Source organism: Vanellus vanellus (assembly GCF_965231255.1).
Source record: "Vanellus vanellus genome assembly, chromosome: Z".
Classification (NCBI taxonomy): Eukaryota; Metazoa; Chordata; class Aves; order Charadriiformes; family Charadriidae; genus Vanellus; species Vanellus vanellus.
This window is the reverse complement of record NC_138908.1, coordinates 43,548,874-43,693,052: the sequence shown is the minus strand read 5'-3', so window position 1 is coordinate 43,693,052 and position 144,179 is coordinate 43,548,874. Positions and strand designations below refer to the sequence as shown.

The 144,179-nt window shown below is 39.3% G+C and overlaps 2 protein-coding genes across 4 annotated transcripts; one reads left to right on the top strand and one right to left on the bottom strand.

Moving 5' to 3' along the window:
* Window positions 1-29,681: 29,681 nt before the first annotated feature.
* On the bottom strand, window positions 29,682-97,199 carry AGTPBP1 (ATP/GTP binding carboxypeptidase 1). 3 transcript variants are annotated; one of them, XM_082497113.1, is made up of 26 exons: window positions 96,665-97,189; window positions 95,582-95,652; window positions 88,755-88,885; window positions 88,147-88,214; window positions 87,694-87,757; window positions 87,190-87,336; window positions 86,784-86,915; window positions 84,791-84,884; window positions 83,294-83,331; window positions 81,533-81,741; window positions 80,909-81,086; window positions 78,524-78,621; window positions 77,421-77,537; window positions 76,055-76,764; window positions 72,394-72,477; window positions 72,028-72,114; window positions 71,792-71,940; window positions 70,198-70,285; window positions 69,329-69,473; window positions 66,893-67,046; window positions 65,934-66,114; window positions 64,342-64,471; window positions 63,843-63,974; window positions 62,372-62,548; window positions 55,127-55,287; window positions 29,682-30,410 (listed from the first exon to the last, which is right to left on the bottom strand). In XM_082497113.1, exons 2-26 carry the CDS (start codon window positions 95,611-95,613, stop codon window positions 30,233-30,235), a joined length of 3,684 nt encoding a protein of 1,227 aa, XP_082353239.1. In that variant the 5' UTR covers window positions 95,614-95,652; window positions 96,665-97,189; the 3' UTR covers window positions 29,682-30,232. The 3 variants fall into 3 exon arrangements, with proteins under 3 accessions (XP_082353239.1, XP_082353240.1, XP_082353241.1); XM_082497114.1 differs by lacking the exons at window positions 29,682-30,410; window positions 55,127-55,287; window positions 64,342-64,471 and having other exon boundaries at window positions 62,409-62,548; window positions 96,665-97,199; XM_082497115.1 differs by lacking the exons at window positions 29,682-30,410; window positions 55,127-55,287; window positions 62,372-62,548; window positions 63,843-63,974; window positions 64,342-64,471 and adding an exon at window positions 64,495-64,663 and having other exon boundaries at window positions 96,665-97,199.
* An 18,003-nt stretch (window positions 97,200-115,202) lies between these two features.
* On the top strand, window positions 115,203-141,421 carry NAA35 (N-alpha-acetyltransferase 35, NatC auxiliary subunit). Its single transcript, XM_082497103.1, has 23 exons — window positions 115,203-115,311; window positions 116,691-116,824; window positions 117,883-117,916; window positions 119,922-120,036; window positions 120,932-121,006; window positions 122,214-122,381; window positions 123,239-123,305; window positions 123,982-124,025; window positions 124,965-125,015; window positions 125,836-125,919; window positions 127,732-127,846; window positions 128,377-128,555; window positions 129,676-129,735; window positions 130,892-130,998; window positions 131,226-131,292; window positions 132,575-132,673; window positions 134,030-134,208; window positions 135,999-136,135; window positions 137,522-137,589; window positions 137,835-137,975; window positions 139,045-139,167; window positions 140,274-140,354; window positions 141,005-141,421. Exons 2-23 carry the CDS (start codon window positions 116,701-116,703, stop codon window positions 141,062-141,064), a joined length of 2,178 nt encoding a protein of 725 aa, XP_082353229.1. The 5' UTR covers window positions 115,203-115,311; window positions 116,691-116,700; the 3' UTR covers window positions 141,065-141,421.
* The last annotated feature ends 2,758 nt before the right edge of the window (window positions 141,422-144,179 follow it).

Genomic DNA, 144,179 nt, shown 5'->3' with positions numbered 1-144,179 from the left:
AATGCAGTGACCATGTCAAGTCTGCAAGAAACCTCCTACCCCCTGTTGCCTGTTTTGCAGCTGAGACAAGCAAGTCTGCCTCTCAGCTGAGAAAACAGAGCAGCTGTTCATGTGCATTATGAAAAATAAAAGTCGAGGAAACAGAAATAATAAAACGCAAAGCCCAACCATCAGAAACAACGACTAAGCAGACAGTACGGCCTACCAGACAGATCCTCCCTGCATTTATTTCACTAATTCATAACTAAATGTATATTTAAGCTGCTCACATTGGTCTGCAAAGTTATTTTTTTCAGGGGGGTGGGGAGATAAATTATCTTATTTTATGAGAAATACGTAAAAATAACTGCTTAGTTTCCTTCTCAAATCCCGCATTAGAAGTCAAAATACATTCCAACCCCTTTCATTTGGTAAATATTTTTTCCAGAGGTTATGGCATTTCTTCATTGCCTGCCCTAAACTAGCAGTATCACAGTTTTCTCTGACAATGGTTTCTGCTTGTTAGTTCAGAAACACCATCATTCAAAAGTGGGAAAAATGATACATTTTTGCTGTAACAGAGTGCTCAGTCAGGAAATTTAAGTTTTATTTCCAGATCTGCTTTGGATATAAATCTCTGAAAAATCCTTTGACCCTTCCGTGTTTCAGTTTCCCTGTCTATAAACAGAGAATCAGCTATTTTTACATTGCTGTGAGAAGCCAAGATGTACTTTTCTGTGTACAAAACCAAAATGGTGTTTTTTGAAATGTGATCAGTTATCACCCCCTGTTATTAGAGACTACATACTGTGATTTGAAAGGCACAAATGTCTGTGTGCTACGGTTTAGATGTAAAATCAGAAGTATCATAGCTCAGTGTTAATTTTTATGTAAGGCATCTCAAAAGAAATTAATATTTCAAAAGGAAGATAGACCATTTGAAAACACATGGTAGCCATACTGTACCTCCTAACAGTTCCCCCCATTTCTCCTTCTATTTCTACATGTACATCAAAAATAGAATAAAGGAAAAGCAACCAAAAAAAGTGCCAAGTGTTATGAAGGAAATTGGTACACAACTAAAATCAAGAAAGCTTCCCACTGATTTCAACAAATTCAACTTACAACTTTTTAGGTTAATGAGAACCATTTTGCTCTACAAGCCAAAAGAAAAAAATTACAGTTAAACATTTCAGAAACAGTTTTACTTTCTAAAGCAGAGAAGTGAGTGTTCATGGATTTATTACAAAGATGTAATCTTATTTTTATAGCAATTTTGAAAAAATAATTATCTGATTTATACTTTGCGTCATTGTTAGTGTCATCTCTCCCTTTTAGATAGGTTGGTTGTATTCCACTTTATGTCACTACTCACAGACATGCTGCAATGTGTTAAAGTCAATATTTCCAAATGGAGAAAAATGTATCTCATAATTTAACTTTTTCATCTCTATTTGTCTGCCACCAATTTTCAGAGAATGAAAAAAGGAGATGATCACAGTATTGGCTTTGTTTCTATTAAATGTACGTTCTCAGATGCTTGGCCCTCTGCTGCTCTAAGGTATGCAGTAGTAAGGCACTTCTCCCAAAAAGCTGGAAACTGTTGCAAATCTTTGGGAAAATGTTTAGTCTCTGAACTTCCTACTAACAATAGTATCATAAAAAGACTACAGAGTAAACTTGTCTCTGCTGTAATTCAAAGGGATAGCAATGAAATTAAATTAGGAACGGGTTTGGCTCCAGAACTTAGACCAGTCTGTTCCTAACGGATCCTGTAACAAACCCAGTATCCATATTTTCTTGTTCGGAGCAGATGTTTTCCATTCCTTTGCATACAGGGCCACCAATAAATACAATGAAATCTTTTAGACCATCCACATTAACAACACTTACATGAGCTAAGGGTGCACCACTAACCCTGGCTACTAAATGCTCACATCTGTTTTAAAATGTCAGTCCAGGGATCACCCACTTGCACAGCAAAAAGGGTGGGCTCTGCTGTCTCCATAAGAACATCCTTCTTTTTCTGGATCAAGTCTGTCCTTCAGACTTTAAGCTGAAGGGAGGACAGAGACAGAGGTTTCCTCCACCATAGTCACGCCACATGGAGTCCCCTTCAGTGCAGCCCTCACAAAGCCGTTAGCATGGAAATGCACCACCAGTTTCGCACCAAGAGCATGGCAGAGAGGATGCCAGGAGGGTTGCCTCTAGCTGCTTCTCAGTCAGCAAGATGGCAGCTTGAGGTGCAAAAAATCTGAAGTACTTTCTGCAAGGGAATATTCTTCCTTCTGGGAATGCCCCTTATTTAGCTACCTGGCTTTCATACCTTTTACTGAGTGAAAAACCACCCACCATTTATTCTGTAGGATTTGCAAAACCAAAATGAAACTCGAGAGTTTAAACAGCCCAAAGGGTAACACTTCCAAAAGGAGAGGAAGGAAGGAGCAGAGAAGGAAATTTCTCACCTCTGACACATGCTTCAGTCATAAACCAACTTTCCCTTCCCAGTAATTCCCAGTTTGCCTCACTCTGCATAGTTTTCAACTGCCACCATAGTTTTAAAATACTTGTGCCTATTTACAAGATTAATACCTGAAATTGCCCTATTTTCTCCTCTTGTGAGTGCTACTACCAGCTTCAAGGGCAGGATTACTGGTAGTAACAGTCACTACTTGAGTGCCAGCAGCCAGCCTTTGGAGGGACTGGTAACCACCAGATCAGGATTACTCCAGTCCTCTGCAGTCAGAGGAAAAAACAAGCCTGCTACCTTATAAGCCATCATCCTTCTACCTACTGGAGGAATTACTCTGAGAGGTGTTAGATATAAACTTTTTTTCAACAGAAAAGATGCCTGATATCACAGAATCATAGAATGGTTTACGCTGGAAAAGACCTTGAAGATCATCCAGTTCCAACCCCCCTGACATAGGCAGGGACACCTCCCACTAGACCAGGTTGCCCAAGGACACATCCAGCCTGGCCTTGAACACCTCCAGGGATGGGGCCTCAACAACCTCTCTGGGCAACCTGTTCCAGTGCCTCACCACACTCAGAGTGAAAAACTTCTTCCTAATGTTCAATCTGAACCTGCCCTCTTCCAGTTTAAAGCCATTCCCCCTCGTCCCTTTACATGCCCTAGTAAAAAGTCCTTCCCCAGCTCTCCTATAGGCCCCCTTTAGGTACTGGAAGGCCGCAATAAGATCTCCTCGGAGCCTTCTCTTCTCCAGGCTGAACAGCCCCACCTCTTTCAGCCTCTCCTCATAGGAGAGGTGCTCCAGCCCTCGAATCATCCTCATGACTCTCCTCTGGACACACTCCAGCAGGTCCATGTCCTTCTTATGTTGGGGACTCCAGAGCTGGATGCAGTACTCCAGGTTGGGAGTGGAGTAGAGGAGCAGAATCACCTCCTTTGACCTGCTGGCCACACTTCTTTTGATGCAGCCCAGGATACGGTTGGCCTTCTGGGCTGCGATCACACATTGCTGGCTCATGTTGAGCTTCTCGTCAATCAGCACACTCAGGTCCTTCTCCTCAGGGCTGCTCTCCAGCCATTCCCTGCAGAGCCTGTATTTGTGCTTGGGATTGCCCCAATCCAGATGTAAGAACTTGCACTTGGCCTTGTTGAACTGCATGAGGTTGGCTTGGGCCCACCTCTCCAGCCTGTCTAGGTCCCTCTGGATGGCATCCCTCCCCTCCAGCGTGTCTACCTCACCAAACAGCTTGGTATCACTGGCAAACTTGCTGAGGGTGCACTCGACCCCACTGTCCATGTCGCCAACAAAGATGTTGAACGGTACAGGTCCCAGTACCGACCCCTGAGGAACGCCACTTGTCACTGCTCTCCACTTGGACATCGAGCCATTGACTGCAACTCTTTGAGTGCATCCAGCCAGTTCTTTATCCACCGAGTGGTCCATTTGTTGAATCCGTGTGTCTTCAATTTAGAGACCAGGATGTTGTGTGGGACAGTGTCAAACGCTTTGCACAAGTCCAGGTAGATGACATCAGCTGTTCTTCCTTTATCCGCTCCCGCTGTAACCCCTTCATAGAAGGTCACCAAATTTGTCAGGCATGACTTGCCCTTGGTAAAGCAATGCTGGCTGTCACCAATCACCTCCTTGTTTTCCACGTGCCTCAGCAGAGTTTCCACGAGGATCTGCTCCATGATCTTGCCAGGCACAGAGATGAGACTGACTGGCCTGTAGTTCCCTGGGTCTTCCTTGTTTCCCTTTTTGAAAATAGGGGTTATGTTTCCCCTTTTCCAGTTGGCAGGAACCTCACCAGACCGCCACAACTTCTCAAATGTGATGGCTAGTGGCTTAGCGACTTCATCTGCCAGTTCCCTCAGGACCTGCAGATGTATCTCATCAGGTCCCATGGACTTGTGCACCTTCAGGTTTCTCAGGTGGTCTTGCACTTGATCTTCACCTACAGTGGGCGGTTCTTCATTTTCCCAATCCTCGCCTTTGCATTCTGCATCATGGGCAGTGCGGCTGCAGTCCTTGCCAGTGAAGACTGAGGCAAAAAAGTCATTGAGTACCTCAGCTCTGTCTCTGTCCCGGGTAACCAGTTCTTGTATTTCCTTCTGGAGAGGGCCCACATTTTCTCTAATCTTTCTTTTCTCATTGACATACTTGAAGAAGGATTTTTTTTTTTGTCTTGATGTCCCTGGCCAGATTTAGTTCTATCTGGGCTTTAGCTTGTCTAACCTGATCCCTGGCTGGTCAAACGATTCCTCTGTATTCCTCCCAGGCTACCCGCCCCTGTTTCCACCCCTTATAGGCCTCCTTTTTCCTTTTAGTCATGTCCAGGAGCTCCTTATTCATCCATGCAGGCCTCCTGGCTTTTCTGCCTGCCTTCCTCTTTGTAGGGATGCATCGCTCCTGAGCTTGGAGGTGGTGGTCCTTGAATATTAACCAACTTTCTTGGGCCCCTCTTCGCTCCAGTGCTTCATCCCATGGCACCATACCAAGCAGATTCTTCAGGAGGCCAAAGTCAGCTCTCCCAAAGTCAAGGGTGGTCAGCCTGCTGCGCACCTTCCTTGCTATCAGACTACTTGGTGTCCTTGCTATATTAAGCATGCATAATTAGTTGTTTCATTAATTAGTTATTAACAAGTTCGCTGTTAGGCACCCCTTACCCAGAACACAGAGAGTATCAAAAAAATTATGACAAAGACCCTCAGTTTGCCATGGCGCAATTTGGGAAGTGGGACATGCAGAGGTCAGGTATCCTGCTGGCACAGAGAGGCCAAGTGAAGTACAGGGAGAAGGTGTAGGAAGAAAAGGAGCAAGAAGTGGAAGATGGGTAATGATACAGCTGATGAGGAAAGAAGGAAGTCATGACCCTTGCTAAGCAAAACCTCCCACAGGGCCAAGCCAAAGACGCTCTGTAATACTACCCCAGGAGTATTCCAAATTGTGTACTGGGTTACCTCACTGTGGGGATGGGCACACTACAAGAAACACAGCTTCTAAAATGCAGGTTTTCTGCCGATCTCACACAAGGAACACCATGATCTGAAGAGTTACAATCTGATTTCATTTAGGGGGAACCACTTATGAACTACTGCCAGCCAGCTCAGACCTGTGCTGCTCCACACATCACAAGTGACTCAGAGCCATGATAGCTTGAACAAATAAACAAATAACAGTTGAGGAGTGAAATGAAAGGCAGAATGGAGTAATGAAAGCCATATTTCTTATTGTTTTTCACACAAATCATCAGATGCTGAATCCAAGGCGGATTCCAAAGGGACAAAAAATTTTGTTCTCCAGGACTTGGATTAACTTTTGCCTGGTTTCCTAATTATGTTTCTTTTAGTTTTTCTTTGCTTTTTTAATCATTTGTTATAAGCCAAACGCAAAAAAAAATCTTTATTTTGCAAGATATTTTCATTTGAAGGCAACGGAGATATTGGCACTTTGCAGTAGATACTTACATTGTCTTTTCTTTCTAGGACCTTTCCCTCTAACTCAGCATTGGTTTCTTTCACCCTGATTTTACTTCCTTCCTTGGGTAGCTTTGAGATTGCAACAGCTGAAGAAACCCTTCCTTCAAAAAAATCATTTTGACAAGAAGCATGTAGGTATATTCCTTCTGCATACTAATTTTGAAACTTTCCTTTTGAATTTGGGGTGTAAGACAACCAAGCAAAAGTTAATTTAAAGAAATATTTGTCCTAAAGCAGGTCCAGCCTGTTCAGGCGGCCTTCTAGAACCACCAAGTCATTGCAACCTTAACGTCAACAGAATAAAAAGCAATCACAGCTTCCCCACACTCCTTCTTCCAACACAGGAATATTTACTGCAATACCACTAGCAGGAGAATACATATCAAGTGTGTACTACAGTTATTGCCATATTTCTCACAGAAAAGTAGCCACACAATTAGCATTCACACAAAATAGAAAGTTCACACATATGCAGCACTGTTCAAATATAGCTCGAAGTACTAGGCTGCAAATAACAACTTTTTCAAAAAGCCCAGAGATATACCGGTTGCATTAGGGAATTTGGGCCCAATTATCCCACATTAGTCAACGCAAACTACAGGGTGAATGGTTAAGGATGCAGGATTTGCTTTGATGGACAATTTTGAGTGACAGGGGTTTTATTGTCAGCATTTCCATTCGTGGCTGGAACAATTTAAATAACGTTTACGTGACAGAAGAAAGGAGCCAAACATTTGGGAAAGAAAAGTAATTTTATTGTGCATTTTGAAGAAAAGCAGCCACAGAACCCACTGAAAACTCGTCACTCACCTCTAGGTTAATAAAGCTTAGAAAAGTGTTGCAGCAATCAGTTCACCAAAGATATTACTGTTAAGCAGGCCAAGAAGTTTATTGCCTATTTTGTGAAGGCTAGTTCATTGAGTATCCTGTTGAAAACTGCATTAGAACTCCAACTTCTAAACCAAATAGTTTTGCCTGGCAACAAGACCCTTAAGATGTGTTTTCCTGAATGGCTGCTTTAGATTCAAATCCCAGGCTTCCCCCTTAAGACATCTGAAACCAGGCTGCAACTTCTCTTGCGTACACCTAACCCATAAACATGAGGGGTCATCCACAGGTTTCTGTGGCAGACACAAGGATCCCTCCATCCTTCTGGGATGTGAAGACATCGACGCAGCACTCAGGGTGGATAATAATATCACCTGGGATCAGAAACAGGATGATAACGTAAGTGCTTAAGAACACGCAACTTCCAGCAGAGATGGAAATGAGAACTAGTTACCTCATTTAATTCCCAATTATATTCCAAGGAATTCCTTTGTGGTCATTCTAAGTGAGATACGCAGTCATGTGTAATCTTATATCTGTAATTTCTTCTCTGATTTCCCTAGGAATGTGATTTAGGATTTACTACTACACAAGGACTGCATTATTGCTGAACCTGCAATGGCCGCAACAAACAGAATTTAATTTATTAAACCGCTTTTGTTATAAGCCTTTGCTTTCAGTTATACCAAACTTTCTACAGATTTTACCTTTCAGTCTTGCCTTTTGGACTAGTACTATGCACTTAGGAAATTTGTTGGAGGAAGTGAATAAAACAAAATCCTCCCAAATACTTCGGAATAAAAGGGAAATGGAAAACCATGCACTTGCCTAAATTGCATGCAACAGCCATGGATTCATTTTGCACAACTCCTGAGGAGGTGGAAAAAAAGAAGAGAAAACCAAATAAGTCTAAAAAGACAAAAGTCAACATTTAGCGGGGAAGTTAAATAATTGGTACCACACATTTGAACATCAGGTGAACATCAGTTTAGTTTTATGGGAAAAAAAAAACACTCAAACTTCCTCTGGTACGCCATATTTCAGGCATGAGATGTATCCCCACTCCTTCTGGCATGCCTCAGGCGAGCAAGACAGAGCAGATCCCAGGTCCTTCAGCTCCCCACGCTGCTCCAGCTGGCCCCAGGGGCGCTTCACCTCCCAGGGGCCAGCCATCATAGCACCTTCCCAGAGGACTCTTCACCTTGCTCAGGTCCCACTTTCCGTTCCTACAAACGACCCTGTTTTGCTTGTGCTGCCATGCAGCGGGTGGAACTCCAAGGGCAGCCCCCTTGGTAGCAGCTCCCCAGAAAACGGGGCACCCACAAGCCAGTTTTTATGGGGGTGACCACACACAACAGGTGGGTCTCCTGGTCTGCTTGCAGCTCTCCTGGCTGAAGGTGCCAGGCTATCGCAGCTTGTCTGGTGGATTTTGTTACTGCAGCCCTTCTCACTGGCATTTGGCTGGAGACCACCAATTTGCTTCCTGGCAAGGGATTACAAACAAGCCAATGGGTTATATCAACTCTTCATAATTGCTGAAAATGGCCAGCTGTCCAAACCAATGAACTACATAAAAAGGGGTTTTAGTCCATTAACAATTCCCTGAACTACCCGGATAGCTTCTTTTGGTATGCCTGAGCTAATGGAAAGGCGGCACAGCTCACATAACAGTGGGGCGTTGTTGATTTGTAATGAAGGATGTTGTAATTCTGCCCTGCATAGATGCATACAGCTCATTCGCTTAGGAAAAACAGTAGCCCGTTTACTGCATTGACAAACAAAAGTTTTCTTGGCCTACAGAGCTACTCAGTACTACATTGGAGAAGGCTGAGTGAGACAATTAACATGAATTAACTAGCAATTAAGTAAACTAATTAGTAGAATAACAGTAGGACTAAATCTTCACTCTGAACGACACCTGAATCAAGCTTCTTCCTTCAGCTGAGAAATACTTAAGTGGCCTCCCACAAGTTCCCATTTCTTATTTGCAGAACCTGCTGTTCAGAGATGATCAGAAATTTATCAACAGCGTTTTTCCCAATCAGAAATTACCAGCTGCTTAAAACAACAACATTTTACAGAATTATTCAGTTCAGACACCAGTTGTCACAAAGAAAAGAAGGGAAAGAATTTCCATTAACATTCTTTTGGGCAACTGTAGAATGGAGTTATTTGGTTTTTCATTTTGAAAAGAATTTTTGTATTAGCCTTTCTTTAAAAATTTATTTGTAGAGTGTTGACATCTTGTTTTGATTACCACAAAGGATTTTTTCTTCATGAGAGTTATTTTCAAAACTTTCTGTTAAACTTGTAAAATTTGCCGCCAAACAGAAAGTCTGGTTCCTGTACAGTCCCTGTCCCCAAGTCTATTTTCTGTTGTATGAGGAATCTGTCTCATGAAGGACTGAACTGAATTTCAATCCATGGCCGCGAAACACAAATATTAAGTAACTTAAATATTACACAAACATTGTATTCATGTGATAATATGATTACTTTCACATTAGATGCAAACTCCTGTGATTTTAATTTTTTCTTCTGTATTAATAAAGTTCTGAAAAAATGCTATTTCTGGTTGTATCTTGTTGTATCAGATTAGAGTGTTAGTTTATGACCATGAGTCATCTCAGAGAGTTAAAATGATGCTGCTTCTGTGAATGTTCCTGAAGAACAAAATAATAGGAGCCTGCAGGGAAACTTGATGTCCATAAAAACCTCAAAGTCAAAGAAATGCACTGGTGGGCACATCTTAAAATACTCAGCAACATTCAAAAACATAGTACTTGCACAGAAGGAAGTTTTTTATTCATTGATTTGGTAAAGCAAACTAAAACATCTCAGAAGATGGTGAAGAAAGTCGCACAGCTGCAGTGCAAGGGGCGTCAGCTTCTGTTTGCAGTTATGGCTTCATTTTCTTTCTGGTTTCTCTTGCATGTACCGTGGTCAGTCTTAAAACTAGCCAGATTTGCTTTGATAAATAAGTACATGCTCCACTACTTCCTTCTATTTACTTCAAATAGCCAGTAATGAATGCATGATATTAACTAAAAAGAGAGAAAAAAAAGGGACATCTGACAGAAAAAGGAGGTTATATGGCAAGTGCTATGTATGGTTTCACACTAGTGAATGCATCAGGTAGATTGCTAGCCAGCTGCATCTGGGATCTCAAACTTCTAAATTTGCTTTAGTGGCAAGACCCTCTTTTTACTGTCTCTCCTCACACCTGCACACATGCCAACCTCACCCATCCAAAAATGAGGTTGCAGGTATTTCTAAAGCCTTTCCTGGTTGCCAAGTCCTGAGACAGAGCAGGGCTAGTATTGGTATCTAAACCCAAGAATAACAACAACTAATAATCCTTGGGTTTTGGGGGACATTCTCAGCGCAGAATCACAATCAGAGATATTCACAATAGAAGATCAATGAACTGCAGCATACATTTGCCAAGTAGTGTTCTGCATCCCCTCATTACAAAAAAGCCCAACAAATGAGAAAGTAACCCATATCAGACGTAGTCTGACCTCAGGCAGAGCAGTGTATGCCATACACAGATCAAGGCAGAGCTCTCAGGAAAATTTAAAGGCTATGGTCTCTTGAATTTGCCTTTTTGAACACAGGGAGCAGCCATGGCTCCCGTTTGCCTCTGCAGAGGTAGCTTGTCATCACATATATGCAAGAAATAGGCATTTCTGGCATTTTTTCCTAAGTATTTGAGGGAATGTTTTGCTTCTATTTACCATAAAACTAACAAAATAATTCTAGGGAGAATTTTTAACTCACAGTAGGCTACATCTATTGCCACACAAATTTTAATTCTCCCTAACAAATTCAGCCTTGCAGTTTTTTCAGTTGGGTTTACATAGCTAAGAAGCGTGAATCACTGGGTTCAGTTCATGAGCTGACAGGGAAACATCAAAAAAGCATAGTGATCTACCTAAATGTCAGATGGTAATCAAGACTGTAATTGCATTGTCAGGTTTAGACTGAATGGATCACATACTTCACTGGATTGCACATCTGTACTGAAATCCTGCATATGGTCAGGTGGAACAGCCAGCCTCTGCTTCAAAAGCTGTTTGTGAGTCCCTCCTTCCTGGCACCAGATATGGTTTGCTCTGGAATCCCCTGTCCCAAGGGCAATATTAAAGTAGCTGCTAAATGAGGGACAGAGCCTTTCCACCCACTCACGTTATCCATCACAGATAATTACAATGTTGTCTGTAAACGAATGAGTTTTTTCTCTTTTTCTTTGCTTTTCCAAATGCTTACAGCTGCAATGTCACAACCAGCATCTGTGACTTTCCTGTATTTACTCCTAAATTAGAACAGCAGTTCTGCATCCATCATTCAGGAGAAGAAACATTATAAAAGAGAATATTAAACACATACAGCAGGAATGATAAGAAAGAAAAGACAAGAAAGTTAATGAGGATATACATGTCTTAGGTGTTTGAAAGTATATATTCATGGTTTAAGGAGCTGTGTGAAATAGAGAAAATCAGATTCCATAGACCTACAAAAGCTGTGGTAACCTTGATAATCCTTTTCAAAATACAAATACTTTCAGCAAGTCCTGAAAAATATTTTCTTAGTGAATCTAGAGCAAACTGAAGCAATTCTCATTTTGCAGTACATTGCAAATAACCGATGCTGTTATCCTTGCCGTATGCAGTTGTTTTATGAATTATGACTCAGATGGTACAATGTCTGCTAACTGATAGTAAAATAAATTCTGCTGTCATGAGAAAGCTTAACATAACACAGTAGGGTTACAGGATATTGCTCAGGCCCAGGGCATATTCCATTATCCAATATAATCATCCCCAAACCTCCAAAATTTCTTCACAAGCATTATTATCAAGTATTTGCAATTGGGTTTATTTCTCAGACAGCAATATCTGGCAGTTTACTAGATTAACCAAAGTCTTGCCGCAATGTCCTTTCTAGTCAAAGACACTGAAATTCTTATCACCTGCTTTTGTCTGAGGTCATGGTACTGCTTACACATTAGCTGTGCACAGGTTTCATTGTGCTGGTTTCTCCGTTAAAATGCTAACTCCAAAAATGAGGGAGTGTTTCAAGCCGTGAACCAAGTAGTTACTAGGGTGTAAACTGAAAAATAATTAAAATCATTAAAGGCCAGTATAAGAAATTATACACTCAGTGAGTGTTGAGAATGCATGGCTATGAGATGATGACATAAAAATCTAAGAAGCCAGTGAGATTTTTGGGAAATGAGAGAATGTGGTACTTGAGCAGAAAACCTGAGTCTTTATCACAAAATCACACTTTACAGTACAGGATCAGACTGATACCATTCTGACTGCCCGCTTGTGGTCTCCTGCAAGGACAGCTGACTTTAAAATGCTTCATATTTGTGAGGAGAAGAACTTAGAGCTGGTTCACAGACTGCTGTAAATGGTGAGGTTATTCAGCTGCATATCCCAAAATAGACTAGGAGGAGATTTAGTGCTCCTCCTGCTACTCTGATGTGCCTGATCTTTGGCTCTCAGCATTTCCTGCAACATCAGGACACTCTTTTTCTGCCAAGCATGAACAACTTCATAACACCAGGGCTGGATGCAGACCTCGACTTTCCCTGGGGATATGGGCTGTTGCTGGACGAGGAGCGATCGTGGCCTGAGGCTGCCCTCTAGGCACCCAACACATCCCTGCACAACCAGAGAGAGACCAACCAGCCAGATCTCCAGGACAGACTTCCCCCTTAAGGGAAGTACTTTCAAAGGAGTGGTGAACAGCAGTGAACCGTTGCTCTCTGAATATGCCTTCCCTACAAGGATCATCAGCTAATGTGGAACTCCCCAGGTTTAACAGTGGGATCCTTGGATCCTAGTGCACTTCATGCAAATGAAAAACACATTTGCACCTTTCTGCCAGGTTCACTCACAGCAGAGAGGGGCTGTGCTGGGGAAAGTCCTGCAGAGACCATGCAATGGGGAGGTGGTGGTGATGGTGAGGGGTGATGGGGAGCTGACAGCGACCACCTCCTGAAGAGGGGTCTTTTCCAAGTCGGGGGAGAAAAAGGCCAGAACCAAGGCTGGGTCTTCAAGAGCGGGAAGAAAGCCTGTGTTCAGGCTGGCATGTTCATCTTTCCCTGCTCGTGCAGGACCTCTTTGCGCTGAGCCTCTGCGCCCCAGGCCTACAGAACCTCTTTGTCCTGATTCGCATGCCTTGCTAGTGCGGGAGCCAGACCCCATGGCAGCCACGGCAGAGCAAAGAGGCCCTGAAAATGAAAGAGCCAGGCCCCATGGCCTGGAAAGGGGCCCTGCCAGGCTATCCTGCCCAAATCTCAGCAGACAGGCTCTCCTTGAGCAGTAGGCAAAGCCCCATGGTGCTCCAAGGCCCCATGGCACACGTATCACAGCAAAGAGGACCTGCAAGAATGAGGGCCAGGCACCATGTTGCTTGTACCAGGGGAAAGGGGTGCTCAAATCAGGAAAAACTACCCCAGCAAGAGTGGAGGGCTAAGTCCTGTCACTCTCCAATGAGGCAGACAAGGTCCAGCCAGACCAGTCAACCGATCTCAGTGATACTCAAAGGAGTGCCCAGAGGCCCTTCAAGACAAAAGGGCAGGCTCAATGGAGATGAAATCAGGAGAAAGAGGTCCCACAAACCCACAGTGCAAAGACCCATGGTGACTGAATGAGGGGAAAGACCCCTGCAAGAGCAGAGGCCCAGACACCATAGCCCTGGGGCCAATTAGCCTGACAAAGCGAAGGGAACAGTAGAGGCAGATGAATGAAGCAGCTCCTCTGCTAGGGCTGGAGTGGCTTTCCCCAGCTCCTCTGTGCTTGCCCTGCTTGGACTTTCCTTTCAGGCCAGAGGAAGTGCCTGGGCAGGGGCAGGGGGATCCCTGGGTTCCCAACCCTGTTAACTGTCCCTCCTCTTCCTCCCTGGGGGAATTAGAGAGGAAGAGCAACCTGGTGCCATTGCCCACTCACTCACCCCAGCACGTTGCCTGCTGGCATGCACCAAGGGGCCTGCCAATTCTTACCTGCTGGGACTGGGGCTCCTCCATCTCCACCAGGAAAAAGGTCTGCACAAACCCACCATGGATGATGCCCTCCAGCACCCCGGTCGAGGGCATTGATCACCTCCACCTGTCTCACCACAGGATGGGGCTGGCAGATTTTAGACTGAGACTCTGCAATTTTCATAGTTAAACATTTCAAACATTCTAGCTTATACAAACAGGTAACGTGAAATGTCTGCAGAGGGAAAAGTTCTAGAGGACTAAAGCGCTCTAAATCTGCTTGTTACCTCAAGGACATCGTCAAAGCTCTAGGCAGTATGCTGTAGGGCAAACTGAAACAGTTATTGTAGTGAAATGAGCCTCTGTATATTTGGAAGCTATTACAAAGGTGTTAGGTGGCATAAAAATTCTGTTTCCCCTATCCAAAAATCTATTAGGCAACAGCTGTATTAAAAGTAATTTAAAAGGTGCCCTGTGATTTTTGCGACTCTGGCATAATTTCTGTAGTTTCAACCTGATTATTTTTGTGTTCTGTTTTGCTTTTAAAAGCAGTTTCTGCATCCAAAATTACATACACGTTTGGTGGACTGCTTAGATCTAACAGAGGAAAGGTGGTAAAAGTCACAAAAGTGATTCACTGCCATCATTTGGTAGTTGGCTGGGATTAACTTGATCTTTCCACAAAACTGAGAGGGAAACTGGTAAAAAAACAAAAACAAACAAAAACCTCCCAACAACAACAAAAAACCCCACCCCAAACCAAAAAAAAAAAAAAAAATCAGAGGAAAATAAAAAGGGAGACACTCCTCCCACCCAAAAAAAAGTCATTGATTTGTGTCAGGCTGCTGAAGCAGATTGCATGAAAGCAGCTCTGAATTATTCCTGAGCCTGAGGAACGCAGGGAGACCCCATGAGACCCCACATGAAGGCAGCTGCTCTCATGCATCGCGTGGTCTCCAGAGACAGCCTGTGTCTTGCAGCTGGGTTCTCCTCCCAGGGCAGATGTCTGGCCCTGGGTGCAGCCCCGTCACGATGGGGCTTGGCCAGTTCTCACTGCTTTCTGCCTGCCTGCCCACAGAGCTTCACCCTGCTCCGCTTCTCCCCAGGTTCCTGCTGTGTGCCTGAGGTGTGCAGGATCATCTATGGCCCTGGCGTGGGGACCTCGCCATCTCCAAAGGCCTTATCCCAGCTGCCCAGTATGAGTTTTCCCAACACTTCTCTCTCTCCACATCTCCAGCTTGCTGTGCATAGGACCTGACTGTGGGCAGGCAGCGTTTGCCCCCTGTGTGGTGCCATGCCCTACATGTCACAGCTCCACAGCCACCATGTCCTCTCCAGAGACGCATGCCACCTGCCTGGAGAGCCAGGCCAGTAGGAGCAAATCACTGGGCTCAGCATGGCCTGCCTGGGGTGCTGGACAGCTTCTGTTGGGGAATCCTCGGGGTGAGAGGACAAAAAACATGGTTTTGCACTGTGAAAACCAGCTCAGAGCATGATTGACATCCCTCAACCAGGGGAATCGGCTTGCTTTCTTTTTTTTTCTTTTCTTTTTCGTATAACAAGAGTACCAAATCAGATATCTTAAAGGAGGGAATTTGATCAAGGGAACATCTACCCTGTGATACACAGGCTAAGCACTTCACAAATTCCATTATTTCAATTCTCACTTTCTGTACTGGGTAGTTTATATTATAATGCATTATGTCTCAGAAGACCTCATAAGTAAAGCAAGAACTATTTCTTAAAACAGAATTTAAAAAGTTCTGGCCAGGACCTAAATTGAGGGCAAACAGCTTATTCAGCTTCCACTCAGAACACCATCAACAGGATGTATCCTCTGCAAAACCGGGGAAAATTGAGGACAGCAATTGTTGCAGTTTTTTGTTATAAAGCCAGAAATTATCCCAGTCTTGGATTTTAGACATGCTGAATCACCAAAAAGCTGTGTTTCATGTTTGTATATCTTTTGTATTTCTCCAGTATTTTTAGCAATTTCTGTAGGGAAAAAATAAACGGAATATAAGAATTTCATTTTGCACATTCACATTACAAACATCCCAAGCTTAATTCTTTCTGTGGTCCATTTCTAAGTTAATGAGGTCCTGAATTACCTTTTTTTTTTACTATTTGTGACATTCAAGAGAGTTACTTGATCTTTCATAACCTCAATTATGATGCCAAACAACAAAACAAACTTCAAGTTTGCAATCCTACTTTCTGGAACTTTGTATCTTCCAAAGTCTGTGGAAAGAAAGAGCGATTATCCCTTTTTGCTTTGACATAAACAATAAACAGGAGTATGAATAACAGCCCATATAAAAGCCTTTAAAATAAAAGCAATTTATGTTCAGAGCAAGTGAGGGATTTAACATTGGAGGTAAGTTTGCTTTTGGCAAATAACTACTTTTTATTCTGCTTTGAACATAATTATTTTGCATACTTTCCTTTGAAAATAAGCACAAGACAAAAACAGGTATTTGAATTCTTGCACAGGGATATTTGGGGGAGCTTTGAGCTTTTTTATTATGTAAATAAACTAATAATATCTTACAGTTACCCTGTCAAAACATCTATATGCTCTACATATGTTAATACAAAGATGAAAAAGTTCTTGTCAGATTTTTTGTTCTTTTTTTGACAAGTATAACTTGATGGAATCATCTGAAGACAGTGAGATTGAAACAGCATTTACTGGTTGCTGGGGTGCAGTGAAAGGCCTAACTGTATGCTCCATATAAAATTGCATTAATGTAGTAATAAAGCTGCCCTCAAGAACTCCGAAGTTGGCTGTACAGATTCCGTTCAGCCCCCATGAGCTTATAAATGATGATGGAATCTTCAGGTATTAACTTTTTTTTCCCCTTGCGTCTGTGCCTCGTTTACTGCATGAAAGAGATGCCATACCCTTAATGAGTGACTATTCGATATGCTGTTTCATCCCTATTGTTCAGGGCAGGATCTCCTGCCTTATTAACTTCACACTATTCAAAGTATTCTGAAACCGGAATCCTCAAGTTCCTCACAGGACTCTTAGAAACAGATTTTTTTAAGATACAGTGATGCTTATCACTGTATTTCTATTTAGTGAACTCAGAATGTTTCAGTAAGAGAGTGGGGGGTTTCCTGCATGTTTTTAGCTGGGACCTGAAATGTTGAGAATTTGAGATGCAAAATTACAAATGCTCTGTGCCCTATGAGAAATGTGAATCATTACACTCCACTTCATGCATTCGGAACTAGTTCCCACCAGTTTCAGCAAGTGTGTTGGCGGTCTCAAGCCAGGCATTCAGAACCTGACACCAGTTGCTGAGAAGCCACGAGCAAGGACCCGGCTAACTCCACGAAGCAGAGGCAGCAGTGGACACAAAATCTAGATTTTCAGACTGGCATTAACAACTGAGGCTTTTCTAGTGGTTGATCGTGCTTTATTTTCCACTCAACTCCCATAGTCAACAGAGAGAAGTCCTTGCTACGTAATCTGGGCTCGCTTATGACATACTAACTCTTTTCCATATCACTAGTCCATAGTTTTCATAGGCACTAAATATTAAAATAAGTTTGAGTGGAATTTTAAATTGCTTCTACAATCTGCTTAACTTTAGGTTTTCATAAGTTTACATTGAATTTTAAATGGGCTTATCTTGAAATGGAAAATTATGCTCAGTGAATTTTTTAAGTTTCATTTAAATTACAAATCTGTGTATCTCTACTTTTTGCAAGAATAACAGAGAGCATATTCTCCAAAATAAGAGTGCTTACCTGCTGAACACAGAGTAAATTGCAAGATTAGCTGAGCTCACAAGGTTTCCTGCAGAGAGGTTCAAGGCCAGACATCTGCAAAATAAAAAACTGTTCTGGAATAGTCAGTATAGTTTTGGACAATGATAACATAGGCAAAGAGGTTAGAGTCAAGGTTAGAAGTCTCAGTGTAGAGACCTTGATATATTCGGATGTAGGGCCAGGAGAAGGCTTAGTAGAAGAGGAAAAACTGGTGTACTGCTGCCCGCAGCATAAGTCTGTGATACTGCGCAGGGCTATCATACAGTCTCTGACGACCACTGCTGAACAGGAGATGGTGACACAGGGACCACTCAGAAAAAGCTGTGAGAATGAATCCAAGTTTAGGAAGATGCTTTACAGGAAAACAGACTGAAGAAGTGCAGTCCACTCCCTTCAGGAAAGCAAAGATTGAAGGATGACTTCACTGTAGTGATTTCTGAACTGTAAGCAGGCAAAGACAAAGTGAGATCAAGTACTAGTTATGAACAGCTAGATACACTAAAACTAGAAAATGGGATTTTTCCTTGTTAATTGTCAGAAGTAATTAGAAATTTAGGAAGTTCCCTCAGGATTCAGCAGCTCTCAGAGTCTAACTCGGGGCTGAACTACAAATAATGCACTCAGCCACCACTGACTAGCCTGAAACAGGAGCTGCTTGATGACCCTATAAGCATTAATGAAAGTAAGATGTAATGGTGCCTCTTGCTCAAAAAATCTGTAGTCTTTGTTAATTTGCAAGCTAATCACATGAATTACATTTAAAAATCAGCTCTTTTGAAAATTTACTGCACGGTCTCATGCCACTATCCCAAAAGTTACAAAAATTGAACGATGCAGATCTTTCAGGTTTCCCCAAAACTGGAAACTTGCAGCCCTTTCAGGCATTTGAACAGAAAGGAGGGAAGGGCAGAAGGATGGATTTGTGGTGTTAGCTGCCATTTCTTTCCATGAGAACATTACTGCCAGCTTGGAGGTCAGACTATTTGAGTGATCCTGTCCTGCTCTTCCATTGTTTTATCTGCTTAGATTCCTACCTGTTACCTCTGAATTCACGATGATAGTTTAATGGCATCATTAGCACACCTATTAAGCCTTAATAGGCATCCTGGATTTTCACTGGCTTGTGACTGTAGCCATTTCCACCTAGAAATCCAAGATGTGGACTGTGGCCATCTACGGTCTCAGACACAGCAAACAGGGGAAATTCAATACGACAGAAAAACTGTAGCACAAGACTTTCACAGGGATAAAACTGTCACAGTACTTCATTTAAGTGAAGATATTAAACAATATTGAAAATAGCAACATCCACATACACTGCATAAGTCTGGTCAGTTAATGAAGGGGAAAAAAACACTTCTTTTGCTGCAGGGTTTTAAACAATCTCTGGCTGCTAGGGGTAGTTTTGTTCTCGCTAGATTAGCCAATAAATGGCTCCTCATTCTTTCCTACAGCTGTCAATGCTGGCAGATGGCAGAGATGAAGTTACAAACCATTTCCCTGGTTCAGCAGCACAGGTCCTACATCTTTTCCAGTCTGTGAGGAAAGAAAATTGTTAACCTGGAAATTGTGCCAGTATATAGGAACATACTAGATATTTCTTCTATAATATAGGTATATAGTATCACTTCATTCATAGGGTAATGACTGAGTATTCAATAAAGAGAAGACAACAGCATAAATTAAAACAAACCGGAGGAAGAAGGTACAGGAAGGCATTATTTTAATGATTCCTGGTAGCATTTCATGGTCAATACCTATTGAAGGACATCTCCTTCGCCACTTCATTACGCCAAGGCCTGCCTTATTACAGACACCCATTTGAAAAGCCCAGTCACCAGGGAAACACAGTCTAAATATGACCTTTAGCTGCCACTCATAGGGCTGCCTGGAAAGGCTCCTGCCCCAAGACCAGGAGTGACATTTGCTTTTCTCCTCCAACACTTCCACAGCTATGGTGTGCAATCTTCTGCTGTTTATTTATTTGGTTGCAAGATATTAACTGGCAGCCAGATGTGTATGGTGAAAATAACAAAACTTAAGATGCATAAACAGGAACTTTGTGTAAAAATAAGATACAGATTCTCCTCAGAACAGTCTTGCAGCTTTGAAACAGGCTACACTGCTGAATGCCATATGGTCTGCTTTTTCACTTCTTTACAAGCTTTCTCAAGGGATTATTCTAATAAGTGGCATCACGTGTGGATGTGAATCTTTTACATATGTAATACTATCGGGCAATGCGTTCTAAGTGTACTACCAGTCATCATAGCTTTTATTATAGCAATCAATATTTTATGCCCTTACATGATGTAGTATAACTGCCCTTCCCAATTTACAAACCTTGGGTTGGAAAATGGTACATTTCTTTTACAGTATTGACCTACATTATGAATGAAGCTTTAAAGGACATCAGTAAAAAGAAGAAGAAAGAATGGGCTTGGGTTCTTGCTATACATGGCTGTAGCCTTGAAGTGGCAGGTGGCCTTTTGTAGGAAACAGTACCACTCCTTCTGTCAGTATACCAGGAAAAAATTCTTTCCTATCAAGATAATACTGGAATTTAATTAGTTTAAAATTAATTAATTTGAGAATCTGATTTTTAGAAATTCGGAGTTTTAGTGATTGCAGAAGTAATAATGAATTTGTTGTACCTAAACTGTGTCATGTCCCCCTCTCCCTTTTTTTCTGAGGCACTGAAAATACGTACATTTAAGCTATTTGAAACCTCTTTGCTGTCTCTTTAATTTGCAATACCATAAACTCTTCTCTTCCTCTTTTGGCATAGTTTAAATCCTTAGCACTTAGAGGCATATAGAGCCTTTCAGCCAGGAATGAGAAAATACCTTTCCAAATTTCCTGAGAGTTACTCAGCCTCCAGCAGACACATTTGGCTTAAATGTCTCTTACTGCAAACCCCAGAGTTCAGTCTATTCATAAAGCTTCTAACACATAAGGCTTGGGTCTCAGACACATTCTTTCCACCCTCAAATTTGATAAATACTTCTAAAGTTTTGTTGAAGTACTCCATTTATATTATTTCATTCACATGAGCACCTGCTAAGAGTGAACATAAATCTTTGTGATGTAAATCACTAAACTTAACAGGGATAACTTTGTAAGTGGATCCTGGTTTTAAAGTGATGGTTTTAAGCTATAAGGGAATGCTTATATCCCATTTTTGTAGATTTTTTTTTTTCTCAGCTTGAGGTATTAATGATACAGCTAGTAATAATTAAAGATCTGCATGAACATAGGAGAGAAAATAGTAGAAATAGAACACGCAAGTCTATTTGGGGTGCTGACCACCCCAACAAGATTCTGGGGGCCAGGTAGGTATTGGTGTCACAGGCAGGGTGGGCTCCTGTGGAATGCTCAGCCCCACAGAGAGCTGCCTGCCACCCACACACTGGCACCAGTGTATCAGCTCAGTGACTCCCACCTAACTGCTCTTTAGTTTTCCCCTAAGATTAAGTCATCAAGCCACTATACATCACATTCAAAAAGTTGTGGCAGTCTGGTGAAGTTCCCACTGACTGGAAAAGGGGAAACATAACCCCCATTTTTAAAAAGGGAAAAAAAGAAGACCTGGAGAAGTACAGGCCGGTCAGTCTCACCTTTGGGCCCAGCAAGATCATAGAGCAGATCCTCCTGGAAACTCTGCTAAGGCACGTAGAAAATACGGAGGTGGTTGGTGGCAGCCAACATGGCTTCAGTAAGGGCAAATTGTGCCTGACAAATTTGGTGGCCTTTTATGATGATGTTAGAGCGTTGCTGGATAAAGGGAAGAGCAACTGACATAATCCACCTGGACTTGTAGAAAGCATTTGACACTGTCCCACACAACATCCTGGTCTCTAAATTGGAGAGAAATGGATTTGACGGATGGACCACCCAGTGGACAAGGAACTGGCTGGACAGTCACATTTCAAGAGCTGTGGTCAATGGCTCAATGTCCAAGTGGCAAGCAGTGACAAGTGGCATTCATCAGGGGTTGGTACTTGGACAGGCACTGTTTATCATCTTTGTCGGCGACAAAGATGGGGCAACTAAGATGATTAGGGGCTTGGAGCATCTCCCTTATGAGGAAAGGCTGCGAGAGCTGGGACTCTTTAGCCTGGAGAAGAGAAGGCTGAGGGGAGACCTTATTATGGCGTACAAGTATCTCAAGGGTGGGTTGAAGGAGGATGGAGCCAGGCTCTTTTCAATCGTTCCAAGTAACAGGACGAGGGGCAATGGGCACAAGTTAGAACATAGGAAGTTCCATTCAAATACACGGAAAAACTTCTTTACGGTGAGGGTGACAGAGCACTGGCACAGGCTGCCCAGGGAGGTTGTGGAGTCCCCTTCTCTGGAGATTTTCAAGACCCGCCTGGATGCAGTCCTGAGTAATGTGCTCTGGGCAATCCTGCTTTAGCAGGGGAGTTGGACTAGATGATCTCTAGAGGTCCCTTCCAACTCTGAAAATTCTGTGATTTTGTGATTCTGTGACACAGACAGTGACGTTGAGTGCACCCTCAGCAAGTTTGCCAACAACACCAAGCTATGTGGCATGGTTGAGACTGTGAAGGGGAGGGATGCCATCCAGAGGGACCCTTGACAGGGTTGAGGTGTGAGCCTGTGCAAACCTTATGAAGCTCAACAAGGCCAAGTGCAAGGTCCTGCACATGGGCTGGAGCAATCCCTAGCGCAAATACAGCCTGGGCGGAGAATGGATTGAGAGCGGTCCTGAAGAGAAGGACTCAGGTGTGTTGGTTGATGAGAAGCTCAGCATGAGCTGGCAATGTATGCTCGCAGCCCAGAAGGCCAACTGTATCATAGGTTATATCAGAAGAAGCATGCCAGCAGGTCAAGGAAGGTGATTCTGCCCCTCTACTTTGCTGTCATGAGACCCCACTTGGAGTACTGCAGCCAGCTCTCGGGCCCCCAACATAAGAAGACATGGACCTCTTGGAGCAGGTCCAGAGGAGGGCCACACAAAAATGATCAGAGGGCTGGAGCACCTCTCTTATGTAGACAGGCTGAAGGAGTTGGGGTTGCTCAGCCTGCAGAGGAGAAGGCTCTAGGGAGACCTTATAGCAGCCTTCCAGTCTCTAAATGGGGCCTACAGGAAAGACAGGGAGGGACTCTTTATCTGGGAGTGTAGTGATATGACGAGGGGTAATGGTTTTAAACTGGAAGAGGGTAGATTTAGATTAGATGTTAGGAAGACACTAATGTGAGGGTGGTGAGACACTGGAACAGGTTGCCCAGGGAAGCTGTGCATGCCCCATCCCTGGAGGTGCTGTAGGCCAGGCTAGATAGGGCTGTGGGCAACCTGATCTAGTGGGAGGTGTCCCTGCCCATGGCAGGGGAGTTGGAACTAGATGATCTTTAAAGTTCTTTCCAGTTCTATGAAGATATCTAGGCTGGTGTTTTCTTTCTTGAATCCTTGACCCATCAATAATCCCATGTCAACAACACTGCTCCTGTCTCCAGTATTACCTTTCGTACTGCTGTGGGGATGCTCTCACAGCTGTGCCAGTAGCCTGGCCCCAGGTCAGGCAATGGTGCTCCATCAGGGCCCCAACCACCCGGCCAGCCCTTGCCATGGCATGAGGGGAAGCTCACAGTAGGGATTGTGGAGAGGGAGATTCACAGGTGGCCAAGGAGTTCCTCAGGCCCCGTTTGCCTCTGCTTTCCACAGACTAGAAAAAAAGGACATATTTCCTGTGTCCATCTTCCGTTTTCTTTCACTGCCAGTAGGCGTTTTGCCCATAGCCACCTTACTGTGGTGGATGAGTCACAGATGGCGGTGGTCACTCTTAAGCACTAGCCTATATGGCCCTTAAGATTGGCAAGTTGTAATTTATCCTTCTCTCCTTCTCCCCATACCAAAGAGCACAGCTCTAGGGCAGAGAAAAATGTGCCTGCAAATCTCTAAGGTCTGTGAGGCAGACGCAGCCAGGTGAACGATGTTAAGGTGAAGACTTCCTCCTCAGCACAGGAAGCTGTGCGAGAGGGAACGCCAAGTGACTTTGCTTCCTTATAGAATTAGCTGACCAGGAGCCACCCCAGCTTGAGTACATCAGATTTGATCTGCTTCCCTATTAAAACTTGGGTCCAGGTCCTTAGCATAAGGGGGTTTGTACAGTTAATATCTTCCTGAATTCACTCATTCCAGTAACATAGATCTGGAAAATTATTCTTCTGTTCTAGACATTCAGTCTTTGGACAAAAGGAGCAAGTACCTGACATACTGAGTTGTCATGGTTTAGGCCAAATCCACCACTGGGGACCCGAGGGACCCCAGACAGGACCGACAGATGCTCCCCTCTACCCCTCTTCAAAAAGAGAGGCCCAGCTAAGAAGCAAAGTTACTGAACAAAATTGGTTCTGTTTTACCTCAAACCAGGACATGAGTAATGAGGTACTGTATTTAAACAGATGATCTGGGGCTCCTTCTTTCATTCTGGAACGCACTCAAGCTGTACATTTGATAACAGCAGAGTTTTCAAGCAATCCTGCCTGATGTGACTCATAACAGAAAGCTTTTGTCAACAGTGAGGTCAAACCCAAAGGAAGAGTGAAACATCATGGGCTAATCACTTAAGCTAAAGGACTGGCTTGACCAGGCTGGATGCTTTAAAAGAACAAAGTAACCTAGAGCAGATGTGGGTTACGCTGAACTCGCGTACAAGTGTACACAAGCACAAGATCTGTGTAAAGTGAACTTGTCCCTTTTGTGATTATACGGGAGCTGTATCAGCAGGACGCCTGTTGCAGAGAATCTGCAGATTTTGCAACAGTCTTCACAGGACAGAAAACCCCGGGGCATACGTTACTTTGGAACGCTGTCTGACCCAGTTTAGGACTTTTCATTTGGCAGTGTACTATATTAAATTAAATTAAATGGGATACTGGATCAAAGCCAAGTATTAAGGCAGACTGTTGGCTGATGGTTTGTGCAAGACACCTCGTTTCAGTTTTGTCTTCACAAAATGTACAACAGCCATTTCAATCTGTGGGGTCAGCTGGACTACATGTATCATTAATAAGATTTAGGTAAATATGGTACAATTAAGCACATATACAAAATATTAAAGATCATCTGTCCTCTTTACTCTGTGCCTCATGTCTTGTTTATGCTGAAACACTTTCATGTTCATTTTCTTTTAGGAACGAAGTGAGCACGAATACAATGCTGCCATCTGAGAGTGGTTTATGTTGCCTTCATGATTAGCCAGAGAAGACAACAGTTCTGATTTAACCCTGTAAGGCCAAGTGAGGCTTGGTAAGGAGAGTAAGGAAGACCACCCCAGTGCAAACCAATTCAACTCCAAAAGCCGGTAGCCTCCCAGAGCTGTTTCAGGTGCTAGGGTTAAACAGAAGAAGACAGCAAGCTGAAAATAAAACATGGGCTGGATGACCTGTGTTTTGGCTTCAGCCTGCATCGCCTTCCCCAGCTGCCTGGAAGGCAAATAACCTTTGCTTCATTTTCGAGTGTGCGGGGAAGCAAGACCATTGTTCTGTAAAAGGTAACCCCTGCCTCAGCCATTCCTGGGCCATGGACCTACATGTTCTGGGGCAAATCTCATTATGACCTCGACAGCTTTTCTAATAAGCTTAGAATTTACCTTAAATTGAGACACCTTATGCAGATTAAGCTGTATGAAAATTTCTATAATAGTATTACATCATTTTTAGACTCCACTTGCCTTTTTCAGGGGGGAGGGGGGAAGAATTGAGTAGGAGAATGAGTTATTCTATAAATACACAACAAGTGAATCTAGACCTTTTTCTTCTGAAGTGAGTGACAAAAGATAGGCAAGGGTAGTCCAGGGTTTGGAAAAAAAAAATTAGTCTGTACTAAATTATAGAGATCCTTTTCTGGAGGGACAGTGCAAAGAGTCCTATTTCAGGTCATTACAAGTCAATCTTCCCACTCCATGCCAACAGCATTGTTTCATGCATGAAAGTACCATTGTGAAATTTTGTTAGTCAGGTTCTTTTATTATTTAGCGTTCAGCCCAGTAAAAATTTACAGTAGTGCTATGTGGTGCTGCTAGTTTAAGTATGTATTCTTTCAATCTACCATGAAAAATGATGCACGCTAAATAACCTCATGCTAAGAAAAAAGGGCACACACTAAGCACAGACATCTTGTGGTAAGAATGCTGCATAGGCAGCAAAAAGCAGCAGCTGGTTGGCATTTGTAACCACATAATTTGGATCAACAAATCCTATAGTGTGCTGTTTCCTTTGTTGCTAAACCCATAATTTGCAGTGATGATTCTTTCTGAACTGCTTCAAGAGCTGCACTAATAATATTATGTTTTTTACAAAAGAAAAAAAAAAAGGAACAAAAAAGATATACACAGCTAACTTTTTCCAATAACAGAATTAAGGGGCGGGGGGTGTTTCATAGTTATGACGTATTCTACAAGGACTAAACAAATTCCTACATGATACTACTAAAAATAGCCAAGCTATCCATAATTTAAAGTAATGTATTCTTAACTAGGTGTCAAAGCTGCTTAGCATTTCATATCTTGAAGCCCTTCTTTCAAACCAATCTCCAGTTAGTTTATTTAAGCAAACAAGATGCAAGGTCACATCTAAAATGCTTTCATCCCGACGACCTTAAAAACATTAAGATCAAAGAAAGAAATCCTTAGATTAATTTAACTGTGACTTTTCTACACCCTACAACAGTTTGGACAACAGAGCTTGTGAACAAAGTTGTTCAACTTAAACTAACACAACAGATGGAGTTAAGTACACTGCATATGTATTTGCAAAAGTGACATTGCTGATTCCTAGTAACCACTTGCTCTTTTCAGACAGGTCCATACAATTGGAAGATCTACTTTTATCTTAAGCTTTCCCTCAAAAAAATGTCTCAAATCTTAAAATTGCTACTGCAAAAATATAAATAGTAAAAATAACTTAGTCCTCAAGTGCAGTCTGAGTTTAATTGTAAAGGGATGGAATTGAGGAATAAACTTGTGCCTTTCCTAAATTAGATTAAAAGTCTATTAGCTGTGTAGGAGGGAAAGACGCCCCTCTTCTGTGCACTCTGCAATGGCCTTCATTGTGGTTCATCCAAAGTCTTCCTAAGTTTTACATACACTGATGAATATTAAGCTTTTTAAGAGAGTTATAATTCAATCTATTAATATGCAAATAGTACTCTAAGCCTGCAGCACACTGACTTTAACTTGACAGAGAACAAAAATATCCTCCTTTTTGAAATGCTAAGCACACCCCAGTTTTTATAGGTAGGTACATTGCTGCAAATGCTACGATGAGAAATCTTTTAAACATTTCTAACCAATAATAGGGAAGCAAAGTGATTGTAATTAACTCTTTATTATGTATTTTTATTAATAAGTATTGTTATTTGGGGCATGCATAATAACACTGCAACAATTATATCTATCACAGCATTACAATAGAACCTATCTGAAACCTTGAATTTTTGCATTTTGTGAACAGTGTTTACTGCTACTGCAGTCTTATTTGAGATTCAAACCAGTTCTCCCTGATAAGTCAGGCTGATAAAGCAATCCACCTCCAAAAATGACCAGGCAAGATTTCGGTACAAACAGCAGTCTTAGCTGTAAGTTACATTACACCAGGGGATGTCACCAGTGAAGACACAACACCAAAATCTGTGCTGCAACTTGAATTGTACCTGAAAAGGGAATAAGGTAATTAATCACCCAGCAATTATTTAGAAGCAAGACAGTAAATAACATAGACGTAATTATTGTTTATAATCTTATTTGGTGCTATTACTGGAAAAAGAAGTAAGAATATCTTTTTTTCCTATACAGAATCAGCCATGCTTATAGTAAAGAGCATTGTTTAAAAGCAGAAACACATTGGAATGCCAATGCATAAAATAAAAGACAGTCAATTGTCTGGGACAGGCCATGCTAGACGACTGATTTGTGACAGTTCAAGAAGCTGCCATTCTTTGCTATCCATTCCGCCCACTTATTCGGGGTGAATGCCATAGTAACAGAATGGAGTGTATGCTCAAGCCTCAGCTATTCCATTTTCAACTAAGCACCAGACTTCCCACCAAAACAGATAAAAGGGGATACCAGCATGTGACTGCCAACACCACTGTAACAATGGCAACATGTAGCAGAGAAGGGATAAACAGTGTGAAGCAGCTACCACTACGGCAGTTCTTTCCATGAAATGGCATCCCCGTGAGCACTAATGGAGACGCTGCCTTTCAGAAGGCACATTAACAAGTGCCACAAAACATCTAAGAGGTAACGGTCTGTGTTTTCAACAATGCGTAAGACAAAGGCAAAGTTTCATTCTTGCATCAGAACTGCACTGGTAGAAGTTCAGACCCACAACTGCCGAACTGACATCTCATCTAATTGAACACATACACTAATCTAATGCATAAGAATCTAGTGTATAAACACAACATTATTGTTTTAGGAAAGTGCCTGTTACCCTGATCCTTTGTATGTCATTCATAATTCCTTCTTTGCACAGAGTGAAAGCTGTAGAAGACGTGAGAAGAACATATATGCATATTTACTCAGGATGAAAAGATGATTTTGTAGTACTAAGCCACAACTTTTTTTTTAAATGGATGAAATACATTTCTAGTCTTGCCTGTATTATGAAAACAGTGCTCTAGGGTTAATACAGATTCATATGAAACTAAGGAGAAATGCACAATGGGGTTAACTAACACATGGCATCCTGCACCTCCTGAAATGTATGTCAAAATTATTTATGTAAGGTACTGAAGTACGAGTCCTTAAGGATGAAAATTTATTTATGCAGATAACCTGTATAAGACTGACACAGCAATATAAGCATTCTGCTCTGCTCTCACTGGGCTGACTTAAAGGTAGTACAAATTCTGTGGCCAGGTTAATACTTCCATTTGGCAGATTCCCAAATTCCTCTACAGTTTCAATGCAGAGGGCTCCTCTTCAACACAGGATTAAATAAACTCTCTTATTCACCTTACGTAGTTCACGAAACACAAGGAATGAAAATTTTCACTAGAGGAGTTAAAAAGGGACAAGAATGTAAATGTTTCCATTATACCCTTACATCGCAAAACTGCGTGGTTATTAATATAAATTTAAGCCTTTAAACAAAAATACAGTAGCATATCATGAGGGATCAAAAACACTTCCCCAGTTTCAGAATCGGGACAGTACGGATAGGCATCCCCAAACAATGCTGCATTTGAAAGAGCAGATCCTGGTGAAAATCCATCTCCAGACTGAGAATCATTGATACACTTAATTCTCTTCATTTTTTTTAATCCTTCTACCAAAGGCAACCTTCCCCTCCAAAATACAGTTTTATTTGCAACAGTAAACACACACAAAGTTCTCATCAGTTAAAAACGTGCTGTAACTTGAAAGTATTGTTCTTCATGCTCTTAAAGCCCTTGCACATGCAGCAGAAAATGAATGCCACAATTGGGTCACACCAAGTAAAAATAATTTTGGAAGAATTTTTTTCATTGCAAAACATGTTAGTTCTGTAAACAACGGGGTACAACTTCATTTCTCTGTTAGGTCTTATTCTAAGCAGAGGCAAGAGGCAATAAGAATTAGTAGATATCAGGAGAAGACGAAGAAGTGTAAATCCCATGCCTGACAGCTTGACTTTAAACATGAAGAATACAGAATCACAGAATAATTATTCAGGCTGGGAGAGACCTCAGGAAGTTACAATCCAATCTCCTTCTCAGAGCAGACTTAGTGGAATCAGACCAGGCAAAAGATGTTTAAACCAACATGCACTTTCCCTCTTAAAGCGTTTGAATCGGGTATATAGTTAATGTGCCCCCAGTAAAGTGAACCGCTTTTTACTACGTGCATATTGAACAATAAAAATTGAGCAACTGGGTAGCTGAACATACATACAGTGTACATACCTAGCCACTTCTTGTAGTCATGTACACTTAAAAACACCTAACCTCTTCATATCAGACCACGCCTACTTTATGGGAAAGAGTTTCACACAAGTGTATAGTTCTTGTAAGCACAGGCTGCATTGGTCACTGTGCAAAATTCCTGAACTGTGAATAGACATTGTATATTTTCATCTAGTACTGTGGCAAAACCATATAACCATAAGAAGCAAGAAACAAGTGCAACAATTCATACATCACTTTCTCATTTTTAATTTAGTAATTATTGAATGGTTCCAGAGCAGGCACTACATTACTTCAAACACAATCAAGTATCTTTAAAATAATGTTGAAAAATAACCTCTTCACCTCAGTATACACATGCGCATATATACACACACACACACACACAAATTAATTTAGAAAATCTGTACATACGTATTTTTCAGGAAGCAACTCAAAGAACTGTACCACAAATAATTAGTTTCTGTACTCTGACACACCAGAAATTATAATAAATTCTTCTGAAAATAAGGTTTAAGGACACAAAATGCCATGCGGTGCTATTTAGTAGAAAATGAACCGGTAAGTAAATTTATCTATTCAGTGCTAAAAGAAAACACAAAACTCCTTAAATAAAACAAATACCAATTTATCAGAAATCAGAAACATTTATTGTCCTTGAGCTAGGCAAGGCCCAGTTATTTGTGTTTCCTTAAGCTTATCCCCTTGGTAGACAAAAGCAAAGAAGTTTGTGACTATGAAAATCCAGGATACTTAATTTCTTATTACTGGCTGCAAAGATCATTCAAGAAAGGAGTATCCTTGTTGAATCTGAGTCTGAAAGTCCATCTTCTTGACTAGTTGCCTCATAATCACCCGCATTATCAGCTAATTCAATGTCTTGGTCGTCATTACTCTCTGCGCTGTAATCAACTTCTTCAAGAAAGCGAGGCTCATCTTCATCCAAAACGTATGTAGTGGGGCTATAATGAACAAGAAGTTGCATGAACCATGTTAAAAGTTTTACTTGCAACAGCATATTCAGACTATGCCCTGTTCCTATCCTGACATACAATAATCCAAAAATAACCTCAGGAAAGGGGCAGTTTACCTGAAATGGTATTGATTTTTTAATTGCACATAAAACAACTGGGAGCCAAAACCATGTCTGTAAGACCCTGAACTAATTACTCAGTCATACACAACTTGTTACGCAAGTGTGCCATGACAAATGAGCTACACTTTATAGACGTACACTAATGGCCTATAAGAACTTCATGTATTCATAGCAGCATCAGAAGTTGTTGCAGAAGGATACAACTACATAAAGAAACAGCAGTTGCTATAACTAAAAAACAGAGTGTAAAAATTCAATTGGGAAACCTCTGTGTTTTATTAAAACACACATTTTACGAAAGAGTATTGTGAGCAATTACACTGTATGTATCAGAGACGACAAAACAAGAAGTCATGTTTACGCCTACAACTAAGATTAAGTTCCTGTCTGAATCACTTGACTCATGTCAGATCCTCACATGCTTACACACGGTTAAAACACATATGTTAAGCTGTGCACCTCAGAGGCAGTGGAGCCACTGAGCCACTGCCCACAGACTGCTCTATGACCTTAACTAATGGCCTCCAAGAATAAGACGACTAACACCTTTAGTGTTAACTCGAGAAAGATTAAAATACAACTTTCTGATCCTCTCATCTCCCTAGGACATAGAAAAAAAAGAAAGAAAAAAAAAGTGTTTTCCAGAGCCAGTTTTACTAACCTCCCTTGGGACATAAAAAGCACCTGCTTAAAAGCATCAAGTATTCCTAAATACTTCCTAAGTGATTTTATATTCGGATGAAGTCCTAAGAGGGTTTTGTAATGCATTTTACCTAATAATCAAATCATACAGAACTCATACAAAACAGTGAGGGTGTTCTTATTGAGAAAAAATCACAGGGTACTTGTAGAAGTGTTTGCATATTAATTTTGATGAATTTTGTCTTAAGGCACACACAGCCTAGCTTGGCTGTGGCTTTATAATTAAAAGGATTAATCACCGCTTCTTTCTAATCGTCTTTTAGGAGCGTAAGTGGACCACCTGAAATCTGCAATGCAATCTCTCTTCAATATAAATAAATTTCACAGTATTATTTCTCTACCTGTAGCCTCAATGACATGCTACACTGTAGTGTTTTGTGCTGTTGATAGTTAATTCAAATATTGGGAGAAGAACAAATGAGAAGAACTGTTAGCCCTAACTTAGAAAAAATAGGACAAAAGACCTAAAATAGTAAGAAACTAAGTTATCAAAAGTCAATTCAGTCACAGTGTCTGGATTTACGTTTAAAATAATCTGTATCACAGTTCACTAAACAAGTTCTTACTCATTAAGCCATGCAAAAAGGAATGCTCCACAAAACTAAATACTTTTCATGATTATTTAAGCTGTAACTGGGGCAACAACCCACTATGTGGGTTAATGAACTGGGTGTTTAAAACAAACTTGTTTCCATTTAGGAGAGACAAAGAGTGAGGAAAATAACCAGTATCTTTGCTAAGATGCCTCTTTCATTTTACAGGTACTCAACACACCATGAGGATACATGCTTGGCATGAAGAACCTGTGGCAGAACCAGCAAAGGAATACAATTTTTCTGTGCTTTTATCCTGTGATGCTTTCCACCATAGGAAGTCACTACCTACCAACACTTCTTCTAAAGAAAAAAAAGCTGGGGGGGAGGTTTAAATGTTTCATTTATTTAAAGAACAAAATGAAAGGAACTTCACCAAATGTATTGTATTCCAACAAGTGCACAGCTTTTTTGCAACTTCTGCTTCTAATCACTTAACACAGGCACTGATTTGTTAGCTTTCGTATGCAAGGAATCCACACTGCAATTGCAGGATAGACTGTGTAATTCAATTCACAGGAAATGGAGCCATTAAATCTGAATGTTGGCCCAATATTAACTCATAATTCTAAATACTGAAACAGAAAGCTACAATGAACTATGCCAATGTTTATTAAACACTGACAATGGGATCTTAATGCATTACAGTAGTCACTTATAAAAATTCATGTTAGTGAGGTATAATAAAGAATAGTAAAGCTCTTAAAAAATTCTATCCACTCTTTTTAATAAGTGTCATTATCTGGAAATTAAACTCACATAGATAATCCAGTTTAAAAAAAAGCAAACAACAGAACCTATTTTAAGAAAAAAAAAAAAAAAAACAACACAGAACTGGGCACAGAAGGAAACCACGTAGTTCACCTCTTCAAAGTGAGTCAGTTCATAGCATATGAGGAGGGGGTGTCACCCTCTATGTTAAGGACCAGCTGGAGTGCATGGATCTCTGCCTGGGATGGATGAGGAGCCGGCAGGGACAGGTGATGTTACAGTGGGGGTCTGTTACAAGCCACCTGACCAGGAATACCGAGCAGATGAGGCCGTGTATAGACAGACTGGAGCAGCTTCACCTTCACAAGCCCTGGTCCTCATGGGGGACTTCAACAATCCCTATACCTGTTGGTGGGACAACACAGCAGGGCATAAACAATGTAGGTGGTTCCTGTCATGTGTGGACAATGACTTCCTTCTCCAAGTGACAGAGGAACCAATGAGGTGAGGGGCCACGCTGGACCTAGTTCTCACCAACAAGTAGGGGCTGGTGGGGAATGTCACACTCAAGGACAGCCTTGGCTGCAGAGACCATGGAATGGAGTTTCAGATCCTTAGGGTAGTGAGGAGGCTGCACAGTAAGCTCGCTACCCTGGACTTCAGGAGAACAGATTTTAGCCTCTTCAGGGATCTGCTTGCTGGAGTACAGTGGGATAAAGCCCCGGAAGGAAGAGGGGCCCAAGAAAGCTGGCTAATATTCAAGCTCAGAAGTGATGCAACCACTAAAGAGGAAGTCAGAGAAAAACACCAGGATGCCTGCATGGATGAACAATGAGCTCCTGGACAATCTCAGACAAAAAAAAGGAAGCCTACAGAGGGTGGAAACAAGGCCTGGGAGGTATAAAGAGAAATTGTCTGAGCAGCCAGTGATAAGGTTAGGAAAGCTAAAACCAAGATAGAGGTAAATCTGGGCCTTCCAGTCCCTAAAGGGGGCCTACAGGAAAGATAGGGAGGGACTCTTTATCTGGGAGTGTAGTGATATGACGAGGGGTAATGGTTTTAAACTGGAAGAGGGTAGATTTAGATTAGATGTTAGGAAGACACTACTGTGAGGGTGGTGAGACACTGGTACAGGTTGCACCAGGAAGCTGTGCATGACCCATCCCTGGAAGTGTTCAAGGCCAGGCTGGATGGGGCTGTGGGCAACCTGATCTAGTGGAAGGTGGCCCTGCCCGTGGCAGGGGGGTTGGAACTAGATGATCTTTAAGGTCCCTTCCAACCTAAACCATGCTATGATTTTTATATTGTCTTGAAAATATTTTATATTGTCTTGAAAAACACACGGGTGTATATATTAAATACATATTTGTTATATTTGCATAAATTTATTTTACTCAGCCACTTATGTGTAAGCATGTAGGCATGCCCCTAACTTCTAGAAATTCAGCCACTGTGCACAATGTGTCTGATGCAACACATTTTAGACATTTGCTCTGGCACGTGTACTTTCAAAATTCTGATCCGAAACTGAGGGATGCTTTTCATTGACATTTCCCATTCAATAAAATAAAAATCAACATTATAAATTACTTTCTCTATTCAAGAAGAGTACCATTAGAATAGATAAACAGATCTTATTTTCAAAGCTACATAAACCTTTAATGTCAACACTGGCTCTGAAATCTGCCTCATAATAATCTTAGCTTTCTACTACCATCCAGGACAATGCACCACCACTTGCCAATCACTTATCACTGAAAATAAATATTATGATTATATTTATTATGATTATTTTTTTCATTTTCCCTTTCTTGAGTCTATATTCCTCACAAAATGGTATCCCAGTCCTTTCTACCTGGAAAGGAAAAACCTGCTTCACATACCACTCACATATATTTGCTTTCCCATGGCATGTTTTCTTCTGATGAAGCAAATGTTAACCTTGGATATTTAACTTTCCAGCAATCTTTACTCTAAAGGTTAGCATGAATCTGCAAAGTGTAATTATTACTCCACTTTTTTACTGAGGCTGGATCACAAAAAATGTAGAAACCAAAACACCTGAAAAAATTTCTTGCTGTTTAATCAAATTCTTTATTTGCCTCCCTGCCGCTCCCCACCCTCAGCATATCTTGTAACAATATATTTTTAGCTGCCATCATGCTGATTCTATGGGTTTTAATTTCCTAACTTTTCCCTTGGGCTGTTTCTAATTAACTTGCTCAATAATCCGTCTTCCTCTACCCCTACACCTCCCGCTTTTCCTTTTAAAAGGAAACCATTATTTTTCTCAGGTTAGGAGAGGTTGTTTATCACAGAACTACAGTTCTGTAGTGTAAGGGATGGCATAATCTGTGTATTTGCTTTGAAGTTACAACAGATAAAAGAGAATACTATATGAAAAACTAAGTTTTGCATATTTTACTTAAACAGAATTTTATGGGTAAAAAGATGAACTTCTAAACTATTGATTAATATACCTGACACAATACTGCGGTCTTCAGGTTTATGAAGAACTTTAAGAATATCCCCTTCATTTAAAAAACAGTATTTCTACATCACCTGCCATTGAATACACTAAATTTAGGAATGAATACAACTTTTTTCTAAAACATATTTACTTTTTTTTTTTAATGACAACACCTTACTATGTTTTTTTCTTATTTACATTAATGCTCCAAACATATTAGAAAATAAACTTATTCACAAACACGGTATATTTTTTCAAACTAAAATTGTGTTTGTCCCTCAAAAGATATACTTGGATTTTTCATTATGACTCAATTACAGGAAAATTAATCCACAAGCCAGACACAACCATTACCAATTTCAACCCCACGGAGATCAGCGGTTTTCTGAGACTACAGAGGAAGTGTATACATTTTAAAACTTTGGAAGAAAAAAATTAAGAAATATTCCCTGCCAAACTATGCAGACTTGCAGCTACTTGGGGAGTTGGGAAAGGAAGGAGAGAAAAATCTGAAGAACTAATGATTCCTTTTAAAACTGCATTACCAGGGGAGGGAAAAATTTAGAGGCGAAAGAAAGTCAGGAAGTATCACAAAGGAATCATTTCTCCATACTTTTCCTTTTAATTTCCCTTTAGGGTCTATATTCTCTTCCAGGGATCAGCAATGCTGCTACAGTAGGCAGCGTCACACAAGCAACTACACGTGCTGTCCCCTTCAGGAGCTCTTCACCTATTTTTCACAAGTAGTGAAAATTCCCTCAAAGGAATTTCCGAGGTTAAAGAGGAGAACAACATGTCCAACTTTTTTCTAAGCCACAAGAAGCTGTGTATCCAAATCCCATTTAAGTTTTGTTTTTAAATATCCTCACTTCCGGAGTCTCCTGGTTTGAGGTAAAACAGAACCAATTTTCTGTTCAGTAATTTTACTGTGCAGCTAAGCCTCTTCTAACTAACTGAACTCCTGGGAGCTTGACCCGGTTTTGTATATATTGTGTATCTTTCATTATTTCCTTTTTATTATTTTATTAATATTTTAATTCCATCTCTTTTCTAAAGTCATAAGTCTCCTTCTCTTTCTTCCTCCTCCCCCTTCGGGGAGCGGTGGGGGAGAGCATCTGTCCTTCATTTCACTGGCCAGTCCGGACCAAACTATGACACAGAGTTACAAAATTTCACTCTGCAGCTTAATAAAAAGTAATCTCAACACTTTCTTTGTGCTGTCACCCTAAAATACATTTTGTGAAATTCAAAAATGGACTAAATTATTTGGATGCAACAATCGTTTACTGTAGTCCACACTAATATTTGGATTATACCACCAGGAGTGGAAGAAAAGCTTGAAAAATGGTATTCTTTTTTCCTCCACCCCCCCTCCTTACTAGTTTGTTTCCTTATTTTGCCCTTGAGAAGACAAACACTACTCTAATACTACAGACTACACAGAATTAAAAGTAATCACTTTCACTTAGGCCAGAGGAGTGTCCTGGTGCATGGGCACTGCCACCAGGCACACCAGTGAAATTCTGGGTCTCATCTTTGACAGATTTTTCTTCCAACCTTCTGAAAGGGACAGATGGGACAAAAACTGCAGCATAAGATGACTTTCTTTTTAACTAAATTGTACTCCTAAAGTACTGGAAGAAATGCCAAGAAAAGCTCAAACACTGGAGGAAAGTGGGAAGGAAAAAACTTTTACTCCCAGGTGAAGGAGATTAGAAGTATGCAAATGTCTGGGCAAAGTTTAAGAGTTATTAAGGGGGAGGGAAATGAAGTAGGACAGATCCAGTTTCTTTCCGGCAGCCTAGAGAAAGACCCTTTGCAGGAAGATCTTGGACACAGTTCCACTCCATGTACCCTTCACTCCTTGCCCCACCAGTCTGAACTTCTCTCAAGTGTAAGACTAAGTGCAGGAAATGGATTTTGCATCAGGTTTTTTCTTTCCCACAGCGCCTTTTGGCAGTCTACTTTTCCTACCATTTTCTAGACATGCTGGGTCCCAAAAGCTCAGTCTGCTTCTCTGCTATAATTAAATCAAATCAACAAACAAAAATACACCATGTTCTAGAACACACCAATAAGCCCCGAAACAATCAATGAAACGACTAGAATTTCCAAAAAGAGGTCAAGTTATTGCGCAAAGGATAATTCCAGTAAGTCCTAGCAGTTATGACTGCAGTCATATGTTTTTGTTTCATTGCATACAGACCCCATCAAACCTGTCAGCATAACAACCATATTTCTTACTACAAGATCAGTATTACATTTAGTCTAATCTTTTCCATTTGGAACTGGGGGGAAAACATTGGCAAATGGGTTTGAAATAATTAAAGAAAAATAAAGTGTTTAATTCATCACTTAAAATGTTAAAGTGCACTGCCAGAAGGAAATAAATCTACTTATTGCTTTATTTTTCTCCAGTCAAATATGTTTCAGCCATGGTTCAAAATGAACTCATGGAAACTAAGCCTATGTGTAATGACATACTGGAGGTATATTTTATCATATTAACATTACTTGGTCGTTTTAAGTATAACCAGTAAAACCAAAAAGAATTTGAGAAAACCTCAAAATCATTTGCAAAAAATAAAAGCAGTGCTTCTGTGCTTTTAGAGTTGAATGTTTAAACTTGTCTGCTTATCCTCTAAAGCATTAAAATTGTGTTTTTGTAAAAAGTAACACCACAGCATCCAAACTATAAAGGAAATAACTACAATCTGATTCACTGCTCTACTCTAACATTAAAGGGACATTACAACTGTGAAAAAGATACTCTCTTTTATACTTATTAATGAATTTTTTTACCTTCATTTTCTGTAGGTAGCCTCTCATTTATCTCTAATGGTAAGAAAAGAGCCGCCAATCATGTAAGTATGAGGAAAGTATAAGCAGTACTTTTTATTATAATAGAATAACGGTAATGGAAGTCTGGGCATATAAAGCAAGGAACTGCATGACTATCTTCTGACCCATGACTGCCTCTGAAGAGGAATAGAAATTAGCTTTCTAAATTTTACTCAATAGAGGCTCGTTGTGTATTTCCAGCACTCAAGTGAATAAATAGATGGCTCAGCTGATAGATATTTTTAATCTTGTCTAGAACCATAAGAAACACAAACTTCAGCACTTTGGATACAAGGATTGAATCAAAGGACAAATGGACAACAAATTTCACCGATTTAGCATACAGGTTTCAAGAGCTGTTAATAAAAACCTGGATATTTTTAAAGCACTAAGAAACAGAAAACAATTAAATGAAAATCTATTTCCTGTTAATTAGAACAAAAGGGACTTCTGCTGCACAGAAAACTAGCCAGATCCTTCCTTTGGGGAGGGAGGGGGGCAGGGGCCAGAAAGAATGAAAACCCCGCCAAGCGAACTACCAAACAGTAGGTCTCCTACAGCTAGAGAACGCAACTCGCCTGTGCTTCAGCTGTAAGAGTACCCAGAAATACCAGCCACAGGCTTCTCTGCACTTCATTATCATCAGACTGAGAAGTGGGAAAAGGAGAGCTCAAGAGTTTGCTGGGCCTTATCAGAGGTGTAACTAGGAGCTGGTACTTGTCATATCTATGTAAATTAGCTGTAGCCTTCCAGCAAAACTTTTGGGAATGACTCTCAAGACAACAAGAAAAATTAAGATTATGGAATCTGAATGAACTGCAACATCTTGAGGTAGTGTCCAGTCCTCCTTTTCACTGTACAAGGGAAGTACAGCATAGCCTTGGAAATTGGTTCAGTGATCATAGAAAAATACTGCTTAAACAGAACCCACCCCCCAAAAAAAACCAAACCTATGAAAGACCAGGGGAAAAATCCATGCTGAACCACACTTCTCTTCGGCTGTTAAAATCTGACTATTCCTCATCCTTTTTTTTTTTGAGGAGGAAAGATATCATCAATACTCATCTACTACGCCCTCGGCCAGTACTTCCTGAGACAGTATGAAGTGGAATTCAAGAGAATTCATTAAAATTGATTTTAAATAATATCCAGAATAGAGGAACATGGTATCTCCATTATCCCATAAAAGAGTTGACCTTTAACTACAACCTGTTTTACAGTATGTGTTTCAGTTCTGAATATAAGCCAGTCCCTAAAAATAAGTAACATGAGACTTCCCCCTCGAGTATCATCATCGATAAACAGTACAGGTTATTGAACTTTGTGCTGAGACATGCAGTGAGTGCTACCAAAGACAGGAAACTTGGACCCCAAGGATATCTGGCCCAGTTGTCATATGGGCATATTTGTTGGGAATCACAATAAAATTGCTCTGCTCCAGACAGACTTCTCCAAGTACTTGAGGGAAAAAGTCTGACGGCCTAAGGTATATGTCAGAACTCAGCTTCTGAGCTTCCAGAAACAAAAATTATACCATCTCTTAATTCCACTTATGGCAGTATTAATCCCTTTAGCAATGTCCTGGTTCCGGCAAGGATGGGGTTAATTTCCCCAAGGAGCCGGCAGGGGAGGCAAGTATTCCATACCACGTGACCCATGCCCCGCTATAAAAGGAGCTAGCCGGGGAGCGGCAGTCAGTCGCCACTCGGGGGCGGGCTGTGGTGGTGGGGGTCCGGTCGGTGCCCTTCTCTTCGCTGCGGTACTGTAATCGCGCTCTTATATTCTTTTACCGGTGTTATTGTTTTTCTTTCTTCTTCCCTTTGTCTGTTCTGTTAAATTATAATATTTCAACCCACGAGTTTTGCCCTTTTCTGCTGATTTTTCCCACGGCTGTGGGAGTCGAGCGAGCGGCTGCGTGGTTCTCTGTTGCTGGCTGAGGCCAAACCACGACAGTCCTTTGTGGCGCCCAACGTGGGGCTCGAAGGGTTGCAATAACGACAGATCTGACCAGAGATTGTTAAAACGGGTTTCTTATATGCATTTCTCCTATTAGTTAAATAGTTGCCAGTTACAATGTTGCTTTGTTTGTTTACATGGCTGTGTTATGTAAATTCTTATATGCTGTATGTACTCCCTGTGATGCTGTTTGTTATCTCAGGGAGAGGGATCAGGACTATAATTTTGCTGTCCTGTGCAATATCAGCTTATGATATGGTAACATCACTATTCAAATGGCTTTGTTGGGGTTTCTATGCAGTATTGTTGTCCTGTCCATACCGTGGTTCCCGTCTCTCAGAAGTTATCAATAATCACACCCAATCTAAGGGGGGAAACAGGGGGAGATACTTTCCCCACCTCTTTTGCCTTCATTTTCTCCTCTGGGCCAGGTATAACACCTCTTGAGAATTTTGAATATCCTTGGGATGCTCAAACCAGCATGTTCCTATTGCTATGTCTCCTGAATGTTTTTCAAGTCTTGTTTAGGGTAAAACAGCTGTTTAAGGTATCTAGAGAACATCTCACCTCCAATGGCTTGGGACTTCACCCTTGAACAACTAAAGGACCCTGATAAAGTAATAGAATATTAGAAAGGAAAATGCTGTGGCTATTCCAGAGAGGCACAACTTATGGCACTGTGTTGGGCCCTGGCCAGTATCTACCAAACACTGCTCAGTACTATGCAGGACCCTCAGGGGAAAGAGGGGAAAGCCAGACCAGCAGGCAATGTGGCTACTCCAACCCCGGTGGCAGGCAATGCGGCTGAACCAGACAACCAACCTGTGCCAGTATCAGTTGCTCCTATACAGAAGAAGAAATACACCAAGAAATCAGTTCGTGTAGTAAAGGATGATGATGAACCAGGGCCATCAAAGGAACAGGAGGAAGAGACAGAACCAGAGATAATCACCCGATCCCTATCCCTGAGTGAGCTGCGAGATATGCGAAAAGATTTCAGTCGACTTCCTGGTGAGCACATTGTCACCTGGCTGCTCCGATGCTGGGATAACGGGGCCAGTAGCTTGGAATTAGAGGGCAGGGAAGCTAAGCAGCTGGGATCCCTGTCTAGGGAGGCGGGCATTGACGAGGCAATTGGGAAAAAGACACAAGCCCTCAGCCTCTGGAGGTGACTCCTGGCAGGTGTAAGGGAAAGGTATCCTTTCAGTGAAGATGTTGTATGTCGTCCAAGCAAGTGGACCACCATGGAAAAAGGTATCCAATACCTAAGGGAATTAGCCATACGAGAGATGATTTACTTCAACCCAGATAACGCGCAGTTACCCGCAGATCCTGATGAAGTCCAGTACACAAGGCCCATATGGCAGAAGTTTGTACAGAGCGCACCATTGTCATATGCCAACTCCTTGGCAGTGATGGAATGGAGAGGTGAAGAGGGACCAACAGTGGATGAGGTGGCTGGATGACTCCGTCAATATGAAGAAAGCCTATCTTCCCCCCTCGTTTCAGCTGTGGAGAAACTGTCCCAGAAGGTCCAGCAACTTGAAGAGAGTATGTCCTACTCCCCACCTGTACAGGCCAGCATCTCAGCTATTAGGAGCAGGTGTTTCCCTACTCAAGAGGGAGAGTATAGGGAGTACACACCACGAGGCACCCTGTGGTTTTACCTGCGTGACCACGGAGAGGACATGAGGAGGTGGGATGGACAACCTACCTCAACCCTACGGACACGGGTACATGAGCTGCAAGGAAGAACAATCACAAAAGGGGATCCCTCCAGGAAAAGTGCAGCTCCTGTTTCCAGCAGACAGTTCCCCAGACAGAATGGAAGGCCTGATCTTACCTCCGATCCTCTTGAAGGGACTTCCAAATCATTTTTGCAACAAGTGAGTAATGTATACTATGATCAGGATTAGAGGGGCCCTGCCTCCAGCCAGGTGGGGGAAAGGGACAACCGGGTTTATTGGACTGTGTGGTTTCAATGGCCTGGCACATCTGAGCCACAGGAGTATAAGGCTCTGGTGGACAGTGCACAATGCACCTTAATACCATCAAATTACAGAGCAGAAGAACCCATTTGTATTTCTGGAGTGACAGGGGGATCCCAAGAGTTGACTGTACTGGAAGCTGAAGTAAGCCTAACTGGAAATGAGTGGCAAAAGCATCCCATTGTGACTGGCCCAGAGGCTCCATGCATCCTTGGCATAGACTATCTCAGGAGAGGATACTTCAAGGACCCAAAAGGATACCGGTGGGCTTTTGGCATAGCTGCCTTGGAGACAGAGGAAATTGAACAGTTATCCACCTTGCCTGGTCTCTCAGAGGACCCCTCTGTGGTAGGGTTGTTGAGGGTCAAAGAACACCAGGTGCCTATTGCTACCACAACGGTGCATCAACGGCAATATCACACTAACCGAGACTCTGTGATTCCCATCCATAAGTTGATTCATCAACTAGAGACTCAAGGAGTGATTAGCAAGACTTGCTCACCCTTTAATAGTCCCATACGGCCAGTGCGAAAATCTAATGGAGAGTGGAGGTTAACAGTGGATTATCGTGGCCTGAATGAAGTCACACCACCGCCGAGCGCTGCCGTGCCAGACATGCTAGAGCTTCAATACGAACTGGAGTCGAAGGCAGCCAAGTGGTATGCAACGATTGATATCGCCAATGCATTCTTCTCAATCCCTTTGGCGGCAGAGTGCAGGCCACAGTTTGCTTTCACTTGGAAGGGCATCCAGTACACCTGGAATCGACTGCCCCAGGGGTGGAAACACAGCCCCACCATTTGTCATGGACTAATCCAGACCACACTGGAACAGGGTGAAGCTCCAGAACATTTGCAGTACATTGATGACATCATTGTATGGGGAGACACAGCAGAAGTTTTTGAGAAAGGGAATAAAATAGTTCAAATCCTTCTGAAAGCTGGCTTTGCCATAAAACGAAGTAAGGTTAAGGGACCTGCACAGGAGATCCAATTTTTAGGAATAAAATGGCAAGATGGATGCCGTCAGATCCCAATGGATGTGATCAACAAAATAGCAGCTATGTCCCCACCGACTAGTAAAAAGGAAACACAAGCTTTCTTAGGTGTTGTGGGTTTTTAGAGGATGCATATTCCAAATTACAGTTTGATTGTGAGCCCTCTATATCAAGTGACGCGGAAAAAGAATGATTTTAAGTGGGGTCCTGAGCAACGACAAGCTTTCGAACAAATTAAGCAGGAAATAGTTCATGCAGTAGCGCTGGGGCCAGTCAGGGCAGGACAAGACGTTAAAAATGTGCTCTACACTGCAGCCGGGGAGAATGGCCCTACCTGGAGCCTCTGGCAAAAAGCACCAGGGGAGACTCGAGTTTGACCCCTGGGGTTCTGGAGTCGGGGATACAGAGGATCCGAAGCCCGCTATACCCCAACAGAAAAAGAGATATTAGCAGCATACGAGGGGGTTTGAGCTGCTTTGGAGGTGGTTGGCACTGAAGCACAGCTCCTCCTAGCACCTCGACTGCCAGTGCTGGGCTGGATGTTCAAAGAAAGGGTCCCTGCCACACATCATGCAACTGATGCTACGTGGAGTAAGTGGATTGCACTGATCACACAGTGAACTCGAATGGGAAACCCCAGTCGTCCAGGAATACTGGAAGTGATCATGGACTGGCCAGAAGGCAAAGATTTCGGAATATCACTAGAGGAAGAGGTGATGCGTGCAGAAGAGGCCCCACCATATAATGAACTGCCAGAAAATGAGAAGAAACATGCCCTGTTCACTGATGGGCCCTGCCGTATTGTGGGAAAGCATCGAAAGTGGAAGGCTGCTGTGTGGAGTCCAACACGAGTTGCAGAAGCCACCGAAGGACAAGGTGAGTTGAGTCAGTTTGCAGAGGTAAAAGCCATCCAGCTGGCTTTGGACATTGCTGAGTGAGAGAAATGGCCGGTACTTTACTTTTATACTGATTCATGGATGGTGGCAAATGCTCTGCGGGGGTGGTTACAGCAGTGGAAGCAGAACAACTGGCAACACAGAGGTAAGCCCATCTGGGCTGCTGAACTGTGGCAAGATATTGCTGCCCGGATTGAGAATCTGGTTGTGAAAGTACGTCATGTAGATGCCCACATCCCCAAGAATCGGGCCACTGAGGAACATCAAAACAACCAGCAGGTAGATCAGGCTGCTAAAATTGAAGTGGCTGAGGTGGATCTGGACTGGCAACATAAGGGTGAACTATTCATAGCTCGGTGGGCCCACGATGCCTCAGGCCATCAAGGAAGAGATGCGATATATAGATGGGCGGACTTGACCACGGACACTATTGCACAGGTTATCCACGAATGTGAAACGTGTGCTGCCATTAAGCAAGCCAAGCGGTTAAAGCCTCTTTGGTACGGAGGACGATGGCTAAAATATAAATATGGGGAGGCCTGGCAGATTGATTATATCACACTCCCACAAACTCGCCAAGGCAAGCGCCACGTGCTCACAATGGTGGAAGCAACCACTGGATGGCTGGAGACATACCCTGTGCCCCATGCCACTGCCTGTAACACTATCCTGGGCCTTGAAAAGCAAATCTTATGGCAACGTGGCACCCCAGAAAGAACTGAGTCGGACAAAGAGACTCATTTCCGAAACAGCCTCATAGACACCTGGGCCAAAGAGCATGGCATTGAGTGGGTATATCACATTCCTCCTAGCTGGTGTGTGGGTATTCCACACACCAGCCTCGGGTAAGATAGAACGATATAATGGACTGCTAAAGACTACCCTGAGAGCCATGGGGAGTGGGACCTTCAAGCATTGGGATACCCATTTGGCAAAAGCCACCTGGTTAGTTAACACTACAGGATCTGCCAGTCGAGCTGGCCCTGCCCAATCAGAACTTCCACGTACAGTAGAAGGGGATAAAGTCCCTGTAGTGCATATGAAGAATATGTTAGGGAAGGCAGTCTGGGTTAGCCCTGCCTCAGGCAAAGGCAAACCCATCCGTGGGATTGCTTTTGCACAAGGACCCAGGTGCACTTAGTGGGTGATGTGAGAGGATGGGGAGGTCCAATGTGTACCTCATGGGGATTTGATTTTGGTGAGAATAGCCAATGAATAATTTTATGATGTTAAATAACCTTGCTGGTGTATGTTATCATTATCATTGCTATCAATGGTACTACAGAAGAATCACCCAAATCAATGACAGATGGACTTTGATGAGACTGAGTAAAGTGCGTGATGATGTAATAAGAACTGATCTCAGTATCTGGCGCCCAGCAATTTTCCTTAAGATCAACATCTTCAATCTGCGGACTGTGAGCATGGACTGCATCAGGTACACCAGCCTCAGCAGCTGGCACCCAGCAATCTCCTTGAGATTGACATCTTTAACCTGTGGACGGTGAGCATGCACTGCATTGGGTTCCCCAGTCACGAGCTTCAAATACAGCACCCAACACTTCATCACTACACATCATCTTATGTGCCCTGAGAGACTGTTCTCACCGCTGGAGCCTACTGTCACGGACTATGTGAGCTTAATGGACATTTTTAAGGGATGGCTCATAGACTATGGGAACTGAAAGATCTAGGCATGACATAGATGGTATGGAATAAGGGGTGGATAATGTTCTGGTTCCGGCAAGGATGGGGTTAATTTCCTCAAGAAGCCGGCAGGGGAGGCAAGTATTCCATACCACGTGACCCATGTCCCGCTATAAAAGGAGCTAGCCGGGGAGCGGCAGTCAGTCGCCACTCGGGGGCGGGCTGCGGCGGTGGGGGTCTGGTCGGTGCCCTTCTCTTCGCTGCGGTACTGTAATCGCGCTCTTATATTCCTTTACCGGTGTTATTGTTTTTCGTTCTTCTTCCCTTTGTCTGTTCTGTTAAATTATAATATTTCAACCCACGAGTTTTGCCCTTTTCTGCTGATTTTTCTCACGGCTGTGGGAGTCGAGTGAGCGGCTGCGTGGTTCTCTGTTGCTGGCTGAGGCCAAACCACGACAAGCAAAGAATGAAAGAAGATAATGTGCAAATATAAACGATTATAAGGCACTTTTATAGCTAATAGTGGACGTACTGTGAACAACATTATAGTTTCTTGCTTATGCAAAAATGATGTACATACATCGCTTATATGGCACACAGCAGAGCTATCAAAATAAAAGATTCAAATTCCGATTATCATGCATAGAGATGGGCCTGAAGGATACTAGAATTATAATTTAAAAAGAAAATAAATATCTAGACATGTTCTAGATTTACTAGAGGAACATTTTGCCAGGCTAAGTATTATGTACTTAAATATTTTTCAATGTTTTTAATTAGAGATGATTCCTTAGGTAACTTTTCTGAAACAAATCTGTTTGATGATGCGTCAGCAGGTACAGACAAATCAGTGACTGTACTTAAGGCTGCTGTGGTTACACGTAAAGTTTAAGAAAATCCTCACTTGAAAAAAGACACAGTGTGATACTAGGTCAATACTCCAGTTGTGACACAGACAGCAGTACAGTTTGCCCTTTTCTCTGAAAAACATTCCCTGTTAAGTCTCTGGTTACACTTCCACTTTTCAAACAAAAAGCATTTCCACTTAATTCAATGACATAATTCTCTGTATAAACAGTTATGATTATCAAATCACTTTCAACATGGGGTCAGAACATATAGAGAGTCAGGTACAAATACACAACATATTCCAGACGTAACATCACATTTTAAATAAGTTGGAATTTACGCATTTACATTTTCTATCACAGATTCCCACACAGATATACAATATTGCTAAGTGAACTCTGAGAGCAAGGTACCTATTTTCTCACTTTATGCTACGTATTTTTCTATTTTAGTGTTATTAGAGTAGATTTACATTTAATAAATTTAAGAAACAAAGCCATCAGACATTAGAAAAATCTGAACAGTTGTTAACAGATTTCTCCAATGAAGGTCTCAGTGTTCACTTAGCAATGCACAGAATCTGCTTTTTTTCCACTGCCTTAATTTCTTTAGTGCAGAAGCATTTGATTATTATCTTTCACCCTCTGTAGCTGTGTAACACCCAAAGGCCATGATTAGGGGAAAGTATTTTTTTCAATACAGAGGTTCAGTTTCAAAACATTTAATGAAGTTATTTAATGTTCTCTCTCCAACTTAAAATTTTGTCTTGCAGTAGAATTAATTCTGTGATTTTCATGACCTGGTCTTTTGGGATGGAGACTGAACCTTCCTCATTTTTGAAGTTCCTGAGTACCAGTTACCTTCCTCACACAATAGGATTATACACATTTCCATGTACAGTCTCAATAATATTAACCTTATTATGAGTCTCATGTTATTTTTCATCTATGCTCACATGTGCCGAGCCAACTACATTGTGTTTTTGCAGTAGTAAGTCTTTTACTAGTGCTTTCAGAAAATTCAGTATAAAACAGTCCCTGTGCTCCTTGCTCCCACCAACAAAATGTAAATCAAGTCGGAGGCAGTTTTCCTCCTGCCCCCAGCATCGTTGTACTTTACATGCAATTAATTTTGGTACATAATAGTTTTTCTAGAACTAGCTGGATTAATGAAGTATTTTAGTTGGAGAAGGAAGTTCAAGCTATGCGTGTCTATTCATATCACTCTCTCCAGGATTTGCTTTGTTTCATAACATCAAAACAACCACCTTCCCATTTGTTCCTTTTCTCATCTAGCATTACTCAAGTTTGCTATCAAACTGAAAGCAGTATCAACTTTTTACTCACTGGAGGTACTTTCATACGCATCATAAAAAATGTGCTTTAAAAGTCTAAAATGAGAGAACCATTAACTCCAAAAGGTTATGTTTATGGTTGTACATACTTTCAAAGCAGCTGATCAACTTGTGTACAGACAAACTACAGAAATCCTACTCCAGAATCAGGACCATAACCATTAGCTTTACAGTAAAGTTTAGTTTCACTGAAATGAGAAAATCTCTCTCAATAAATGTGCCGATCTACTGAAAGTTTCGGAAATATTGGAAAGCAGTAATCCTGTCCTCGGTTTAAGGTAAAATCTAGCACTAACAATCCAGATGACAGTTTTCTACTTCCTTACCACATGTGCACCTAATTGTCACAGTTTGAAGATCAGTTAAAACCTTAACCAGAGTGGTAAAGCATAACCGATTGCTTCTCCCCCTACTATCCCGGAAAGAAAGTCAAGAACTATAGTTACTTTTTTAATTCACTTCCTTCAAATATCTTTAGAACTGGATTTTTTGTGCATCATGCAAAGCAGTATGTTAGAAGGCTGGCTGGTACATGACTCCTCACCCTTTTTTATCCCATCCTGATACGAAAGTGTTTCTGATGTGTCTTTACCTCTAGGGCAGACACTATGGCGAGTGACTCACATATAACATTCCTCAGTTCAACAGATGCTGGTTTAAGGCCACACCATCATGAGCAACATTAACAAACTGAGAAATCCGGCACATAATTTTTTTTCCAAAGAACAGCCACTAACTACCTGTGAACCAGGATGCTAACTTTCTCCAGAGAGACAATATAAAAGACAGATTCTGTATCTGAGGCAGCTATTAATATAAAGTTATGTGGCAATCCAGGGCTGTTTTTCAATGGCACCCTGATAATTAATTACTTACAACCACATCTTGATTCAAAATGCCATAACTGAGGTTTAATATTTCAAAGAGACACGTTTATATTGAAGCTTAGTTCTAATAAAATTGGCAATGATATAACTGATATAACACTTAAAGATGGGGAAAAATAATATAGTCTCATTAACATATAATTGCAGCTGCAAATGAAAAAAAAAGTAAAACTTAAAAATTGTAAAGTCTGATTAATAGGTGTAACACATCAGTATTAGATTTTGAAGTTCAACATGCTGCATCAATGCACACAAGGAACTCAAAAAAGAAACACATGCCCTTGCTGAAAGACTATTGTTTAGAGGCCATCTACTATAGTTGTCAAGTGGTCAAGTGAGACAGCCTTACAATCAGCCTGTATTTATGGATGAATTAATATTTACAAAATTATTAAAGATTATATGGCAGAAGCGCCAAGGGATCAGGAGCTTGGCTGTGAAAGTTCTGAGGGAGAGAAATACAACTGGACTGTGATTTTAGAACCCTGTATTCTAATAACATAAATTAGCACTCCCAATTTGAAGCTGCCCAAAGCACCAGCACTCAGTGTCTTTTGAGGACAGACATAAAGACATTTCCCCCTTTTCACAGAACCACAGAATGGCTGGGGTTGAAAGGGACCTCTGGAGGTCATCTTGTCCAACACCCCTGCTCTAGTAGGGCCACCTACAGCAGGTTGCCAAGGACCGCATCCAGAAAGCTTTTGAACACCTTCAGTGATAAGGACTCTATGTCCCCCATGGGAAACTTGTTCCAGTGTTTGAGCACCCTCACAACAAGTGTGTGTGTATATATATATGTGTATATATATATATATATATGTATAAAGCATTATACATATAATGCTTAAATGGAATTTCCTCTATAGTTTGTGCTCATTGCCTCTTAGCTTGACATCAGACACCACTGGAAAGAGCCTGGGTCTACCTTCTTTACAGCCTCCCTTCAGGTATATATAGAACTTGATAGAATGCCCCCTGAGCTGCCTTCTCCAGACTAACAGTCCCTGCTCTCCCAGCCTTTCCTCCTATGGGAGATGCTTCAGTCCCTTCATCATCTTAAGGGCCCCTGACTGGACTCTCTCCAGTATGACCATGTCTCTCTTGTACTGGGGAACCTAGAGCTGGAAACAGTAGTCCAGGTCTGGCTTCACCAGTGGTGAGGAGAGAGGAAGAAACACATCCTTTGACCTTTTGCCTACACTCCTAATGAAGACCAGGATACCATAGCCTTCTGCAGCCAGGGCACATTGATGGCTTATGTTCAACTTGGTGTTCACTATGACCTCCATGGCCTTTTCTGCAAAGCTGCTATCCAGATGGTCAGCCCCCAGGATGTACTGGTGCATGGATTTGTTCCTCCACAGGTACAGGACTTCACAATTGTTGCCAAACTTCATGAGCTTCCTGTCAGCCCATTTCTACCGCCTGTCATGGTCCCTCTGGGTGAAAACACTCCTAGTCCAGTGTCATCTGGAAACCTGCAGTTGGGACACGCTGCCCCATTGTCCAGAACATTAATGCAGATGTTAAACAAGAGTGGACCCAGTACTGCGCCCTGGAGTACACCCACTAGTTACTGGCCTCCAACTAGACTTTCTGCTTCTGATAATCACCCTATGGGCCCAGTTGTTCACCCAATTTTTCACCTCACTGTCTGCCTATCTAGCCCACACTTCATCAGCTTCTCTGGAAAGATTCTATGGCAGACAGTGTCAAAAACCTTACTGAAGTCAAGGCAGACAATATTCACTTCATTCCCCACATCTACCAAGCCAGTCATTTCACTGTAAAAGGTTTTCAGGTTGGTCAATGTCCTGATTCTGAGGGGGTTAGGGTTAATTTCCCCAAGGATCTGGCCCCGGAACACTGGTATTCCATACCATGTGAGCCAGGCCCAGTCTATAGGGGGGAGCTGGCCAGGGGAGGAAGTAGGAAGTCGCCACACTAGGGCTTCCCGGTCCAGTAGGTGAGCAGTGGTACCGTAATTGTGTTTGTAAATTCCTCTATCAGTACTGCTGTTTTCTTCTTTCCTTTGCTGTTCTGTTAAACTGCCTTTATCTCAACCCATGAGTTTTGCCTTTTTCTTCTGATTTCCCCCCGCAGCTGCGGGGGTTAAGCAAGCAGCCACGGGTTCTTTGTTGCTGGCTGAAGCCAAACCACAACAGTGAAGAGTGACTTCCCTTAGTGAATCTGTGTTGACTACTCACGATCTCCTCCTTCATGTGGCTGGAAATGCTTTCCAGGATTAGTTGTTTCACCAGCTTCCCAGGGATCAAGGTGAGGCTGACTAGCCTGTAGTTCCCTGGGTCCTCTTCTTGCTCTTCTTGAAGATAGGAATGATATTTGCTTTCCTCCAGTCTTCAGGCACCTGTCCCAATCACCATGATCATTCAAAGATTGAGTTGCTCACGGTGACATCAGCCAACTCCCTTAACACTTGTGGATGCATCTCATCAGGACCTATAGACTTACGTAAGTCCAGTTTGCTTAAGTACCCTCCAACATGTTCCTCTTCCACCAGGGGTAAGTCTTCCTTGCTCCAGAATTTCCCCTGCCTCTGGGTCCTTAGGTTCCTGAAAGCTAGTCTTGCTAGTAAAGACTTAGCTGAAGAAGGCATTCAGCACCTCAGCAGATTCAACTCCAGGTGGAATTTATCTTTCTTAATCATGTCTCTGCATGTTCAGACAGTGCCCTTGTATTCCTCCCAGATTACCTGTCTGCTTCCACCTTCTATATATCTTCTTTTCATCCATGCAAGCTACCTTCCTTTTTGCTTAAGTTTCTGCTCATGAGAATGGACTGCTCTTGAGCTCTTGCTCTTGGGGATGTGGTCTTTGAATATTCACCAGCTTTCTTGGTCCCTTCTTCCCTCCAGGGTCTTATTCTACGGAACTCTTCCAAGCAGATACCTGAAGAGACCAAAGCGTGCTCTCCTCAAGTCCAGGCTTGTGATCTTGCCTTTTTTGATCTGCTCCCTCTTCTTGGGAACCTGAACTCTATCTCATGGTCACTGCAGTCAAGGCTCCCTTCAATGTTTATATCCAAACCAGCACATCCTTGTTCGTGAGTACCAGATCCAGCAGAGCACATCTCCTTGTTGGTTCTTGTATCACTTGGGTCCGGAAGTTATCATCAATGCTCTCCAGAAAGCTCCTGGATCGCTTATGCCCCACTGTGTTGTTCCTACAACAGATATTGGGGTGGTTGAAGTTCCCCACGAGGACCAGGGCTTGCAAACATGAGGCTGCTTCTAGCTGTCTGTAGAAGGCCTGATCCATTTGTTCCTCCTGGTCAGGCAGCCCTACAGCAGACATCTACTACCATGTCACACAGAGTGATTTGCTCTTTAATCCTCACCCATAAGCTCTTGGTTGGCTCATCATTCATCCCCAGCAAACCTCCATGCATTCCAGCTGCTCTCTCACATAAAGGAGAACTCCTCCTCTTTGTCTTCCCAGCCTGTCCTTAGTAAGCCTGTATCCCTCCACCGCACCACTCCATCACATCTCCATGATACCAACAATATCATAGCCCTGCAACTGCACACAGATCTTTAAGACCTTATATTTATTCCTGATGCTGCATGCATTAGCGTCCAGGCACTTCAAAGAGGTAGCCCAGCATGCTTATTTCCCAGAAAGGGTCTGTTTTTTTCCCATATGGTCCCACACAGGCACTTCCTTGATTACATACAAATGCTTGAGAGAATGCTGTAAAGCAATACTTTAAAGAAGAAATCAAAGTGACTCTTAACTATTTATTATTTATAAATAAGTAATTTATTTTAAGCACAATACTTAGTAAAGAAGCTTCCCACAGCCCCTTTGCATACCTCTGTGCATTAAGACTAATTCAGCTGTTCCCACTGCCATTCGAGGTTGAAGCCTGTCTATACTACTTGTAATGTCCTGTGGAGACTGCAACTTCCCCAGATGACAATTCCAGAACTTCATTTCTGCTTGCCATATGGAATTTTTACCTAAAGTGTAGACTGACTTTCCTTGTAATTTAAGGCTATTACTCCTGGTCCCGTCTGCCCTAGAGAGAAGAGGGTCTTTCCATCTGTCTTCTTGTATTTGAAAGCAGCTGTCATGTTCTTTCCTCTTTTTCCATCTTGTAGTTCTCATTTTGATAAAGGCTTTGTGAGGAAAACTGTAATCAAAACAATTTTATTTGCTGTAGCAAGACTTCCTCTATCATAAAGGTGGAATTCCATCTGGTGATTTCTCTCAAGAGCTTTACAGTATAAAACATTGCCCTTTGCTCCCCAGCTTTATTTCAAGGAATATATTTATCTATCTGGGGTGCTTTTATCAAGCTTCCTTAGCAGTTAACATTTTTCATTTCTCAAGTTTTGGTCTCTTTTGCCAACATCTACATCTCACCCCAAAGAACAACTGAAGTGTCTATCAGACAGTAAGCTCCTCATCTATCTAAGAAGAATCCTAAACAGATTACCTTCAGATGATAGGTATCCACAGTACCTAGCAACACATAAATAAATAAATAAAACAATGCATAAGCTATTCCATTTTTTTCTTCTTAGGCTAACCCCTGTCCACGAGACAAAACTCACTGAATCTGTGTTTTGTTAATCCAGAAGCTTAGGACAAGAGAGCTGCTTTCCACAGTTACCTGATGATCAATTATCTCAGCCCCTGGCATAACAGCAGTGGAAGCAAATTTGCTGTGCTAATCTCCCTGTAGTATTGCTCATTAAACTAGTGTGCTACACAAATGGGCAAGCAAGAGACTTTTTAGAGCACAGCAGATAATTACATTAATTCAGTCTAATGGCCAACTTTTCAACCAAGGCAAGGAATAAAAGAAAAAGCGTTCAAGACCATCAGCAGTTTATCCCTATTCCCTGTCGTCCAAAAAAAACCCCACACTACAGGAGTAGCGGAATATGGTTTTACCCTTGCAAAACTAAGTATATTGATATTTTATTAACACTTTCAAACTACATCTTACAAGGCTAACAGTAATTCATACAACATCAAATGAAAATTTAGAGTAATACACTGAACAGTAGTGTTACAAATGCTGAGCACTGCTCTCTGCTGCTACCATTGTTTTGGTATAAATGTTACATCAGTACAGCAAACAGCAAGGCATTCTTTGTGATTAAAATGCCATGTTTTACCTGCACTGGAGACACCATGCTAATGCCATTCCAACAGCTGTAGAGTACTTTCTGCTTTTTTCAGCATCTGCCATTTGACTCTCTCCCAGTCAGCCTACCTACACTTCATTGAGGCTTACACACTGGTGGGGGTGGGTTACTCCAAAACTGCGTTCTTATCCTATCTCTTCCAGGAATCACTAACTCAGCCTTACCCAAGCACAAAACTTGATTCAACAGTAAAATCCAGCCATTACAAGCACACTAATGCTGTACTAGTGAGCAGATGATACTAAGGGATCAAGCCATCACTGGAGTGATAGATATCTGTATGTCACAGCTACTCTTCATATACTTTTAAACACTTCCTTAAGACACTCTCCTATTGTTACTCCTATTGTTCTTTCCATCTTTCAGCTTATACTTCACTTTTCATTACTATCTTTAAGTGATAAGCATGAACACAAGCTCCAGTATTTTTCAGTACTGATAGTGTTTAAATGCTGGAACTAAACATCATCTCCCCCTGCCACAGGGTACCACAGATACCCTCCCATGCCTCTCCTAGTTTTGCATCATCTGCAGACAAACTGCTTGTTAGTCTAGCACCTAATCAAAGTCTTAGTCTGAAGCATCTCCTTTTTTCAGGTGCACAAAAACAGTAGTAAATGTAATTTTTTCCCCAAGTTTCCACTGTTCCTTCAGCTAAGTTGGAGCCAAGGCCACTATAAAAACATTTTCAGCTCTAAGTATGCCAAATTGTAACATATCATAGTGTGTAAATCTTACTCTTTTCTAATTGAATGCTTTTCTGAAGTAGGGAGCTCTGCTTTATCTAATCTCTAACCAGATTTTCAGAAAAAAGATGCTTGCACATTTGAAATCACTTATTTGCGGCGCATTCCCAATTACTGTGTACATGTGGATACTTCAGTGATAAATTACACGAAGGGAAATATGCAATAGTATGCATACTTCTGCAAGCCTATCTAGAGCTTTAAGAATTGGCAATTTAATAAGCTAGCTAGTGAGCAGATATAATACATTTCTTTTGTGACCGAAACCTTATTTCACACGTTTTAAATTCATTAAGTGTTGTTATATATCTCTACCAGAGGGGGAAAAAAGGAAAAAAAAAAATTGGAAGAAAAACTTAACAGTTCTCACAGTGCTTTAACTCACATACTTTAAGTCTGTCTAAATATATTTTTAATAAAAAAAAAATGCTCTCAAAGAGACAATTGAAACATAAGACACATTGAGTTTTACTACATATAACAACTTCTCAATGACATTAAAACTGCCAGTGTTTATCCCAGCAACAAATGTGACATATAGCCTAACTCTGTATTATTGTTTTCTTAAAAAGTTTAAAGCAATTGAATTAAAACAATAGGTCTCTAGTATATCCAGATTAACGTTACACTAATGTCACAAGTCACAACACATCAACATGGGTTTTTTGATGAATGGAAGAATGTTTTTGAGAGAATCTTTGTATTACTTGAGAAACTGCAAATTTTCCTGAAAAAAAAAAAAGTAAATATAATAAATGTGCCCTACCTTGTCACTTTACAGCTTGATTCAATCAGCTCATTTTCAATATCCAACAGACTAGAAGGCAGATTGTACTCCAAAGGTGAGGTCATTCTTTTCAAACGCAGTAAGCCAACACAGAACTTTGCTCCCATCTCCTCCAGTTCTCTTGTCCCTATCTGCAATCCCTAATTTAAAATAAGATTTAAAAATACAAAAAATAGGTATGTGCAGATGGACCCACACATACTGCAGAATTACTATTTAAAACACATTGTGTTATTTTATTTAATACACTACCCTGGTCTAAAGACAGAACAAATAAGAACTGTAGAGTAAATGCTTAGCAAGAGTACCAGAGAAAACTCAGAATAACTACATGATTCCTCTAAAGCTGAGCAGAGATTTCTGGACACATCCACATTTCTTTGGAGCTTACTAGTCTACACTTGTAGCACATCAATATTAACAGGACTTAACCCAGTGGCACTGGAAGAGAGTCAGAGATCATGTCCATGTTTATATGCATAAATGATTTTAAAAACCTGAGACAAGATTTATAAAAGGCATCTAAAATACTAAGATTTCAAATACAGGATTCGTCAACAGAGGTTCTAGCAGAATGAAAACACACAGTGAATTCACATTGTAGCTGCGATCAAGTTCATTGCTATGTTCTGACACAAAAATAAGATTACTTAAGGCAACAAAGTTACTCCTTGACACAAACACCTCTTCTCCTCCTATAAGTTAGAGGCTACATGTGTTAATCCTGAAATCATTTATTCACACATTTAGTAATTAAGAACAACAAACAAAGTATCAAAAGCCATAGCTGTTTTCTAAATCAAATTATATACCAAGGCACTTTCCTCTGCAAAGAGTATTTAGGAGGTCCAGGACAACAAGAAGGGCTTCTTCAAGTACATCAGTAGCAAAAGGAAGACCAGGGAAAATGTGGGCCTGCTGCTGAATGAGGTAGGTGCCCTGGTGATGGAAGATGCAGAAAGGCAGAGTTACTGAATGCCTTGTTTGCTTCAGTTTTTACTGCTAGGGCCGACCCCCAGGAATCCCAGATCCTGGAGGTAAGAGAGAGCACCTCAAGAAAGAAAGACTTTCAAGGAGATCAAGATCAAGGAGGATCAGGTTAGAGATCATTTAGGCAAACCTGACACCCACAAATGCACAGGCCCTGATGGGATGCACCCACGAGTGCTGAGGGATCTGCCAGATGTTATTGTGAAGCCACTCTCCATCATCTTTGAAAGGTCATGAAGAACAGGAGAGGTGCCTGAGGACTGGAGGAAAGCCAGTGTCACTTCAGTCTTCAAAAGGGCAAGACGGATGACCTGGGAAACTACAGGCCAGTCAGCCTCACCTCCATCCCTGGAAAGGTGATGGAACAGCTCATCCTGGATATCATCTCTAGGAATGTAGAGGAAAAGAAGGTTATGAGGAGCGCTCAACACGGATTCACCAAGGGAAAATCATGCTTGACCAACGTGATAGCCTTCTAGATAGCACAACTGGCTGGGTGGATGAGGGAAGAACAGTGGATGTTGTCTACCTCAACTTCAGCAAGGCTTTTGTGACTGCCTCCCATAACATCCTCATACGTAAGCTTAGGAAATGTGGGTTAGGTGAGAGGACAGTGAGATGGATTGAGAACTGGCTTAATAGCAGAGCTCAGAGGGTTGTGGTCAGCAGTGCAGAGACTAGTTGGAGGCCAGTAACTAGCAGTGTTCCCCAGGGGACACTACTGGGTCCAGTCTTGTTCAGGATATTCATCAATGACCTAGATGAGGGAACAGAGCATACCCTCAGCAAGTTTGCTGATGACACAAAACTGGGAGGAGTGGCTGGCACACGAGAAGGCTGTGCTGCCATACAGCAAGACCTGGACAGGCTGGAGAGTTGGGCGGAGAAGAACCTAATGAAGTTCAAAGGCAAGTGTAGGGCCCTGCACCTGAGGAGGAATAACCCCATGCACCAGTACAGGTTAGGGGTTGACCTGCTGGAAAGCAGCTCTGCAGAGAGGGACCTGGGAGTGCTGGTGGACAACAAGTTGACCATATGCCAGCAATGTGCCCTTGTGGCCAAGACGACCAATGGCCAAGTGCACCAATGGGTGCACTAAAAAGCATGTGACCAGCAGGTCAAGGGAGGTCATCCTCCCCCTCTACTCCGCTCTGGTCAGGACACATCTGGGTTCCCCAGTTCAAGACAGACAAGGAGCTGCCAGAGAGTGTCTAGCAGAGGGCTACAAAAATGATCAAGGAACTGGAGCACCTCTCTTATGAGTAAGCCTGAGAAACTTGGGTCTGTTTAGCCTGGAGAAGAGAAGACTGAGCGGGGATCTCATCCATGCTTATAAATACCTAAAGGGTGGGTCTCAAGAGGATGGGGCCAGACTCTTTTCAGTGGTTCCCAGTGACAGGACAAGAGCCAACAGGCACAAACTGGAACACAGGAAATTCCACCTCAACCTGAGGAAAAACATCTTTGCTTTGAGGGTGATGGAGCACTGGAAGTGGCTGCCCAGAGAGGCTGTGGAGTCTCCTTCTCTGGAGATATTCAAAACCCACCTGGATGCATTCCTGTGCTCTAAGTGAACCTGCTGTAAGAGAACCTGCTTTGGCAGGGGAGTTGGACTAGATGATCTCCAGAGGTCCCTTCCTACCCCTACCCTTCTGTGATATTCCAGAATTACCCTCAACACTCATGGAATTCGCTAGTACTGACTGTATATACACTAACAAATTCAACGTCACAACCCAACTCAATCTCTCCCTTTGCAACTTCTGTATCTTCAGAGAATTTAAAGGATTTTAGTTTGGATCTTCTTTTCAACTACCCTTTACCTTAAGAGGCTTAGGAGTTTTGATAAAACAAGCAGGGAAGCAGGAGAACCAGGAATTGGCGGTAATTTAAGTCATCAAGTAGGAAAATACATGAAGCAAAGAGAATGGAGTAGGAGGTTTTTTTATTAAAAGCTAAAACACACACACACGCTTTTCTGTATGTTGCCACGCTCACACTGTATTTTAAAACACAAGGTTTAAAAGAAAGTGTTCTGTTGCTCCAGAAATAGTACAGTCTGCACATTCTTCACGTACTTCTGTTTTGAACACATGCACACTTAATAAATTGAAACTTTGATTTTATTTTTTTCATTCATTCTTTTTTCTTTGGTAGTCCTCATAACAAGGTGCTTTCTAGTAAAAAGTTAGATATAGCTATATCCACTATTCTAAACAGTGCCATCCTCCAGCTAAATGGTACAGAAACCTGTTAGCAGTGAATAAGAGTACTGAAGTATTATTGTTAATAGTAATACTACTTACCTCTTTTATAACGCTTTTGTGCTGTAGGTTTCAAAGCACTTTATTAATAAAGGAAGAATTATCCTCACTTTACTGATGGAGAAATGGAGGCAGAGAGGGTTGAAGCGATTTGCACAGTGTCTCACAGCATGTCACTGACCCCGCTGGGAACAGAAATCAGTTCTCCTCACTCCCAGTGCAGTACCTTATCCACAGAGGCCAATTTTTTGTTTTTGATTTGTATTTGTTTGCACGTCAGTAACATTCGAAGACCCCAATCATAGCTGGGGCTCCACTACGCTAATCACAGGAAGACACAGTCCCTGCCCCAAAGAGATTAAAATAACATTAAGGACAAGAGGCAACAAGTATGCAGAAGAGGAAGGAGAAGGGTAACAGTAATTTCACTGTTACACAGATTACTACTGTGCACAACTTGATGGTTCAGAAACTTTTCCAATCATTGTCTACATCTGTTGCTGAAGAAGTTATCGTTAGTTGGAAGATTCCTTATAGACAGTATAGTAGGAGTGGCTGTAAGTCAAAAAAGGACAAGAGTACAGTATGAAAGAATGTGCAAAGACAATTGTTAGAAAGATAAACTGCGTGTGCACGTTCCGTGGCTGCTATTTTCAGCACATCAGAAAGAGGATAAAACTAAAGAGACCTAAATAGATCAGATTGCAAGTGGGTAACTGTGAAATGCCGGGACAACAAAATTTGAATTTACTATACTGAAGGATCTGCATACTTGCACTAAAAGCCCATGCCAAATTCTAGATTTGCTCCTCTCATTTCTTTAAATCATAATGGAGAATGCAATAACACACAGATGCCAAATACCAAATTTCTTAATTCATTGTTATTCTTCCATCAGCCAAATCTCTCAATTACCATGAAACAAGAGACCCAAAATCTGTTTCAGGAAATAATAAACAGTTGCCCTAACTAAGGGACCTGAGGTGAAGTTCATTTGCACTGAAGTCTTCATTACACTCCTCTTCTTGCTCTTCTAATCACCTTCAACTGTTGTTCTAATACTTTTAACTGTGGCTTATCAAATTTCCTTAAGTGTTACAAGCATTGCTTTCAAGGACAAGCCACCTGGAAGTAGCTGGTTTGTTGGGTTTGTTTGTTGTTGTTTTTTTTAAACATGCATGGAATTTTCTTCTTTTTCTTTACATTTTATGCAGCCATCTTTCTTCTAGACAGTTAACATTTTAGATGGCTGGTTGAAGTCTTCCTTACTAAACACGTCACAAAAATACCTTGACGTGAATAGAGTGTCTCGGTGATGAACTTTGCTACCTGAAAGCAAAGACGCAAAACAAAGGCACAACAGAACACAACCTCAAGTTGAAACGAATATTCCTGTAATATATAGTTAATAAATTCAAAACAGCCATACTAAGATTTGGAGAGGTCAGTTGGACAGTAAAGCATCATCTTGTTCTTCTCCTTTCTTATTCAGCAGAGGCTACAAAGATGTGATCATTTTTGAGAACTCAAAATCTAGAGACTGAAGAATCATGGTAACTGCCACAGTTTCTTGACTGAATCCTTATCTCCTGAAGACTTCTGTTTACGTACATCATAAAATTGCCGGATAACAAAATCTTTTTGATTTAGTTAAAAATTAAGCAATATCCCAAGCTTGTTAATCTCCAATCAGGAAAGGGACTGATGTCAGTTTTCAGGTGGTTTGAATTATTGAAGAAATTTTTTGTCTGGCATCTTAATTATCCTCTGTAGTAGATCTTTGAGCATCTTTTCACCTGAACGTTTGCTTTTCAGTGTCTTGAACTGCAGATGACTGAGCAATATTTGCAGCACTAATTCTCAGTGCACTACAAAGGCCCCACACAAGCAGTCAAAACAAGATTGCTTCAAGAGTTAACTCTGTCAACAGGGATCCTAAATTCAGGTAAGAATTGCTAACTTCAATTCAACAGCTTCCTGGCTGGAAATAGTCTAGCATCACCATTGTCTGAGTAAAATAAAAAAGAATAAAAAGAAACATTGATGTTCTGATAACATCCAGCTTTGGCAAAGACTCAGCACTTCTTCTACAAAGAACAGAATTGTTGAGTAATCATCTTTGTGCTTTGAACAAATCTCAGTGATGATGCCAAACCAGAAGACGACTGGGAAAGTGCTTCAGACCTTTACACAATACACAGTCCAGTCCCTCAGGTCTGAAGTGTCCTGCCCTTTTGGCGAGAAATAGAAGGGGAGAGAATTTCTACAGGTTAACTCCTTGATCTGCTTTGAAATAACATATTATGAAATTTGTCATCTAACTTATACCACAAGTTTATTCACAGAGATGCTGGCTCCACTCCCTCTACAAAAAATAAAATATATAAATAAAGACTGATCCTTTTCATTTCTTTGACCTTCTCACTAGAGAAATGTTGCTCTTTTCTTGTTCTGTCTAGTCTCCTTGGCCTTTTAGATACATCTGAGCATCATCATAGTGAAGAAGAAACGAAGAATCTTGCTGTATTTTCAGAGGATGACTAAGACCTCAACAAATTGTTTTATTCTGAACAAAATGAATGACAGAACAGCAATTTGATCTCATCAGCTAGTTTATATTACATAGAAGAATGTGCTTCCCTTTTGAGTAAGTGATTTTTCCACAGAATTCATCCATTTTTTCCTCCCTTACTGAAGGGCTTTGCAGGTTAAGCAACTTGAAAGTTTGCCCACAAAGCATCTTCAATTCACCTTAAGAAGTTTCTGTAGAAACACTGCTAAAGCCATGAAGGTTGTTTAAGAATATTATGGAAGTTTCAAAATAAGCAAGTTGGATACGTTATTTTTTTAAAGATCCATAATGATGTCATCTGAGGAATAATGGAATATTCTGACAATATCAGGAATGTTTCTGATGTCAACTGAGAAAATGAATTAATTTATTTAGTAGTTACAGACCTACTGAAATTGCTGCCAAAATATGTGTCTGTCTTCTGCCTTGAGCAAAAAGCATGGATGTTGGAGCATACATTAATACATACATTAAATATACCTGTTCCAACTTCTTTTTTGTTCCTGACGCACTCCCCTCCTTGATCCCAGCCTTCTGATCCTCTTTTTGTAAAGGACCTCATCTGAGGCTTGTGGGCATTTTCTTGATTAGCTTTCCTAAACTCTATTTTCAAGCAGAAGAAAACTGTGGCTTCTTCCATGAAAGTTAATTTTAAAGACTTGCTTGAATTTGTAGCTAAATTTAACCCAGTGACAGAAGTTGGAGATCAGATGTTAGGGTAGTTGTTATCCTTTTTTCCCCCAACAAGTATTTTATTTGAAATAAGTTTTCTGCTAGTGAGAAACTACAAACAGGGTCACCTTTTGTTTTCAAATATCCAGCCCTAATAACACTTTTGAAGGAGACAAATTGAAAACAAGTTTTAAGTCAAGAAGTCAAACAACTACGATGAGTTCAGAGATGTGTAATTTGTAGTTCTGGTAAGCTGATATGAAAGCGTTTTGATTTATAAGCCTGTTTCTGCAGCTACACAGTGACACTACTAAGTATCTGCTGAAGAATCATGAACTGCCATGGTGAAGTCTGAAATTCCCATGCATAAATTTTTTACTCTAGTATTAGCATTTATTACTACCCAATTTTAATAATCTAATGGAAAGAACAGTTCTGATTTTTTTAACTACATGCATACATGTGCTACAAGCAGTAATTAATATTAATCTCGTTAAAACAGCCAATAAGCATAACATACTGGGAGAGCAGGTTTAAGTGACAGCTGAAGACTGTTATGGAACCTATAATATTGTAAAGTATGCAATTTCACTCTAACGTTAGTGTACACAGATCTTAGAAGAGTTTTATAAGTTTAAAGCAAGCAAGTGAAGCTATAGAACAAGATACCAATGCAAATGGAAGAAGTGATAAAGCAAAAACAGTTTAACTGATATATCTTCTTACCTTATATTTGCCCTGGTCACAACCACATAACGTGCTTTCCATTGTGTAGCTCCTTTGTACTCCTATCTCTCTCCAGACAACAACTCGTGCTGTAGATTCCTTGGACTTTTCCACTACAAAGCTGCAGCTGCCCATGCAGAACGCTGGGGCAGTTTGACTTAGGATCTTGGGGAGTGCCTGCAGGACAGTGATTTGAAAAATACAATGATTCTTTTATTTCACTTTTGGAAGCAGCAGGGTAGTGGTGGGTGATATGCAATTACAAGCTGTTATCAGAGAATTTTGATGCAATTTTAGTTAAAAGAACAAGAATGGACATGAATCAAAGTTCAACGTAACTGTTAACATGACAGCTTTGGAAAAAAAACCCAAGAAACAGTTACGCAAATGTATGTATTTAACAAATGCTAAATGACTACATTCTTTCCCACTTTTATTTGTATGAATTAAGCCAAAACACGTGACCACTTTGAATTTACTATTTCAATAGTACATATAACCATTATTAGTGTAAGCTTGCCCAAACATTTCAGTCTGTCTTTTTGAAACCAAAAGGCTCCTTCCCCCAACTCTTATTGACTATTGGCTTTTGTGCACTATGGTAGTGTGGGCTGAAGTGGCAAAACCCCTTATAAACACATTGAGCATCAGACATGAATGACATTGGACTCAGCATCCAGGAAATCACACAAGAAAAATCAAGGAGCGATAGAATGTTTTTTTAAAGTGAGGAAGATTTGAGAAAAATCTGAAAGCATCTGTACTCATTTGCACTCACGGATGCATAACAAGTGTTTTAACGTGCATTCACACGCTTTTCAAGCTTAACTCTGCATCTCAAAAAAAAAACGGGGTTTGGACCCATTAGGTTGCACAGATTTGCAGTTGCCACAAGGCGGCAGTGGAGTTACACAGAAGAAACAGGTAACGTAATTAACTCTTTTGGAATTTTTGAAAGCTTATACAATAAGCGGACGTTGTTTGTACAAGTTTATTCTGGATATGTATTAGGGACACATGCCTTAAAGATGTGTAGTTAAGAGGAACCTTGCCTATTTCCGTACACAAAAATTAGTATTTCTCAGAGCCGTTCAGTATTTTTATTTTCTTGTTGCTAGAATGTTGTTTGCCATGCTTAAATGACTCTTTTTTTCTTCCAGTAATTATAAATGCACAGAAGCATATTTTCTATGTATTTACTATAATGGTAATGTTGAACACAAAAAAACATGTATTGGTACAAAGACTCAAAAAATAACTCTACTCACATTAAATCCTTAGCTGTATTAGTGTACAATGTTTAAAGCTCTCACAATACTGCGAAGTACACTCATGAACTAAAACCACTTAATTCTAAATAAGTCTGCTTGTGTTATAAAGTCACTATGTGCACAGAATAATCATGGGAAGTTATTTGAAAAGTATATTCCAAATTCATGCCAAGTGGAAAAGGTACAAATGTCAAACTTACCCTGTAACCAGGGTCTTCCATCAGGTCACAAGAGGCAGCATTAACATTTGTGTGCCACATTGTCTCTTTGATGCTGCAGCCATACATAAATACATTCTTTTTACGAGAGTGACCATGATAATCACAGTAGACCTACAATAAATAATTTGGCAAAATAAAGCCAAGGCATATGGAATTAAAATTTTATAAGAGTAACAGAAGGACAAATGAGAATTTTTATTTGTACTGTTGAAAGTTCCAAAGAATTAGGAAACGGAACTCTTTATATAATTAACTTCTGCATTAAGACAAAAAATGTAGGATTCATCTAAAGGAAGGTCTAACCTCCTACTCTAGCAAAGGAAACAAATTTAGATCTAAAGGTTTGCAGAAGACCAGTTCTCCATGTCAAAGTTAAGTGTGACACAGTTTACAAGACCATATTAAAATGTTCAATTTACAGACTAGCTACATAGACAAGGTTAAAAAGATTCAGAATTGCTTACACACACATACTCACCACAGGTAACCGTTTTATAGCAGCCAGATATTGCAGTAACCCTTTAGCATGGTAAATAGTGGGATGCAGATCTGGATTTGGATTTTGCCACTGTCTGTTTAAATCTTCTCCACTTAAAGAGCAACGGTGGCTATTGTGGGGGGGTGGAAAAACGCATGATGTAGTCTGTATTATCATACTTTTACATAAGCCTCCCCCCCACCTCAAGTTTTCCTTGTCACCACTGCTTCTTTGGAAGGAGTCTGGTAAGAAACAAACTTCAGTTTTCTAACACGTCAAATAATAAAAGCGTTTGGGGGTTTTAAGTTCCGCTACAGAAAACCTAAAAATAAATTAGAAGTAGCTTCTTATATGAATTCAATTGTAATCTTGCTTATTTGCTGTTGAAACTGAAGGCTTGCAATTCTATTCAAATACTAGTTCAAAATCAGTAATTTCAAATATATGGTATCTTTACAGTTTGGGTGTCTTGATTTCTGTAATACAAAGACTAATGTCAACCAGAAATCTAAGGCTTGAAACATGAAGTTGTTAGGAAACAAGTAGCTGTGAGACAAGAAAAAAAAAAAAAAAAAAACAAAAAACACCCAGCAAACAAATAAAGATCATCTCTGTATTCAGTCAACTAGCAAGAATTTTTAAACTTGCAGAAATTCATGTTCATGCAGTCATCTTCAGTACATTTGTCTTTAGATTGTGTCTGCTGGGACATATTTTTTAATTGTCCCTGTGTTAAACTCTCTCTTGTACTCTGAATGATTTAATTCCAGGTGTTTTGTTATATACATGCCTTTACATATATAAACACAGAGTTCTACTCAAATGAATAAATGGTTTGATTTTTCTTACTTTGTTCACAATACCTTTTAAAATACTGCCCACAACTAGGTAAGAAAGAACTGTAGATTCACCATACCAAAGTTCCCAGTTCATATGAACTCCCCGTAACCAAGTAAATATAGACTAGTGAATGCTTAACCATAGCAGTATCAAAAGGTTCTGAAACAGCCCTTAAATTTATTAAGTGTTAGTAAGTGAAAGAATTACCATTAATAACTTTAATTAAATCAGGATACTCTCTTACCCTTTCTCCTGCACACCTATTAACTTTCCCACTTTTAATAACATTTGATGACAGCCATTTCAATAACATCCTTCTAAAAACTATAATTAAAAAAAGAAAGGAGAAAAAAATACCTAAAAAGCTTTCTCATACAAGGACTGTTCTTTTTCATGAGAACCATGAATTTGTTTAGCTTTTCCTAAAAGCAGCTGTGATTTCATGTAATGTTCTACACCTATCCAAGACTAATTCAGAGAGAAAGTTAAAATGCCATGTCAAATCACATAGGAATGATTATAATCCATGAATAACTGAAAATACTCTTTGTAAGACTGAAATTCATGGAACAGTGCATCTGCCTTTAAAAAGCCAAGAATTTAAAAATCCTAGCAATTCTGTAAGTGTTTTTTTTCATATTAAGTATTCCATTGTATGTTTTCAGGACTAATTTAGATTATTATTTTTTTTAATAACAGATGCAAAGACTTAATAGTGTAGGTTATATATTTGTGAGTGAATTTATGCTTACTTTCCATTGATGACACCATCTGGATTGAGCATAGGAATAATTTTGAAAATATAAGACTCTCGTAAACACTGGGCACTTGGATTATTGCTCATAAGGTATTCCAGTGTTCCCTTCATAACCCAGCTTGCATTAGTCTCTCCAGGATGTACACGAGCAGATAGGAAAACATAAGGACGATTCCCTAAAAGAAGTATGCACAGAAGTTGCAAAATATGACTCAGGCTAGGAAAACAGTTTGTTATTTGAAAAAAAAAAAAAAAAAAAAAAAAAAAAAAGAGGAAAAGAGGCAATAGCCAGCTTCATTTATTACAGCATTTGTAAAATACAGTATTTGGGAGTTGAGTATTATTGAGTATCAGTATTATTGATAGACCTTGCAAGAATATTGTTATAAGGACTGCTAACTACAGAACTCTCACAATGGAGCTTTAAATTCTATCAGACAATTATACAGTCAGAACTAGTTTGAGCTGATAATTACGATACAATGACTTCAATGGCTTTTTCCAATAGCCAAGAAAAATACTGGGGTGAAGGAACAAACCAGGAATACTGTCATAACTAAAGCTCACTTCAAATCACAGTAGCTTAGATATTGGCTTTACAAAAGTTTTTTTACAAGCAAATAACCTGAGCATTTGGAGAAAAATGTTACTCAGAATTGTCAAGAAGTGTGGTCTGCAAAATGTAGCATACAAAATATCTAGCAACTGATTTAAAATACATGACTATGTATACTTTTATATATCCACACATAATTATCCTTAGTTGACTACCACAAGTAAATATTAACTACAAAGCAAACCTGAATATTGATGCCTTCTAATTTCATTACATTCATTAACTTTATTTTACATTGCTATTTATCTTCACAATGCACAACAGTTAATACTAATTTTTTTCCTAAAGAGCTAGTTTTATATTATTTTCAGTTGATAAGAAAGGCAAGTCATACTTACTGAACTGACAGATATGTTCATAGTAATTGGACTCTGGCATGGCTGTAATAGTGACTAAGGGACAGCTGTTGCCAGCCAGGGTCTCACAGAGAACGTCTTGCCGAAAATATATCTGTTGAGGGTTGTGCATAGATTCCAGCTTCTGAAGATGCATCTTCATCCCAAAAATAATGAAAAAATATTTCAAAGCTTTTGCAGTCACATACCACAGCGTATTCCACAGGTACTATTTAATTGATCTTTCTTTTTCTTTTCCTAAACAATGTTCAAGTTTCCATCAAATATCTTTCTCTACTCCTCTGACTGACTGAATACTTCTCTTTATAGAGTTTGTTTTCCAACTGCTTTGAAGACGCTGAAGGCACAGATGGTACCAGGTAATACTGTAAGGGTATGTGGAAGGCAAGAACCTCTGCTTCATTAAGGTTATCTGAACAGGGACCTTTTCAGAGCAAAAGGGAATAACAAGTAAAGGGAGAAGCAATAAACACCAACAGAGAGGAACAATACTGGTAGACAAGACGTAACAGAAACAACAGCAAAGACTCAAGTCTCCAGTCTCTAACTGATAGGCCATTAAGAATCTACAAGGCAAAGCTTTGGAGAGGGTCACCTCAGGGACAAGGAGGAAACAAGAGGAACATGAGTATTTGGGATATTCAAGGAGGGCCTGTGGGACTATACAAAACTTCTGCGCCCAATGCCTAACGTCTGCCTTTAGCTATCTCTCTCTGTGCAGCCTTCCTCTCTACCACCTGCAAGTGCTGTGTGGACTAGGTGCAACTAAAAACAAGACAAGTGTGAGTGGATTTGGGGTCAGCAACTGGAGTGATGAAAGGTCTCAGCATCAGTACTTGGAGAGGCCACACCTCTTGGGAGCGTCTCTGTGGGCACCACCTATTTATGTCCAAAGTGCCAGCTACTGTTGGGATTGAAGCAAGCAGATTTGGTGCCAGCAGCTGGAGCTGTAGGCAATGTAGGCACCCTTCCACCTGTGGCGTCAGCAATGGAAGCAAGAGGGGGGTCTCCATGCCAGCTACTGGAGTGGGTAAGGGTCTTGGTATCCAGTCACTGGGGCAAGAACAGTGTGCGTCCCAAAAACCAGCTAGTGGGGTGGTAAGTGTGAGTGAAACAAGGGAGGGTGTCTCAGTGCCAGCATCTCCAGTAGGAACATGGGTTATGTGCCCATGAGCCTGGTACCAGCTGCTAGAAGCCGGGGGCAAGCATATGCATCTTCCCCAAAGCTAGCATGCATGGGGGTGTGCACGCACGCCAGTTTGCTAGCAAACTTCAAGGTGGACTAACCAGCAAGTATGAGACTCCAGGTCAAGGTAGGGGTATTGGGTGGGCAGAAAATCCACGCTGGCATCTGGGGGGAACCACAAGTGCGGAGTGCCTGTGTGACGCCAGCATGAGTGCACGCATCTGTGTGCTAGTGAGGATCAGGCTGGACTAGCCAGCAAATCGGAGGCCTGCACAGCAGGTAAGAGAGACCAGAATGCAGGCAGGGGTATGGCACGGATGGGCCATGCCAGTAGTCCACAAATGTATGAATGCTTGTGATTCTAGACAGTGGGTGGGTGTGTACTTTTACTAGTGAACAGCCATCCTTACCAGCTGGAGAGAAGGAAAGGGACTTGTGTGCCTGTAGTTATCTTTTAAGCAGGTCCTGATAGTGTCACACACTGGTGCTGTTGAGGGCAGCACCTTGGCTGTGCCAGTCCGTGTAGCCAGCCCTGCTCAGGGTGGGGGGAATGTGCAAGTGCTTGTATGTGAGTCTCTCTCTGTCTCTTGGGAATACACACTCAGACTTGCTAGTGGTTGAACCTACAAGCAAACAGGAAAGCAGCAGCCATGTCCATCAGCCTGGGACGGAGACCCTCACATCCCTTGGCTGGGCTCCAGCAGCCCAGCTTCATTCAACACTGTTAAACGCTGGCCACTGAATCCCCACGTTCGCTTTCATTGCTATGACAGAAACAACCAACAAACATTCTAGCCAAGAGTTTTGCTTAGTACTAAAAGCTTCACAACACTTCTTTAGTCAATTCATTATCCTAAAAAGAACTCTAATTATATTAAAGATAGTAACTTGAATAGGTCAGTTATGAATAGGTATATGCAGAACAGCAGGATATGAGTCATTTGACTCACACACAAATACTTCATCCAGTTAGCACTGTTTCCAGTCAATTATGAAGTATGATTCCCACAAAATCCGTTTAGACAGCAAGTATTGGTTTTACTTTTCTGGGGACTGTTCTTTAGAACAACCTACACACTTCAGTCTAAACCCTAATATTTTATGAAAATTCTCCATTTTAAGCAGCATTTTAAACTTTATAAAAAGAAATAAAAAGAACTCACTCAGGAATGCTCACATTTCACATTCTCCAAAAGTATAAATATTTACCTAACAAATAATAATCGTCTCACCTTTAAAGTTGAGTATGTATAGGGATAATGGTAAGCAAAGTAGCAGACATCATCTTTATGTTGGAAAGTTACTGTGAACGTAATTGTGTAATAAGATTTTCCTTTCTGACCTCCTGCAGCAATTGAACTTCTTGAAAAGTGATTCCTAAGAGTAAAATGAAGGTACTAAGCACATTAGAATATTTTTTTTTTTCATATCATTAATTATTCCTGAACACACGTTCTAAGAGCCAGGAAGACTTTTAGTAAGAGTATTTCTCTTCTGCTTACATCCAGGTTAAATACACTGGTTCCCACCATCTGTAAATATATTTCATCATAGCAGTGATACATTCATCCATATTGGGAGAAAGAGAGTAAATAATAAAAAAAAAAAAAAAAAAACCCAAAACCAAAAAAACAAAGAAACAAAAAAAAAAAAAAAAGAAAAGGAGGCAAACAACTGTTGACGAAGAAGGGTAACACAGACATGCTGTAGCATCTCATCCTGTGTTCCAGGACTGCTCTACAATGACTGCACCATGAAATACAGGAGCCTAATCACAAGCACCCCATGATCACAGTTATTACTGGAAGTCACTATTAAGATTTAAAGTAAGCATGCATATATAAATTCCCTTCAAAGCTTCTCTGGAACGGTATGCAATTTCTGACAAAAGTATAAAAGATGAACAACTGTGTGCTAACAAAGACCCTATATGTTTGGATTCCTTCTGTTACTCTCCACAGTAACTCAGGAAGAAAACTGTTCACAACAGAAGTACTGAAGTAGAATTATAAAACTCAGAAGCAAACATTTCTCCTCAAAAATAGTACCTCATGCTAACCTTCAGTGTAACATTTGCTGTATATCTGGTTAGTGTACTTACTTATAGTAACAAATATCTGTCCCAACACGAGTCCAACATGGTCGAGAATTTAATGCTTCTTGAACAGAATACATGAGGGGCTGCATACCTTAAGGAAAAAAAAATGCATCTCACTTTAATGCTTAACGTTAAACATCAAGATCCTAGCAGTAACGGACCACATCAACACTTATATGCAAGTCTCCAAACTACCTATACACTCTGTTATAGTGAGTAAATGAGTATTTTCATGAATGTGTGGGTATTGTACACTCTTTCAACCAGATGACATAAGATTCTTTCCCCTCATCATGTCCTAATTTTCAGAAAATAACAAATTAAAAAAAAAAAAAAAATCAGACCTATGGAAGACCAAAATGAAATGTTTAAATGAAAGCTGTGGTTAGCATGAATGATAATGTACAAGAAGTCAAGTCTTGGGTCCCACTCCATCCAAACCACCATTACAAAAAGGCTTCAAAGAGAATACAAAAAAAATGATACTATCATCCATTAACCTGGACAGCAGGAAAATAACTGATGTTTCAGGGCAATTTTATTTTTTTGAAAAACAGTAACTCTTTAAAGTTTGTATTTTTTGGAGAGTATACTTAGGCTGAATATTTAACATGAAGTCAGAGTAGAAAATAATATATTATACCTTATTTACTAGTTAGATAATTAGCCAAATACATTGAATGACTCAGTCAAAACAAAAGTAACTATCAGGGAAGTATATGCAACATATGAATGAAGATCTAAGGTAACTGATGAAGATTAATAAATAATTTAAAAGCATCTTATTACTGGTCAAGCTACCTGGTATTCTTGGATTTTATCAATGTGAATTTATCAACAGAATTATGACAAAGAAAATATATGTTTCTCTGTCCCAAGGGGGGGTGGGGGCACGAGCAGAGAGAGGAGCTTCTTCTCTTCCTTCTTAAACAAGAAATTTGAGAAAATCCAGCAGGAAAAAGAAACCCTCAGAAAACAAATGGTTTTAAGTTGAATGACACACACACAGCACACTTCCCGCCCCTGACAAGTGAAAGAAAGACACATTCAGTAAGCCAGTACTTTTGGTAAGGTACAAGCAGCAAACACTACTTGCTGGAGACTGCAAGGGTCACCTATGAAGCCCAGGATTTCAAAGGAGACTTACTTTTCCTTCTCAAATAATGTGCCTCTCCTCCTATCAATAAGACAAACTGTTTGAGAATGTCTCCGCTTACTTTCACATCTGAAAATACACCTCTCTTCAGAAGTAACAGCTGTCATTCTTCTTGCACCCGTGTGAACCAACAGCCTTTGGTATTGTCCAGTGGGTTCAGGACAAATTTTAGCTGCAGCCACGAGCAACTTTATTCTGCTTTGGCCTCATTTAAAACAAAACTTCATTTTAAAATCTGACAGCCAGTGTTTTAAGATACTTTTTTTTTTTCTTTTTAACTGAAACTTGTCAAAACATTTTCTAGTAATGCTGTTAAAAAAGAATCTGATCTGACAACATGTATATACTACTGATCCTGGGGTGGAGGGAAGGAAACAGCTGAGCTGTCTAGGAGATCTGTTTCTACAAATTTCTTCTCCAAGTATGTGAAATATATCTTACCGTAGTTAAACTGACTGTTTGACTTTTCACAGTTGATGATGTTAAACCGGTAACCAATGCCAGTTTTCATTCCACTGACTTCAAAGTAAAACCATTGATGATAATGATTGCTATTTATATCCGAGTTCAGTATTAGATCATACTCGTTTCTAAAGGTTAACAAAAACAAATAATTTTTTTTTAAGAAGCAGAAATAAGAGGCCTCAAGTGTGAAAAGAAGAGTTGAAATCTCTTACTTCCTGATCTGAATAACTTTGCGCAGGTTTCCAGATTCAAATTTGGAATTAAACTTCAAAACATCTGCTTCCTCTGGTACTGAACAACTATGAGTAGAAAAAGAAAGCGGACCAAAATGAATAAAACAAACTTAACTAAAACAAACTCATTAAGTTTATTTTAGCCCACTCTTGGTAATTCAAAAATTATTTTCAACCTTCCTATAAATACAAGCCTGGATAGCAGAAACACTGTTACATCAGATAAAACTTTCACTGAAGTCTCCATAATAGTACTGATTTAGGTATTACAAATCATATCACAGAGAAAGTAGAAGAGGCTTAGAGTATTTGTGAAATATTGTTTTCAAAAGAGTAAGAACTTACCTCAAATTATCAAGGTCATACACAACTCTGTCTATAATGTCATTCTGATAAATCAGTCTTTCAATATCTTGAGAGATTTTTGTCCTAAAACAAAAAATCAGCATTCTCATTTAAATTGTTGCATACTGTTTCCAACTACATAACAGGAATTACCTCATACAGCAACAAAAACTAACACGGCTGACATGAAGACAGTGGGACAGATTTTCAGAGAGACCTCAGCCTCACCCCCACTTATGTGCACAAACTGTAAGTGTACTTAAGTTTAAACACCTGCATTCACAGCTGACTGAGTCCAATACTTGTATGTGAGGGAACTGAATTTTCATGCACACAACCCGCTGGATTTTATCTTATGGAAAAAAGATGCACCATTTCATACTTTAAAGTAGAAGCAGGAATTACTCAAACATTACTTATGTTAATGCTTTAATCTAGGACAGCACTTGGTAACATTAGTAACTTACATGAGCCCTACCATAACTAAAATTAAAGAGAGTTTTAGAGAGTAGGTCGTGCAGTGAGTGTGTTAGTGCACTAGCTTTTCACCTCTGGAGATCTAGGTTCATTTATCGACTAGGTAACAAATAAGAATGAATTTGGTGATGTCAGCCAAATGTCAGGTGTATGTTTATCCAGATCATAAAACCATTGCACAACTGGCTGTATCTAGGTCCTGGTTTGGAAAAGTAAGAATGTGTTGCAGATCAAGAATGAAATATAGTGGCAGAGCTGTGTGGAAAAGCTTGCACAGCACCTGCAATAAGAAGAAAAGGAGGCAGATTAACAATGAATAATACAGGAACAGAGCGGTAAAGTACGTTCAGGCTCGAAATTCGCCATTTAATTAAAATAAATATTGTTAACAAATGAGAAAAAGTAAGTAAGTGCACAACTCTAGGGCCTTTTATTAAATTAAAACTAATTGGAAAAGAGAACAAGTCACAAGTCCAAGGTACTGACAAAATTGTAAAGAGGCTGACTCACCACAATCTATCTGATCAGGTTCAGCTCAGGGCAGAGCTACAGATTTGTGATCTTGCCCAACTCCTTCAATCTCAGTATGACCTCAGCTCTAAAGGGTCACAATACTTCCTATCATCACAAGAGTTTTGTCTCCATCAATGGAGACAAAATCCACTAATGAATATCAGGCATTCAAATATCATAGTAATAACCAGTGTAGACAAAAGGAAAGAAGAAACGGTATTCAAGATGCACAGAAAAAGGAGAAGTAATAGCAGACATTTCAGTTTCCAAAAAATTAAGAGAAAAGAGAAGCTATTTTAATATAATCAAAGGAAAAATATAAAAACAACACTGCTGATGTGGAGATTTGTGTTTATAGATTAGTCCTTTGTGGATCTTGATTTATCTGATGATCATTTCTAAGTGTCACATGTTTATAGATTAGTCCTTTGTGGATCTTGATTTATCTGATGATCGTTTCTAAGTGTCACATGATCAGAAAATACTAAAATGACAAAAAATTATTAAAATATACAGCAGAAAAACTAAAATTTTAAGGAATTGAAAACCTATTAATTTAAACTCAAATTCACAAGGTATTGAATTATGTAACAATTTTCTTCCCTAAAAGAAAGAATAATATAAACCACTTCAGTTATTCTCAATGACATTTTTCCAAACAATAATAACTTGGTGTGACATTTGGTGAAAATTACATGTTACTAAATGTAAATGAAAATGCCAAAGTACTCCAAAGCACAAGTTCAAAAACACTGCATCTCCTAGTATATTGCAAGATTAAAAAACCCAAAACCTAAAACACCACACCACATTTATCTAAGAAAAGTAAAAAGAAAACCCATTAACTCCCACCTCAGCCCTCATAATGTTTTCTTAGGTTACAAGGATGGATTAAGGAAACCATTGGTTTTCTGAAGAAAGTTACTGCTTACCAGCTAAGTTAACTGCTTACATTAAGGAGAACATAAATCCCACTGAATGCCAAAGGAGTTTGGACATAGCTTTGTAAAAGACTTAAAAGCTTCTCCATGTCCCCTACGAAACTCATTTTCACCACCTTCCTATAAACTATAAATTCCTAAAAAGATTAAGCCCTTTGTAAACAGGTTCACTTCTCAGAAGTTTGTTACATTGCAGTAACAAGACAGAATTCAGTTGTCTCAAATGACTCATAGAACAGTGTGACTAAAAAAGTGATACAGGATTTTTAATTCAGGTTTAGCAGTATTACCTGATATTATTTCACACAAGACCTAAACACATGACTTTCAACACAGAAAATGCAACAAAAATAAAACATTTTAAAGTTTCAATAAAATATACCCTGGAATTACCTTCATGGTTTAGAAATCAGCTTTATGTACAACCACACAAGTAGGTTTGTTGGTTAAAAGTCATAGTTAATACAGTGCTTTATATCTAAGAAGAACAAGGATTGGAATGACAAATTTTATCTGACTTCGCTCAATTTTACTCAGGAAATTTCAGACTTAAGTACTACAAAAACATACATGAAGATTTGCAAGATTTTCTTAAAATGCAGTTCTTGGGTGACTTATGACTCAAGACTGTCTCCCTTCTAAATCAGCTGAATCTACCTAAAAATAAGCTTATAGGGAAAATTTTTGTCCTTCAGCACTGAACAGTGCCTTCTAGTAATGGTATATTCATTATGTCATTAGTGTTTCAACACCTGGTCGTTTCACATGTGAAACAGCTAAAGATTTTAATTATGCAACCTAAAGACACTTAATCTCTTAACCATTTTAATAACTAAAAGTAAATATGAAGAATCTCATGAAACAGGTTAAAGTTATAAGTATAAAGCTGAAAGCATTCAGTCCAATAGTTAAGCAAGTGGCAAGGTCTCATACTTACTCTTATGTTTTGCTAACATACTCATTTGTCTTTACAGTAACTACGCATATGAGTCAGCTCTTCATGCCACCTCTTCATAACCTCTGCAAATTATTCTGTAGTGTCACATCACCTTTCATTATCTCCTAACATCTCTCAGTGAAGAAATCAATGGGGGTGTTGATGTGTTGGGTTTTGTTGGTTTGTTTTATTTTTCATTCTGTGTTTATGGTGTGTCATTCTGCAGGACCTAACATAAAATGCATCCTCAGCATTTGTTACATCTAAATTCTCTTATACTGCATAGACTAAAACCAAACTCTTAAGTGTATTAACTTTTTTAATTTTTCCTACTACATTTTCCTGGAAGATAGTTTTGTTAGCACAGAAAAGAAGAGTGGAAGTATCTTTAAACTATTAACTGTCCTATTTTTGCTAATATCTAAAGGTAACATTCAGGTGTTGGTTTTTTTTTTTTGTTGGGTCTTTTTGTGGGTTGGGTTTTGGTTGTTTTTTGGGTTTTTTTTTTTTTTTTTTTTTTTTTACAAATTACAAAATTTAGACAGGGGATAGTGGGAAGGCAGACTATATATTAAACTTAGTATTTAGAAACTGAGTTACAGAATTAGCAACTGCAGAATCAGACTGTGTTCTTGTTTATGGCTCTGCTTTAATCAATACCTACTTGCCTACCCCCAAACTGCTTTTCACTGAAAATAGTTTTAGATGCCAAAGTAAACATTGCATATGTGCCTGTTAATCTCATCCTAAAAATTGGTTCTCAAGGGAACAAAAACAAAGTATGGTAACTCACCTCTGCACCCCATACGGCCTTTCCAGAATAGGCTCCTTAAATGGGGGTGGAATATGGCCAAAGTAATCTGGATAGGCCACTTCTGAATATTCAGGAATAGACTTTGTGTTTTTTACCATTTCAATATAAAGATCACAGTCATGAACTGGTGACACATCAGAAACCTCAAGCATGACTTGTTCCCCTGATGAACTAGATCCGGAATCCTCGTCCTCCGAATCCACTCTAGTGCAGCAAAGTTTTCCCAGCTGGACAGATGATCCTTCAAAGAGGCTACTTCCACAGGGTGAAACGTGTTCGCAAGGTTTACTACAAGCAAGTGTGGTAAGGCTAGTTTTGCTTTCCTTCTTTATCACACACCCTGTTCCATAATACTGATCATTTTTTGCACTGTTCTGCAGACTCATTCTATCCAAGCCTTTCACAATTTCTTGGCTTAGACACTGGCACGATGGAAGCTGGTTTCTTTGATCATTTTGCTGATGTAAACTACTGTCTTTGATACTATCTTTCTTTGGTAGTTCCAGAAAGGCTGGCCTTCTATTGTATGCCTCTGTCAATAAAGGACTGCTCTCCTTCAAAGCAACTCCTTTTGTTGACTGCTTTGTTTCAGCAGAATGCTCCTCTCCTGCTGTAGGGACAACAATAGGTCCACTCAAATTTGCATCAGGTACAAAAGGCTTTGGTTCCTTGGAAATTAAGTCACATTCCTTAAAAAATAGAAGAAAAAAAATAGTAAAAAGATTTATTAAAAAAAAAAAAAAAAAACACACACAAACAAGAAAACCCCCACAAAACAAACAGTTCCTGAAGTTTATATTAGAAACCTTTCTCTTTCATTGTTCCCAAGGTTATGTTTTGCAATAATCCAAAATAAGTGTAATTTAAAAGATGAGTTACTACGTTTTAAACTTACATAAACATAACTATGAAGTTTCAGCTTATACAAGAAGATAGTATTAAAGCAATAAACAAACAATTCATCAATAACAAATTATCAAGTCAATGTGATTCCCCAGACACTTTAACCATCTACTCTGAAGAGGTGCACAGCATTTAAGGAAATACCTAATACAACGAATCTTTGTCAGAAATCTTGTGTCCTTTCTTACTATTTTGCTTCGTGCTGTGAGCAATAATCAGACCTCAGAAAAGTTTTTCTTTCTATCTGCCCACAATCCCTTTCTCAGTCAAAGTAGTCCATAACATTTAACTAAATAATTCACTATATAGCACTCCCATATGTAGCTCTAGAACTGCAGACTCTTTTTGGCTAGAGGAACTATCCACCCCAAAAAGAATGTCAAAGTATATTCCAGAGTCAACCTGTCATGATGAGGAACACCCTGGGAATCATATACTTTACCTGAAAGTTTTCTGAGAGTTCTGGGAAAAATTGCTCATACATTTTCAGTTCTTCTATGGGTCTTCCCAATTCCTGTCTAGGTCTCAGCTTATTAATATCAGTCTCAATATCATCATTCTGAAAGAGCACCAGAACAAATTAATCTTGCATCCAGAATTAATGAACTTCTAAAATAATGACATTCACCTTTTACTTCTGACACAGCCATGCTTTAAAAGCTGAATATCACTACTCTAAAATTAGCTGAACTGCACCTTTCACCATTTAGAGTTAAGCAGCTCAGTTTTATTAGTATGCCAAAGCCTGCATTTCAACACAAGTATTACAAGCATCTCAGTTTTCTTACTTTCATCCAAATGTATTAGGCATAGACATCAGACTACACTTTACATGAGATCTGCGCATAATCCAACTATTGCAATCCAGAATGCAGAGGATTCATCGAACTGCAGTGGCAAACGAGTAACTGCTTTTACGGAAGATGCTCCCTTCATCACTGCTCATGACAACCTTGAATAAAATTTGTCATTCCAGTCCATGGACAATCCAATTAACTCCTGAACATACATAACATAGAATAAGGCAGTTCTGATCAAGTGTCCTTTCATGTCCTGACTGGCAGCTGGAGAGCAGAACAAGATCTTCCTAAAGTGACACAACTGGGAGGGGTCTGATCTCTACCTCTACAGCTGGCTGAACTTCAAAGTTATCTTGCTGAAACACTGACCTAGTCAATCCCAGTCCAGAATCCCAGCTCCTACATACTGAGCAGCTTAGGTGGGAAGAGCAGGCTGACAGAAATACAAGTTGGGAACGGAACACTGCTAAAAGAGATTGCAGTTCTGTTCCACTGTACTCCAGACACAAGTCTGAAGTAAACAGGTTTTGACAACAATCTTGAAGCAGTCTGAAGAACAAAGGTTGATATCTTCAAGTAGCACCCACTCTCGTTAAGTTTCAAGAGCTTAAATTTTAGAAATTGCCCCGAAAACTTCCTCTAAGTCCTTTTAACACTTAAAACATATGGCTGTATACATGATCCAAGCAACTTTAAAAAAAACTTGTTATGCCTGACTTGTGTGTTAATTTTGTCACATACTGACCTTAAAATGTTGGTCCTTGTCATCATCATTTTCAGTTTCAATTTCTGATTCTGTTTCAGCATCATCATTGTCATCACTTTCATCCACTACATCATCCACTAAAAGTCAAAAAAGTTTCGTAAGGCAGTTTAAATATTTAATCCAATACATATGCTCAAAAAAAAGTCTATGTTCTGTGTTTATTTTTTTTTTTGCTTACCACTTGAAAAAATTGTGAAAAAAATCAACTAGTAAACATTAGCTACTATTAACAGATTTACAAAACAAAATGCTTTTTTGACAATTCTGCAGACTCAATTTTTCCATCTCAACATTTCCATCCAGTTTAAAGTCAAAACAAAGATCTTTGGTTTAAACAAAGCAAAACAAAACCAAAACACACCAGCAAGACAGAAGATGGCTATTAGAAGTACTTTACAATGTGGATGTGCCAAGAACATCTCAGCACGGTTTGAGGTCAGAACAAAATGAGATGGCTCTGACACCTTTTCCAAAAGTACGAAATAATGACCACATCTAAAAAAGAAATTGACCTCTCAGCAGCTTTCAGTCATGTCAGCTAGTATTGACCCAGTATCAGAGAACAGTGGGACAAAGCACCCTCTTCACCTTTTTTGTTTTGCTTAAATGGTGCCTAGCAGTTAAAAAAAAAAAAGTCAGGAACATATCACTGAAGGTTCAACTAGTAAGGAAAATACTCAAGCAGGCAGTGCAACTGCTTAGCATGGAAGAGTTGGGAACTAAATTCTACCTCCAAAACATACAGCAAGTTGTTAATTTTTTAGAAATGTGGAACTATTTGGACACTGATGACTAATTTCTACTTGAGTTAGAGACCTAGTACATTGAAGGATCTACGACTTTCTCCTTTTTTAAACAAAGGAAAACAATAGGAAGCAAACTAATTGTTTACACATGACTAACAAGAATTGGGCTAACTCCCCAATATGTGGAAGGGGGTATTAAATGGTTATTCTGGCAGATGTTCTGCTTACTAGTGGCAAATTTCATCTTTTACTAGAAATCTCATGCAGTTTTGAGTGCTGGGGTTTTTTTGTTATGTTTTCTGAAAGACTGTTTTCCATGCACGAAATTTGCTGATTGTCAGTAGAGCTCACTCAGAGGTTTACAAATTATACTGATTTTCCAGTGTGTTCAGAATGATTATGTGTATTGCTTTTACAATGAAGACTATAGGAGATTATACTTTTAATAAACTCAGAGCTGTACCCACCCCAACATACTATGTGTCTTTTTAATACAGAAGTTTTTTCTTAAAAAGAAAGTCCTACACATCATATTTCCTTAGGTTTTTCACTTTTTTTTTTAATAGATAACAAACCTATTAAAAAAAAACAAAAACCACAAGCTATCAGTAGTCTACTTCAACAGAAGAGAAAGTCTGTAAATAGGTATAATGGAGTACCAAAAATACTGTAATAAGCAGAGGCTTAATTTCTGTGGATTTTGAAATATGCTTCTAAATCTATTTTCTACTTAGAAGACAAAACATAAACAAACTCTGAACTCCTGCAGTTTGAGTCTGACCCATATGAACCCCAATCAGATAGCTTCCTTCTTTTGGATTATGATCACTTTTTGTCTCAGGAAATATTATGGATAAGAAGATATTAAAAAGTCTGATTTTGCCTCTTCATTTTAGAGTAACTGTCTGACAGCAACCTCATCAGTTGCTTACCCAGGTACCAAGCTGTTTCATCATATCTGAAAATGCATTAAACATTACTTATCCAAAAATAATGAAAGGTGTTCACAATGGGATGAATCTATTTCCTGCAAAGCACCACACAAATGCTTTGCAAACAAGTGTTACCTAAGCGACTGCAATAGTCCAAGAAAGCAGCTCTATTTTGGTCATCATTCAAATGAAGGAATAACCACAATAATCTTAAAAATAATGCTTCAAATGGCACATGTCAATCTAAATTCACTACACGCAGCTTATCAGAGTAGCAGAAAGAAATCAAGGAATATATACTGCTGTAGAACAGGATGTACAGTACATTACATTTCACGTAGGAGAATGTATTTAAGTGGGTTAAAAAGAGAGCCCATTTATGATTGTAGGCCAATATGTACAGCCTATGCTTTAGACTTCAGAGTTTGATGAACAACACATTTTAGTTCCCATTTAATTTTTTATTTTATCTCTCAGAAACATAACCACACGTGTAGACAAAATTTTCATCAGTTAAAACTTAACATTTGAAATTTGTGCTCCACACTAACAGTCACAGACCCTTTGCTAGCCAAGAAGAGTGTCAGAGTCCAGGTTTTCGTGGAGAACACGACTGCAACTGATTCCACCTTACATAAAGCAATGTTAGACATACTCAAAGACAAAATATTACAAATTTACCATACCATCAGGAGGCAAATTGTACAGCTGAGCCACAGGACCACTGGCAGGAATAACTGGGAGTTGGAAATGGAAAGCACTTTTAATAGTTGGTAAAGGAAGACGATTTTTAGGAAAACATTTTCTCATTATTAGGCTGGATGTGTTGACAAGGGGATCAAGAGTTCTTACTGCAAGGCACTCCTATTAACAGGAAAATAATGAAGACAAGAGAAAAGTACCTCTCAAACTAATAGTCAAACTACATTTGGTTTACAGATTTCTAGAATTCACTAATAGCAAGCCATTTTGTTTACAATAAGTTTTGCTAATGTCTCTTTTGAAGGCCAGAAGAACTTCTACCAACTCAAATTCACCCTTTTTAAAAACCCAAACTTAAAAATTAAAAAGACTTCCCCCACTTTTTAAAACCGAGTTCAACAGCCCCTCCCAGAGATAGTCACAGCCAAGTAATAACAAATATTAATTTAATTCTCCACTTTAGTCAAGTACAGAAAATAATCCTTACCCCCATAATCAGGAATGACCATAAATATCATAAAAGAACTATGATAAATTTGAGGTCAGGATGTGGTTTTAAAGCTGAAGAGGAAAAACAACAACAACAAACCCAACTGAGATAAACTTACTTGTGAAGTGTTGTAAAGAATTTTCATCCCATTGGCATCAATGAATGCCTTTCTTCCCAATTTGATGTTTGTAACACTTTTAATGCACTGTAAAACTCCTTTCCGTATCAGCATGTATCTGTGTCGACTATCATGACGGTGCCAATCAACATAAATCGTTAAAAGCACCTGCACATATCCTCTGTCTACTGCTCTCCTGGCATTTGTTTCTTTATAAAAAAAGTTAGGAAAGAAAATTAAAAATTGCCCAATGACTTAAATATTATTTTCCAATCAATGTTAAAATTATTCTTTTTACCCAAGTAACCGAGTTGTTTCATTTAAAGTAGTACTGTAGCCACGCTTGGAGTTTTACATCAATCTAAACAGAAATGACTGCATAACTGAGGCCAGCAGTCTAGACTTCATTCTTCAGAATAACATTGCATGTCATGTTCACGGTTGACCAGAAAAACAGCGTGCATTATACTTAAAGGTAATTGTAAGATACTGTCAGCTAGCAAATTAAAAAAAAGTGTTTATATAAAGCATATCTATCTCTATCCACACACACTGTATAGCTACATGATTTGAATCAAACTTCTTACTGTTTGTAATCCATGTAGTTTTACAGCAGCTATCGCTGAAATTTGATACACTCAAAATATCTCTACCCCAAATACTGGATAATCAGTATGACAACTAGACTCCGCACATCAGAGATTAGTGGTTTTATGAAAAGATTTATTTATATAAAGTGTAGAAGGTTATAGTGTCAGAATCCCTCAGGACTGAATAACACATACCAAAATAAATGTACAAGACCTCCTGTTTTAAAGACACACCTTTTCAAAATTTAATTTCTTTCCCTAATGTTAAAGTTTAACTGCCAGTTTACAGAACAATAGTGACAATAATTTGGAAATATTTCTTTCCCTAAATTTCCTAAGGAGACATTCTAAAATTAGTAAATACACAAATCTGTAAGACCAAGGTATCACACTGACTATATGAGAAAACTCAGCACCCTGTAATAATCAGTACAGAGGTTTCCTGTCATTTGTCTGAAATGGTTTTCTGCAAATATAATCATGCCTCAGTTCTTATGCAACTCTACTAAAACAACTAGGAATGCTGTAGCTTTTATACAACTGTTTGGAAAGAATCAGTTGATCTGTTTTTAATTTCTTGTCAGTTCCAATCCTGGTGCAAAAATCTACAGAGGTGGCATTTGTCAGGAGCCACTGCTGACAGCCAAGATAGACGGTGTCTGGGAACAGACCATCATTTCGTTAGCCTTGGTTCCACTTCATGAGCATCACTGAGAGACTTGTCATTAGGACCCAAGACCTAATCATGCAGAAAGGTACCTGAAGAAACCCCGTATCTTTCCCTGCCATCCAACAGATATTTTCCCATGTACGTATAAAGAAGATGCACAGGAGTTAAGCTACAGTTATCCATTACTGAAGGGCTGAGGTGAACGACTGCAAAAGGCTATTTCTCCACCTTGGATCCAGATCAGTTCTGCAGAAGCAGCGCAGCGTTCCTGCTGCGTAACTGAAGAGACAGTAACTAATTATTAAACATAGATGTATGTACCACACAAATATTAAAGCCCCAGAGATTGCAGATAAAACTACAGCGTTATTTTTAAGTTTCCTGGCCTTGATTTTGTTTTGGCCACAGACTCACTTTTTGTTTTACTCTGTGTACACACACACACCCACACACACACCCCTCCCTCTCAAACTGGTCAGTTTCGTGTAGTCAAACACTTACTTGATTTTAGCAATGCAGCAAGTGTGTCTAAAGCAACCCTGTCAACATAACAAGAACAGTCAAAACAACAACCAACCAGTAAGCTTAATCTACAGCACTGTATAGCATTAAGTATTTTGTATAGCTATCATTTATTTAGTATCTATACTCATGTTTTCCTGCTTGCACTGTATTACAGACTTTGCTTTTAAAATTTCATTTTATTAAAATGCCATGCATCTCTGCTATTCCTGAAGCCTGATGGTGAAATTTAAAAACATCAACACAATGGCTATACAAACTTTCGGCCTTTGCAAAAAAACACAGTGACAACCTAATCTTTATGAACCATACTCAAAGGATGAGATAAAAATCCATGAGTTTCAGAAGTATGTTAGCAGCAGAACAAGTACTTCCACAAAGCAAAGGACACAGTTTTAAAAAACTGTAGGTCAAAACTGGCAGTGTATGATGTATTGAGGAGTAATGCTCATCAACCTGTACTACAACACAAGAGCATCAGTGTAAGATTTTTGTTGTACATAAAGATCTTGTCTCAATTAACTCAAGAGGTACAACTAGAAAACATACATACTTATTTTTACTCTCGTTGTAAAGAGAGACTTCATGCATCTGATCTTAGACCATAAACAAGGATATCATGATTACTCACATCATGGAATACTAAGTTCATATGTCTAATTTTAGCTGGGGCTTAAAGGGGCAGGGCATTTTTTTAAAAGATATTCCAGTGGCCACACATACCAGATTTAGATAACATAACACTATTTCTTTTGTACGGAAGTCAGACTATGAACAACATGAGATTATTATTTAGCTAAGTATTTGAAAAATTCAGTTTTCCGCAGGTATGTAGTTCAAAAGGGTGGCAGCGTATCAAGAAAGGGCTATCTCCAGTTAGATCCACTTATCTATTTTTACCGTAAATTCACTTTAAAAAAAAAAAATACAGGGTGGAATCTAAAGTCATGACTCTAAGGTACATAGGAATTTTATTATTTTTTTTAAATACAATAGCCCACTAGACAGATATTGCTGGTGCTTCCTACTCTGTGTTATGTTTTTGCTCTGAGAGTCTAATTGCTTTGAAGTAAAACAAAGAAAATTTTATTACAAAATAGAACAGATAGTGTCACTCTAAAAACACAACAGAGATGTGGGAACCAATTCAACAAATTGAAAAGTGATAGCATTGTCTTGATCTGTTCATCCTGATTTGGGAATTACCATGGTACAGTCTCCATGCAGGACTATTAGACACACAAAATAACATTTACATTCTTTTATCAGTATTGTAACTAGACATTCAAATATTTTGTGTTACTCTACTGAGGAAAATTAAACTGTCAGATTTGTGATTCTCCTTCCCACCTCCCTTCACTTTAACTTGCAAATATGAGTTACATTTTATTTCTCGAATATTATTTTTCATTTACAAGTAAGTTTTGAAACATATCTAAGGTTTTCCAAATACTTTGTTAAAGAGACCTTACTTACTTCATAAGGCTAGTGTTCTTTTTAGTAAAAGGGCCAATGATCTTAAACATCAGTTCTACTACTCCATTCTTTCCCAAGGACACTGCATTTACAGCTGAAAGAGATAAAAACAATCCATTTTAAGATAATATAATAAGAAAGGCAACAGGAAAAAGTCCATATACTCAAACTAAAATCCAAGTGAGTTAATTTTTAAGTACAAAAAAGTTAGATGTGTTCACACTTCAAGACACAGAATAACAAGCAGACACTACTCTACATGTAATTAGTGTGATAATCCAATCTTGATAATACTTGGAAAAGAATACAAAACATTAATTATTACTTTACAAATAAAATCAGGTACTAATTCCAATGCATGCTTCTGCTTCCTTTGTTAGTAAGACGTATCGTAAAAAGAATTTTTCTTCAAAAAAAAATCTCACAGTTTATCAAGAGAGCAGGGTTTCTAAAATACCAAGTCTAACAAGTTCTATTATCCTTCAGTATTGGGATAGACAAGTATGTCCACCTGGACTTGAAAGTCAAGGTTCACTGTCAAATTTGGCAATGCCAATCAGTATAAGTTTTCCTGAGCTAGATGTTATGCATATATGTTCTCAGAAAAAAAAAATAAATATAAAAATAATCTATTTCAAAGGGAGCAACTTAACAAGTCTACATTCAAGAAATGCACACTGGATGTATACATGGTTGAAGCCCGATGCCCACTGAAAATAGAAACTGCTGAAGCAGGCACACAAATTCTCAACCTAGTTTAGCAATATGCCAGCCTAACATAGTGGGAAGAGAGCAACTAAGAATTGAGTTGGACATTATTTAGTACTTGAACCCAAGTTGTAATTTCATCATTGTTAGCAGCAACATTACACCCCTAGAATCTAAGAAAAATTAGGGCTCTATTCTGGTAGCAGCTGGTACACAAACTTTAAATAGTACTACCCATTGGAATGTAATAAACTACTAGTTTTTCTGTTTATAAGGAGAGGGAAATACAGAAAGATAGAATTAGTCTCAGCAGAATTCAAATTAGAGACTCAGTTCAATTTCCCATTTTCAGCATGAAGCAAGTTTTCAGCTAAGCTCCGTGACTATCTGTTTAAACTCTTCCATTTAGAAGCATTTTACCTCATTATTAGCTCAATAGAAATAAAAGTTCCACATTTTAAAAGTATTGGGACTTTATGAATTATAGATGTTCATGTGAATATACTTAAAACATAATCTTACAGATCATCAAATCAATTCTCTTGGAGGAACGTGGTTATGTTTTCAGTTTCTTGCACTTATTTAAGAGGTTCAATGGCCATTTTGAACTCAAAGGAAAAAAACTTCAGAGCATCTAACCGACAGTAGAGATACAGCAAGAACCACATTATTTTTGTCAACTTCCTAATGCCTGCCCAAACAAAGAATTAAGCTGTTGTGGAAGAGAATTAGTCCAACAATAGGGCACTTCACCTCAAGGAATAAGGGAAAGGTTAAATAAAGAAGAAATATTTCCTGTGTGAACCAACTTTTAAATTAGCAATCAAGAATGAAATAAAATTATAAAAGGCAAAAAAAACCCCAAACATGACCATGTATAATAAAGATAATGAATATTTAATTTGAAGTGCTTTTGTAAGCACAACGTTAGCATTTCTGGTTTAGATCTTAAAGCATCAGCATTTATACAAATTAGATAAATCAAAAGTCCACACATCCAATCGCACTGGTTGACCCCACCTCCCAACTCTATATATGTATATATATATCACACATATATACACACACCTGAACAAAAATCAAACATGCACATGAAGTACAAATATGCTTCACAGCTTTTATTAGAATTTAAGCAACCTGACAATATAAAAAACAAATTTTCAGATAAAAATAATTATTTTAAATGTCTAATATTAAACAAGCATTTAGATTTGATATTTTAACCATATTTAGGTAAAAAACTTTATATCACATGGGAAAGAAAATAATTAACTGCAATACTTACAGTTGGTTGAGTAAACTCTTAATACTTGAAGACATGGCAGTACTAGCTTGTGGTTCTGCAAATTCTGCTTCACTAAATTCAATGATATGTTTAGGGCACCATTAATTCTTGCTTTCATGCCAATCTTTTTGTCTGACATCAAAGAAATATAAGATCAATCACACTAATTTTGAAATTATTATCCAAAAATAAAAGTTAAATGTACCGCAAACTCCTTCTACTGATAATGTCAACTCTGCATATCTATTTTTCACCATTCTTTCCTCCCCTCTATTTTACTCCTCCTTTTGTTATCCTCTACCGAGTACGTGGATGCTTATACAATAATAGAAAGAAAATTTTTCTTAAGTTTCAATTATAAAACTGTAAAGTATTAAGCCATATTACTTAAGCATATCATTATCACCTTTTGGACCAATTTTTGCAAGAAGAGTATGAAGAAGCACCATTAGTTCTTCATTTGGTGGAGAGTCTTTGCTGGCTGTCAAAAGCAGCTGCAATAAGATCTGTGTCCCTCCTTTAGTGACTAAGACGCTTGCTCTCCGACCACCACCTAGAAATTAAAACTCGACTGATATCTCTGAAGCCAAAGAACAATTAAGCATCTAAGTTACAGTTATCATAAAGAAGGTCTTTAGAACAGCAATATCTTCTTCATATTTGACTGCAGCATGCAGGAACATGCTGGACTTAGACTTATAGCAATGTAAATTATTTGTGTACGATTATTTGAAAGGTGACTTCAGTCTTTATGTTCTTTTTATTCTGCATGTAAATCAGCTTTACAAAATGTCAGGAACGAACAACAACAACAAAAAAATCACACAAAGAAACCCAACAACCCAAACCCCAAAATTCTGCAGAAGAACATAGGAATATAATCACAAATCACTCCTTAATGAAAACTTACCAACTGAGACTACCTCAATGAGAATATTGAGTATATTTAGAATAGTCTGAGGATCTTTTGTATTCTGCAATAAAAACAGAAAGATTTCTGTGCTTAATGTAGACGTCTAATACCATGGCTTAGATACTTAAAGCCCAGAGAAATTGCCACCACTAAATCAAACATAACTCAAGATGTAACCACCTAACTAACCATCCCACTACACAGCATGAATTAACCACAAAACCAATTGAACTCTAGTATGTAGTATGGCATATTAATTAGAAGAAATAGTTGACAAAAAATTTCTTAGAATATATAAAAAAAAATTCTTAATAGACCTTATCTAATTATTAAGGTCCTACACAAGTTTTGGAGACTAGCTATGAAAACAACTTATTTAATAATACAAAGCCCAGTGATAAAATGATACCTTGCTATGTACCCACAACCACACAGATTAAAGGATTTTACCTCTAGGGTTGACAGGATAACTTCTATTCCAGTAGAGCCCTTAGATGTCATCTCCTTCCTGGTTTTTTCTGCCAATGAGAAAAAGATCATTTTTCTTTTAAAATACTAGTTTGCAGAAAAAAAGCGCGATCCTATACAGATTGATCAGAAAGTCTACACTGCAAATAATAAAACCTATTAAAAATTGCATATATGTATATAAAACTAAAATAAGCGAAATACTTAAGTGATTTTAAAACTCATTTTTTCATTCACTTGTTCAACAATATTGTCATGCCCAAAAAAAAGCTGTAGAGAAAATCTGTAACAAAGCTCTCTTCCAGATACTTCCACTTCTCATATATATACACTCACATCTATATATACACTGTGAATTATTACTTAAATTATAGCTGTTTGACAGTACAAAATGCACTCAATATAACCAATAATATATCAGATAACATTAAACATGGCCTTAAACAGGTGCTTTCAACAGTTAGTGACAAACACAGGTGGATAATCAACTTCACCAAACACAACAAAAAATTAAAGAAAATGCCAGCAAAGAATACAAGAAGGAAGGCTCAAAAGGAAAATTACTAAAACCACAAAATTTAGATATTTACCTTGACTCTGAACCAGATGAAGGATCTTTGAGGTAACATATCTGGCATTATCTGCTTCTCCTAATACAGAGTCCAAATTTATCTTCTCCAGCTGTGACAGCAGATACACAGTCCGAGAACTGGTAGAAACACTACAACAAAGATTTTTTTAAATTCATTTTTCCATCTAGATCAGAGAAAAAAAAACAACATCAACAACAGAAATCCCATGTCGGAGTAAGGGGAGTGGCTAATTTACCTTCATATTTTATCTCAATTGAAAAACAGTCTTAATTCTCCTTAATTCTGTCAAATTTACAGATTTTGCAAAGTCTGCATTGCAGAAGACTGATAGTATATAACAGCATCTCCAAGAGCAACTGTGAACAGGTAAACTGGTTCCAGCAAATAAAATCAAGATATAGGTACAAGTGTTGTTTATCTATGCCAATCAGAGTAACTTACATTTAATATAGTTTATATTGAATGCCAGCATATTCTATCAAACCTGCCATTCACGGAAAAACTGGTTTCAAACAGTCCCAAAACTGTTTGTCTCACAGGCTGGTGTTTTGGAAGGGAAGGGAAATGAAGGGAAAGAAAAGCAAAGATTATCATTCATGAAGTGAGCAAACCAGCACCCACCATTCTGAAGAAAAAAAAAACAAAACGTTGGAAGGTGTTAAAAGTTATCATCAGAGTTTGAATTCATTTTGAACACATTTTGGCCTGACATCATAAAGTCACCTTGAAAATGTATTTTAATATAAGAAACAATTTCAAACCAGGCATTCATATAGATAGGCAGATTACAGAGAAAGAATGAATGTAAATGTTTATAGTATTCAAAATAGTCAGTCTAGGAATAGTTTTATTTGGTCTCCAGTTTTAGATCATAACAATAATTTAGAATAGTTTTGAGATTCACATTCCCACAGGAAAGTAATTTTTAGACAAATGTTTAACATTTGTATTATAGTAATGTAATTAACTACAGGAAATTATGATTTCCAAGGATTAACTTCCTTGACTTTTCACTTTTGTAAAATTAGAGCTCTGCAATAATCATCAATAATTCATTTTACATGCATACTGTTCTGACTATCTGCAATAAAACTAAAGTATATAACATTAGCTTTATAAATAATGTCAGTTTTGTTTATAACAATGAGGAATTATTACTCCTTGATTTGCATTTTACATCTGTGTAAAGGTTTCACACTTACAGTTAACTCTACTAAAATAATTAGTTTAGATGTGGACAAAAATGTCAAAAATCAAGAAAAAAGGTAGCTGACAGCAAAGGTTGTGCTGCTGTGAAAGCCAATTGATATAATAGCTGCTGAGGAAACTCGTTCCACCACTTTCACTTATCCATACTGGTATCTAAATGAGCAGGATAACCGAAAACCAACTTCAGATTACAAATGATACTTACAAGCTGTTAACACCAGTAATAAGAAATGGTTGTACTAATTATAGAGCTTAAATATTTTTATATTGTGAAATAAATGTATCACTTTCTCAGTTATTTGCTAGACTTTGACTTAAAAGTAATTTTTTGATCTAAAATAAATCTGTCTTGGTTGCCAAAATATTACTTTCCTTGTGTAAGTAAAGCATAATCCCTCCAAGCCTCTCTCACCAGTAAAAAACAGGTTGAATAGTATAGAGCTGTTATTATTTGCATAAGCTTTGTTTTGTGTATTTCTATTCCTCATTTATCCACTGAACCTGAAATACTCCAAAATAAACCCAGAATTTTAATTAAGTCCACAAGCTCTATTGATCTGATATACGAACTGGCAAACTTCCAAAGGATGTTATCTTCACGAGCTCCACAATCAAAACACTTAAGAGTCCAGACAACCCACAAATAAGCCAATGTGTAACAGAAATGCTGCTTCAATTTATGTGTGTATATGTATAGTTTCCATTGTGGTACATCATTGGTCTAACAATGAAATAAATGTAGTTTGAAAGCTGGAAACAACACAGGAAAGCAAAGATGATCCTTAGGAACAAACAAAAAAGGAAAATGTAAGTTTTCTTAAAGACAAAACTCATTTATAGGCATTAAAATTTCAGAGTAAACCTGATTTTTGACTGCTGCAACATGATTTTAGAAGGAACTAAACTACTTCAATGAAATATTAGTAATAAAATAAAAAGAAAATAATTAAATATATACAAAACCATATCAAGCTCCCAGGATGACAGTCACGTCACCAGCTGGCACTGGGGAAGTCCCAGGCTGGACTCAGTGATGGACAGGAACTGGATTCCATATTGAAACAAACAGACAGAGCCCTCCTCAGATGCCGGCCACTGAAGAAAGAGGGCTGACCCTTTGGTCCCTCAGCTTTTATGCTGTGCATAAGGCAGATGGGATGGAATACCCTGTGGGTCAGTTTCGGGTCACCTGTCCTGTCCGCTCCTCCCTGCGGATGGGACCTCCTCTACGCTTTTTCGCTTCCAACAGGACAAGTAACAAAGTTGGTTGCCCTTGGGTGTTACAGCAGTAAGTATAAGCAAGAGCCTCTGGGCATCAGCTATAAACATAGGTCTTATCACTCAGAGTGAACACTGTCTGCACACTATGCTGTTAATCTCAATAGTTAGGAGAAGCTCGGCTAAAAAGTATAGTTATTGAAGAAAATTGGTCCTGTTTTACCTCAAACCTGGACATCAAGCAACACTGGCACATGGAAGTAATATACCATGTACAGAAAGTTCACATCTAACATTATTTCTCCATACTTATGAAAATCTTTAAAAAGGTTTAGGAAGGGCAAGTCATTCCCACTACTGGGTGGTATAACAAATTAAGTCCTAAGATTTAGAGATATAATCTCTTCCTGGGGCCAGGGTTTCTATCAAGAGCAATAAACACTCATTGTAGCAGTTAAAGAAGTATCTTTAGAATGGTTTAAAGCTATTTATCTTGCAAGAAGTCTTCCAACAGAAATATAGCTGAATAAACTTCACGTCTTTGGCATACCCAATAAAGCGTTCTTGAAAATAACAGCAGCTTAGAGTCTATGCTGAAAAATAAATTAAAGTCCCGATTTCCTCTTAGCTATGACTGAGTTTTCTTCTTAAAACAAGAATTGTACTCTTATTTATCAATATTCCACAGTAATATGCATAGAGGTTGTAATAATGTGACAGCCTTCCATGTCTGCATTGTAAATCAAAAAAGCTCTAGGACAGGAATTATGGCAGCAAGCCTGACGGACTCTGCTCCTGTATGTAGTAACTGCTGTGACAATCCTTTTGACCTAAGAACAAAATGCAAGCCCAATTTGCAATGGGACTCTTTCGGATATTTGCAATGCAAATACATATGTTTTGACCAACAAAACATTCAGGATCCAAACCTAGAAGATAGCTCTCCAAAACAGAGAGACACCATGGAATTCAGTATTTTTAATCCAAGACCTAGGTAAACTACAGAAATAGTTAGAATGGCACAATAAAAACCATGTCCTGTCAGAGCTAGATTTCCTCTCAAGCTGCTGATATCACAGAACCTCACATGAATACCCTGAGCACTGTCACCAGCCTTTCATACAAGACCTGTTTTCCCCACAGTGTGAAGAACCCTTCTTGCTACTAAAAGGGACATTTTTTCATCCCACCCATTCTAAAGCCTTCTCACAAGAGCACTCTGTAGTCACGGAGGGTTACATCACCTCTATCATCTTTAGTTATAAAAATCATGACCAAGGAGCACCAAAAGAAACTTTATAAGGCCATATAAACTACCCTCTTCAAAGTTGGACAAACACCACAGCTGGTCTTCATGACAGACATACACCCAACCAGTCCTTCACAGCCTGCAAAAGTGGTGATTCATTAACTACAGGCAACTTCGTTCTAACACTCTGTATCCTTTCATTTGAAAGTTTTCCTCCCTGCAGTTTAATCTTATTATTTCTGGCTCTGCTCACTACAAATGTGACTGTCCTTTATACATCCCAGTGGTATATAACTGTCCAAGCAGAGCACCTTGCATGTATTTCCATCAAATATTCTTAACCATTTTCTGCATTTCACAAGAGTATTTTGAAATCATCTGGTCCTCCAACATTTTTGCAGATCTTTCCATCTTCAAGTTGTGTGCAATTTTAACAAGAACTCTTTCCTCTCTTTCAGATCATTAGTCAAAGCTCTAAGTATTTTCAGTCATTAATTGTAATCAGAAAGAGGAAGAAAGAGCACACACAGAAGCAAACTGTGCACCATTTCCTTCCGTCAGCAATCAACTACCTCTGCTCTGGTATCCAGTCAGCGCTTCACTCCAGAGCACCTGGATGGAACACTCACCTTAGCTTCCTGATGGCAGTCGTGCAATGGTTATTTTAGTAAAGCTTTAAACACATACATGGTACTTTAAGGCCACTTTTCTGCCCATGGCACCTGTTACTCTCTCCGACATGAAAAATCAGATGTATTTTCAAGATCAACTCCAACCACCGTTGGCTGTTTGCAGCCTCACCCATTTGGCAAGTTCTTCCAGGATCCTTCTGTGCAAAGAAGAGAAGGTGGCTGACCTACAGCTACTTGGTTTCTGCTCCGTTGACTCCCACAGACACAACTACTAGGTTTGCCATCTCTGTCTTTCCCTACTTAATCCAAATCTCATGAGTTCAAGACAACTGATAATTATTATTCTGGGGTGAATTCAGCAACCCAGAATAATATCCCAAGGTGAAGTTTACCAGGTTTAGTTGATCCCACACACTGCATGTGTCCTTAGGAAGGAAATGTGTTCTCCATCCCATGTTCCAATGCTGCAGCTCAAAACACCTCTCACACCATCATCTTGCTTGCAGAAAGGAGGCATGAAGAAGCTTGCTGCCACCTCAACTGTTGCCAAAGAGTACAGCGTGACTCTAGCTAACCAGAGAGCTTTGTGGATTTCCTCCTTCTCTGTTTAGGAAAGCTATGAGTAGATAAAGAAGAAGCAACTGCCCAGACAGTGAGGAACACAGGACTTCAAATGTTCACATTTGAAAGAACTCCCTCAAAAAGAAAACATCTTCTCAAAAAAAGTTCCCTCACTGCAGGGACGTTTCTTCTAGTTCCACCAACTCCCAAAAGGTTTAAGCATGCTCGTTCTGATTATAAAGAAGTGCTAGAGTCACAACCCTTCATTACTCACTGTACACTGCTTACACTACACAAGCACTAAACCACATCATTACACTGAGTGTCTGCTCATGATGATAAAGCTAACTCTAATGGCTGACATGGTGGCTTATAAAAATTCAGTTGTCTTAGCATGGTTTTCAGCTACTCATCTTGCAAGACGCCTTCCAAAAGATAATAGTCAAATGAAGGAAGTAATCAGAAATCTTCAGTTGCCCAACTGTACCTAGTTCATCTGGAACTGCTGGCTGACTAGCCAGGACCCTGAAGTATCAGGGAGTGTCTTCTTCCCCCACAGCAAACAAATCTTCTGTGTTTCAGCACGCTACAGTGAGCCTTTAAAAAACTATTTAAGGCAGGCTTCTCATTAGTTTGTTTTAATTTTATTCCAATGCTAACCATTTCCAATTTTTTTTTTCCTCAACCATCTCCCCAATTACCAAATAACCTTTAGAGAGCTGATACTTCTGATTAGTTCCTAGCTATCTCCGTACAATAAATTCACCATAATTTATTCATGACTGAGGGAACAACTGTTTTGAATTGCAGGGATGGAAACTTTCATTTTAACTCAATAACTAATGAAGAATAAATGGCACTTAAGTAGGCACTCTGCTAATAGCCAATATTCTTTGTGATAGTATACTTTATGTATTATATATAATTAGTAGTATTTCCAAGAATACCATTTTTGACTGAGAGTTTGACTTTGCTTATCATAATACTTAAGAAACTAATATACTGTATGTAAAAAAGGTAATAGTTTCTTTACTATTTCTTTTGATCCATCTCTCAAACAGGAACAACCAGTCTCTGATATCAAGCCATTGTACTGTTAAAGTCAGCAAAAGCAAAGATGATTCTACATGTAAGCATTTAAATTCAAATTTTAAATCCATCCCATAATATAACATTAATACACAGTAGAGCACATCCGTCATGCAAATTCATCCACTCATTTAAAAAATAATTGGTATTTCAGAGAACTAAGACTGAAGCCAAAATTCCCTATCTTGCCACCTTTGGATTTCTATTTTTTAAAAAAATCTGATTAGATGGTTTGATTTAATAACGTGGTTTAACCTGTGATAGTTTAAGAAAAGAGTAAGGCAAAGTTTTTCAACAGTTTCCTGATGCTTAACAGACGTCTTCCACAGATAATCTTGTAGCTTTTTCAGGTATTTGCTAAAACAAATTATCATGAAAATAACAAAAACAACTTTTCAACTCTTGCAATCTTCTGTAGTCTCACTCTTCTTTGTCCTAGCTGTGTGTTGGATTGCAGGACTGTTGGAGAATGATATACATCTTATGACAAATTCATGGCTTCTTATACAGTATTATAAACTTGTTCTTTAATTCCTTCAGCAGGAATAATTTTACATTTTGCCAATATTTGCATGAAATGATTAAATTTATTGATAATTTTTTCAATGAAATTTAATGTGTATTTTATGTTTGAACATGTCTACCACTAACTGAAAGTTTTATATTTAAAGAGTTATTCATTAAATGTGAAGGTACTTTATGCTAATTAATATTGATTCCCTCAGTGTTTCAGGATAACAGCTTACACATTCTTACTAGGGACCCATAATGTATATTTCATTTATCTTATTATTAAGATAAAGACTGTTTCTTCCACAAACCTCAAATAGCTTGATGTTGAGAAGTCACTATAGTTTTAAATTTACCTTTTTTCAGACGATGTTTTTACTTTGTTCATATCGGAAACCTGATTCTTCAAATCACCATCTCCAATAACCTGGAAGATATTAAAACTTCCAATTATCAACATCTTCTGTTCTGTAATTGTGAAATGCAACCACCATATTGGATATGCCCACACTAGAAGTGTTAAATAAGTTAATTCACATTGATTGCATTTCTTCACAGTCACAAGCTCTTCTCTCTTCAATCTATTTGATCCAGCTTTTAAAATAAACTATTGCTATATAAATAGAGCACGATTCTACATTGTAATTCAGTCCTACCAAGCTCAGAAGAGTCTGATTATAATAAACCAGAAATTCCTACCAGTTACTTAACAGACAATATTTTCATGTCCATAACAGAGTTTTACCAAACAAAGCTTCTGCTGAAGCAAGTAAATACGCTTCTTTAAACTTAACTGACAAAGTTGTAAGATGCCACAACATACTTATTTATGACTGCCATTTCATTTATCTATAGGATAACTAGGACTAGAGGCACAGTGAGAAACATGGAGCGTTTGGTGTTCTTATTTAAGCGAGACCTGAATACATTTCTTGGACAGAAACCATATCGTGCTAAGGACTCAATTTTCCTATCCTTTTAAGGACATAGTGTCCTCAGGGTACACTGCTTCCTCAAACGGTGCCTCCAAGCAATTAAGGTTGCAGTCTACAGGACCATTAACTGAACCTCAGCACCATTTGTGATTTAGTATGAATGACAAACACTCCCACTGGCAAAAAAATACCCATAGTGTCCTCAAAGGGCACAGTGGCTAGTATTAAGGTAGAAGACAGAGTAAAGGGAAAAAAATGATGTTCAAAGATATAGGTGGTGAGAATGAAGAAAATAAAGCACTCATTCTCTTAGGAAATGCAGGAAAGATTCAGTCAACTGCACACAGAGAGTCACCTCCCAAAGAGAAATTTGTAAAAATTCTCAAAAATCCTTGTTGTTCAGCACATAAAATAATCCGGTTTTTATTACTGGTAAATTCCACTCTGCAATTGCTAAAAGCCTAAAGCAGATGAAGTAAGATGCAAGCTTATTTCCAGACTTACCTGAAAGCAGAATCTTTTCCCAGCAGCCAGGAAGCAAATGCTCAGCTTTTCACAAGAATTTCAGCTTGGCTCAAGTTAACAGGTGTCCTAGATTTGTCCAAGAACGCTTCAAGTGTAAATTATCCCGACTTCCTTTAAAGAAAATGAATAGTTACAAGAGAATAGCTGTGTCCATCACAATGCAGAGAACTTCTTGATTTATAAGGTCTGAATTATTCAAAGCAGGTTGCAGGTCTTACTGGGGGGAAAAAATATTAGATTCTTGAATTCAAGTAGCCAAGTGCCGTTTTGCTTGCAGTGTTGACCCGCTGTCAGACAGATGATGAACAGTCTGCCAGTGCCAACAGTGTCTACATATTATAGTGTACTGAACTGCTGTACAAGTGGAGCCAGCCACAGAGCTGAACTATCTTGAACTGCAAGGTCTTAATTTGTTTTTCTCTAAATTCACCATAAAGTATTTCAATAAGCGCTAATGTACAAGGTCAAGGGGAAAAGACAAGCAGATAAGAAAAAGTACAAGAACCTCTGCAAAAAAACAGAGCAGGGAAAAAAAGAAAAGAGATAGAAATGCATATATCAGCAATCCAGAGAGTTGTGGTGGACCACTGATGCACACTAAAGTAACAAAATCTCTTTTTAACACTTCACTAGGTGATGCAAAAAAGTCACCTCCAAACTATTTTAAAAACTTTTATTATTGAGCTTATTTTGAATAAAGAATTGAAGAAAAGTAAAAGCAGAAGGTGTGTGAGAGTCTGTTTAAATATAGTTTTTAAACACACTTAATGTCACTTGCCTGCCAGTGGTAGCAGGGCAGAGGATAAATTAGCATCAGTTCTTCTGCATTTAAAAGACCAACAACAACAATTGACAAAATAAGCCTCAAGTTGGAGGGGAACAGAGGAGAGCAGGGAGTGTTGACTAGTTAAACTTCAAGTTGATATATGCTGGATTCTGTGCAATCTCCCTCTGCCTTTTCACACAGCCTGTGGAACATTATCTGCTCCATCCTCCCACCTACATGGGGGAAACAGGCAGCTTCTTCATAGGAAATTTCTCCAGACAGGCAAGGTTCCAAATTAGAAAGCTGCACTCACTGTAATAATGCTACCAGTAGCAAGATAAATTAAATGGACTGCAAGGAGTTACACATAATTTTCACCTTTTCCTTTCTCCCCAGAAAAGCAAAGACATGCCTTATGTGACATGTCTTTGCCACCCTTCTACATTAATTCTTTGTCACTGAGCCATTGACTCACCTCCTCTGCTGATCCATCTTTTCAGGCCTATGAAACTTTGCCACTCATTGGCAAAGCTTGTACAGAAGGGCATAGGATACTCCCCCAGTATTTACCTTTCATGTAAGTTTTGGCATGTGCTGAAAGGTAACAGAATAATATGGAAACCAGAGTCCTACTTCTTGGATAAACACTCTAACCACAAAAGCTAGCACACAAAATGGCGAGCACTATCACAAAGCGATTTTCTTTTGCTCAAAACAATGGCTAAAGAAACGGACTGGCACCATTTCATTCAGACCTCACATTCAGGCGTGTCTATTAGGCATTACTGGGAGTGCCTGTTAGACTACAGAGGACTCATCAGGACACCACCTTCCTGAACACTAAGTTGATTTACGTGCATTAGAAGAACACTAATTTGCTCAGTCTCTCCAAGCCAGCAATAATTTTGGTCAGACATTGTACCAGGATGCAGAAGAAATTTTACTGACACAAGTTAAGTAGCAACCTGCATGGGGGGGTGAAAGGGGAATTAATAATTCCAGTACTGTGATTTTAATGCTCAATACTAATACCATTCTCCTAGCACAGGTGACTGGACCTCAAGGCTTCTGCAAGAAAACATAAAGGGTTTATGACCAGGGTCACAGAGTCCAGATGCCGCTGTCCTCTTTTAGAAACAGCATTAGCCCCAGTTCTCATGTGGACGAAGAAACTTTTAGATTTGGGCTTTTCTTTGACAGCTGCCAGGTTTGAGGTTTCCTCCCTTACTGCAACCCCTGAAGATCACACACCAAGTACTTGTGCTGTTTCCCGCCCAAACTCTTCACTAGGGATACCAAACAAAGCCCTCTTTTTCCTTGATCTCACATATCTGTATCTGATGCACAGTCAAAACTGGCTCCTGATACTTCCATAAAGCAGAGTCTCATTCCCATTTTAGGCATTCATTTACTTTTGTGATCCTAAATCTGCTGCTTTGGGGAAGAGAAACATAAAATGCCATCTGTTTCAAAAAACAAGCAAATACATAAAAATCCCCTTCACTAAAATCAGGCCAGTGCCTGTTCCACTTCCCTTGTTTGTCTTCTCTCTTAGAGGAATCCTTTTTCATTTTCACACAGATATCAGGAACTTCATACCACAGTAGAAAGCCACCTAAATCATCAAATTTACTCTACATCATCTACCTGATAATGGAAAGAGGGAATTTAGAAAAAAAAGCAAATGCTACTAACCAAACACTTTGCATCCACTGTCACATAGCTCTACTTGCATCTTCTTTAAGATTACGGTACTTAAACCGATGCATGTATTTCAGTGGATAGTGAATATACCCATAACTTATTGCAAGGTACTCAGGTGGAATTTATACATGCTCTGAACAGCTGTCTTTAAATAAAAGTGAAGAAATAAAATTAAACTGAGGACAGTAATGCATGGCTCAACTGCACCAGAAGCTGCAGTTAAGTGTATTCACTGTAAATTGTTTTCCCTTTTATCTCCCATTAATCACTAATGGACAGTAAAGAATGCAGACACAAAACCAAACTCCGATCCTTACTCTAACTTAGTCATAATAAGAAAAAAATGCATAGTCACCATTACATATGTCAATGCTGAGCACTTCCATTATAATTTTGATAACATTACATCTGAAAGAATTCTCATATATTAAAACACACAGCAACCTCACATCTGAGGTTCAAAATTTTTATTTTAAACAACAGCAACTCTGCTTTCATGGCTGCTTTTTTTTTTTTTCTCTCCTTTTTTTGTTTTTCACTTAAACTGGAAGCTTTTTATACACACATTTAAAATATATCTCTGTATCTGGGAATTATACCAGACTGTCTTGCCATCAAGCCCATTATATCTCCCCAAAAAGTATGTTTTCAAACAACTGCCATGGAAGACAAATCTGGCAAGCTAATGGTAAGCCAAGGCAAAATAGCTCCGCCACAAAAACAGACGTGCTCAGAAGCAAAATACACAGAACATGCCAGATAAAGCCCACCTCTCGAGACCATGGAGGCTGAAAAAAAATCCAGTTTTCATGCTAAAATTCTGCTATTAGAATCCTCTCTTCAGGAAAACAAAGATGATCTGTCTGCTACTGACGCTGGAAGACATTCTGAGTTTACATAAACAGAATTCACATGCTTCAATTGAACAAAATATTTCAACACAGAACACGCCTGTCTCAGAAGGATAAGTGTAACTAAAAAATTTTAAGTATCTTTGTATTTTATATTACACCACCACCCCCCAAAAAAACCCCAACACACACACCCCCCAAACACACACAAGAAAAACAAAACACAAGAAAACAAACCCCCAAAATAAAGTCCTTAAAAAAGCCAGAGACTTCTAAAATTTACCTTAGTTAATACTAGGACTTTCCTGCAAAGTACTTTGTAACTACATTCCAAAGAAGATAGTTCTTTTTATCTAATGAAACTAGAAAAATCAAAACCAAGTATGGATATGCAAAGTTTATTGATACTATGAAGTCTATTATACTTGCAGCATATTCTATTTTCTGTAGTTTTTATTCTCCTGAAACTCATTTTCTTAACTAATATACTTTCTATATAAAGGCCTGGTTTTTTGAGTCTGTTCACTATATATTTAAAGAAGATATTTTATTTTCATGAATTGCAAAAGCCACACATCAAATCATATTCATGAAGAAACAAAACAAAACTTCAGTTTTATTGACTACACCTATCATAATAAGTTTGCAAAACCTGCAAGATTGTTCATCTATACGTATTTCCATGTTTGGTTTGTACCCAAAACTAGGCGCATGTCAAAGTACTTTCAAAGCCAGAGCTCAGACTTCACTTATGCTCATCATGGATTTATTGACTTGAAAGGTTAGAAAAAGTAACCATGAACAAGTGCATAGCAAATAAGCCAATTCTTTGCTGTGTACTTATTTACCAGATAGTGGAAGCAAGTAGCTCAGCAAAATCTTGGCAAATGCTACAGTGTAAAATAAATCTAGTATGCACAAAAGGGAGGAATACAAAGCTTCAGAGGATAGAACTGTGTTAAAAAGCAGTGAATTAAAAAATTAAGCAGAGAAACCGTAGGTATGACCTGAGAAAACATGTAATGATTTAAAGTTTCATAAATGCTACGCTGAAAAACAGATAAATCGAAACCCTACACTACGTCAGGTGATTACATTCTGGGGTATGCTTCCAAAAGACACTTTTACCCTTTTACCTCTCCCAGAAGTACATGTGGGTCCCTCCAATTCCAGTACTTATTAAACCAGAAGCAACCTGGCCTTTGATAGTATATCATTTCACATACCCCAAAGTCTCAGAAGTTGTTTATAAGTAGAAATACTCTTTTTCAAGACACTGAATAAGTCCGTTTAAACACAACCATATTAAAAAAAAAAAAAGTACTGCATTCCTTGTGCTCTAGGCAATCTTAATTCCAAAATACTATGTTTTAAAAATTAAACCACAAGTAGAAGTAAGTTGTTTGCAGGAACAGACTATTTGCTGCAGAAAAATTACACTTGTAGGAATAGGCCCCGTGTTCAAAATTTAGGATGAGCAGCAACACATGACAGCAAGAGTCATCATCTCAGTACCAAAAAAGCAATCTACGCAGAGCATCCTAAATACAGCAAAACCCCACAAATATCCTTGCACAATATGGAAAACTGCAGTATGTTACTTCAGACTACAAAAGAAACATTCACCATGACAGCACAGTGCTCTTCCTTTGTTGTTTGTACAAACTGCTTCGTATCCCAAAAGTTCAATCCACAGTACAATGCATGAATGTTTTGGTTATCTATAATTCAACTTAAAACTCAAGTGATTGAAAACCTGGGGAAATCCTTCAAGCTTCACAACTAAGTTTCAAGTTGGCAAATCCTATATTGTACTCAGCCACAATCTAGTAAACAGAACCTATATATATATAAAGAATAACTAATGCAGCAGTGAAAATTTGTTTTCTGAAGTTGCCTATTCCTAGCCCAGTTCCTGAACCTTCTTCTACAAGCACTGGGAAACAAAACCATACACTTCTCACCCCATCCCCAATCTTACTTTCTGGAATTCTCATAGGAATTAAAGTCCTAATCAGCAGCCCAGAGACAGACAATTTTCAGGACCAGCTGTTTCTTAAATTAAATTAAATTGTAAATTAGGACAGAATGACTCTGAGTACACACTAAACAGTTGTCTCTTCCTAATACTTTAATATGCAAGAGTACAAAAAGCTTTCAGGGTTGCCAAAAATTGATAATGTACCTAGGGGAACATTAAAACTATTTCTTCCAGGAGAAGTTCATTTGAGATACTAGAAAAACTAGAGATACTTTTATTCCAGATGTAATTGTAAGACTTCATGTAGCAATGGCAGAAAATAACACTTTATCTAACGACTAAAGCTAACCAACTCCTCTAAGTAACAAAAAAATCTTAGGTTTTTGGTGGAATAGAGTCTAATTTTCAAATTCAACATAAAATGAAAAGGCTAACAAACTTTACTAGCCAAAGAAAAAATACTTCTCCAAATCAGTTACTGTTTTTTCCTTGTACCCTTTGCTATAAATATTTATAGTAGGAAACAAAAAAGTCAGCTGATTAGTTTTCCTGTTGCTGCATTATAGCAAAGTGCTGACTTTTTGACATGACTAGATAAACTGCAGTATATAATCTGACATTCAAAATGACATACATAAAGCTTCACAGAAGACTGAAGCACCAAAGCCCTGAACAGCAGCTTGCAAACTATGTCATGCAGCCGCTTACCATCAGTCCACTTAACTAAAACATCTGATACATGTAGCCAAAAAAAAAAGCTGTAAATATCCCACAGTGATTCTCTTAAAAAAAAAAAAAAAAAAAAAAAAAAAAAAAAAAAACAACCACCAACAAAAAATTGGCACATTTTTGGGGAAAAGAGCAAAATAAGAAAATAATAGAAAAGAATAAAAAGAATAAAAAAAAGAAAAATAAAAAAATAAAAAAAAGAAAACTTCTTGCCTGGAAAGAAGCTCCCAGAAAGTTACCGGCACAGCAAGCATAAGGTTACTCTTCAAGACACGCCAAACTTGCCATCACCAGGCTCCAGAGTATCACATTCAAAGCTTGCGTGATTCAAGTTGACAGAAATACTGCAAAAGTCAGCTACTGCTTGCACAGCTAGCATAACCCTTTCATCAGGTAGGTGGTGAATGGCACGGGGAGGGAGAGGGGGGCAATAAAAATAGCCAGAAGGGAAAGGATAGTCATAGCAGAAACTAAGCATTTCTCTATACCAAAAACTGAACAAGAACGGGGAAACGCAGTAACTTTCCCCAGCTCTTGGAAATGCTTCGCTGATATAGTGCTAAACATCAGAAGTGCTTTCCAGCAACTAACCCAGTGACTGCTCCTTTGGCTTATGCTGTCTTGATGGCTAAGGTCGGTCTGTGAAGAAATCAACCCAAATATCTAAACTGGCTAGTTCGCCAGCTGAGTTAAAGCAAGCATGGTTTTAATACAGAGAAAAAAAAAAATAGTAAATCTGTGGCTCCATATTGCAGGTATATCTACTCATATATATTTCCAGCCCTTCAACCTCATTAGTACGCAGAAACACAATCATCTCACAATCCATAAAACACTCAGAAACCATTCTCAATTTCAAAACCTTGACTTGTACCATTTAACTTATGAATTATACTTGAAGCAATTAACGCAGTATTACCTACCTCCAGGACACAAAACCCTGGACATCCTGCTTCTCATAAATTGTAAGTTTTTTTTTTAAAGATGTAGTGAAAATTTAGTTGTGCCTTTTAACACATTAAGCTTTTAGGATGACAGTTTCAGGCCTGTCTCCTCTGCAGGTGTTGCAAAAGAAAGGAAGGATGTTTGGGTGCTCCCCTCCTCCACCCCTACTTCCAGTCTTTCTATGTTTAACTGTCACAAAGCTGTATTTCCAAATGTAAACCATGCTGAATCGTCCATGTATTCAGGACACACACTGAACAGTTCATAATCTTCTTGATGCTTAGCACAGGATATTGGACAGTTAAGCCGTGGACAGCGGCAGCGCTTGAAAACATCCCCAGAGATACACTGCCATTACAAATCCCTCCTAAGCGGTCGTACAGTCAGCTGCCTTGTTCAGCACTCTCACACTCAGTCCAAGAAACCTGACTTCCCCTCCAAGTTGTTCAAGGACTTTAAACACTTCAGTTATTGCAGTTATACTCCGGGGCCAGGGTGACCTGAGCAGCATTCAGTTCTTTCAGACATTAGCAATGCAAATCACAGGAGCAATCTCCTAAGCGCAAGCAGCTCGCAGATAACTGGAATTCAAGGAGAAGTTTCAACTAACACATCGACAGCCAAAAAACAGGTGGTTCCCAGATATGTCCAACAGAGTATCACCATGAGTTTTAAAGACTGCGAAGTCTCTAATCATAGGATACATTGCTGACAAGTTGTTGAATGACAAGCTGAATGTCTTCCCTAGGCTAAAACCTAAACACGAGGTGAAATAGCAAGCTCCTTCTGTAAGCCAAGAACACTTCAGAGAGCCTTCTCCAGAGTTTTCCCTCTCTAATTGCAGCTTCTCATGCATAATTTCAGGAAAGTTGCTCCAGTAGCAATAAACTAACTAATATAAACCAGCTGATTGTGCGTTGCCACCTACTACCAAGACAACTGAATATTTTTCAAGTTCAAAAGTTTCCATTTGGAAGGCAATTTGTGAAGCGCTTGAATATGAAACCTTAGGTATGAGCACCGCCATCTCCAACACCTGAACTGAAAGCTAAACCTGAGATCAGATACCACTTCACACAAACACAGATCAGGTATCACTTCACACACTAAGACTACTTGCTGGTTTGGGATCCCTTCCTCCCTTTTTGAAGAAAATAAAAGGAGAAAATTGTTTTCATGAAGCTTTCAAAAAAGACAAATGTACTTCCCTTAATTTATGCTGGCATAAAAAAACCCCACAGTAGTGAACCGAGATACCAGAAACTAACAATGACATTTTTTTTCTGCTGAAAGAGCAGCGTGTGTTAAAATTACCTTGACATGAAATAGGAAGGTCTCCAGAAAAGCAGATTACCTTGCCACTCCCCAGCTCAAAAAATAAAAAGATATTCTAACACAGACTTGCACTTGCAATGCACATCATGAGGTAGAACTTCCAGAAAAACTCTTAGGTCACAAGTATGATTCCACTGAAGGATTAACCAGAAGGTGGGGCTATCCCACCAGCAGCCTCCTGTCACCCATCATTATATGCAGCAGCAAAATACACACTGAAAGCCACCTGCACAACAGAGAAGCCTTTTCATTAAATATAACGTATAAAGGTACTTCACAGATGTATTCCTCTAAAAGAACACCATTGGTGGGAATAAACTCCCTGGAGAGCTAACTCCCTTATGATGGAAAAATAAATACACAACAATCAACACTCATACCATAAGGCTAATTTCATAGTGTTTATACACCATACAGGTACACAGAAGAATTTCACCTCCATCTACAACATACCAGGGAAATTCTACAGCTGTGAGCCTACATAATAGAAGTTCACCCAGGTCAGGACCCCTGAACATCTGACAAGACCTCTGGGGCTGAAAACTGTTTATGCTCAAGAAAAACCCCACCCCCGACACAGCCTATTCCTCAGGTTCTCTGTGTCACGCGTTTGCACCGACACCCGGGGAAACACTTGCTGTGGGAGATTTCCACTGCTGTAAGAGGAGGCAGGAAAAGAAAAAATAAAAATTAAAATTAATAAACTCCTACCCAAGCAGCGTTAAGTTAAACAGCCGCTCAGCAGGCTATGCCGCATGGCAGATGACGCCAGTGTCACTCCAGCCGCCGTGTTTTCCACGCCATACCCACGCGAGGCTGTGCCACCCGGCAGGGCAGGGGGACACGCACCCACGGCGCTACGAGGCCACAGGACCCGGGCGGGGGCAGGTCTCCCACGGCCTTTCCGCTCCGCGGAGAGTTAAGTTTTGCCGTAACGCCGCCTAGCACAGCCGGGGAGCGCGTCTGAGCAGCCACGCACCGCACCGCGCCGCACCGCGCCGCGCCGCGCCGTACCGCGGGCCAGGCGACGCACCCAGCGGCCGCCGGCTACACCCCCGTGCCGCGGGCAGACCCGACCCCCGGCAGGCCCCGAAACCCGGCCCCGGTCCTACCGCAGGGCCCGTAACCATCTCCGCAGTTGGGAAGGCGTAGGGCGCGGCTGCCGGAGAAAGCACCTGTGCCCGCGGCCGCCGGAGAGACCACCTCTGCCCGCGGCCGCCGCTCCCCAACAACGGCCGAGCCCGCCACCCGACACGCGGGAGCCTGCGCGGGGAAAAGCCGGTGGCCGGGCGGGGCGAGCCCCGCCTCGCCTCGCCGCGCCTCGCCTCAGCTCCGGCCCCTCCCCGCAGGCGCCTCGCCTCGCCCCGCCCCGCCGGGCCCGACCCGGCCCGGCCCGGCCCTGCCCTGCCCTGCCCCCGCTGCAGCCCGGCCTGCGCTGCCGAGGGCGATGCCTGCCCGCGGGGCTTCACCTTTGCGGCAGCCGCCGTCCCGAGGGGTTGGGGCCGCCCCGCAGGCCTCCCCTCCACCTTCCCCTGAGGGTCGGGCGAGGCGGCAGGAAGGGTGCCCCTCACCCCGCGGCGCTCAGGCGGGGGCGCCGTGCCGCGCCGGGGCGGCGGCTCCGCGCTGCGCCCCCGCCGTCTTCATGCCGACGGCGGCGGCAGAAACCTGCCCGCACCGCAGCGCGTCACGGCCTCCCCCCCTCCTCTCGCCCGCCACCGCCGCGCCCCGGCCCCGCGCAGGCGCCGCCGCCGGCGGGGTGGGGGCAGCGCGGTGCCCGGCCTGTGCGGCAGCGCTGTGCGGACCCGACCGCCGCCGACCGGAGGGAAAGGAGCGGAGCCGGCGGCTGCGAGGGGAAGGAGGGAAGGTCGTCTTCACCTGGCCGTGGGGCTGCCTTCTCCCGGCCCACCTCGGGTGCGGAGCTGCTGCCTGAGGCGCCTCGCCGGTGCGGCTTGCCTCAGGCGGCGGCTGCATGAAGCGGGAGGCGCCGGGGAATCATATGGCTGCGGGATGAGCGTGACACGGCGCGTGGACATGCCTCGCCGGTAGCGGTGTTCTCCCCCCCCGCCGTGAACCGGCCGCTCCCCGTGTTTCCGTGGTGAGCTTCCCCCCGCCCCCCCGCCCGGCGAAACCCACGCACCACATTGTCAGCGCAGGTGAGTACCCCCTGTGCCAGGGGCACTGAGGAGTCACCGAAGGAAGTCAGAAAAACTCGAGATTAGTGATTTGTAGAAGCCGAAGCCTTCATTTCTCCCCCTCCCCCCCCTCCCCCAATTTTTGCTAAAGGGAAATACTACTTCATACATTTAAACACCGTTACATTTTATGGCAAATTAACCTCTTTGTGCCCGGGTTTGAGCCACTCGGTATCACTGATGACTTATGAAGTAGGCAATTTAATCTCCCTCTCTGAGACTTGTTAATCTCTTAACAACCAAGAGGCAACGTTTTCCTTTTCATTAAGTTCCTCAGATGAAGAAAGGAAACTCCTAAGAATTCCGAGGTCAAACCTTTACAGTGATAGTATACAAAACCTAGAAAGGAGAAGTGGTCCTTTAGTGAAGGCTGGTAAATTGAAATCCAGTTTGAATCTCATTTCTACCAATAATAGCTAATGACAAAGACCCAATCCCTAATAGAAATACGCCAGGTTCATTTCCCAGCAACATTGTGTGACCATGGCACTACCCATTCTAACTCCTACTCAGTAAAAAGCAGATTTCAGGTCCTTTAAATTGTACACACTTTTTATTCGTCTTGCCTTTCAAAATACATGTGTATTTTCTGGCTGGCTACAGCACTTGCAACTCCTGTTTTACACACCATAATTTATTCCAGTCATGAAGACAGGAACAAAGATATCCAAGACTCTTCTAGTGTCTAGGAAGTAGCTGTGCAGTTTGGGTGACAGTTGTCAAGCAACTCCTCCTTAGGGCTGGTTCCCCTGAAGAATTGTTGACAGTAACTGCTTGCTGCTCCTTTAACTCAGGTGGTATTACAGCGTTAGGAAGGTAAGTTCTACTCATCACCCATGCAATAGTCCACAGATGACCCGCACAGAGGACACACACATCTATACCTCCTGGACGCAGAACAAAGCTGCTGTACTGTCAAGTCAGCAGAAACCGTACAAGTCGGGAATAGGAGACTACTTTTGTGTTAGCTATGACAGCCGTGAGCTGCTAGTCCTCCTCTCTGGGTCTAGGTCAATACAATGTGTCTAGCTAACTGGCATTGGCCAATTTGTACCCATTAAATCAGGAAAGTCAACTAGAGTTTTGGTGGAGTTAATTCAAGTTTAAAGTGGTATAACAGATTCTTTAGTCCCTTATCATATAATTTATCCATGAATGCTTGATTACATTTTTTAAGTCCCCTTCCCACCACGTTATGGTTTAAGAAACCTATAACAATTTATTGTTGTTTAGACAATCATTCCATCACCTGATGACCCCTCCCCACCCAGGAAAGGGAATTGGGAAAAAAACAAGGAAAGCCAGGAGTTGAAGTATAAACAGATATAGTAGAGTAAGATTAGATAATTAACATTAATAGCACTAAAGAACCAATACTGATCCCAATACAGAATATGCAAAGATTATACTCAGCCAATTCTATTGGTGGGAAGCAGTGTGCTCCCAGCAGTGGACAGTAAATGTCGGACACTGCGAGCACTACAGCTTCGGGGGGAAGGGAAGGCCTCGGGGCGTCCGGTACTGCGGCAAGAAGTTCTCAGGATGGCAGCCATCAAGGGAGAGGGAGAACTTCGCAGCAAACTCTAATTTATAGTGAATGTGATGTTGATGGTATGAAATAATCCTGTTGGCCAGCTTGGGTCAAGTGCCCGGGTCTCACTCCTCCTCATCCCTGCACCTGGTAAGCTCAAAAACACTGAGACCTTGAAACCCACACACCAGAGCTGGCTACAAAGTAAGTATTTTCACAAATTCAGACACTAGAGGCTTCTAAAAGTGCAGTCTTTCCAAGTGTTAGAAGAAAAATTAGTCCCGTGTTGCTCAAACCAGGACACAACATATTAACATGAACATATAGGAGTGATTACGGCACATAACCAGTCATCCTTGATTTTATTATTCACGTAGTCTTTCTCTAGCAAATAATTCAACATTAATTATGCTTCCTAGAACTTGTAAACCTATAGGCTGTGATCAGAAAATACACATGTATTTGGAAGGAGATTCCCTCCTCTCCAACCTTACAAGGTTCAAGTCATCTAGCGTGAATGAGAAGAATGCAGATAATCAGAATGCAGGCACATTGGCAACTGGTAGGACAGTCTCATTTGTTCCATAACAGCAATCACACTGGACAATGATTAAGAGAGAATACTTTAAAATGGCAGAAAATACAGCTACAAGTTTTTTGTGAAGTTCTATTCATGGAATTATTTTAAATGCATGACTTTGTATAAAGAAAAGCAGAAGATGTGGAATAAACTCAAGTATGACTCAGGCAAAGACAAAAATAGTGTCAGGCAGGCTCTGGCAAGTAAAGAGCAAATAAGGGGCGTGTAGATAAAAATCTCAAAATTTTTTAAAGCTGAAGTCAAAGTCAGTTTACTTAAGTTATTTAAGAAAAGAATGTTTTTAAACAGCTCTGTAAGTGTCCTGGCACACGACAAAAATAAATCAGTTAGAAATATAAGAATTTTCTACTGAAGAAAGAGGACACAGCAGTAGATCCAATTAATTTAAGACTTGCAAAAAGTGTAATTTCATTTAAGAAAAAATGAGTGATAGTAACATGCCTAATACAAATACTTGTATTGGTTGCTGAAACCCATTAACTTTTCTTACTGTTAATGTAAAGAAAGAATGCAGAAGATAAAAGTTTAGGGTTTTTTGGATGCATTTTTCTTAATTATTTCACCCAAAAGATCACTCTGTGCAGAACTCCCTATTTTTACTAGGCAGATATATGTTTATGGGAAGTCAAAGGTCACTGATTGTTTGAACCTAGATTATTTTTTTTTTCTTGGACAGATAAAGGGATTCCAAGTTTAGAATTTATTTCTACAGAGAACAGGTTTACCTTTAGAAAACCTGACTCTGGTGTACAAATGTGGCAGCAGGTCACTGCTGTTCTTATTTACATAACAATTCTCCTTGATTCAGATGCAGTTTCCTTATATGAGACTGCAGGAATCTGCCCTAGCTTTGCTTGGTTTCGAACACACTACTGTGTGCAAAAGTGAATAGTTTTTTTAAGATATACTTAAAAATCACTTTAAACAGAATACAATTCTAAACATTTATCTGATGCTATGAATTTAACGGTTCATTGTTCTTTTGATTTTACAGAATTTTACAACATTTCAAGTAAAATCTTTAACAGGCATACAAGACTACTGCAAACAATTAGTGTTTTATTTAGCCAGAAAAAAAATAATAAATCTGCGGTGTTTTGAAAATAAGGTGATGGCAAATTATATTGCTATTCAGTGAAAGCTTGATGGGGAACCAGGCACGCTTCTCTGAAAATAGTAGCAACAGTAATACTCCCTTGTAGAGTGGAACGGGTTCCACAAAGCTAAGTCTCTGATTTTGATATTTGTAGGGAATTCAGCCATAGGAATATACTTCTTAACAGGATGATCCAAGCACTCAGAAAAAAAGTAACAAACCTATGTCAATCTACACACAATGTGGAAAGGCAAGGACATCAGAGGTGTCCCGCATCATAAGCTAAAAAGGCAACTTATATGTTTACACAAATTACATTGCATTCATTTCGTATTTTTGACAAGCCAATGCAAGCAATGAATGGAGTGACAGACTGCTAACATTTATGCGGACACACGTTTTCAGACAAAGACAGGCTCCCCACTCCCAACTCCCGTGTTTACAGTCTATTAAATTGACATTTACTACTACGTAAGCAGTACCTCATGACTTCCAGGATCAGACCATATGGCTAAAATAATCACAAATAATTTTAAAAGTTAATGGTTATCCCCTCCGGGAGCAGAAAAAGCAAGAAGAATAAGAAAAAACTGTTCAATATATTTTAATGGGTAGCAATGCATAAGCATTATTAGATCCTATTCTGTTCCTCTGTAATTATCACCTGGCTGCTCATTGTGTACCATTAAATCTTAACCTGTACTAGTTAAATCTGCCTTGCCTGTTTCCATACTCCTATGTACTGAACATATCCAGTCAGTTCCAGATAATGAACACAGCTACTGGCTCGCCTTAACTCTGAAAAACAATCACTCCCTCATTTGAAAGCCAACACTTGTCTCCACATACACACTGGAGAATCTGTTTTTGGCTCTTTATCTCTAGATACATAGTTCCTCCCTAACCATTAGAGCATTTGGTACTTGTCCAACATAGCCTCTGTTCTTTTTCACCTTTGAGAAGATCTTTTGTGCTCTGTTAAGTGTGTATTTCAATGCATACAAAAGCATTTCAGTTCAACTTCACATCTGTGGTTCATTAGGCTGTTCTTGCTTCTGTAATACTACAAATGAAATAAGCCATAAATATTCTTTGCACAGAGTAAATCGGAATGTATAGATTTGTACCTGGGTAGATATTTTCATCTAAGTGTTCTAGGGATTGGGGGTGGGAAGGAGTGGGTGTTGTTTTTCATGGCAGGAAGGGGACAGATTTCTAAAGTGATGCACCATGTTTCAAAAGATCATACCAAGTCAGCCATTTTTTTCCATATGCCTATTGACAATCACATTTAATTTGTATATGCAGGGTATTAAAACAAAAAAAATAAAACATCAAAAAACAATGGTGAATCTCGTGTGTTTCAGTCAAACATAAATCTACATACTCACAATTAAAAAAAAAAAAGAATTTATGCATATCATTTAATTTGTGCACTGAGGGCAATATGTTGCTACTTCTTCATATCCTGACTATCACAGGTATTTTTAGTTATATCAGTGCACCAGATTTTGACATCTTATATTAGGACAAAGCTGTCAGCTGAAGTACTATGAAGCTACAGTTTTTCAGGTTGTTTTGTTTTGTTTTTAAAGGGACCTTAATCTGGGATAGCCTGTGATAAATTCCTTCGTATACAGGCACTTAAAAGAACAGCAAGAATTAAAATAGACTTTGGCCCAGCTGAAGGTCACCTTCTTTCTATTTATGAAAGTCTTTGCATACTTTCACATATCTCCATATTCCTTTTCTCCCTGCACCAATTAATTCCATTAACAAGGGCATCCAAAGCAATGGTAAGTTCCTGAAAAATCAGATGTACTTTAAGCAAGGCAAAAGGTAAAGAATAATCTTCAAAAATGACTATGCAATACCTACTTCTTGGGGGAAAGCTAACTGAAACTAACCTGCTGCACATGATCTCTCTTCCCATAACAGACTTAAGGCACTTTTGAGGGAGAGGAGGGTTGTCTGTGTTAATCAGAAAATTATAAACAAATAATGAAATTTTGTACAAATAGTTCAACACATAACTCTACACACTTAAGATTCTTGATCCTTAGAGCAAACAAAGGAGACTTATCTTTTAAATCTGCTTCCATTTATTTAGCATGTTTTAAGAACAGCATCCAACACATGAGAAGAATACATTATAAACAGACAAAACTTATTGGTACATTATGGTTTTCCATTTCATTTAATTAACTTCGTGTACACAGTATTTCAAAGACTGCAGATGCCTTTTTGCTTATGCTGGTCAAAATTCCTTTTACGGTTTTTTTTTTTCTTAAGCTGAGCAGTAGAGGACAAGTTTGCTCATTTCTCCTCTTAAGTATCCCTAAAAAATTCAAAATGCTTTAGTATGAGTTTCTGCTGTGTAAAAATAGAATCTCTGTATTACAAACTCATACAAAATACATCAGTGCCTTCAAAATTAATGTAACATCAATTTGGAAAGACAAAAATAGCAGGCAGTCAACTGACTACACCCTAAACTGGTACCCGGTTAGCTGAAGTCTTCTTAAACAAAGCAGCCTATTTAAAACAAGTATATGATGATGTGTTCTTACTGTATTACAGGAACAAAGGTACTCCATAATTAACAGTGAAACAAGTTCCTCATAATTCTTACATTTAATCTCTCCCACTTCACCAAGAAGGAAGCACGCAGTATGTTCTAGAGACAACCACCATGAACTACCTGGAGGTTGCTTTTCTGTTTTGCTAAACATTGAGGACTACCTTGTGGATCCTACATGTATGTGCTCGACTAAGAAAAATACTTTTGTATTATACATTTTAAATACTTGTAACTTTTTTAATCTAATACCCACCCACCCCACCCAAAATAACTGTTTACATGGAACCTAAAAGTAAGTAAAAAGCAATTTTATTCCTCTGGATGTTCCCATGCAAATATCACATGTACCAGAAGTTAGATCAGTCTTTCACAGTGATACAGTGCTCTATCAATGCATTTCATCGTATCGTATGAGGTTAAAGTGCTTTGATGTTCTTGAAACAAAGGATCTCAGTTTAGGGGTTACTGCTGTGAATATGTGATAACTTTTAAAACTGCTACGGTTATTTCACACACACACATAACCAACCTGCTGTTCGTTTTTGAAGTCTGGTATTTTTGCCAAGAGAAGAGATAATTGCTTACAGTTAATTAGGATGCATCCATTGGTCTACTGAGAACTGGATGGAGATCGCCAGGATTACTTCACGAAAGCCAGCTTATAATTGCTACCATTCAGCCTGTGCAGAAACACAAACAAGTATTTGCTAACTGAAGCACCTGTGACAAACTTCACACATACTAGCTTTTCAGAAAGTAATTTTCATTAAATATTGGGGAGTGTTGTTAGTTTCATAGTTAAATGATTATTAGAGAATATTATATGGGCTACAGCCCTTCTCTCTTGAAATTAAAAGTGGAATTCCCCAGAAAAACAATTCTTTCTACAGAGCAGAGTGCTGGGCTACGTATCACTGTTTTCTTTATTAAAGAAGATAAAACCAGCTTTCATTTATAGATGTTTTGACCACCATCAGGTTCAACAATAATGATCTGCTTTTTGCCACCATAACCTTAAGATGGTTACAAGATGTCTATTATATAGAGTGGCGTATCACCCCAGGAATTAAGTACAGTGCAGCTGTGAACCACCAGACAATTCAACAGCCATTGAACTAAAGACAATTCTTCCAGATAAAGTTGGTGCTGTCATTCGTTTAACAGGAGCTCACACAGTTTTCTCCTCTTGCTTTCCTCCAAGTACAAATGCTCTGTACTTGAGCACCGTGAACAGAAAAGGTGGTGGATGAAGTTAAGCGTTTTCATTTTAAAATCTAACTACTTCCTCATAACCTTGGAGGCAAAATCTACTTAAGCTAGCCTCTATTTGGTTAGTAAAACACACTAGCTGCTGTCTTTCACATTGGTAATCTTTGCCAGAAACCCTGGAAGCATTCTGTTTGTGCATTTTGAAAAAATTTAATAAAGATCAAATCTACTGTAAACGGCTCTAAAAATGTAGTTCCCTTAGACATCTTATGTCATCTGGTTTCCCCCAGATGAAAGATAATCAGCACATCTGAGTAAACTCTGCAGAGGAACACAGTTATGTAATCTCTATCAGGTACCTTTCACTAAAACGGAGAGGGCAAAACAGGTGACAGAAGGAAAAAAAAAAAAAAATCGCCTCAAGCCTTTCCATTCAGCCCTTCAAATCCGGCACAAGGGCCACAAGGACCGCCACAAGGACCTGCAGGGCTGCACGCTAAGCCCGGCCCCACCTCCCCCCAAGCCCCGCAGCCAGCGCTGCCCCCTCACCCCGCTCTGCGACCGGGCAGCGGAAGGCGCCGGAGACCGGGCTGAGAACGGGCTCCACAGATGCCGGCAGAGGTGTAGACGGGCCACACCGTCAGCACCAGTTCGCCGACACAGTTACCCAACGGCAGGCCCGACCGCCCACGGCCTCCTCACGCCGACAGGCCTCGGGGCCCCTTCTCCATCTTCCTCCCAGCCCGAGCCAGGCGTACTCGAGCCTACGGAAAGTGACTCCCGCGGCTTTCCCCCCGCGCCCCTCCCACACAACGCGGGGCCCGCAGCACTCTCCCCGGCAGCCAACCCCGGGAAGCCGCCTCCGCCGCACCCCCCTCCCCTCCCTCAGACTACGGCGCGGGCGCAAGGCTCGCTGCCTGCCTCCCCCGCGCGCCGTTAGCAGCGGCGTGCGCGTGCTCGTGCGCGCCTGCGCCTGCGCAGAGGGAGAGGCGTGAAGAGCCTTGCGGCGCCTTTGCGCCTGCGCCGGGTTCCTCGGGGCCGGGTTCGCGGGCTGGTGGCGGCCGAGGCCTAGGCAGGAACGGAGGGAGCGGGCCGGCGGCGGCGGGTGAGGCTTCCCCCTGCCCCGCCTGGAGAAAGGGGGGGATGTGCTGCCGTCGCCGCCGGGGGCAGCGCGACTGCTTCGGGGCGGGAGGGAGCGAGGGAGTCTGCGGCGGTGGGGGGGCGGGCAGGCGGCCGGGGCGCCGGTGCCGGTGCCGGTGCTCCGCGGCGGGGGCGGAGGAGCCGCCCGGCCTGTCAGCCGGCGGCAGTTGGGCTGCCCAACGGCCCCTTGCCGGTCGCAGGGCCCAGTGAGCTGCGGGGCGGCCGGGGCCGAGGCAGCGCCGGGTTTGGGGACGGGGGGAGCTGCGAGCAGAGGAGAACGCGGGAGGGGTCTGGCTGCGCTGAGGTTGATGTCTGAGATTCAAGCGTGGTTTCCATTTATTTTAATAAACTTCCCACGTATTTCCTTCCTCCCAGGCCGCGGAGCCTGGCAAGTCCCTGCGGCCGCTTGAGAACGAGTGACGGGGCAGGGAGCGAAGGGAAGCTGAGCATTGCTTGGGCGAAGGGACTAGTTTTAAAAATCTGATTGATTTCCCCCCCCGCACCCCTTCTTTGTTTTTATTAATTGCTGCTGCCTGTGAGGTCTCGTGTCGCGGGGGCCTTTGTTTAAAGCTGCCGTGGAGGCTTTGATTAAGCTGTTTAGAGCTTGCCGGGGTTGCAGGTGCCTCTTTCCTCGTAGATAACAGGAAATTAGGCATTGCTGGTGTCTTGAAGGCAGGCTGACTGGCAAAACATAAAATTCGTCAAGGCCAACCTGTGTTACCGTGAGATTGGGGAAGCACAAAAACAGTTCAAAAGAGCTAGTCGACAAAGTTTAAAGATTATATTCCAGTCTAAAGTTGGTTAACATTGCTGTGGTAATTTTGGTATTACTTTTCGATTAAGAAGTCAGAGCAAATATGCCCATTTTCACAAATTTGTTTGGACACACTTTGAACTTGTGTGTCATCAGTTTTGTAGTTCCCTCTCTTTAATTCCTTTCACAGAGCAGTTGGGAGGACGTGTATTTCTAATGGTGTAAAACAACAACAAAACAACAAAAAATTTTGCTATCTATAACTGTTGTAAGAGATGATCTTTTGACATTGTTTCCTGGTTTATTTCCAGTTTGACAGTACATACTTTATTATGGCTCTCTACTGCTAAAGTTTTGGTGTCCTTAGTTCTTGAGGTTTCATAGCCTACAAGCTAGTTGTAGAGAAACGGTGAATAAGAAAACTTTTTTTTAAAAAGAATTTTTATAAATAAGTTGGGGGGGGTAGGTTTTATGAAATCAGGTTAGTTTCCCTTTCTCAACTGATGCTTGAAAAGAAGAAAAAAATTCTGTCATGAAGCACTTTCTCTGATTTGTGCATAATGTGCAGTGTCTCTGATATGAATTTAAAGGTGCGTTATCATGGTTATGAAAGCTTCAGCCGAAGATGATGATTCAGGATGGGAACTCGGGATGCCTGACAAGATGGAAAAGAGTAATACAAGCTGGATAGATATAACCCAGGATTTTGAAGAAGCTTGTAGAGGTGAGTTGTACTGCTTGTGTTCTGAGAAAACTTGGAAGACTAAGCATAGTTCTTTGAGGTGTTTTAAGGAACAGTTTGACCCAGGTTCAAGCCCCAGGTGAATGGACTACATTGATTCTGTGTTTAACTTACCTGTGACGTTGGAAATATCAGAAGAACCTCACCTTGCTTGCTCTTCCAGCTTACATAAATGTCTTTTTCAGGCATGTTTTTTAATCTCATGCATTTTTGCACCTGCTTTTTTTCTTTGCAAAGATTTCCTGTCTCTTCTGCCAAATGGAAACCTCATTCATCCATGCAGAATCAACACTCTGTTTTTTCCTGTACATTTTGGATATATATACGGTCCTATGATTTATACATTTAATTGCATCATTTTTTAGCGTTGGAACAAGGCCAAGCTTCTGGTGAGATGCAATGCATCCCAGTCACAGGGAAGCATTGTGTTCATTTAAGTGGTGCCTTTATTGTTACTAAGTATTAGTGCTAGTCTACTGTGACAGCAACTTTATTTTTTCAACTGATTTTATGATGGCATTAGGGAAAAATAAATATAAAACTGCAACTTACAACACACAGTATTATGTAATGATAAACACAATTTCCTTATGCTGTCAAAGAATTCCTGTATGTTAGTGGTATACTGTTTGTGTACACATCAAATCATCTAAAGACTTCGTTAAAAGTAGTGAGGAAAAGCAAGCCTTTCAGTAAACTCCCCTGGAAAAAGTTAGACATCTGCATGAAGGAGCACAGAAAACTGCTGTCTTGTGTTCAAGGCTATTCAGATGCTATTATTTGGTATTTCTGAACCCCCCTTTAACGATTGGTATAACAGAGAGGGATTAGGAAAGACTGTGAACAACTGGGGGTTTTTAGCCTTTCAGTCTTGAAAGTGGTCTGTAAGTAAAAGGAAATGAAGGTAGAGTAGAAATATCTGGTCTGCTTCCCACACCTTGTTCTCTCTTAGTATGAGACAGGTGAGCAACAAGACTATCCTGGAAACACTGCACTAGAAGGGTGATTCTGATTATTTATCCTGTTCTGTTCCTTTTTAGAACTGAAGTTAGGAGAACTGCTTCACGACAAGCTGTAAGTATGCCTGTGGGATAGTTCTGTTTTTTAGATACTATTAGTGCAAATATGTTAATGTTTACTAATAAGCAAGTTGTGGTATCAACTAAGTTTTTTTTAAACTTTTGCTTTAAATAGTTGAAGTATTCAGCACATCGTTCATCCTCAAAAGTAGGTGTATGATGCACCTGTGTAAATATTGAACATGTCTCATGGTGCGAGTATAACATTACCTTTTCAGTTAATCAGTGTGGTTTAGAAGTTTACAGCACATCTTGTGGTCAGTGGTGTTGACACTACTGGATCTACCAAACTATTTTATGTGGACATGCTTTTACTAAAAAATGCCAGAAAGACTTTAAGCTTTTACAGTTGGTTGCCTCAAATGTCACTAACAAGTTTAGGATAAACAATCCATGTGCTTTAATGTAATTCTTAAATGACATGCTGTCATGGTTTAACCCCAGCTGGCAGCCAGGACCATGCAGCCCCTCACTCACTCCGCCCAGTTGCGATAGGGGAGAGAATCGGAAGAGTAAAAGTGAGAAAAAACTCATGGGTTGAGGTAAAGACAGTTTAATAGGTAGAGCAAAAGCCATACACACAAGCAAAGTAAAACAAGGAATTAATTCACTGCTTCCCATTGGCAGGCAGGTGTTCAGCCGTCTCCAGGAAAGCGGGGCTCCATCATGTGCAATGGGTACTTGGGAAGGCAAATGTTAAATGTTCCCACTTACTTCTTCCCCCAGCTTTATATAATGAGCACGTAGCATGGGATATCCCCTTGGTCAGTTGGGGTCAGCTGTCCTGGTTGAGTCCTTTCCCAGCGTCTTATGCCCCCCCAGCCTGCTTGCTGGCATGGCCAGGTGAGGAGCAGAAAAGGCCTTGACTGCTCAGCAACAGCCAAAAACACTGGTGTGCTATCAGAGCTATTTCTCATCCCAAAACAGTACTATGGCAGCTGCCAGCAAGAAAGTCAACCCCATCCCAACTGAAACCATGACATGCTAAAACAGAAACTGAGAGCTCTACAGATTAAGAAAAAATATATTTCAAAAAATGCATCTGCTAAAATCTTGCTGAATTCATTAAAGAATGACATGAGGTAAAATTGTTTAGCCACGTGAGTCTGTTCACTTGGATAAAGAAAAAGGTGCTTGTTCAAGACTAATACCTCAGAAGACAGAAACACACTATTAAATGCAAACTTTGCTGTGCAAGGATGTCACCAAGTAGTTATTCAGTAGAATCAAAGCATGTTTTTGCGGTATAATCTTACACATAAGAGCATTACAGAGCAAATATGCTTTTCAGAATTAGAATGTGCCACATGCAATAACCTTTTTTATATAATAAAGGCTCGTGCAGCAGGTCTAATGAATATCATGTGTACCAAAGGTGAGACACCATATCCTTTCTCCTGTAGGCCAGTTTGTTGTGATTCTCCTGCAGGCTTTTATGCCCTGACTACAAGTGGTTGATTGTCGCGTGCTGGGATTTTCTTTTTTGTATCATTTTTTTTTAACACGTCCATTTTAAACTAAGTTGGTATATTCAATGGATGTTATTGTTAGTCTGTGTCATGTATTGTCATTAGTTTGTGGGGGACATATCTTACTTGTGGTTTTGGATGTAGCATTATAAAGAACAGCTTGTTCAGTTAATATCAGTTTATTGTTTTGTGATCTTAAAAACATGCTATGTCATTATGAGGTGTATAGGAAACAAGCGTACATAGATTGAGTAATGGGATGTTTGGCTCAGGACTATTCTTCATATTTAAAAAAAAAAGGCTAAGTTTTATTTTACTTTCAGGCATCTATTTTCTTTCTTACTTGTTGAGAGGTCCTCAAATTCCTGAAAACAATGATCTCTGAAGATCAGTAGTAGTGTTCACGTACCTTACCTTATCATCTGTAGTGAGTGTGCTGTTTGTCGTTGTATGTTCTTTTACATTGGTTTGTAAAGACTGTATTATATAAAATAATTATATTCAGAACATTTTTTTTCTTGGTGTTCTTAGTTTTGGTCTTTTTGAAGCCATGTCTGCCATTGAAATGATGGATCCCAAGATGGATGCTGGTATGATTGGGAACCAAGTTAATAGAAAGGTTCTTAACTTTGAGCAAGCTATTAAGGTTCGTGTGACTTTCCTGTTTTTACCTACACTGTCTGTAAAAGTATGATGTAGTTTTATCAAATTGCAGTTAAGCACAATTCAACATAATTTGTGTTTTCAGTCTTTACTTAAAATTTGTTTTTTTCTTTTTTGTTGTGGTTAGTTAAGCAAGAAACAGCTTGTGATGTTTAACCTTTTTATTACCTACATTATCACAATGATGCTAACTAATGAGCTAGCTACTTTAACAACGTTGACAGCAATGATTAACTTTTGATGCATGGTCAAGATAAATTGGTGGAGGGAGGTTGAAAGACTTTTTGTGTTTTTTGAAAAAATAATGCATTCACAGAGGAAAAGATATTTTTTTTTTACCATGGACCTGGGTTTGAATGGACTAAGAATTCTGTGTAAAATATTGGCCATCTGAGTCATGTAGAATAAAATGAAAGTAGTAGGGTTGCTGCCTTCTTGGTCCTGACCTTGAAGGCAGTAAAACTCTACAAGTATCTGCAGTGTAAAAAGTGTCTTCAAAGAATGGATCCTGCATTCTTTTCCTTGTTCAGTCTTTATTATGACCATACATATTGTTTTGATGACCATACATATTGTTTTGATATTTAAGTGTTGACAATTAACTGGTTTTAAACTTCTATTGGCTACTCATAAATCAGAAATTTTATTTTATCTTTCCTTTGGATAGCTTTATGTTTGGTCAGTGTTCAACACGATGGGAAAGCAAAGTTTTTTCAGAATTTGAGGCACATTATGAAGCTAATCAGTAAAGCTAGTGGTACACAAATATTCTGAAGTCTTAACCAAATTGTTATTTCCTTTTTGGCTGTACAAATAAGTTGTATTTTGCCTATAGGCTTCCACAGGCTTTAGGGTTTTTTCTTTGTTTGTCTCCTAAGGATGGCACCATTAAAATAAAGGATCTCACTTCACCTGAGCTGGTAGGAATAATGGATACGTGTTTCTGTTGTTTGGTAAGCACTTCACTGTTCTTAACATTGGATGGTTTTGCTTTCAAAATATAATCCTTTAATCCAGTTTAAAAAAGAAAAAAAACAGTAGAACTCATGAAAAAAGATTCACCAAGCAGAAAATACATACTTGGTATTTTAATTTCCATTTAGATACTTGTATTGTCTATTATGAGAGGCATAATTTTGATTTCTGGATATTTTGATTATAAGAAATCATTCTGGAAGAGAACTGGTAGTGTTTTTATCATTTGTGTTTTTTGAATGTATGGTATCTAACTGCCTGCTGTATATTGGTGTTTGACTGTGTTGGAGAGTGAGTGTTCTGTAACCTACTGCACTCTGTTGCTCATTTCTCTACAGCCAACACTCACTGAGCTTACAGGGGTATTTTGAAGAAAGAAAAGAAAGTACCTAAATCCATTTAGAAAGGAAATAAGTGAATTATCAGTTCTTTAATTGTGATTTTTTTCAATGTGTATTTCTCAATTTCCTCAGTAAATGATACAAATTAATTTCAGTTACTCTTTAAAATTACATCAAAAAATTTGTTTTTTAAAACAACATTTCAAATGAATTTAGTCCAACAAGATATGTAAGGATCACTGTATATTTGTTATGGTATAATGTAATTTGTCTTCTTTCTCCGCCTTTTATTTGAAAAGGGACAGTGGTCATACTAAAAATCTGATCCTACTGTGTTTTATGCTATTTTAAGATAGAAATAATTGTTTAAATTATTGAAGCTTTCCCTTTAGCTTAAAGCAGCATGAAAGTAGTAGAGAGGGAGGATCGTAAAAAGAAGCTATAAATTGTAGAAGAGAACATGCAGAATAGTGCTGAGTTGTTTCATAGCCGCTAGCATTTTTCATTCAGTATTGATATAGAGGAAGCTTATAAATCTGATGTTCTTTTAATTCAATGTCATGTTTAAGTCACAGAAATTAGACCTGGACTTTGTGGAAGAGGTTTATCCAACACCAGAATTTGATAGTGTCATAGGGTTTAGTAACTTACTGCCTGCCACAGCCAGCACATGGGCAAAGGTTAAAGGTTGAGAGACCTCTTGCCCTTTTTTGCTAGATGGAAGGCTGCCATGATCGGGACTTCCTTAATGATCACTGAAGCACAGTAAGATGGAAAAAGAACGGAGATACAGAAACGAGGATTTGGCTGTCATGAGTAAAACATTTAATTTTCTTTTCCCTAGATAACATGGTTAGAGGGACATTCCTTGGCACAGACGGTATTCACTTGCCTTTATATTCATAATCCAGACTTCATAGAAGATCCTGCTATGAAGGCTTTTGCTCTAGGGATCCTAAAAATCTGTGATATTGCCAGAGAAAAGGTTAACAAAGCGGCTGTTTTTGAGGAGGTATGTTTTTCAGTATCTCCTGTTGTTAAATATGTAACATAATATGTAGTCTGTATAACGCAAATAAAACAGTATATTCAAGAATTTTTTACTGTTTGATTCGAGGCTACTGTACAAGCAGCAGTTCTTCCTCCTAAAAATATTAAACTTGATCTCTTTTAAAATGCAGTATTTTTTTTCAATGAAAGTGTTGCATGCTGTTCTCTATATTTTGCTTGAATATTGGAGTCACTTAAGTATTTTATTCAAGAAGCCATGCAAGTCTTGTGGCTAACCATTTGAAATCAGTTTTACTTATGTTTTTCTTCCTGTTAAATTTTTTTTTTTTTATTTTTCCACTTAAGTAACATGATTGTCTTTTGTCTGAAATGTCCGTCTAGCAATGGAATCGGAGTCTGGTTTTCCGTGCTCAGAGTAGTTTTTGTTTCCTCTGAGCTTGGACAAGTCATTCCTTACTGACTACATCTAAAATTGGTTAAATAGTATTTTGCATCCGTAGTTCTTGTAACATGTTGATAGGGTGGCAATTGATGAAAATATGAAGGACATACTGATATTAGGGATTTATGCGGAAAATAATTACACCAAGATGGATTTGGGCAGGAAAGTCACCCAAATCATGGGTGTATTCAGTTGCACAGAGTAAAACCAGACTTTTATACTTGCTGTAGTTAACAAAAGCACCCCAAAACAAACAAAACAAACAAAACAAAAAACATTCAAAATACAAGAAAAAAAAAAAGAAAAAAAAAAAACAAACAAAATAATCAAAAAGAAAACCCAAACACCAACTTGAAAATGTAAAAACTACTGTTTATATTGCACTACATATTGCTGCTTTGATTTTTATTTTTTAGGAAGATTTTCAGTCAATGACCTACGGATTTAAAATGGCCAACAGTGTGACAGATCTTAGAGTTACAGGTACAGTTTGTGCTTTCTGTGTATCTGCCCATCAGTCTCTCTCTTGAGCATATTGGTTACTGTCAGTCACACCTAGTGAATTGGTAGGAATCTCAGATGTTTTTTTAATGGTCTTAGTAGCTTGGGAAAAAGAGATCAAATTATTTTTCCTTGAAGAAAAGGTTCAGCTGTTTATTTGTTAAATGCCTGAGAAACAGAAGTGCTTTTTGATATGCCAACTAGGTGGCTGGGCATGAGATAGAAACAAACCGTTGGAAAGTGCACTGCTTGAATTCTGCTTCTCTGCCTCACAATTTGTTGTGATCTAAACAGATTGCTTTTGAGGAAAAAGCAATCTCGTAGTTCTAAAGCTATGAATATGTATGTTATTAGGTACGTAGACATGTATGGAGCCTTTTAATTCACTATCTTTCATACATACTTGGAGCTTTCCATTCAGTATTTTTAGAAAATTTGTGAACACTTTAGCTTTGGATCAGTCAGCCTATACTCTGATTTATCTATTGTTGCAAGGCATCCCCACATTCCTCACAAGAATGTTTTTTGTCTAGTCTGTGGCTAATGGATATGTAGAGCACTTCAAAACTTGATTTCCCCTCAAAACTTTTTTCCTCTGAATGGTGTAATTGTACCTAGGAATGCTTCTCAGCTTTTAATTGTACTGTGACTTTTTCAGGTATGCTAAAAGATGTAGAAGATGACATGCAAAGACGAGTGAAGGTATTTTTTTCACGTTTGACTTGTCAGTTATACTTCAAGTGTACTTAACATAAGTTTGGGAGTTGGATTATGAAGAATGCCACAGTTTTGTGTCATTAAATGGTGGGGCTTTTTTGAAGAACTGCCATAGTGGTTTGTGTAACATGCTGACAGTTTGCCTTCTAGCTAAAGACGCTGAAGTCTTCAGACTTTTCTAAACTCTTTAATAGTTGCTTCATTAGTGTGGGAAACCTCGGCTGGTCCAAGGGATCAGAATGCGAGTTTAACATTGACCTTGAGCAGATATCCGTGTATCCTTGAAGAGACTGGGGAGTCCTGAGAAGAGCTAAGTAAAAAGATAAGGGTTGGCAAACGTCCTGGCTTTGACCAGAGCATGAACAGCGTGTGAGCAACAATTGTATTGGCTGGCTGGCGTGTGATGTGAGAGCGTATCGGGCAAAAGTAGAATGCTTGCATAGATAAGCACCTGGGTAAAAGCATATAAAAAAGCACTGCTTGTTAAATAAAGAGATTGGATTGCTGCAACTTGATGTTCAGTGTCATGTCCGTCCCAACAACGACACATTAGTAGTAGGTGGAATAATGATGTAGAAGATAACACTGGGCTGGGGCACAGAATGTATGTGTTTAACCTCTGGCTTTTATGCAGATATACTGTGTGATGTTAAAGAAGTCAATCTTCCTTTACCACAGTTTACAATATAAAATCTTCGTACGATTTCCTTGCCTGTTTACAGAGTGGACTGAGATAGGTCTCATTACTATAGGGGAGTCTTGGATCATTCAGATACCTAGATTATATATTGAGAGGTTTCGAACTTGAGAACTGATTTTTAGTGTTATTTAATGGGTGGATATTCAGGAGAGGGTAAAAGGATTTTATTACTAGCTTTTGTTTGCAAGTTTTATTAAATTATTTGACATTTCTTTACATTCTAGAGCACTCGAAGTCGACAAGGAGAAGAGAGAGATCCAGAAGTTGAGCTTGAAGTAATGAATTGTTACTCTTTTATTCTGGATTTCATGGATTAGTACATCATTATTTTAATTGGTAGTTAGCAGCTTGTGAGAAATGTGTCACCAGTGTTGCTACTACTTATATCTGAACTGCTTTAAACATGGCCCTGATCAAAACTCAGGCTTGCAGGTAGGCTTTTACGCTTTGAAGGGGTAGAGTTCTGGATTGATCCCAACGGCAGAATAGTGATGATGCTGCATTTCTGCCATTTAAGCACCTACCTCTCCAGAAGAATTAGCAAAGTAGGTGGTCTTCTCTGTCCTGTGCCTTCTTCCCTCAGTTCCTTCCCAGCAGCTTTTACTGCTGCTGGCAGCTTCACTGTCAAGGGAAAAAGTAGGAAAGGAAGGTGAAAGCAGTGTAGCTCCTTCCAGAAAAAGTGGTAGTTGATGTGGTTGATTTAGAAGGGTGTGGGTTTCCTTTCCCAGTAATGTTATTTTCTACAGAAATTATTTTTAACATAAATCTTCAGAAAAAAATTAGATAAAATGCTCTTAATAATTTGTGGTTGTTCACTTGATCTGAGATTTGAATGGCATTTGCATAGGAGATAGTTATACAGGCAGTAGTTGTGCTTTACCCAAAGCATCTTAGTATTTTTTTTGTGTTAGTGCTTCTCTGACAACACTACAGATTTCTTCTATAAATTCTATAACTTTTCTTCAGAATCATACTAGATACCATATTTTTAAGACTAGAGAGCGTACTTCAATAAATCTATAAAAGTTTTTTTTTTAATAAGTTTCAGGGTTTAATGCATATTGCTTAGTAATTTGTGGTATATTTTCATTACAGCATCAACAGTGTTTAGCTGTGTTCAGCAGAGTCAAGTTTACCCGGGTACTACTGACTGTTTTAATAGCATTTACCAAAAAAGAGGTACGTTCATGGGTGTTTCTGTGTCTGCGTGGTGATCCTGTGAAATACTAATTTTTCATTGTCTAAGGTCAAGCAATTATTTCGTAGATTCTGTAGATGTGAATTGATGTTGCTGCAGGTAAAACGTTGGATGGGGCCTTAAAGTGGCAACCATTCAGTTTTCTTTCATTTTTAAAGAAAGCACAGGGAAAGCTAGTAGCTGACATTATTTTGGCCTCGCAGAGAGACAGAATATTCCTTCTAGAGCACTTAAAGAAAAATATTTATGGGTTTTGGATTACTGTTTTCACACACGTGAGCAAAAACTCTTCTTTGTCGCATTCAGTCTCCTGTGGAGTTACCTGATATTGGTCAGTGTTTTGTCCATCTCTAGACAATTGTCACCTTTTTCTTCCATGTGATACTGGATTTGTATTTAGACTCCTTTAGTCTGAGGAGAGAAATATAACCGCTTTCCATGGAATTTGTTTGCTTTTATGAATAAAAGATTTCCTAACTGTTGAGGGGAGGAAGGAACTGCATGTTTTAGGGCAAGGGCATAGAATCACATGTCACATAAGACAAAGCTTTTTTTGAACAGATTTTCTTTTATATAAGGATAAATATCTGTTCATTGCTTATTGTTATTTCCATTTTTATAAGGAAATAAATAAGTTTCTTGCTTAAGTGGCATGGAGTCTTTCCCGCATATTTTGCTGTTGGATCAGCTACATACTATAAAAGACCTTGATTAAATTGAAAGTGGGGTGCAAATATCATTAATAGACATCAGTGTTGAGGAAAAAGTGATTGAGTGGTTAAGAATAATTGCATTCTGAGTATAACCATGAGTTATATCAGAAATCATACTGTGAAATAGAAGTGATATACACTGATGTAAAACCAAATTTTGTCTGTGTTAACTGCTGTGAGTTAATGATCTGTGCAAAATCACATTAACTTAGTGTCGCTCAAGTCTGATTATACTTAAAGTATAAGCTATTTACATCATGGACTGCTTTGATTTGAGTTAGATCTGCTTAGTAGCATATTCTTTTAGTAGATTTGTGGATGCTATAATATGCAAACATATATTATGCAGAACTACAGATCTTGTTCAGCTTGTGTTAGACAGACCTTCAGGGGCTTTTAAACATCTTTTTTTTCTAAAAGAAGTCAAGTTTCAGTTCGACTTGAGGTTTCAGATATGTGAAGTTCTGCCAGGGACTGTTAGTCCAGTATTTTTAAAACAAGATTTTAGATTTTACAGAGAGCTATTTTAAATGGTACCCAGTTTGCTAACAGATTTGGATTCATAGGACATCAGAAAATTCACCATGTCAGCAGATCATAAATCAAGATTTCTAATGGACATCTGTTATCTTCTAATGTTATACAGTGATTTCATTTCAGTTGGTAGGTTGTGTTTTGTCTATATTCTCAAGAATTCTGCACTTCCTAATGATAGATATTTTTTTTCCTATTTGCAGTTTGGAGTTCTGCCTCGTTTGGCAGAAGAGTTTTGTGGGGTGTTTTGCTGCCCCCCTTCCCCTCCAAAATCAAAGTAGAAGACTTGCATGTAGTGTATACTAGACTTTCAGTTGTAATTATTGTTAATGCTTATACAGCAAAAAATACAGTATTAAGTGTATCTATGGTTATATAAAATACAGAGAATGCTTAATTGCACAAAAATCAGTTGATTTTTTTTTTCTGAACTAGTTGTGTACAAACATTAGAATCCTAATATCATTCTTTTTTCTGATACTGTCATTAATTCTACAGGCAAAATATGTTGGTTCATAATGCGAATAACTGTTACCTGCCTTTCAGACGAGTGCAGTTGCAGAAGCTCAGAAACTAATGACTCAGGCAGCTGACTTGCTTTCTGCCATCCACAATTCATTACATCATGGTATCCAGGCACAGAATGATACCACTAAAGGAGGTATGTGTCAAATTTTACCATTTTTTTTCCTTTCTTAAATATGCTGTCTTGGTAAACTTTAATATCTACATGTATTTTAAAACAAATCACTATTTACTTTGAACTAATAGTACTTGTTATATGAGCTGTTACAGATTTGCATTGTTTGATCTTAAATTTATTTCACTAAATAATAGTTCTCCTGAAAGCAATACTGTCACTTCAAAGCCAGAGATAATGTGAACTTTTGATTAAGTGCATTGTACTTCAAATCGGTGTATATGCCATCTTAAAATAGGGAACACCACCTCACTGTCTGTACAGGTATATGCTGAGGTGTTGAGGGCTGGGTTTTTTTAAATACTAATCATTGTCTCAGTTGAGTAGTTAGTGTCTATGGAAGTTAACTGTCAATTAAAAAGTTCATTTTGGTTAATTGAGTAATTTGTATTATACTTGCATGTTTGAAGTGAGTTCTGAAAACACAGCTTATATGCAGCTTTTCACTTTGTCTCTGTCTTTTTTTTCTCTCTCCCCACTTCCTTCTTTAGATCATCCTATTATGATGGGCTTTGAGCCCCTTGTTAATCAGAGATTGCTGCCACCAACTTTCCCTCGATATGCAAAAATAATTAAAAGGGAAGAAATGGTCAATTATTTTTCCAGACTAATAGACCGAATAAAAACTGTATGTGAAGTAGTCAACTTAACTAATTTACACTGTATACTGGTAAGCAATATTTATTATTTATAGCCAAAAATAGATCCTAAAAAGTAGCTTGAAAAAATCATTCCATATATACATGCTATTGCTCACTGGAGAAAAAACTGAGCTGTATGTATAAATCTTTTGGTGTTTCTCATTGGTGTGTACAATTTCAAAATTTGCTGCTTTTCCTGATACATAATATTTTTCTTTTTTTGACAAAGACCTTTTCTCCTCTGAAATGTCCCACTTTTCCCATAATCTATTAAATAATTATGCATGTCAGAGGCAGAGCCCAAGCAAGTTAATTTCCTTGTAACTCCTTCTTTGGTTGAAGAGCTGTGTCTGCAGTAGCAGAACGTAATTCCTTGCTGTATTCCTGATTTTTTTCAGATTCAGTAAGCAGTATTCTGCATGTGTGCCTGTAAAACAAGAGAGCACTTAACACATGTTTGTTTATGCATGTAATTCCCTGATTAGGCATAAAGTTAAGCACCTGCATATGTTCTTCCCTGAATAAGTGATGTTATTTGCGGTTAACTCCCTGCATTTATTAAAAGACACTTAAATGCTTGAATTATTTCTTACCATACCTGCGTTCACTGACTGAGAAAAAAGCCACAGTTACATCAATGTGAAGATCAAGCAAAAATCTTTTTCTTCCTATTTCCTATTAAATTAAATTAAAGAGCTATTTGCATGGAGCATCTGGTACCAGTGAAACACTGCAGTTTGGTTACATACCTGGTTCAGTTATGTAGTGATCTTAACAGTTTCACAGTAGCTTTTGTCTATACTATCATCCTTCTAATTGTTGCACCTGAAGAAGAAAATTCAGAAACCTTTTGTTCTGTTAAATAACAGTTAATTGCAGGAAAAAATAGATTATAGCTTCATAATATGCTCTGTTTTGTTCAAATTATTCATGCTTACTTTCTTACAAGTTGTATAAGCTATGCTATGTGTATGTATGGGTGTTTGTGTCAACAAAATACAAGTGTATTCACACAACTGCATATATATCTGTATATATAAAAATGCAAATGTGTGTTTGTGTATAAAAACTAAATGCGTTTGTGTACGTATATATATAAAAATTGGCATATTAACCTGAATTGTCTTTTTTTTCTTAAATGTAAATTAGGATTTTTTCTGTGAGTTTAGTGAGCAATCACCATGTGTTCTTTCAAGATCCCTATTACAGGCAAGTCCTAATATATGTCTTTGAATAAAATACTTCTGCATTTATTATAAATATGGATTTATCTTCTTGTTTCAAATATTCAAATTATTTACATATCAGATGTATTACTAGGTGGTAAAAAATATTCTGGAGGTACCTAAGTATCAGGTATATGGAGGTTTATGTTCTGATCTAGTTTTTTAAAGCATTTTTAAATACTGTTGTTTAGATCATGTTAGTACATGCTAATTAAAACAGAAAATGTTATGATTTTTTCTCTGCCCTAAAGCTGGGTTGTACATGCATTTTCATGCTGTTCCCCATATGCTGTTTAAGTTTGGAGCTGGTATTTGTATTCATCCTCCCTGTTTGGACTGGTTTTCATGTATAGACTGCCTCTATTGGTACAACAGTTAAACTGATGGTTAGTGCAGAGCAGGCTACTACTTTTCTTTGCACTGCTTCACTTACCTTGAAACTATATTATATATTCCTTAACTCAGCGTAAAATATGTTCCTTATAGGAGGTTTTAATTTGATTAGGGTGTCTCTGAACATCAGAATTCCTTTACTTTTGATCCCAATTAAACCACACATAGAGGCGAGGAGTAAAATGTTTTTATAGTGTGTGTGTTTTGACTTTCCACTACATGTGTTTGTGCAAGCCCTGTGGGTGCCTTACAGCAGAGCTCTTTCTCCAGCTGCTGAAGAACCATCTAAGAAAGGGACACAGCACTCATGGAGGAAAGTGAAATGAGCACCAGACGTGACCAATTAAAGCAGTGGTATCTATAGGGTTAGAAAAAAGTCTGCATTCGTATGAAGATTTACCTTTGTCTGCCTCCAGGGAAACCACATAGCCAATTTTATGTTAATCTTCAAAAACATCTGTCCGATTAACTATCTTTCAAGTCCAAGAAATAAAATCCTTTTGCATGCATTGTCTTATGCAAGTAATAGAGCTATATTTTGTGTCATGGGAGTACCACAGGAGTGACAGATCTCAATATGCTTCTGTTTCTGAGTCTGTAACCTTGTACCTAGCTAAGACATTTTAATTCTTAATCTGACAAGTTTCTGATATAGTATAGGTACTGTAAGAGCTTTCTATTAGTAATTTCTGAGGCATTACTTTTGCCTTTAAATCGTGTTTCTAAAAATGTGTTTTCAATTTCAGACAACTTTTCTGGTAGATAACAAGAAGGTGTTTGGCACTCACCTCATGCAAGACATGATAAAAGATGCTTTAAGGTCTTTTGTCAGCCCTCCAGTACTTTCTCCAAAGTAAGTGGATCTTGAGTTTACTTGCATGTGTTTACATGTCTGAAAAAATACATCTGCTTACAAAAGCAAGGACAGACACATAAAGGACATACACATTTTGTACTTATAAGTGTGTATGTATGAGGGAGTCAGTTGCTGTTGCTGCACTCATGTTTCATTTTTAATTTTGTGCTACATAGACTGGTGACACTTAAACACATGTTTGTATGTGGATATTTGCCTTTTAGGTGTTGTCTTTATAATAATCACCAGGCGAAGGACTACATTGATTCCTTTGTGACACACTGCGTTCGGGTAAGCATGCATTCCAATGACAGCATGTTTAGATGTGTATGAGCACTTTCAAGATTTGCTTATGTTTGAAAATAAGACCAGTTTTTTTAGACACCTGACATAAATGCAAAATTGCAGAAGTTGGCCATCTAAAAATGGTAACATTCTTTTTAAAAAGCCAGTATAATTATTGCTGTTTGTTTCCTGTATTATGCTTCCAGATTTTTCACTAACATTTGACTTAATTAGAAATCTGCACCTACTACCTCTTTACAGGGCAGTTTCCTGTCACAAAAAAAAGTCACAAAACAAATGCAGAGCACTAGTAAAAACAAAATTTTTCACATTCTCTCCAGTTTAAAAAAATCAAAAATTGTTTTAAAAGATTCAGTTATTGAATGGGGCACAATAAAAATCTAAGAAAATCATAGTCATTTATGTTGGAAAAGGCCCCTAACACCATTGAGTCCAGCCGTTAACCACCACTAAACCATGTCCCTCAGCACCCCATCTACACATCTTTTAAATACCTCCAGGGATGTTGACTTCCCTGGGCAGCCTGTTCCAATGCTTGATAAGTAAAGTGAAAAGATATTTCCTAATACCCAATCTCAACCTCCCCTGGCGCAACTTGAGGCTGTTTCCTCTTGTCCTGTCACTTGTTACTTGGGAGAAGAGAGCAACCCCCCACCTCACTACAACCTCCTTTCCAGGTAGTTGTAGAGAGCAATAAAGTCTCCCCTCAGCCTCCTTTTCTCCAGGCTAAACAACCCCAGTTCCTTCAGCCACTCCTCATAAGACTTGTGCTCTAGACCCCTCACCAGCTTCGTTGCTTTTCTATGGACGCTGCCACACCTCAATGTCTGTCTTGTAGCGAGGGGCCCAAAACTGAACACAGTATTTGAGGTGAGACCTCACCAGTGCCAAGTAGAGGGGGACAATCGCTTCCCTAGTCATGCTGGCCATGCTATTTCTTATACAAGCCAGGATGCCATTGGCCTGCTTGGCCACCTGGGCACAATGATTTAGGTGTAAGAAATATGTCTCTTACTCTGTCTTCTGTTCTGATCAGGTTCCTAAAGGATGCTTGCTCAGTCTCATATTGACTTGTGTACAGAGAATTGGTCTCTTGCGTCACTCTAGGTAGCTTGCTTGCCTGCTACATTGCACTCTGTAGGAAAACTTAGGGAGCCCACCTCCTAATATAGATGTATAAAACAGGTGACTAAATAGCCAGCACAGTACTCCTCCTGCAGTTTCCAAGTTGTGTTGAAAATTTAAAACTACACCTTGTTTCTTTCAGCCATTCTGTAGTCTGATTCAAATCCATGGACACAACAGAGCTCGTCAGAGAGATAAACTGGGTCACATTCTTGAGGAATTTGCTACCCTTCAGGATGAGGTAATGTCCTAGGCAGCAGGCTGGCAAACTTTTCTTTGCAGGTATAGTCATACCGGACTGGAGCACGTGGCATTAGATTCTACGTGAATGATCAACTCTTCTATATGTCCTAAAATCTTTAGGACAAGGATTGCTCAGATGCAGGCCAGGAAGTCTGTAGTGTGCATCCAAAGACTTTGTGTTAGATCTGTTGAACAAAAAGGTATTATGTTTTTTAAAAATTAACTTTGTCCAGTAAGTAAACTTCAGGGAAACCAGCTGTGATGCCTGTAATTTAATGGTAATTCCACTGCTGGTAGTATCTATCCTGCTTGTAACTGTCAGTCTTCAGGATGTAACCAGGGAAAGGTGGATCAGCCATATTTACACAACACATTTGAAAATTCAGCATTATAGTTATGTAAAATGTAAATTGCAAAATTTTATAATAGTTTTAAAAATATGCAAATCAAATAATAACTCTTAAAAATATCTGCACCAATTGATTTTGAACATTTCTCAAGAATGGGGAGTGAAAGATGACAGGGAAAGGTTTATTTTCACTTGCTGGAAATGTATTTCTTCAACAGAGAGAGGCATGAAATAAAGTATTTTCCAAGATGTGGATGCTAAGGAGAACAGTTGAGGAACTTGGAGTTGGAGGGGAGATTTTGTGTGCTCCGGCTTCTCTCAAGATGGTTTGGTTGAGAGTTTGTTGCAGTACTGTGGCTGAGGCACACTGTTTTTTCACTTCGTAACAGGTTATGTGGATTGACTTGTTCAGGACTACTGACAGTATTCCAACTGCGGGAGACTTCATGTCTTCCATACAATTACTTTTTAAGACTGAATTGGTCTTAGCAGTATTTTAGTTTCTCTGGTGGGCCACAGTGTGTTTCTTGTATGCTAAACTTATAAATTTAATTTTTCAATGCAGCTAGTTTGTTTGTTTGGGTTGTTTTTTTTTAAGAGAGAAGTAATTATAGGCAATATAGCAAAATGAATTATAGCTTGTTATGGGTTCTGAGTTTCTATGCTCAAGTGACTGCTAAGAATCTATATATAAATACTTTTAAAAATGTTAAATTTCAAAACACCCTGATGTTGTTCCTGTATTACTGTATAGAATTTTTTTTCTTTGTGCAGCAGAATTTATTTATAGTTATGTGATTAACTTCTCTGTTTTCTGACAGTTCTCGGCTATAGAGGTGGCAATATCTGTAAAAACATATTTCTGTCTTGTAATCTGGAGCATGGCTTTACTGACCCAATTTGCTTTCAAATTTTGTTAAGATTTTATTTCTGGCAGAACTTGGATGTTGTTTCAGTCAAACGTTCTTCCTCCTCTGTTTGTTACTCTTCTCTCTTTTTCGATAGGCAGAGAAAGTAGATGCAGCACTTCATAGTATGTTATTGAAGCAGGAACCACAAAGGCAACATCTGGCTTGCTTGGGAACCTGGGTCCTATATCATAACCTTCGTATCATGATACAGTATCTTCTGAGTGGCTTTGAGTTGGAACTTTACAGTATGCATGAATATTACTACATTTATTGGTAAGAGGATGCTTTATTGACAACTGTTGGAGGAGGGATGCTCCCACAGAGCTATAATTGTGCAAATATTTAAAGGGGGGACTTCAACTATGACTTTTTTTAATCTCGGACTTGCTTAACACAGTATTTAGTTTACCTATTCATAAAATTACAAGTAGAGAAAAAAAAGCTGTATATCTCTTTTCTAGACTTACTAAATAGTGTACTTTTTTGTTCTGAAATAGTAATTTGCTCTCTATTTAGCTTTTTAAAACAGTGTCTTCTAATGACAATAAATGAAAAATATGCCAATTTTGGCAGACAAGAGATGCAGGAGGAAAGCGATTTCCTTTATTCTTTTCCATCTTTGTAGTACCAAGATCAATAGTCTTGTTGATCTCTAATATTTTTAAAAAGGTCCCAGAGTTTTAAGTTGTGACTGGAATCTGAAGGTTGACTAGGTAAAAATAACATCTCATTCTGTGAGCATATTTGAAGAGACATCTACCTTTGGTTAAAATGATTGAACTCTATGGAGTCAAAATACTTTTTTTTTTTTTTTCCCCATTTCCATTCACATTAATTATTTTTCATAGTTAGTGGCTTAGTCCAAAAGATAACTGATTTTTAGATTATTCATTTTTTATTTCAGCAGTAACAATTTAATATTGAACCTTCCTGTGTTAAAGTGCTGCTGTACTTTGGTGTCTTGTTTTGTTTTCTGTAAAGCTACTGATAAACTCTTATTAGGTAAGCTGTAAGCCTTCTTTCTGAGAGATTAGACTGGTTAAAATGACTTGAACTTCAGTGCATTTCATTACGTTTCTATGCTGTTTCATCAGTGGATTAAGCAATAAGTGAGAAAATTAATACTCCAGATAGGTACCAAAACATGTCAATGTTCTTTAAGTAATACCTCAATATGTAATATCATGTTTTCTGTAAGACAGTATTTTTTACATGCCCGTATTTCCCCCTGCCATTTTAATAAAATCACTCTTAATTGGAACTGTCATGTCAACTGCTTTATCTACTTACTGTAAGGGAAGGAAAAAAAGAGAGGGAATTTCTGAGGGGAAACATGCAATGAAACTCGTAATTATTTCTTAGTAATTTTTCTTCTGAATTATGACTTACAAAGTATTATTTCTTTTCATGTGCTCCAGATCTGTAATTTCTACTCTTTTTTTCTTTTTGTTGTTCCTTTTGATTTGAAATGCATCGAGATTTATTTGACCTGCTTCCTTTTACTAAGAAATTGCTTTTAAAGAATTCTTAGTAATTTCTTTTAAATCTTAAAGAATTGCATGTGAATTTCATGTTCCTGTGGGCTTGACCCTTTTATTTAATATTTCTTGACTTTTAAAAATGCTTGAAACAAAGCAGTAATAACCTTATTTCTCAAAACAGTAATTCCTAACAAAAGTAGAAAGGACTTTAACACAGTGTATTTTTAAAAAGTGCTTCATTTGCTGGAGGAAGGAAGAATTCTAGAAAAATTTGATCTTATATGGGTTTTGAAATAATAAGAAGCTTAGACTTCACTTAGTAAACATATAAGAAACTTGTATACCTTGACCTGTCAGTGGTTGAATCTGTACAGAGTCTTGTTAAAAAACAAACAAACAAAACCAGAACAGAGACTTAGCTGTTGATTTCAGCTGTGCAAAACAAAAAGTTCTAACTGCCCTAAAAGTTGTCCATTACTACTAGTTCTTTGAGTAAACAACTTGGCATACAGTGAGGATGTATGCATTATGAATACATTTTCCACTGTAGTATCTAACAGCTACATACTGTTTTTACTATAGGTACCTATCAGAGTTCCTCTATGCCTGGTTGATGTCAACACTGAGCCGCGCTGACAGCTCTCAAATGGCAGAGGAGAGAATAATGGAGGAACAACAGAAAGGCCGTAGTAGTAAGAAAACAAAGAAAAAGAAAAAAGGTATCTAGGTGTAGAGTGTAACTCGGATTTCCCCCCCCCGCCCTCATGCAGGCATGTAGAATTAAAATTCAAAATTTATAGTCAACACTGTTATGGGTATGAAAAATGTCCTGAAGTGTATGAAGGCTCGATATAAAACTTTTTGACTAAAAAAAGTCAGTCACTGCATAAGAATTTCCCATTTATTTGCTTACTTTTAGATAGGTCTTTCAGAAAAAACTCAAACTCATTTATATTCACAGCTTCACCATTTGTGTTATGTTGGATCCTGTGAGATATAATTAACAGGTCCACAGCAATTAACCTTTGAAAGATACTACCTTCCTACAGTCTGTAATTCCTGCAGAATTACGATTTTTGTGACTGTAGCTAGATTCAAAGACTAGCCTTTCAGTGTATTTCTGTAATTTTTCTTTGGCTTCAGAAGGTGTTCAAGCATGTTTCTTAATTTTACAGTGGTGAGTTGCCCCATTTCAATTCAGTGGTAGTACTGTTGTGCAAAAGCCCCTTTAGAAACTCTTGCTTTCACTGGTGTATATGCATGAGAGAAAATGAGAATTTCCCTTCCTACAATATACCAGTCTGGCTCTGTAGTCAGAACTGTAAGCCTACTAAATGCCAAAAAGGCATCCAAACCCAGTGCCTAAATAGCATTTGACACAGATTTGCCATGCGTAAGTGGCTACTAAGATTGCAGAATGTTGGTTACCTTAGCATTAACATTGCACATAACCACCATGCAGAAGCTTGCTTTCATTCTTTGCTATTGCTTCTTTTTTGTGTGTTTATCCTTGTTGTCTTTTCAAAGGAGACAAACAATTAGATATGACAGCTCAAGGCCATATCAACTAAAGTCCCTTGTCTCTAGAAATACAGAAAAATGCTGCTGTGTTTTATACTTTTTAAAAAGGTGCCAAGTGTGGGGCAATTTGGCACCAGTTAAACACTGGAAGCTAAAGGGGAGCTTAAAGGAATATTATCGTATTAGGATAAAAATGCATTAAACTTTTAGTCTTAAAAGTTTAAAAAAAAAAAAAAATCAATTAACTAAGCGAACAGGCCTCTAAACTATAAGCTTTAAATTCCAGACTGTTTAGTGTTGTATAGTGGCATGCTAACACCACTGACTGCCTGGACCACTTTCTTTCATTGACAGCGTATGGTATTCATGTGACTGTTAAGTATGTCTTGAGATATTTTGTGCAATCAGGAGCCAGGTGAGCAGAAATGCATGTCCATGCTTTTTATGCTTCAGTTTTCTTTCATTATTTTAAAATATAGCTGAGAATTATGTCATTTTTGTAAAATTTGAAAGAACTGTTTTGATCTGAAACTAATAAGTGTACTTACATTGAATAAACAAAAAAATTTGTGTGAAATTTGCAGTTCGCCCTCTCAGCAGAGAGATCACCATGAGTCAAGCGTACCAAAATATGTGTGCTGGGATGTACAAGGTAATTTATTTGTGCTTGCTGAACAATGGCTTCAGTTTTTTTTGTAATAGGAATCAAGCATACATTGCATGCCTTCTGTGTTTTTAGTGGGACTGTAAGTTAGGTTCAAGTTTATGATGTGATATAGTTAATTCTTTCCTATTTTTCTGTCCTTCCAGTAATAGCTAACTCATAACTTTCATCTTGTTTACAGCAAAATATGACATAAAGCCAACACTTCACTATATTTACCCTTTCCTTTTTAGACAATGATCGCATTTGACATGGATGGCAAAGTAAGAAAGCCTAAGTTTGAACTGGATAGTGAACAAGTTCGATATGAGCACAGGTTTGCTCCATTCAACAGTGTTATCACACCACCCCCAGTGCACTACTTGCAATTTAAAGTGAGTAATCTTAAAACATGGTGTCACTCATGCTTTTATAATAGTCATTTGCTCACCTGCTTTAAGACATTGTTGTCATTGTAAAAGGAGCCTTTGATATCTCACAGTTCATATTGAAGCATAAGTCAAAATTGCAAGGAGTCCTAGGTGTAGTTGTGTGCTAAGAAAATACTTTGCTTTGGATTCTTATGAAAATTAAACTCATAGACATGTAAGTATTGGTCTGATGTGGCAGTTTGAGATGCTTGTGTTGCTTTGCATGAAAATAAAATCTCTTGAAAGACTATTGACAGACTTTTTGACTGTGGTTTATATAGCAGCATGTTTTTATTACTGCAGCAAGCAAACAGGAAAATGAAACAGAAGTAACTTTGAGTGTTAAATCACAGAAGTGTTGGTTGGAAGGGACCAGTGGAGGCTTGTCTTTTCCAGTCTCTATGAAGCAGCATTATAGATCACATCAGCTGTGTCTTTGTCTAGCTAAGGCTGAAAAAATCTGAACTGAAACTGTACTATTTTATATGCCTGTCACTCTCCCTAATTTAGTGTTACGAACAGACATAGTGGAAATTAAGACTATAATGGCTTCCTCTTTGTCACTGAAGTTTTTTTTATCCCTGACAAACAAAAATAATTTGGAAGTATAAGAATTATATAAAATGAAGTTTTGAACAGTTTCAGTATCTCCTCTGCTGTAAACTTGATTTGAGTAAACAATATCATATGCTTTTTTTTTTCTATTTTTTTTTGCTGTAATTTCACACCCTGCTGCATGGCACTATTAAAGCAAATGAATGACAAGTTGTTCAGGAGAGGGATTGTTTTATAAAGAGTATGAGAAGTTCATTGCATTTTGTGGCACTATAAAATAATCATTAAGCACGGAATTGCTGTTTGGTGTTTGCCATTTTAAATACTGAAGTTGAAACATTTGTTTTCTTAAAATAATTATTTAGTTGACAAAACTCTTCTTTAATGTAGTAATTTGGTTTTATTTAAGGTGATAAAAATATGATTTGTTGGCAATTGATTTTAATATATATATTTATATATTTCTGTAACATGCTAGGAAATGTCTGATTTAAATAAGTACAGCCCACCTCCTCAGTCATCAGATCTCTACATGGCAGCTAGCAAACACTTCCAGCAAGCTAAAATGATTCTTGAGAATATTCCTAATCCAGACTATGAGGTAAGGCTGAAATACTGGAAAAGGAAGTATTTGCTCATAGTAGAGTGTTTTCAGATGGATCTGCTTGAGATCCAAAGTGTACTTTGTCAAAGTGCTGAGCAAAGCTGAGTGATTTGATTAAGGAGTGGATGGAGGAGGTTGTTGGCATTTTACACAGTGGTCTGTTTCAGTGGATTAAATAACATAATCAGGGTTGTGCTCACTGTTCCGAAACCTCTCCCTGCTGAGTATCTTGGATGCAAGAGCACAACTTAGTTCATTCTTGTGTGTTGCCTTCTGGCCCCATTCTAAAAGCATATCGGTTTCAACAAGAAGGTGACACGTGCTTGCCTCACTTACCTGGAATCTGGTAATTCACATATGCCTCCTGAGAGGTGGGAAAAATAGGTTTGAATGTCATCGGGCTGAAAAGAGGATCGAGTCTGGCACTTTCTTCCTAGAGCAGTTTTCTCAGCACTGCGCTGTAAATACAGGTAGGATTTTCTTCCTCTTTGTCCATAGCCTAAAAACTAGGTGTCTGTGACTGTATTTTGGAGCAAAGAGGATGCTTATTCTGTCACATCTGAGCAGATTAAGAACAATTATGGGGTTGGGTCCTCCTGAGAATTTAGGAATCCCTGCCTGTTCTCTGGATCCTGGTGGTACTCACACATGAGCTATCTGATTGAGGCTAACCAGGATAGTTAGAGGTGGTTTGATCATGCCCAGAATACTTCCACACAAAAAGCCACCAGTTTGATACTTGGGTTTCCTCTTCTTATCGTGTTATGGTGTTGAGGGTAGATGCCTGGAGTCTGTCTAAACCTTTATTTGGATGAGTGCCTCAGAACTTCCCACAGTTTAACAAGTTTCAGCGTAAGCATGGAGAGCAATGGTTTCTGTGGTCTGTTGAATAAAAAAAGTGACTATTAAAATAAATGCCCCCTTCATTAAATTTCATTAATCCAGCTGTTATACTTCAAAGCAAATCCAAACCACCCTGATTTCTGTTAAACTGTAAGAGGACTGCTGTATTGTTAGAGTATGTAAACATTTGAGTATTACCTCTGAAATAATTTTGCAGTCATGCGCTTTCACTTGAAAACTTCTTGCTGTTTTGCGTTTAGGTCAATCGCATTCTAAAAGTTGCTAAACCCAATATTGTGGTCATGAAGCTGCTGGCAGGAGGCCACAAAAAAGACTCGAAGGTAAGAAAATGCTAGTTGAATTGAATATGAAATACAGTATTACAACCAGTGCTACCACAGATCTCTTACAGCTGAATGAGCAGGTTCAGGCATAGTTACTCTAACTCTTAAAAGAACTGGGAAAGTCACAATCCATTCTTCCCTTGGAAATTGTTGTAATTATTTAAATATGGAAAACCCTCATTTCTAAATGTTTTGGAAAAAGAACTGGGAAGTGCATGTGGGATGACATGTACAAATATGGATGGGTATTTTTCAAGAGCAAGAAGTAATTGGTAGAAGTGTATCAGCAGCTTGTGCGAACGTGGTTGGAAGAGGCTGACAGCCAGGACTAGTGGGTTCCAGCTGGGCCAGAGGGAAGAGAGGGCCTTCAAGTGTCCTGCCAAAGACTGGGCACAGAAGAGTGAAGGAGCACACTGCAGAGGCACACCAGCACTCTACAGCTTTGTGCCCATCACTCTTGGAGAATGATTAACATATCCAGAACTGGACTGGAATATTTTTCAGGTATTAATTTAAAGAACTAGGATTTTTTTTTTCCAATCTTTTGCTGTTGAGAAGTTTTCTTCAATCATCTGCAGGGTATCCCTCATTTTGAGTATGAAACGCAGTAGTACTGCTGTGTAATGCTTTACATCTTTGCTTTCTAGGTTCCTCCAGAATTTGACTTCTCCCCTCATAAGTATTTTCCAGTTGTGAAGCTTGTTTGAAAGATGAGATTATTGTTAGGATACCTGAAGCATAACCTGTGCATCAGATACATAGCCTGGAAATATCTACTTTTGTACCCAGACTGAGAGGGATCTCCAGGATAAAAGTACTGTTACATGGAATATCTGTAGTCTGCCTTCTTTATGTGATACGAATGAGAACTGCTGTTTTAAAGTGGTTTGTATAAAGTTTTATGGGTGAAGCTGATTTTGATCAACTGTATTGTTGAAGGATGTTGTACCTTAATTGATCTTATTACAGATTTAATCATGTCATTTTTCTGAATGAGCTCTGACAGAAAATGGTGGTTTAGGAATTTAGTAACATTTGGAACTGAATAAAAATGATGCAGTAGAGCCTCATGTCTGATAAGCACAGCTCAGCTACTGAAATTCTGCTTTGAACAATGTCAGTTGGAGAGACTGTGAGTTTCCGTATTTTTTTGCCTGAATTGCATCAGATTTGCTCACTTTCCAGTAGGAAGACTGGGATCTCTTCCTGCCAAGTCCTGCAAGCTAAAATAATCTTAAGAGCAGATGAAAACTAGTCACTTACCTCCTGCTGCACTGAATTCAGTGATTTTTGTTTACTGAAGTCAGTTGTCTAGAAGGTGTTTTGCCTCAAATGTAGTAGAAGTCCTTGAAGACAGTGAGAAATGGAATAACTTACTTCTAATTGCAGTTTATTCCCTTGTCTTTATTCTTCATGGTACCGGAGAATCTGTGTAGCTAACACTGTAATAGTCACTAGCAACACAGAACACAAGACACTAGGAGTGCATTTTAACTACTCTGCAACTTTTATTTCAATCCTGTTGTTACTTTGCCATTGCAAAAGAGGGACTGCTAATTGTTCCATTGCTCAGTCAGCTCTTGCATGACCTTCATTCTCTTGTTTCGACTGCCATGCTGCTGCTGGATCCTACTGCCTCCCATAATGGTTGATGTAGCTTGGTTGACATAGGTAGAAATCCCAAACAGAAGGATCCACAAAGCTACCCTTTCCTTCCTGGAACAGTTCTTCCTCCTGTGCTTCCAGATGTGAAATAGCGGTAAAGCTGTTGTGCTGAGCAACCTTCTGCTACAAGAGGAAAAAAAACAAACCAACAGTTAAGAAGCTGAGTTGCTGTTTGACAAAGCATACTGCCAAGTCTTACCTGGGCTGTAAAAGCAAATCCTCCAGGCTTAACTGTGTTGGACAGGACAATTCTTGATTTTGGTGCAGAATGGCTTCCTCCATAGTGATGAGCTTGTAACTCTTTGACCATGAAGACATTTGTACTGTGGAGTTAATACCCACTTCAGCAGTAGCACTGCTGAGCTAGAGCTGGAAGACAATGAAGAAACTGAAGTAGAACACCCACTTATCCAGCAATTTGCAACTTCTTGAAGAAGCACTGCTCTGAAGACATGCTTTTCCTGATATCTCTGCTAAGGCAGTTCCATACCATTTTATGTGTTTGCTTATCATGATTAATATACTTGAATGCTTCTGTATTGTTGCCAAAGGAATGAAAATCCTGGAAAATGTAGTTGTAAAGATGGCAAACTGTTTCTAGTGCAGGACACTGAGGATTCATCTAGCTTTTGCTGCCTTCTTGTGATCTTGAATTGCACGACAGCAGCTCAAGGACAGCCTTCAGTATTTCTCCAAGGTAAGCAGCACATAAAAGGGAAACCAAATTCAACATCCTTTATAGAACTAAGAAAACAGGAATGATCATCTTTCCTGTTTCCATTAACATTAGAAGTAGATGAACTGTATAAAATAAGGTGAACACACACAAGAGAAGATTTATTTTTTTTATTTTAAAATGCTTATCTAAAATGAATCAGGCTTAGTATTTAAAAAATCATCAAGGACAAGTGTTCATTTAACCCCGAGATGATTACAGCAAAGCAGGTTTCCCTGCCTCTCACAACTAAAAATTTTAGTGATGGACAACACTATGTAAACCACAGTTCCAACTGAATCTCATTTTCTTCAACTAAAAGTCCTTTAATTTTAAAATTCTATACAGTATACATACAGGCCCCTTGTCTACTAGAAATCTATCACTCTAATTACATTCCTGTAGCACTTGAAGCCATTGTGGATGAGATTGTATTCCTTTATGCTTTTGAAGATTGTTCTTATGCAGTGTTATATCCCCTGCTGTCAGCAGTGTAACAAGTGTGCTTCATACAAAGGTGGTCTTGTGTACGGAGAGGACAACATCTAGCTGGCCAGCAAGAAGCCTGCTCAGAAATACAGGCAAAACAAAGTCTCTCGCAATACATTAATTACCTAATGGATTTTGTTTGTTTGGGATTTTACCAGTATCAAGTTAAAGCCATTCATTCAATTTGGAGTGTTTCACTGTACTTCTTGTACTGTTAAAAAGCATATATTCTAACAATTGCTATTAAATTCCTGATTGACTTCATCTCAGCTATATCACTGTTTACAGATTAAGTCCTAAGAAAATGCCACTTTTACTCAAAATACAGGTAAAATTTTGATGCTAAAACATGCCATTATTTGAAACAAAAAACCTCAATAACCCAAGTTTCCCAATACTTGTCAGAAGAGATACTCGCACCTCCTTTTCTCTTCTGCTTCCAAGCATTTGTTTTCCCTGCTGTATTGACTGTAGTAGCCCAGACCAGTTAAGTCTGTCTTAAATGGTGAAAAAAAGAGTAACCAAGAACTCAGAACTGGATGTTAGTGCTTTTCTTAGAAGAATTCAAGTTACATGTGGCAAGTCTATTGGTGAACTGCTTATGGACTGAGGCTTAATAGGCACCATTTGACATAAGCACTATCTTTCACTTGATGACAGCTAATATGTTCTTCACACACAAAAGAACCAACCTTCTACTTGCATATTTATGACATCTTAAGGTACAGGAGTTGTAAACTAGTACACTGAAGAATGACACACCACAAAAGTAGTTACAAAATGAAGTGCATTAAGAGAAAGCCAAGACAAATTTGTATTTTCTTAAATGGAATTGCTGGTTGGGAAGTTAGTCGTGTCTGTCTGCTTCCATGCTGTATCAACAGAAGGTGTTCTATACTTGCAAAAATCGCTCCAAACACAGGTGTCACAAATAACCATCTTCCAAACAGCTG

Coding starts and splice junctions, on each gene's coding strand:
- AGTPBP1 (XM_082497113.1), bottom strand. CDS start 95,613: ATGAACAAAGTAAAAACATCGTCTGAAAAAAG. Junction 81,087..81,532: donor TTCTTTACAACACTTCACAA/GTAAGTTTATCT, acceptor TCCTGTTAATAG/GAGTGCCTTGCAGTAAGAAC. Junction 71,941..72,027: donor AAAGTTATTCAGATCAGGAA/GTAAGAGATTTC, acceptor GTTAACCTTTAG/AAACGAGTATGATCTAATAC.
- NAA35 (XM_082497103.1), top strand. CDS start 116,701: ATGGTTATGAAAGCTTCAGCCGAAGATGATGATTCAGGATGGGAACTC. Junction 122,382..123,238: donor AAGCGGCTGTTTTTGAGGAG/GTATGTTTTTCA, acceptor TTTATTTTTTAG/GAAGATTTTCAGTCAATGAC. Junction 128,556..129,675: donor CTAATTTACACTGTATACTG/GTAAGCAATATT, acceptor AATGTAAATTAG/GATTTTTTCTGTGAGTTTAG.